At 39.7% G+C, this 142,041-nt stretch overlaps 2 protein-coding genes across 9 annotated transcripts; both read left to right on the forward strand.

The window, feature by feature from the left end:
- Positions 1–922: 922 nt before the first annotated feature.
- myoz1b (myozenin 1b) lies at positions 923–16,864 on the forward strand. 2 transcript variants are annotated; one of them, XM_041974226.1, is made up of 6 exons: positions 923–1,005; positions 4,094–4,180; positions 10,910–11,076; positions 11,167–11,233; positions 11,336–11,522; positions 16,292–16,864. In XM_041974226.1, exons 2-6 carry the CDS (start codon positions 4,096–4,098, stop codon positions 16,521–16,523), a joined length of 738 nt encoding a protein of 245 aa, XP_041830160.1. In that variant the 5' UTR covers positions 923–1,005; positions 4,094–4,095; the 3' UTR covers positions 16,524–16,864. The 2 variants fall into 2 exon arrangements, with proteins under 2 accessions (XP_041830160.1, XP_041830159.1); XM_041974225.1 differs by having other exon boundaries at positions 10,910–11,233.
- A 3,220-nt stretch (positions 16,865–20,084) lies between these two features.
- Positions 20,085–84,074, forward strand: usp54b (ubiquitin specific peptidase 54b). 7 transcript variants are annotated; one of them, XR_006008929.1, is made up of 21 exons: positions 20,094–20,272; positions 30,803–31,404; positions 39,940–40,032; positions 49,749–49,883; positions 53,304–53,417; positions 53,519–53,601; positions 55,241–55,346; positions 60,686–60,832; positions 64,116–64,265; positions 64,853–65,045; positions 65,271–65,453; positions 65,832–66,051; positions 66,731–67,111; positions 67,382–67,509; positions 67,592–67,744; positions 72,811–72,958; positions 76,065–76,879; positions 79,087–79,220; positions 79,324–79,455; positions 79,674–79,810; positions 81,777–81,877. XR_006008929.1 is itself a non-coding variant. In XM_041974221.1 (21 exons), exons 3-21 carry the CDS (start codon positions 31,249–31,251, stop codon positions 81,861–81,863), a joined length of 3,558 nt encoding a protein of 1,185 aa, XP_041830155.1. In that variant the 5' UTR covers positions 20,094–20,272; positions 30,503–30,565; positions 30,803–31,248; the 3' UTR covers positions 81,864–84,074. The 7 variants fall into 7 exon arrangements, 6 of the variants coding, with proteins under 6 accessions (XP_041830154.1, XP_041830155.1, XP_041830152.1 ...); XM_041974221.1 differs by lacking the exon at positions 79,674–79,810 and adding an exon at positions 30,503–30,565 and having other exon boundaries at positions 81,777–84,074; XM_041974220.1 differs by lacking the exon at positions 79,674–79,810 and having other exon boundaries at positions 20,085–20,177; positions 81,777–84,074.
- Positions 84,075–142,041: the final 57,967 nt, after the last annotated feature.

Below are 142,041 nucleotides of genomic sequence, written 5' to 3' on the forward strand. Positions count from 1 at the left end.
AGAATCAGAAATCTAAACACTATAATCCAACCAGAAATGGGATGATTGTAAATCCCATAGATTAGGGTCATCCAAGTCTTGGATGGTTCCCGCTGAAGCACACCTGGACCAGGCTGAAGCTGATGCTTGGGCAGAACCTGACAACAAGCTGTAGTGGAGAGCCATTTATTTGGAATCAAGTGTGTTGGATCAGCGAGATATCTAAAACCTGCAGGATAATGCCCCACAAAGACCAGAGCTAGACACCCCTGCCATCAATAATGACATCAAGCTTGCTACGTGCACAACTTGCATTTATAGATGTAGCAATGGAGGTTTTGTTTGCTTATAGTTTCCTGAAATACTCTGTAGTTCATGTAATAATTATACTGCATCTGTTTTTGATGCGGTGCTGCCCTGAGAATGATTTCTTCTAGAGTTATTTGATGATAATAATAAAGTAGATGATGCAATCCCCAAATTCTGTGCAATTTTTATGAACATATCTGCTCATGGTGAATCCTCTCTCAAAAGTTTCAGCCTCTCTGGGATGGTCTTTTTCTATCCAACCATATTAGTCACTAACCTGCTGCCATTTAAAAACTAAAAGGTAGTTTTAACCTCATTGACTTTGTTTCATCAAAACAGAAACAGAATTCACTAATTTCTAGTAACTTCTCTCCAATAAACTACATAGGTGAAACATTTTCAGGTGAAACTAAACACACATTAAGGATTAGATTTTTTTAATATTGCCCATTAAATGAAACTAAAATATCTTTTGTACCTATGTTATTGCCCCTAATTATGCCATTTTCAACCCTATAAACACCACACCCACCTGTGTCCCCTACTCAGTTCACCCCACCCCCAAGGCCTGGTCTGTAGCACTGCAGTAACCCTGCTGATAGGGTTTCACTCTCTGCGGGGCAAAGAAGAGGGCAGGCAGTACAATACAAGCTCTGGGAATCTAAATTCCTGTTCCTCTGGGACCTGTGTCTTCCTGTGGATACCTGGGTCTTACAGGTAAGACACCCGAGAGGTGAAACTGGGTGATAGCACTAGTAGAAAACCCAAGAAATCTCTCCCACACATGCCTTGGATTTTTGTGGATTATCTAGCAATGAGGGTCATTAAGTTATCAGATTATCTGGGTTCGTGTCTAAGCACAAGGAGACAGTTACAGCTACATTTGAACTCTGCGGTCAGCAGATTTGAGCTGTATGTGACCCATGGGAACCTCTGACTGAGTGAATGAATTAAACAGCAAATAAAAGCTCAGTTTTATGCAGAATTTCTTGGTAAGGTCCACAGTAATTGCTTGAGAAAGCTTCGAAATTCATGCAGTGTCATGAAAGTTTTGGCAGTTACATTACATTTTCTTTACTATGTGGTTTATTTAAATGTTATTGAATCTGAATCATGGATTGTTGGATGACTTCTTCCAATCCGTTCTCCGCAATTTCAATGTAGTCGATGGGGAATGTGGCCCTCTGTGGTGGAGTTTTTAGTCTGCAGGGATGGATGTATGTGTGTATTTGGGAATGTGCTGACTGATGCCCTTCCTCCCCAGCTGTCCCCTCGAGATTTATCTGGAGCTAAAACAGGCTGGTCGAGGGGGACAGGAGCTCCTCTTCTCTTTAGCGAGACGGTAACAGGACCCAGGCCCTTGCACACAGCTTCTCTAGCTGCAATCAGCGCAGCCTCCATCTTGCATTTCCCAGAACATCCAAAAACACCTGTAATCTCCAGTTTTTTTAATCCTGCAGCCACTGACTCACATTAATCACAAGAGGAAAGCTATTTAAGTGCAAATCTTGGTGTGTGTGTGTGTGCACTGCTGGTGTACTTGCATGTATGTTTCGTGTGGATGACTATCCCACTCACAAGAGTGCTATAGAACATGGGCTCATAAAAATAGCTCGCACAGGACTGAATCCCCAGCTAGGAAATGAGCTTCAATTACAGCAGATGAAAAGCAATTACATTAACTGTCTCCCTGTAGACGGGCCCTCCTGCTTTTTCTCCTGTACAGGGACTCACCTCAAGCTTTACATAATTGCTTTCGACCTGTGCAACTGACAGCAACATACTGCTGTTGCCCCATTAGAGCAGTTAGTCAAAAGAGACACAAGCTGCCACCAGGAATTAGTGTCCTCAAGGGCATGTCGAGGTTATACACCATGTTTAAAGTGTGCTTAACTTGATTAAAGAACCCACCATGGTTCAGGTGGAGCCCACTCCAATCTGAGCCTGATGTGAAACTTCATTATACACAGATATCTCTTGGGAATAAGTTTGTATCTTCTTGGATAATAATGGATTTTACACTTCAATACCCATCAGTATCATGATGCTTAATTTGCCAGACTTTCTGACTTTCTGCTCCTTACATACCAAATAAATTGGGCAATAATTCTTAATATTACATAAAACTGCATTTCTGGTACAAATGAACTCAAGTAGAATCAATTTTTTGATAGACCACAAGGAAAGATCAAAGTTAACCAAAGTGCTTTACTGAAAGTTTTGAAAATAATTTTAAAATGAAATGAAAAACAAATGCACACAGTTAAAGCAGTTTTTCTTTTATCACCCAAACCAGAGAAAGAAGACACAAAAAAAGGCTGTAGAAATATAAATGCTTATGAGAAAGTTAGAACTCTAGTCCAACTCTGTGAACTTCCACAAAAGAAGCCACAAGTTTGAGAGCCACTTTTCTACTTCTCTCTTATTCACAAATGGTTATGTTTACAATTAAGGCTCAGTTTAATGTTAGATAATCCATGGTTAGAGGAATAAAACTGTACTGTACTATACAGTGGTTAAGAGTCAAGCTCCTTTTACCTCTGCAAATATTTTTGTTTGGTATCAGGTGACATAAAATTGGGTAAATCAGTTTTTCAGAGTGAAAACAGCAGCATATGCTGCTGCTGGAAGAATAAAAAGATCAGTTAGACTAAACAACACAGAAAAACTACCAGCTAATGCTCCCTGTTCACATTCTCAACTTGTTACAGACTGATATTCGATCAGGAGCCAGTTGCATTACATGTGAATCTAGAGGGCATTCCCAAAGCATCCCTATTGGATGTTCAGGGTTTGTAGAACTTATAAGGTTACAGTTGCCATAGCAACCTGGAAAATGTCAGTGTTTCTTTTGTCAATAATTATTCTGCATTTTAATGTGTAACAAAGTTGCATAATAGAAAGCAAAGGAGGGCAAAATTAAACTTGAACAGTAAACTTTATACTTGATATTTGGACATATATCTACAACCTCCCATCTAAACTCCTAATGAGCTGATTAGGCTCAGCCTGTTGGTCATTATGCAAGCAAATATTGATGTCAATAAACCATCATAACTATTTATTAGTGCCCAATACTTAATGCAATCATCCTAAACAATAAGCATCATGACTCAGAAAAAGACACTGCTACCCTGCAAGAATACCACTAAAAAGTCTTATAGGGAATGTATCCTTCATTGATTGTGGGTTTTTTGACACTGATGGGTTATAGTTTCATGTAGAAAAGGATCCGCTTGGACAAGTTTTCATTCATCTCCTTCTGAGTTTCAAACATGCTTGCACATTGAGCAACAGGGTATAAAAACTAGGAACGACTGAAACATCACCAAAGCATCTTCCAAGTCAAGTATCATGACAAACACAAATTAAGCTTTACATGTTTCATGTTTCTTGATGACAAGCTAGCATAATAAAATGATATTTTCCTGTCTGCATTTACCTTTAGATCAGGAGGACACCTGCAATATGTAGATGTAAAGCAGTTCCCTATGTGTCAGAAAGATGGGGATTTGTTGTTAAAAATAATTGGGCTGATAATTTATAAGAGGATACACATAAATGACTCAATTAATTGTAAAATTATAACTGTAGATTTAAACTTTTAGATTTAACCACTTTTTTCTATAAGTCAAGTTTAATGTGATGATAGCTAATTCTTTTTAGTCTTGAGTATATGACATATTAATTAAATTAGTTCCAACTGAAAATTGAGATGCAGATTAAAGAGTGTTAGTCTTATTGTAAAGATGCGTGAACATCACTGTAAAAACTCAAAAATGTTTTGGTCTGCTCTGCCTTGTAGCCATGCCTTTCACAACTCCTGCCCCTTCTAACAAGAGGAAGAAGGCCAACAAGATCATCACTGACCTGTCCCACATCAGCCAGAATGGTAAAACACACTTTCACACATTCATTAACATAACAATAACACATTCAAACACGCTGTGAAAACAGGTTTTTGCTGCTGATTCCAGTTGCTCAAACACTGCCCTTTTACTCCAGTGTTGACTCCACAGATGAGAATTATTGCATGTGGTTGTGTGATACCACAATTAAATCAGAGCTCATGCTTGTTCTAAGCAGTAACAAAATATCCGACATGCATGCGGTATCTCCTGGAGGGATGTGGGTCATTATCAGATGGCAAAGCAGCCATAAATCTGTCACCATCATAGGCAACATGAATTACCAGATGGTGTTTCATGCTTAGTATGTCTGTATGAGGCTGTGTAAGCTGTGACTTACTAAGAATTAATACAACTTTGGCAAAAGAAAAGTCACATTTGTTCTGCAGTTATTGCTGGAGCTCATGCACGTTATAAAATTAGTCTCCTTTTTTGTCATCACTTTATAATATCTGCTGTTTTCTTTGTTTAACTGCATTGGTTGCTCGTACTAAGAATGTGTTTCTTTCTGTCATTCTTCCAAAATGAAGCTCCTGTGAATCAGAGATTTTACTTACTGTAGGAAAGATCCAACAGAAAGAGAAATTTTAATGCAGCTCTTTCTGCCAGACCTACAGTTGGTCCATCTGTTCAAACTCTAGTTGTGCAGCCCATAATGGTTCAAACTCAAAGTACTTTATTTTTATTTGTAGTGGAGAGTCTAAAGTTTTTAAAGAAACACCAGAAGTGTTAGAATACTTTTTTGAGAATATGAAGGGTGACAAAATCTGTCCTGTAGAAACCAAAGTAATAAGAAATTTGCTTCATTAACAACTTAGACTTTGCTCGACTTTTTACTGTGTTTCTCTTCCACTACATTTAATGAGAAGTAATCTGGCAAACACATGATTAATCCCACTGCATTACAAGTATATGATTTTAATTGAAATGGTCCACATCAGCCTGCTGCAATTGCCCAAACAATTTCTGCAACGTCTTACCCCAGCAACACAACCTTTGACTGACAGGTGAATTGTCTAAGGAGTGGACGGCTTCTCAGCGTCAGTTGGGATCAGCTCCAGTCCCCCTGTGATCCTCTTAAGGATAAAAGATTGTATTAGCTAATGGATGAACAGGTGGACTCATGGACAGGAGGGGGTTCCACACGAGTTGATATTTCTTTACTTAAAGCGTATCTAACCAAACCTTGTTTTTGTAATAGAGTACTTTTACATTATTAATTTTAAAGCACTCTTACTGAACTTAATGTGACATTAAAAGGACAAGAATTACATATTAAAGAGTCAAAGCATTAACTGTTAAATCTCTCTATGTAGTTACAGCAATAGAAGGGTTCATGCAATACCAAGGGCCATGCTGTTCATGTGTCACTAACTGGTTGATCCTAACTGAAAACAACAATAACCCTTCCTGCCTTTCAGTGTAAAATCACATAAGAGCAGACAAGGTGCTGACTCTAAAACAGTTTTAAAAGACTTAATTTCAGTGTCAACTTCTTTTGTGAAACACTGAATCCTTTTTTCCCTTTTTCCAGTCAGGTTTTTAGATATTCCAGCTCCATTTCTTTGTCTAAATATGGTTAAATCTAATGCTAAGAAGAACAAAATTGTGACTGCAAAGTACTTAATTACAGGCTTCAAAACAACAGTTCACAAACCAACAACGTACATAAAATCAATGTTCATACTGTTCATAGAAAAGCTTTACCTAGCATTTAGCTGTTAGCTTACTTGAACAGTTATTATAAACTACACTATTGTGGATTTAATTGGATTGTAATTGGATTACAATGAATTGCCTACTGTCTTTAAAGTGCTTTAGATTACTTTTTTGTAAATTGGTACTATACTAATAAAGTTGAATTGAATGAAATTTAGCTTTAACCTGCCAAAGGAAACGAGACCATGTCTCCGCCATCTTTTTCATTGTTTGTTTATGTCGCACAAATTTGTGTACATGCTTCATGTCTTATTCTCCTGTTTTTGGTGTATTTCTGAGGCAGTGTAACACCACCACTACAATGTTTTCAATGGTTTTGTTTGGACACACATTTCTTGAAATGATTCCGTTTTTACAGAAAACTTCTTAAACTGAATCTGTTCCATCTTTATCAAGAGTCAAGCAGACGTATGGACACACATGAAATGATAGGGAGGCGTAATAGTTGAGGTAAATGTGTTAATCTGCTAAAAAACTCCTCACATTACAGAGCAATAAAAAGCTTCCAACAAATGCTGATCATGCTTCACTGTTGACGGTTTCATTAGAAAGAACCAATGTGTAGATTTTACTGTAGGCACTATATATATATATATATATATATATATATATATAATGTATTTTTTTGGGAGTTTGGTTGTTTCCCCCTCCTCCACTCAAACCACCGTAACCAGCTGTTAAATGTTGATAATGCAGCAATATAGAATTACATTTTCCTGTCACCGTAATGCTTTTAGCGCAGTGGGTTTGTCACTTACTGCGATAAATAAATAAATTGCTGTAATATGTAGCTATGGGGCAGTCGAGCCAGCTGAAAACTGCTCTATCCTTCAGCTCAAAGATTTTTCTGAGTGAATTTTGTTTTCGATGCTGACTTATTGTTTCTCTTCTCTCTTTATTTGACTTAATAAGCACCATGCTGGCAATATTAGTGCCCCTTTGGGCTCAGCAATTTGAATTAGAAATGTTTATCATTTTACTGGTTGATACATTTAACTGAAAAACAAAACAGAAACCATATGTTGCACAACACACATGAGACATCTCAGTCCAGGACAATAACGGAAAACACTCAAAGTCTTGGAAGATTGAACCATATGGATTATATAAATTAATTAGTTTGCAAAGTGGTGATACATTACTTGATCCTTGTGCTCTTCCAGACCATTAATGGATTTTAGATAATGTCCCAGTTGCCAGCAATTACATAGGCCAATACATGTACTAATCTCATTTTGAAGTTCAATATTTATACAAAGGAAAATCTCTTTTCATAGAAATCCTTACATAAATATATTTATGTTCTTTTCTGAAGGGATGAAGTTTTATTACATGCAAGCAGTTTTTTTTTTGCCATTACAGATGATGTGGGCACTGCAAGGTCTTGTGCTGTCTTTAGGAAAACTGGAACCCCATTTCCTCCTTTTATTTGCCGTGATCCACAATCTTCTTCTGCTTTTGTTACATGTGATTTGGTAGCTTTGAATATAAATAATATCCCCACAAGGGGCAGAGTTTTAGCAGAAAAAGTATATATTTTCATTCCTATTCAAAAATAGAAAATACATTTATATTGCACATATTATACATTTATATTATATAAATATTTGTTTATCATCTCCCTTCAGGAATAATAAAAAAAAAAACTATATGTTCAATTTATATAATGTTTTTTTCTTTTTTCTTTCTTTTTTTTCGGCTTACAAAATGGCTACAAGGGGAAAAAATTCTCAAGCTGTTGTGTTACCTGCCAGTTGGGGTAACACAGTAAATTATTACTGACTGGTTTCATTTAGCTGAAAGAATTCAGTACTGACAAGCAAAACTAACAACTATGAATATATTGTAATTTTGAAATTGTATGGACTAAAACACACTTGCAGTTCACATCAGTTAACTTTGTTTTTATGACAAACAGGAAAACACCAAGTAATCTCTGCAAAAATGGCATCCTCATTAATCCACTTTGGTAATTTACACATACCAAACAGAAGTGTCTTTGCATCACATCACACGAGCTGCAAACACAGTGTTAACGGTATTTTTGCACCAGAATTCAGACCTTTACTGCCCCAAACTGTCTCTGGTGAAGAAAAACAACATTTAACATTTAATATCTTCTCAGCTAAATTTAGTTTCTTCGTAGGAGGACGTGCTTGTGAAGGTGATGTTTGCTTGCCAGGACCATTTGCTGTTGTAATTAAAATGTCTTTCACTAGTTTTTCTTGATATACTGTCAAAGGAATTGCTTTGTCCTCTTCAGTTAATAGCTACAGCAGAATTTTTGACATTTGAAGCATTTTCTTTTACTACAAATACTGCCTTTAAAGAGATGCAATTCCTTCTGAGTATTGAACATCTTCCACTATTCTTCTTTTTGGGAGTTAGTAATTTACAGCAACTTTGCTTTGGAACTTGAGCCTGCCAGATATGCCTTTAAGCCCAATACTCTTTTCCCTAGTTAAGCATGCAATACTGTTGTTGTGATGTTGCACAATAACATATTAATATATTGTGATAGCATAGTTGCAAATGTAGAGCCTTGTTTAACTATGTTGTCTGTTGCATATTTGAAATGACATTTACTTGCTGCATAAGTCATTTTAAAAACCAATAACATAAAAAAAAAATCTGAAATCTGGAGTCAAAACTAGCTTTGGTTGCCTGTAAACATGCTTTCATTCAACAATCTGTCAGTGTCTACCCCCACTTGTCTTTCTACACCAGTCCTTCTGCTGTCACATCTGCAGCCACATCTGTATCTTTCCACTGGTTTGTTTTCAAGCATTTTCTCATTCAGGAGCTTATCCTGCTTATCCCCTATTTTGCCCCAGTTAATACCCACACATCCCTCCATTATCCATTCCACTGTGTCATTCTGCCGGTCTGTGGTCTGTCCACTCCTGCCTCTGTCGGTCTTTCCAGTTTCCTCCCAGTCAGCAGCCAGCTCTAGTTTCACATTCTTCTCAATTAACACTAATAAATATCCCTATGGGAGACTTCTATCTGCTCAGCAGCCTCCCTTATTCTCCTTCACCCTCTCACACACACACATACACATTTTACACACAATCACTCACACAGGGCTCATTTATAAGGTACTGCTCTCTGCAGCATTGCATTGCCAGCTTCTAGCTTTATAGATGTGTTTGTGTGTGTGTTGGTTTATGGCTGAACCCCAGGTGTTATAAGTGATATCAGAGTGTATGAGGTGGAGGAGGAGAGTGTTTTATTAGAAGCTCTGTGGCGTAGTAAAATCCATCACATCCCTGCATCAGTCACACAAAAGAGAGGCTAGAGAGACAATGTGTGTTATGAGGATTTCCCTCCATAAACAAAAGCCTCCTGTGATGTTCCCCAGTGCCCTTTTCTTCCATATTGCCTTGGCCTACTAACCCCTAAAACTCCCCTAAATGCATCCTCTAACACCACACAACAGGGTTATCATTTTCAGAGTGGTTGAAGAGCCTCACGATAAGAACATGCTGTTTACAGGACTGTACATCCCTCATCTTCTCATCTTGTACCAGACACGTAATGGACAATAAACTGGCTTTTTAATTCACCTCATGGGTTTGGGAGAGCATAACCTTACCTTTGACAAGCCTATACAAACCTCTAAATCAGTTTCTTTAACATAAAATAAAATGACTAAAACTTGTTTTCAGTGAGATTCTTTGGCTATTCTGATGCAGACTTTAATAACTGATTATTTTTTGTAATGGTTCATTATCAAACAGTTGGGGTGTTTTGGGAGATTTTTAAACCGGAGGCAACCTGTTTCAAAAACTTACAACAAAACAAAAAAGAAAAAAGTGTTAGAACTATCTATAATACTAAAGATTATAGAAAAATAATTTTTTTTGTTAAATCCACAATGAATATATATATATATAAAAAAATAAAACTATTTGGAATAGTAAAATAGTATTTCTGTACAGAGTGATTCCTAAAGATCCATTAAACATAATCTGGGCATATCTCAGCATGGTGTGCAGATTTATCATAAATATGTTTATGAAACTGGACTAGTGGATTACAGAAGAGGTAGAAGACCTAAAAAGAAAAAAAATCTACAGCTGATAAACATTATCTGAAGGTGATTTCCTTAAGAAGGAGGTAAAAATACAGAACTGAGAAGCCTCTGGCTGGACGTGGTTCAGTTGAGGCTGTTAACTGAGGCCTCATCAGAAATGGTTTCCGTGGAAGGGTGATGGACAAGAAGCCATTATTAAGAAGAGGAAACAGGAAGAAAAAACTGAGGCATGCCAAATGACACAAGAACTGGGAACTGAAAATTAGTGGCAACAGGCCTGATGAAATGATTAATCCTCCCCAGACATCAACATTACTAAAGCAGTGTGGATGCAGCCAACATTCAAAGAATGTCCTTCAATAGAACTATTCCTGGAGACTACTTACAGAAAAGAAAACTCATTTAAGAGGGTTCAGGCTGTGTTGAAGATGCTCAGACCAGATATTGAAATTCAAGCTTATAAAAACCTCCCAATTTCTTCTTTTTCCTTCAATACTGTTCACAATTGCTTGCACCCCATTGCCCATTTTCTTGTTAATACAGGAAGAAATGAGGGATGGCCACAAGACTTCTGTAATTTCCTTTTAAACCCATAAAATAAGAACAGGGCTTAAGTAATTTTACAGTACTAACATGTTACTGAAAGAAAAGAAAAAAAAAAACACCAGAAAACTAACATCAGTTTTAGATCAACAAGTTAAATATATATATTTATTTTAATAGATAAATGGAATCATTAAATAGTGTTTTACTGATTTCTATGTGCCAAACTAAGCGATGTAACTTTAACTGCAGATTAAAAAACATAGACATTCATTTCGGTGAAGGACTTTAATCTTCATATTGGACTTAAGCATTTAAAACTGTTCTGATAAATTTTGAATTGCTTTGCAAATCATACATGTATCTTCTCTCTATGCTTCTCCATCATTTCTCTTCTACAATGGCTTCCTGTCAGAGGACGAATCGGACCCTGATGCTGCTGAGTTCGACCTGGGCACCAAGATCAAGACTCCCAGGGATGTGATGCTGGAGGAGCTCTCCCTGCTCAAAAACAAGGGGTCTAAGATGTTCAGGATGAGGCAGCAGAGAGTAGAGAAGTTCATCGTGACCAGTGAGAACATGGTAAGAGTAAGGAAGACAAACGGTCTGCTCATGTTTTTTGAACCCACATTCTCTGTTCAACATTACATTTCCTGTCTTTTTTTCTTCCAGCAGAACCTTCAGAACCTGCTGATGTCTCCTCCTGTTCCACCAAAGCCTGAAATGCCGAAGGAAGAAAGTAGGATCATATTTTCATGCTTCAAGGGTGTGTTCACTCTGCTACGATTTCGCATTTAGTTTCTCTTTCCTTTTTTCTTTTCTCTGTCCCTGTTCATCTTAGAGGTGGAAGAGAAAGTGAATGAGGAGGTAGAGAGGGCAAAGAGGAGGAAGGAGTATGTACGCACCTACATATCGCCATGGGAACGTGCCATGAGGGGCAATGAGGACCTGGAAGCCACCATGAAGGCCTGCATGCCAGGACCCATCCAAATCCACCCGGAAATGCCTCAGTACAAGAGCTTCAATAGGTATGCAAACAATTATTACACTCATAATGATAGCGTTTAAAATTGAAATTTAATGTAAATAAAACGGAAATATCTTTACAAGTAATTACTCAGCCTTTGACGTGTCAGAAAATATTATTAAAGCAGAAAAATCTTATCAGTGTAAATACACTTTATACACATATATTTAGATTTTACAGTTTACAGTTTCCTTTCTGTTTGTACAGTCAATGCAAGAAACAATCATCTAAATAAGTTAACATTCATCTGAGAGCCACACATTAAATAATATTTTCTCTAACCAGCAAAATCCACCAAACAGGATTTTCAGTGCAGTGCTTTTCAGTAGCATGTTTGGTTTTTGTGTTCGGCAGGATTTTTTTGCAATGTCAAGCAGAGTCCCAGAAAAAAACGTTGTATTGTGCGGTTTGTTAGCCCCGGGACGTTGCTGTGCATTGATGTCTCAAAAAATGCACATAAAAGATGTCACGGTACCATCAAACAAGTCTGGAACGCAGAGTTATAAGCTCGGAAAGTTACATGCTGCGTCTTTAACAATTGTGTGTGTGTTTGTGTGTGCAGCCATCCATCAATCCCTCCAAATGTGGACTTCTTTACCTGTTAAATATGATGCAGCAGTTAAAACATCTCCATATGTTAAAGTGGTGTGATACTGTGTTCCTTTATGTAGTTATTTTCATAAAGCATGAAAACAAATGCAAAAATCATGTCTGAGCAAGTATCAATAAATTAAGTTTACGCAATAATTAATTCATATTTTGCTGAGATTGGAACACATGGACCAAAGGTTTTCTTGAGAAATTCTGGAGAGACTGGTTTGGACTTTATCCGTAGATGCTGTTCACACAAACACATCACACTGAGGGGCTTCAGCTGGAGATGTAATGAGGAAGTGTAGAGAAACGGGTGTATACAGCAGAAATTATTATAGGAAAATTGGTTTCCTTTACATCATGTTGAGAATAGCAGATGAGGCTCCTTATTGTAATAACTACACTTATCCACAGTAGTGGTAAATGAGCAGAAAGTAGCATACAGGTCAGCAGAAAGGTAATAAAAAAGTTCATTGTGGTTGCAAAAACTCTGGAATATATGCTGATATGGTTGTGCATTGTGTTCCCTGTTCCGAAGATTTTACAAGAAACTGGGGTAAAAAAAAAAAAAAAAATCTCTCCAGAAAGTCCAGAGGAAATGTTGGAGATATTTGTCTTCACACCTTCTTGTTTTAAAACATTTCAGGACTTCAGTGTATGTAAGAAAGTAGCTTGGATTAAGTGTATAACTCTACATGACCTAAACATGGTGGCACACGCGCAGGCTCTTGTTTTGTTTCCTGACCTCGGACAGCAAACGCCCGATCATCGTGAGATGTCCCTGTCCAGTTATTATTTGGTCTGTCGTGTATTACGAGCCGATTTGTCCCGATAATCTGCTCCGAAACAGGTCATAACTGACAATTGGGAATATTGAACATGTTCAATATTTCAGAGCCGATTTCTGAGGAACGCCGACGTTCTGGCTTTTTCTGTTAACAATAGTCCCAAGACCTCCATCATTCCCTCGTCCTATATCCCCTTCCATGCTGTGTGTTGTGTTTTTTGACTGTTACTATGTTTCTTCTTCTTCGTTTCTTGCCGGTTGTTGCTTTTCTTCTTATTCTTCTTCTATGTTTCGACGTTTGTCCGGCTTGGAGGACTAGATTGTAGATGAGTTGCAGGACAGCATCGTGTATGTGTTGCTCTGTGATTACATTTTCGGAGCACACCACACTCAATACAATCAAAACTGATTTTTTTTATCTTCACGTGTGAGGTCTCGACCGGATAAAAAATCTCATAAGATTAAAAAAATCTATATGTGTGTACCAGGCCTAAGTTACTTTGAATGTAGCATGGTTGTTGGTGCCAGACAGGCTGGTCTGAATATCTCAAAAATTAAAGATCTGCTAGGATTTTCACACACAATCATCTATAGGATTTACAGGGAATGGTCAGGAAACAGAAAATATCCAGTGAGTGTCAGTTGTCTGGATGAAACAATGATACCATGTTGATGTCAGGGGTAGGGATAAAATGGATAGGTTGGTTGGAGATAATAGAAAGACAATGGTAACAAAAACCACTGGTTCCAACCAAGGTACCATTTCTGAATGCACAACACGTCCAACCTTGAAGCAGATGGGCCACAGCAGCAGAAGACCACACCTGGTGCCACTCCTGTCAGCTAAGAACAGAAAACTGAGGCTACAATTTGCATATTAAATTTCAACCTTCTGCGATGGACTGGCAACCAGTCCAGGGTGTAGCCTGACTCCCACCTAATAGCTGAAAGACTCCAGCCTTTATGAGAAGCTTTGTTTTGAAGATATTTACATCCAAATTACAGAGACATTTTAGGAATTACAGCTCTGTTTTATGTTATTTTGCACCAGCTTTAATAAAACTTTAATGTAAAACTTTAAGAAACGCTAAGAAAGAGACAAATAAACACAACACCATGCATTCGATCTTCAAACAGTCCCCACATTGCAGACACCTTTGGATCTAATATCAGGTGCTGTTGGTGCAGTTATGGCACTGGTAAGTGTTACTGAGCCAATAATAAGGAGTTGACCTGGACATACGGTACATTACAGCAATTTCCTTGTTGGCCACATATGGTGGTCATGTTGCTTAGTTTTGCAACCAGACTCATATGGAGTAGTTGTGGTAAGTCAAAGCCAAATATGGTGATATTTAGGACACTATTTGCTATCTGGGTCAGGACTTAGCCTAGTTTGGAATTTTTTTTTCGATTGCACCACTTCAAGACCCACCCATCCATCCATCCATCCACCCATCCATCCATCCATCCACCCATCCATCCATCCGTCCATCCATCTGTTTTCAATACCTTATGGGTCAGAGCCTATCCCTCTAGCTCATTTCAGGTTTTAGTTTGAGTAAAATAATTTTTTTACCAATCAATGATTACAAATCGAAGCACACACACAAAATAAATAAATAAATCTGTGGTCCTTTTAAACTGTATAATTATTATCAAGTTAAATCACCTAGAAGAAATTAGCACGTTCCATCTGTCTGTCTGTTTCACTTTTCATCACCCAGTCCTGCTCATAAGGCAACTAAAATCTTATGAAGCTTAGACATTTCTTTGAGTTGCTCTTACATTTGTTATTTTCAATGATTGGAATAGATCTGTTATTAAATTTCTTCTGTTCTAAGGTGCTAATAAGAGGATATTTGAAGCTACAGCCCTGGAATATCCCGGCCTCAAATATTTTTTCATATTACTATATGGAATTATGTTTGCAGCATCAGTCTCAGCCCCACTGAAACATTAACACAGAACCCACGTTACTATGGCAACCAGTATATTGCTCTCTATCAGAAGTGGAAGCTGACATCTTTCCCAGCTGTGGTTCCATGGCTTTTAGCTGGCTCTTGAAAACGTAATTTTCCAGGAAAGCTTTTAAAGTAGTAATGTTTCTTAACTTGATTTTTTCTTTTGTCAGTGTTTTGTAATGTGATCTATTACATTTAATGATCACTTATCATTTATTTAACACTGACTCTACATATTTATAACATCCTTTGCATTCAGATGGAGTATACTAGTGCAGGGCTACTCTATTTGGTACCACAAGGGCTGTAGTCCTGCAGGTTTTCAGTTTCTCCCTGCTCCAACACACTTGACTCAAATCAATGAGTCATTCACTTGAACTTCCAGCTGTTAGATCCATTGAATTTGAGTCAGGTGTGTTGGAGCAGGGATGAAAACCTGCAGGGCTGCAGTCCTTGTAGTCCAACTACACCTGCTAGTGAAAGATGCGACAGAAAATATATTTTTTAACCTACTTAAATCATAAATATCTGTTCATGGTGCTGCTGTTTTTGTTGTTGTTGTTGTTGTAATATTCCTTCATTGTGCAATCATTTTTAGGTATCTGTGGCCATTGTGAGTCTCTTTGTGATTATTTTGCATATCTTTGCATTCATTATGTGTGTTTTATGCTAATTTTATATCTAATTCTGATAATTTAGTTTTGATTTGTATTGCTTTATGAACGTGTAATGTCTTTTTGTAGATGTTTGCTTCATTATCTTGTTTTAATGTCATTCTTTCTGGTAGAGCTGTTTTTTTTACATAATGCCTCTGAAGTTCCTCTCACCTTTTCCAAGGTGCTAAGTAGCAGTCATGTGCTGCTAATTAAATAAATGCTTTGAAGAAGTTTTGGCAGTTTGATGGTCTGGAGTGTGCAGGTGTATGTTAATATGATGTCTTGGAGGAAAGACATCAGTAATGATCTTTGAGATAATTTCGAAATAATTTAGACTCCATCACTTTTACAGTGAGAAAGTTGATTCACAAATGGAAAACACTAGACATTTGCCAGTCTTTTCCAGGAGTGGACATCCCAGTTAATTCACCCCAACATTAACACCCATGCAAAAACTAAAAACCAAGAGCTACATCTCAGACTCAAACCTCAATGAACAAAAGCAAAGAAAAGTAAAGGTTTTTATGTGGGACTGTGCATCATACAGAAACTGCTGGTAAAGGTGGCTTTACAAGCTACACACCAACTCAGCATATTCTTTTTTTTATTTTTGGTCATGGTGGAATATGTCACATGTTACTGTTTATCTGAGCTTGTTTTCACCTTATTTTACAATTTTGGAAGGACCAAATGATTTTTATCCCTTTTATAAGTATATTATGTTCACAGCTCCTCCTTAACTACCCGTTCACTTTTTTTTCCTCCCCAGGACAGCACTGCCATTTGGCGGCTTCGATAAAGCGTCCAAGATGCTGACCTTTGAGCTCCCACAGCTCAGCGCTGCCAATGAGGAGCCGGAGCCTCTTCCCTCCCTGCAGGCCGACATCCGCTCACGGCCCTCGTTCAACCGCACGCCCATTGGGTGGGTCTGCAGTGAGGACAACTCACACATCCACATGGGCCCGGACATCCCCTTCGATGGAGAGACAGACGATCTGTGAACACGCATGCAGACACAAGCATATTTACAGCATGTAGATGGAAAAACACAAACATCAAAAAATGCACTGGACCTCCGAAACACCCGCATACATGAAGAATGTGTTTTTGCATGTGGGTAAAATAATGTGCAGATTATAACTTATGCCACAAAAAACAGCAGCATAAGGCCTGTTTTAACTGCAGAAGCACACTTGAACACACAATGACATTGACTTTAATTGAACAGACACATAAAATAGCTTGAAAATGACTCAAAAGGACAAAGTATCTCCCAGGTCTCCTGTGTGCTTCCTCACCCCCTCAATTCTGAATGAGTCTTACTCTGATTTTGCATTCTGTGAGCTAGTGTGACACCTGTGTGAATAGAAAAGCACTATGCACTCGAAAAACAATGTAAATATGCAATAAACTTCCCCATTAAAAAATGTCTTCTGACTTTTTATTCTGCAAAGTCAAATCTTGGACTAAATTAAATCATTTAATTGACCAACTGGACCTGAAGTCCACTTCATTGAGTTATTCCTGCTTCCTCATGTCCACACCAATTATCCTCCTTAAATATTTATCACCTCATGCCAATTGAGCAATGACATCTGCAGACTATCTACTAATAAAAAGCATGAAATGTGGTTAATAAATCTTAAAATAAAAACTGCAAGTATATCTTGAATTTATTATTATAATAGCAAACTAAACTCTGAAAATCTCCTTCATATTCAACTTAGTATCACCACTGATTACAGTTCAAGTTAATTCGTCTTTTGCTCTCCACACAAACTGCATAAAACCACAACCTGCTCAACAATGATTCTGTCCCACAAGGGCTGTAGTCCTGCAGGTTTTCAGTTTCTCCCTGCTCCAACACACTTGACTCAAATCATTCAACTGAACTTCCAGCTGTTGGATCCATTGAATTTGAGTCAGGTGTGTTGGAGCAGGGATGAAAACCTGCAGGGTTTCTATATCTGCTTAATCCACATTCATTTATATTATTCTATTTTATTTAACCTTTACTTAACTCAGGCTGGAGCCTATCCCAGAGGCATGACACACCCTGGACAGATCACCAGTCCATCATAGGGCCAACACATGATATATGACAAAAAAACAACATATTTAAATGCATTTTAAAAGTCCTGCATTAGTCAGGCTCAAGTTAATTAGTTTTTTTTTCTTGTTCCAAGGAAATATACTTCTAGATTTGAAAAAACTGCCAAAAACTATTGAAATGTAGTTGTGCATCAGAACATCTATCATCTCGTAACTGCTCAGATTAGATGAGATTAATCTAGTAGCCCCATGTTTATCTGCATATAAAGTAGTTTAAACCAGCTCCACCTCCAGCAGCTTAAACAGGAAATGCTGTTTATACACTGTTAATAATTCATTTATGTCAGAATAACATATCACAAGGATTAAATCATTGTTGTTACATTTAAAAGATTAATGTATTTAGGTAATTGAACTTTACAGTTAACCATTAATGCAAATATAGCCAATCTTTGTGGATTCTGCATATCCTTGTATTTTGTCCAATCACTGCAACTCTAATAAATCTCAGTGCTTCTCTGCTTGACCTGATTTACATAAATCATCACATTTACTTCTGTGCTGTTTCTGATAAGGGTTCATAAGGCACTGTGCATTATGCTTTCTGAGTATTTTCTGAAAGGTGTTTTGCTCTTTTGACTGAGAACCACCTCACATCCCGGTGTTCTATCATTTCATCCTACCCATCGAGACGTGCTACCTATGCCTTCTGCGGATGTGCACAACACTATTGTGAAGTAAGGACACGCCCATAAATCCATGCTATCCTCAAAGTCCGTGTCAACAGGTACCTCTGTGCTGTAAGGCTTTTGTCAGATCTACCTGATAAAATAAACTAATAACTTTAATTTCATACATTTATTTTTATATATTTTCATAGAAGTTGTAGGCCTATATTTAAAGTATGTTGAGTTTTTTGTTATAAAAAACTTTTATAAATTTACACTGACAAGGCATTCTACCTGCACAAATGTAGGCTACTGCATAAGGTACCACGTTTTTATGGGGTAATTTACAATGTCAGATCATCCTACCTTAATAAATATATTAGGTAGCGTTGTTAGAGTTATACCTCTGTGTTGGGAGACTTTTGGATTGTGAAATAAACTTAATTTTTATTTATTTATTTGCATGTTCATAGAAATTGTATGTTATAAATTCTTAAAACTATTTTAAGGGTTTCATTGTTATAGAATATATGTAAATCTACATTTACTAATCTACCCTGTGGAATCATCCTTCCTGCATAATAGCTCTAAGATATCATACTTTGATGGGGTTAATTTAACCTTCCAATCATTCTACCTGCAGTAATATATTTAAGGAAGCATACTTTTATATTATAATTTATGCTGTCGAGACATCCTACCTTCATTGACGTTTCATTTTTAAACAACTGTGACGTTATTTCTTAAGATCGTACCTAAAGGGTACTTTAGTTAAATAAAGATCATTATTGCACAAATGTGTGGATTAATGATCTTTAAACTAACTGACTAACTCCAGTGTGCAACATTGTAGTGGGAGTCAAACAAAGGTTGTCAACTCAAACATTTTTTACTGCAAAACGCCACCAGAGAAGGTCTGAAATTGGACAAATAGGTGGGGAAATTACCTGCTGTAAATGCTGAACCCCCCCCCCCTCACACCTTTCTTTTTTTTCTGCTGGCTCTTTGAACAATAGTTGCAGCTTCAAGAAGAGTCTGCTGAATGGTGAAATACTCTCCCAGTGTGCTTATTTCAGTAAAGAATGTTGAAACTGAAAACAAATTTTTCTTAAATTTGTCTTGCCTTTTAAAGGAAAAATACCCCAAAACACTCCTGCAACTTTTTACAAATGCTGACACACAATCAGTCCCTCCAGGAAATGGAGAGAATGAAATATAAGCAATAACAAAAATTTAAACTCTGTTGTGCTCAGGGTGCCCAAATGGCCAGCTGCTGCTGTGTCTACAAGCGTTCTGGGTGAGCCAAACTCTATGACCCTAAACATTATAGTTCTGGCCTTGCAAATGATCTAAAAGCCAAAAAGAATCAAAAATGCAAACTTTAAAAGCAAACACATGCTCTGGAAAAGTTGACTTATTGAAAATTAATCTCTTGCACACCTTCACAGCTAAACTAAACGGTGACACCACGACCTCTCACCTGCTCTATGAATAGTCTGTAAACTGGTGCTGGCGGGTCTCCAGTTACAGAGATGAAGCAGATGTCCTCTGCATGTCGCTGCCAGCATGCTACATCTGAGAGCAGAGAGGAGGTGGAGAAGTGAACAGACAAAAAGGACAAGGTGAAGGGGAGACGTGAACAAACAGGTAAGGCCTCACGTGGATGACATCATTACTATCATCACCCTCGCTTTCATCTCGCCTTGTGCCCAGAAGGCGGCGGCATCGGGTCGGATAAAAACCACCTGATAAATCCGCTACGTCACAAACTTGAGCTGAGAGCTGATGGAGCGGTATCGCGAGAGCGGCATGCCGCGACCGCAGCGCTGGATGGCGCTGGTGGGGGCTGGATGCGCCCACGGCTCGCCCTCTCTGGCGTTTAATCACACGGTAGGACACGCGATCAGACGGAGACTGGCGGCGACAGCGGCCAGGGTGAGTAAAAAACCCGCGCACTGCGCACTACATGGGCTTCATCACGCCTGGAACGAGCAGAGGGGACTGTCATGCGACCGCACTGGACAGAGTAGGTGTGTGTATCCCTTTATGTGTGTGCGCGTGTGTGTTAGGTTGTGAGTGGCAGACCAGATGTGATCTTCTCCAGATGTGCTCTTGTGACATGTCTCTTGTGACAGGATGGCTGTCATGTTCTTCTTCATCATCCTTCCCATAAGCAGTTGGTTATCTCTCAGTTACTCCACATCAAGTTACTTTTACCATTTTATCAGGTGCTGTGGGGTCAGCCAGTCGTGTTTTACGCATCCTTACCCTTAAATAGCCCCCCATCCCGTATGCATCACTCTTCGGTTTCGGCTTTCGAAGTTACAGGTGTTATTGCTCAAGCCGTCCCATCCAGCCACTTGGACACTCTTTTGCGCGTGTTTTGCTTTGGCATTGTTTGGTACAGTCCGTGCTGACTTGTTGATGGATGACAGAGAGACCGCAGCCTCTCGCCGTGGCGGATTCACGCTCCGTTGTCATCGCTCCCGGGGGCCCATTGTGATTTAATGTTGCGGTTTCAATTCCCGTGATTGATGACTTTGGCCCGCATCACCGCCAAGCATACAGCACCGTCACATTATAGAAATGGTGACACAGCCTTCTGCCTCGCGCGCGCACACACGTGAGTACTACTTAAAAAAAAGGGAAACATCAGTGGCAATCCCCTCATTGGCTTATAGTCGACATCCTTATGCAGGAGCACCCACATTTGTTTTGGCATTTTGTGAGGACTTTGCTTACAATCTTTATCCAAACCAAGCCTTTACATTCAGTTAAAAACCTGCAGGGACTTGGATTTTAACCTCCAGATGGGACACATAGTGTTGGCTGGAAAAAACCAAAGGATGAGGAGTACACACAGCCACAGCAGCACACTATCGCCCTCCAAACTGAGCTGAAATGTCGCTTTGACATTTAAATGGGACTTCTCACCAGTTTTAGCTTGTGGAGATGAAACAGACGAATGCATCAAATTAAGCTGCAATATGAAGGTAAACATCCACGTGAGCATTAATGTGCCTGCTTATAAACTCCCATCCTGTTTTAGTTTAAAAAACACCTGCTCGTGTCCTTATATTCACTGATCTTTTCACCATTTATAAGCACCTCTGTAGCTTTGATGACATATGACAGGGATAGGTAATCCAAGCTTTTCCATCTACATGGAGGAAGTTTGACTTCGCTGCACTGGAGTCAAACATGAGGCCTGAGGAATTGTACTTTCTGGTAGTATTAAATAATCAGTTTTATTTTTGAGAAATGGACACGTGACATTAGTATGATCAGACATGAGGTTGAGGAAACTCAGGTATTGGCTCTGTTTTTATTTATTTATTTTTTTGTCTTTTTCTGTTTTTTTGGGAAATTATTTATTATTTTCAGACCTACAATCTTGTAACGAAGACTGTTAAATTCCCCTATTCAATAATTGTTTTTATTCCCCTGAGTTTTTCTGTCCAGACGTGCTGGTCATGTGTGACTTAGCGTCTGCGGGTCATTCTTTGACATTTAAGTTAAAGTGTTTTCTGCCTCTGTGGCTGGACTCTGGCCCACATGAGATTATGAGAGGGATGAGGTATAAAGAAGAGAGGATTAGACAGAGGATGAAGGAGGAGAGGAAAATAAAGAGAAGTTCATGTGGCATGTCTACTTTGACCTTTGCAACCCACTTTCCTGGGTGGAAAAGAGTTCCCACCCTTTTAATTCAGTCTGCTTTTCCTCACCTTCTCTCTGTCATGCTTTCTCTCTTTGCCTTTTTTCTTACTTTTTTTCCTCTTTTTTTCTTTCCTCAGTCTTTACAGCTTATTTTTTCTTTATGGTTTCTATATTGATCTTATGTCTCTTGTGTCAATATCTTGACCCTTTTCCTACTTCCTGTCCTTACTTTTCCTTTCCTTTCCTTTTTCATATTTGGTCTTTTCTACTTACTATTTTCTTATTTTCTTTCCTCTGTTCTTTAATTGCTTTCCACTATTTCTCTGTACTTTGTTCAGCTTGCCCTTTTCTTTCCTTAATTAAGATTTTTCTTTCCTTTAATTTTCTCTTTCCTTCAATGAGCCCTTTTCCTTTTATATACTCTTCTTTCCTTATATCCTCTGTAACTCTCCCCATCTTGCCTTCTTTTCCATTCAATCTCATCCCTTCCCATGCCTGTCCTTTATTCCCCCTCTCCTCCTGTTCCCCCTTCTTCTCACTCTTCGCTGACCTAAACTGTGAAAACCTCACATGATTCCCAGCATGCATTGTAGATAAGGATGGTTATGTAATAGCCTAAATATTAAGCAAAATTTCACGCCTCTTTGTATTTCTTTACTAATAGGATTAGGTGCTCACATGTGCCATGATTATAATTGCATTTAGGTTACGGTGCGCACGTGTGACTGTTTGTGCGCGTGCATGCCCATAAAATATGCCTGTTACCACATGTGTACTTTAGTGCCACAGAGACTGAGTAGGGAAATGACCTTGAAGCTCATCCAAAAAGGAAACAAAAAAGGATCCTGGTTGCTTTAATATGCTCACACATGTAGCTGCATGTGCGCCTTCTGTATGTTCACACTCGTATATAACTTCTCTTTGGATTGTAAGCAGAAAAGCAGGGGAGAAAGCGAGGCACAGAGGGGAGGATGAACTCTGGGCTCTCCCTATTGTCAACCAGGGCTATTTGAAGTTACACATAACCCAGTTACAAGAAAACCACTGTGTGTGAATCTGTGAGCACATGCATGTGGAGCTTTTCAAAAACTGAAAGAAAAGAGACAGAGATGAATGGGGGAAAAAGCTGGGGAGAGTGAATAAGAATGGAAAATAGAGGTCAGTGGAAAAGACTGAGAGACAGAGAGGAGGAATGAAGTGAATGGGAGGGAGAGGAGAAGAAAAAGGAGCGTGCAGTTTCTGAGAGATCAAGGCTTCTGTCCTTTACAGGGATGTATAAATGTACTTCTTGCTGTTATGTTTGCTTGAGAGGGAGGGAGACAATGTGAGAGACAGGCTATTGTCCTCAGGGACAGTATCAGCTCTTTGTTAGGCTCGCTTGACACCGGTGTCACCGTCACCACGCCGCACTAACCCACAGCACGATAAGAGGGAGACGGTGACAAGTCGCTGCCAAAATGGTGTCAAATGATTGCATTTTAATTTTCATCCAACACTGAGGTCAGCTGTTGAACTGTGGAATGCATTCTTCACAGCTCAGGCAAATAAACAGGATCATAAAATGCGAAACAAATGGGCAAATGAGGCTAATGAGAACTGGGCAAGATGTTGATGCTCTGAATTACTGTAGGAGGATTTGAACATTTGGTGTCTGATAATGAAAGCAAGCAAATGGGTGAACTCAGACTGAGCCACATTTAACACGTCATGTCGATATGCTGAGTGTATTTTTGTTGCACGCTGTATAGCTGGGGACCTTGGTCATTTTGATTGGAAAACTTTAGATGCTACACTATCCATTTAGATTTAGCAGAAAACTTTATTTGGTTGGGGTTGGAAAAAAATATATCTTTTAAACCTTCACGAGACCCTCTCGAAGGTCTCGAAAGTTTGCTCTTGATCCTGCAAACAGAATAGTTTAACCATAGAAGCCACTAATAGTATCTGTTTCACACAATCTACCCTTGCAGGTAGAGAATTATGTACTCTTGTCATCCTATTATATGAAGATTTGGCAACTTCTTGTCATTATCTGCATTATCTGCTGGCATTGTACTCAAAAGTGGTTCAAGGATAGATCCAGTTTATTTAGTATGGAGTGGATTAACTGAACTACACACAACATTTACGTATGAGTCATTCAGCACTTTCAGCCAGGTCTCATCACTCAGTGGTGACCATTTTCGTTAATGCTCTTCTGGGAGGGTGGGCTGCAAATCCCCTCAGCCAGGTTCCAAAATCTGGAAGGCTTGTTGCTCTGACATCAGGGCATCCATGATTAATGAATAACATGTTAAATGAAAATCGTGGGAGGAATGACACATTTTGACCCAATTAGAAACAGTGTTTCCTAATTCTGGGCTCCTGATCCTACAGACTGAGTACTTTTATTTAAACAAGAAAGTTTCTAAACTGAAACTTCTTCCAATTACCAAGTTTCTTACATGACCGTTATAACTAACAAACCCATCCTCTGCTTCTAGCCTACACTGGAAGCACATGTCTAACATCTTTGAATGGCTATGGGATATGTGTACTGTGTTCATACATGCAAGTGGAGATGATTTTTAAAGTCGTATTACTGATGTTGGCTGACTAATTCAGCATCCATATTCCATCCTACTTTTTCTCTGAGTTCTCTCCAACCAGTAAAAGTCAGTCTTGTCTTATTTCATGCTCTGTCCCTTTTACTGTTTCTGTTCCTCTCTTCCTCTGATAATGTCCTCTTGTTATTCTTTGATGAGTCAGCCATGGTTCAAAATTGCAGTGTGTTGATATCCAGTTGCTGGCGTGTGATGCTGTGAAGCAAAATGCTGCTGTAAACTCTGTGTGGTAATTGCGGTTCCAGGAATGTACATAATACATACCACAGTGTCATCAACACTGTTCAAAAACACATATTTTTAAGGTCAGAAAGTTACACAGTGCTATTTTAAAGAAATCCAAAATGCTGGTCTGGATGATGACGGTGTAATCTTGACACCATTTACTAGAGAAAAAAGCTTAAAAAAACAAGAATATAACCATGAAATTATTCTTTTGCTGTGTTCTTTTAAGTTTTCTGGCGTTATTTAAATGTTAAATATGTAACTGAGCAAACCTGAATTAAAAAACCAACACTAACAGAACTGATTTAAGGAAGAGTTGTCACATCTCAACACACACCACAGTGACATTGTCTCACTCTCGTAATATCACAATTCTCAGACAGAGAGGGAGTTTGATCTATGCTGCCACTGTTGAATGTTCATTTGATGGAGTGACACAATGACAGATGAATGTGGGGAAATATTTTTTGCAGAATGTTAACATGAATCACAGCGATGTGGATCAAAGATTAGGAATTGCACTGCAGCAAGAAACAAACAAGCATAGTAACCCTCCAGATTCTGTGCTTAGATAAACCTGAAAATAACTTGCATGCCACCTTCTGAGCTCAAGAAAAGATGGAAATTTGGAGGGAGCTTAAGAAACTTGTAAAGGTATTGCATAGGCTTTGATAATATAATAAAATGATACTGAAATTGTTGCAAAACAAATGGAAATTTTCTAAAACTGAGGCAAAGGAAAGGCAGAATAGCACCAACTTTAGGTAAAACATAGTACAGTTGTTGCAGCATTAGTATTTGCCAGAGAAATAATAGTTAGGCTACATCAATAGTGACAGTACAGCAGAACCATAAAAACAGCTGTCTGTCCTCAGTACTCCCAGTTGTGCCCTCACTGGCTTCTATCGATCCACAAGTAATCATCTGCTGTCACATGGATGCACACATCCATTACAAACTGAAAAAGAGCATTTTACTTCCAAACCCATCCCTTTAAAGAATCAGAACACAGATATGCTTTCTTAAATGGTTTTAGAGTAAATTTTCTAAACGATTTAACAACATAAACTGCACTGCAGTGTACTGATATCTCACTACTGGGAGTGAAGAGCAGAAAAAAAACAGTTTATTAATAGTGCGCTACTTATGATCTCAATATTTGTTATAAGGAAGCATAGTGGTGTGGTTTCGCTTGTGTGGTGTTTGCATGTTTTTCCTGTGTCTGCATGGGTTTTCTTTGGCTTCCTCCCACGTTCCAAAATCATGTATGTAATTTACTCTTTATGCTTGAAAACCAGTCCACGCCACCTCTAGCTCAATGAAAGCTTGTGGTCTTTTTCCACCAGTAGCTACTCAGCTCGACTTGATTCGACTTGACTCAGTTTTTAGGGTGTTCCATTATGGTTTTCCCGGCCCAATAGATGCTTTATGCTTCATGTACTTTGCTGAAGTTTCAAGTGAGCTAAGTCTAGCCGAAAATGTAACATCTACAGACTGCAGGTCAGTAATTACTGTTAAATGAACCTCACCCTTTTTAAAAACTCAGCTACAGTGATATGTAATTATGATGTTGTTTGCCAACTGCCAAAAAACATTAGAAGAAGAAGAAGAAGAAGAAGAAGAAGAAGACTGTGTGATTTTGTTCTTTCTGTGGTCATCAACTTGGTAAATGGCTACATCAGAAATACCACCACCTTGTTGTCCTCCATTGTTGTGTTTGTGGCGCATACAAATGACATCACAATACTTTTGAGCCACTTCCCTGAGTGGAGTGGAGTCAAGTCAAGTAGAACCTAGTAGATGCTGGTGGAAAAGAGGCTTAAGATAGGCTTCAGTGTTAGTATTCTGGGGCCAATGTATCTACAGTATACTAAAACCTAATTCTTCAAAAACATAATAAGGAACTGAGTTATTACATAAACTGACCAGCATGCATTGCACTGCTTTACTACAATACTTTCTGTTTTACAGTTCTCAATACATTTGATTTATGTAATATTAATTCTGAACAATTTAAATTTACACACACTGGCCACTTTATTAGATCCACTTTGCTGTCACCAGGTTGTATCCGTTTCAACCTTCAGAACTGCCTTAATTCTTTATGGCATTGCTTAAACAAGGTGATGGAAACATTTCTCAGATTTTGCTGCATATTGACTTGATCACATCATGAAGGTGCTTGTCACGTGATTGGCAAGTGATGCAAAAATTCCTTTTACCACCTGAAACTCCTGAAGTGACATTATCTTTATTTAAAAATAATGTTTTATTGCACCTTGCGTCTGAGGTTTTGTTCCTCTCATCAACACAATATATTTTCCAACTTGATGATATGGAAATTGTGGCATGCTGGTGTTTGCAAAGTGATATTTATGGATTTATTGGTCCCAGCTGAAATGCTACAGAGAATCTTGCGAATTAAAATTCTGTTTCTTTCCATCTTTCATTTGTTTGCATAAGAACTGGACCGGGCAGCATATTACACACTCGTTCTTTGTCACTCTTGTTGTCAGGATATGTAGATGCAAGCAATTTTGCATTGTGTCAAATATATGTATTGTGCAGCAGTTTCACTTTTTGTAAGCCTCCTGTAGAACAGGAACTGAAGGAGGCAGCATACTATATATATTTTTTGTTACTCTTACGATCAGAATAAACAGAGATGGCCTCTTTCCAAGAGATATCATGGCAACTTTATAACTGACAACACAAAAATGCACTGGCTCCACATATGTCAGTATTTTAGCTTAATGTGGTGTGTTGATATGAAGTTTCATGGCAAAATGACATGTCATTATGAGCAAACTAAAAACCAAGAAGGACTTATTCTAACAAACAGCATTGACAGGGATGACATCCTCAGGTGAACAGCATTTTCTCTCAAACTGAAAACAGCTTCATTGGAACAAAATCAAAAATGCTTTATTTATCACAGAGGGAAATGTGAATTGTAGTGTATTTAAATATATAAATAGAAATAAACATAATATAAATCCAGTGTATTAATTGATTATATTATATTTTAGATTAAAATAAATAAAAATGCTATGATGTAAATGTATTTTACTTCTTTAAATAAATCAAATAATTTGAAATAAATTATAAAATAATTTATTACAATATTAAATGATCAAAAATATAAAAATAAACAACAAAATTAATAATTTTTTAAATAAATGTAATTTATTTTATTTCTTTAGTTAAATAAAACCAAACATTTTATTTATTTAATAAATAAAGATATCATGTAAATATAATAAATTACATAATAAATAAAATAAATTACATGAAGTAGAACTCCAACTTTTTTACAGCTTTAAACATGTTAGTTTCACTGCTATCCTCATGTTTTATCTGTGAATCTTCAAAGTGTTAAATACTGTATCTCACTTCATATACTGTCCAATCTTGCGTATGTCTACCTGAAAAGTGAGGATCATTTACATAAAAGTGACCTGTGTATTAGTGGCTGAATGACTTCACTTATATCAAATTGAAACTGTTAATATTACAAATTGAAAAGGGGCTGTAAAGTACCAAATCGTTTCCTAAGTCCTCTGAGGAAGCTTTACCATGACCTCATAACCTTACAGTATTACAGAGAGAAACCCAACGTTTGAAAAACTCAAAGTCAAGCTGGAATGATTTCCGCAGGTTACAAGATGAGGTCATGCAGACTACTCTCAAATACACACACATATACAGTCTGACTGCACAACCAGTGTCCTCACTTCAACATCACACAGGGAAGATCTCTTCAATTTGTGGACGTCATCTGGGCTGCATCCACAAGACCTGATCTCCGTATGCCGTCTAGTGCCGGGTCAGGGAATTTGACTGACTTGTGCCTTGACTCACTCTGGCTTCCAGGAAGTCTCCACCATCAATACACATCAACATCATTTGCCAGCTCTGTGTGTGTGTGTTTGTGTGTGCTCTCTCAACCAGTGCCGCACAGTATGTCTCTCTGTGAAATCACATGGTTCGGCTTTTTCCCCGCGTGCCTGCTGCTTGGCCTATTTCCATGGTAACTAGCCGAAGATGTGGGGACACACATAGGAACACACTTGTGAGGACACACACACACGCACACACACACACACACACACACACACACACACACACACACACACACACACACACACACACACACACACACACACACACACACTCACACTCACACAGGGACACATCAAGTCCACATAAATGGTGGTTGTGCGAGGGCTTGCCACAGTGATTTAGGCTGTGTGTGGCTGTAGGGTGCAGTCAGAGAGAGGATGTGTGATCACATACAGGCATAGCAGGAGGCACACACATACGCACTCACACACATACGCACACTGTATGCTGAGACAGAAGCTTAGGATGGTGTGCTGTGGAGGAAAAATGGCACATAGGGGCATGCCAGCCAAATCCCTCTATAAATCCTCTGGCAATTTGTATTTGTTTGTTAATGATAGATAGATAGATAGATAGATAGATAGATAGATAGATAGATAGATAGATAGATAGATAGATAGATAGATAGATAGATAGATTTTCATTCTACACCCTCATCATCCCATCTCCCCCCCATCTCATGTAGCTGTCACCATAGCGACAGCCCACGCTTCTCACCTGCTCGCTGCAGCATCCCTGCGCCCTCTGGCCTTTCGCCAATGGGGTGCTGTGGCGTTAACGCAGCCCGGCTATCAGGAGAGGGAGTGTTGCCAAAAGTGGGGAAGCTATAGGGGAAGGAAGGAAGTAAAAAAGGGAGGGTGGAGGGGGCACTGCAGATCTATTAGCTACTGCCCGATAGTGTTATGCAACTTCATGTACACACACATACCCACTCACACAGATAATAGGGAGACCAACACATATAGACTTTCTTTTCTAATCATCACACACATGCTCAGAAACAACACACAATACTGCTTGAACCACCAGAAGCTCCTCGAAATGTCCCTGGACACTGATTATGACATGACATAACAGATTTCTCTAAAAGGTCCTTGTGTCATATCAGTCAGGGAGGGATGATTTACACAATTCCTGGTACAAAACCTACAGTACCAAATAGAAGATTTTTAAGGCTGCAGCAGTTGATTTTAGGCCATAGGGTGGCAGTGACAGCAAATAATCCAAACACTTTACATCTACCACTGTAATAGGTCTGTGGGAGACTGGATCAGTAGGAAGAATGCACTTATGTGATGAGACTTTAGAGTGTTAAGCTGTTGTTAACTCAGTGGTAAAAATAGCCATATGTCATCAAGAATAGATTTGTATTTTAGTGATTAAGACTTAAGATGGAGATAATCCACCACATTTAAGTGAACATTTTGATTATCTAAAAATGGGGAACCGTTCAGTTTTGTTTCTGTACACATAGCTAGCTAGACGGCAAATCAGCCCAGCGTATATGCCTTGAACATGCAAGTTTTTTTTTAACTTTGAGAGAAAGCTGTAGTACCTGGAAAGAATGAACTCTGCAAAGGGAGACCATGCACACTCTTCATAGAAAGTTCAAACTGAGATTTGAACCAGGAACCTTCCTGTGATGCGACAGACCATCACATCATCTCGCAGCCCCAAATTAATTTTATGTGATTTAAATGATTTTTATATATAGTTTGGATTATATCTTTAATAAGCTATATCAATATTTTACCTGCCACAGACAGAAAAATGTATTTTGTTGGCATTGTTGATCATTTAAAAGAAATATTTCAAAATGCTAAAGATTTGTCAATGTGTCCAATAAGTGCTCTCTTGAATTTTGAATTTCAGCCCTTCTGATGTGAAATGGGTTGTTCTTGACAAGACCACCTGAGCTGACCAATCAGGGAGCAGGTCATTTTCTTTAACTTCTTAGGAAAGCATTTAAATACAGCAGTCAAATATTAGCCCACAAGTTGTTTCATTGGGGTTTTCACTAAAGCAATTTCCATATGCATTAGCTTTTATGACACAGTTTACTTGGAAACACACTGATTGTTGGGTTATTTGATTTTAGTGCAAGTGACGGTATAAACATGCTTAACATAGTTGTGTTCTGAGTCCTAACAAGATGGTTTTTGTGTCTTCCAGACAAAGTGAAAGAGGAGAAGAAACCACCGGAGTTCCCACATTGGAGCAGCTTTGCAGTCTAATCTACTTTTATCTGACAAAATCTGCCAAAGGACGTTTTGGAAACACTCTCAGGTCATCAAGCACAGACTTTTAAATCCACGGAGCTAAAAACAGAAAAACAAAAAAGCCAACCGCTGGCTCTCACAAGGGGACAGATTTTTAAGTAAAGGCACGGCAGGAGAGGGGGAGGGTTGCATGGGTGCCCAATCTCCAACCAAGCCCCACAGCATCTCCTCAGTCTGCAGCCACTTCCTACCTCCTCTTCCTCCTTTCATTTCTTCCACCTCTTCTTTCCTCTCATTCTCCCTCTTTCTCTCTCATGGGAGTGACATAGAGGCCGTTTCTTGGTCTTCTGCCCCGCCCCTTCTCCGCCTCACCGTGGAAACAGAGACACCCAGGTAGTGATGTCGTGGAAGAGAAACTACTTTGCTTCGGGTGGCGGAGCGGCTGGCGGGGTGCAGGGTCTGGTGACCCCGAGAACCATGACCTCCATTGCACCCAGCAAAGGCTTGAGCAACGAGCCGGGACAGAACAGCTGCTTCCTCAACAGTGCTCTACAGGTCAGTCGGATGAACTCGTATAAATTCAGGGCAGTCAGAAAGAATTAGGGGATAAATATGTTTTTTTTCTCGACCAGCCAAGTTCTGACAAGTCACCAGATCTCAATCCACTGCTTTGGTCAATTACTTTTAGTTGAAAACCAAACAGAGTTTTTTTTTTTTTTTTTTTGGAGAGCCAGAAGGCAGATTTTCCACCACAAAAAAGCATAGATATAAACTCTCTTCATCCAAGTGTTTCACTGTCTAAATACTTTCCTCTTGGTTTGCAACACACTTTTTCTTGCAAGATGCATGCACAAAAGTACAATTTAAGTCCTAAAACTGAGCTGCTGTTAAATTAAGTTTCACCATTGCTGTGTAGATTTCCTGAATTTTTTTGGATTATTGCCCCAAAACATCAACTATAGTTAAATATTCTCTACATTTAAGTGGTTTTAGATAATATGCACAGTACTTGCACCCATAATTGTAAAGACTTGCAATCAAGGCATCACAGGGATGAGATTAGCACCATATTATCACATGTTTGCGTGTTTTGGTGGGTTTTGGCACAAATACCAGCCTGACCTCAGTGTGGACTTTCCAGTGAAGATGCTGACACTGCGCGGTTATTGCTGCATCTCCTCTTCCTCTACACACACACACAAACACACATCAAGACTCCCTTCCCTCCTCCCAAGACGTTTAGCTGGCACACACTACACACCCACCCACACACACACACACACACACACAATGCCTCTTGACTACTGGCTTGAAAAAGGGAGGGGGAAAGAAGGGAGAGAGTTTGGAGTTAGCTGAAGAGGATTGGGGGGGGTGATTGTGCAGAAGCTTAGGAAGAGTCGAAGAGAACAGAGGGATAGATGCTAACAGGAAAAGTTGCAGAGGGTGGAGAAGAGAAGAAAAAGGGATGAGGAGTATACAGTATGAAAAATCCGAGGAGAAGACTAAAGGGGATACTGCAGGGAGGAAAAGAGGAATTAAAGAGTCCAGTAAGGTAAGAGCGGGAGTGAAACAAGTGTTTTTTAAAAGCGAGGAGTAAAGATGGATGGGAGACAAAAGGAGAAAAGGTAGAGAGATGGAAAGACAAAGCGAAGGACGTGAAGTTTATTTGTGAGATAAAGAAAGTGCCTCAACAAAGGCGCGTGAAGTAGTTAAAGTAGTGAGAGAAGTGGGCCACTTCAAGGACACATGTACACACTCATGCACACACGGGGGGACGGGATGTTTAGCAGGACACAGATGAGCTAGGATAAACTGAGAGAAAGTACTGAGCTGCTTTTTGGCAGGGCATTTCTGTGTGTGCGTGTGTTCATGTGTGCATGATGTATCTGCCTATGTTGCCTGTGTGTGTTGGCATGCGGTTTTGGCATCAGCAGTAAGATGCTAAAGTTTAGACCTAGTTATTTGTTTATTAAGGCGATAAAATATGAAGCACACATGCTAAAGTGTGAATAATGATCTTTTGTGATATTTTTAAATGACTTTTCTTGCCTTAAAAACGGACATTGCTCAATGTTAAGCAAATCCAAATATCAAATATTTTGGGACTTGTCTTTCAAAATCACTTTATGAACATACAATTGAAAGCACCAGCTATGGGTTAGCACAAAAGCTCTGCTGTACCGACATTCAGTATGCTGCTTTACTACTAATGGACTGATAGTAAGTGAAACACTCTGCTGCCCCTCGGGGCCCTTTGCCCAGGAAGGCAACCCAGTGCTGCTGCAGTGTAGCTGCTGTGTGGCAGCAGCAGCATCAGCACCAGCATCAGCAGCAGAGATGTTTGCTCTGTGAGAATTTTTGTGTAACAAGGGAAAAGAGAGGTGCTGCGAGGTAAAGTGCTTATACACACTCAGCAACTTCTTAAAACACAGGTAAAAATAAAATAGCCAAAGGACGTATGGAGTAGACTGGCTTTGATGGAGCAGAAAAATATGAGTTCATGCATCAGGCAGCAGCATGTTTGTGTATGTGTTTGTGTATTTGTCATGCAGCTGTTTGGGAAACAATATGTAATGCTTTTTAGTGGCTGTCTTGGAAGCAAATTTAAGATCAGAAAGATAAATGTTTCCTGCAGTGTTCTACCATTAAAAAGTGAACTAATTTAGGTTATTAAACATTTAAAAACTGCAGATTATCAACCTTTCTTCTCATGTGCTTGTGTTGGCTTTTCAATGCTTATATGGATAAAGTCATTGTACATTTGAGGCATCTTGTTACTGACTCAGTTGGACTGTGTGAAGTAATTTATGCAAAGCTGCAGTGTCCTGCAGAGAGGAAAAATACTAGAGAGCCTAAGAAAATTTATGTGACAAAGCAAAATAGTTTAGTGGTAAATCCTGTTCTTTGGTTTGCTCCAGGGCTTGTTACTGAGCATCCATTCAATGGCTATATCGATTTTTATCCTGTAGAGGGTTGCAAGGGACTGAAGCTTACATCTGCTAACATTGGAGAGGTGGAGGGTTTCAACCTGAGCAGTCCATTACCACACAAACACAGAGATAGACAACCATGGATGCTCACAACTGCAGACAATTAAGAACTACCACTTAACCTAACAGACTTGTTAGAAGAAGCCAGATCCTCTGTGAGGGAGCATATGAAGTCCACATAGCAAAACCCCAGCCAAACTGTAGTGCCAAACCCTCTTACTGTGTGGCGACAACAGCAAACTACTGGGTAAATTTCTCAGTAATTTGTATGATTCCAGCTTTAGTGGCACTGCAGAGGAATCAACATTTGTTTTCTGGCAAAATGCCTCATTCAATAAGGTGATGGTCTGCTTTGTTGTGTCTGATAAAGAGACTTACAACAGAGCACAGCCTCTCAAACTTTGGAGCATTAAAGGGCATGACTTGCCTTAGAATAATTAGTTTTTTTTTATGTTTTTATTTATTTATTTTTTAATAAGGAATTGAATCCAACATTCACAGGTATGCTGCAAATAGGAGCTAGCAGCTGTTAAGACAATTTAAAGCTAGTATAAAAAAAAGAAAAGAAAAAACTGTAAAATTTATTTGTCTATTTAGTTAGATGTTTATGAAAGAACTCATGTTGATAGGCTGGTTTGGTGGCCAGGTGATCAGATTAGAGAAGATCACTTAGAAGATGGAGCAGTTATGCCATTTTGATATGACATAACATGAAACTATACGTGTGAATTAATGCTTAATAATGGCTGTGTTCCATTTAGCTGAGATTGTATGCTTGCTCACTCTCAAACTTCTGAAGCAGAGAGAGAGCAGAAGTCAAAAATGCTGGAAAAATAAAGACAAGGCTGTTGCAATGACAACAGTATCCTGCGATAAACAAAATGCACAGGAAAAGAGATGACATTACCACGTGTGGTGGTAATAGGAGACCAGGACAGGAGGAACTGGGGACATGGAGGGCAGAGATCAGCTACTGACAGCAGCATGAGGCAGGTGGTGCAGGGCTGATCAGATTATAAAGACCTGCTTAATGACTTCATTAAAGGGCTTGTTTGAATCTGATCGGTATAAGGGTGGTATCAGCTGATGTGCAGCAGCTGTGTCTCATTTTCTCTTCATGTTTGTCCACAGAAATGGTCTTATTCGTTGACATTTTTGTAGTTGCATCTGTGAAATTTAAGATTTCACAACTGAAATCACTGTTTTTATTTCTATAAATATGTATTTATTTAGATTTATTCAACAAACACACATAGAAATAAAAGAAAATAACAAAAAAAAAACATAAAAATTGCAGAATCTTTGAAGCAGAATTAATCTCTTCACAAATTACTTACATGTGCGATCATTACAAAAAAGCCAGAAGTCAAGTCAACTTTAAACTGGTCACAAATAAATAAAAATAAATTAGTCAGGGAGGTCAACACTACATTTGAGAAGTCTGGAAATATAGAGAAAAGCAGTTCAGTTTTATAAAGAAGTTTCTCAAAGAAGTATCGTATCGTATCGTATCGTATTGTATTGTATTGTATTGTATCGTATCGTATCGTATCGTATCTTATCGTATCTTATCTTATCTTATCTTATCTTATCTTATCTTATCTTATCGTATCGTATCGTATCGTATCTTATCTTATCTTATCTTATCTTATCTGTATTTCAGCTTCACTGAATCATGTTTCAACATAAGATGGGTGAACATCATGGTTAATACACCTTATTAGCAAGAATTCAGTCAGTTTAATTCAGTCTGGGTTGGTTTAACTAAAACTACATCAGTTTAAATTACACAAGTACATCACAGCTTAGTTCAACAAACCCAAGTAAGCTGAGTCAGACCCAACCCTAGTAAATAATGCATAAACTAAGTAAAAAAAGTTAGTTATAGGTGAATAAAAGCTATTTATTTGGTGGAAGTTTTTTTTTTTTACATTCAACATGTTCTTTTTTTAATGTCATCAATATAACATGAGTGTCTGCTCCCGGAGATGTTACCGACCGTGAACACAAAGTTACTCATGCTCTAGTAAAGTTTCTACCTACACAGCAGGTTTCAGTACACAAAAAAAAACTATCACCAGTTTAATTCAACTCACACCAACAACAAGCGTGCTGTCTAGAGTGCATGCTGGGAAGCTCAAGGATATTTAAACTGTATTTAAATTATGCTTCATAGCTCTGTTTGCCTTTCGATAGTTAACTGTAAGTTCCAGATAGGCTACAATCCGTTGCATTGTACTATTTGCCTTGAGATAGCTAAATAATCCTGATGTATTACTTGTAACCAAAGTTAGGGATATTCAACTTTTTGTATGATGTCAGAATGTACCTAAAATGCACCATAACCTTTACAGGTGAATGCACAAACTTTTGAATGCACATGTGTATTAGTTGAATGTTTAAGTAAGGCAAGGCAAATTTATCTGTATAGCACATTTCATGTAAGACAATTCAAAGTGCTTTACACAAAACATCAAAACATTATAGCAAGGTGCAGAAAAAAAGTACTTACTGCATAACATGCTGTTTTCTAACAAGACGATTAACCAGACACACAAACACAACAAAACAAACAAAAAACAGACAAAAGAATTATCTGAACCACGAATCGACTACTAAATGTTCGGGTTCAACTTATTTTTAAATAAATATTGCCATTTTATGTAGTGTGATACCCACCACTGTTGTTAGCTTTAGTTTCATTAAATTGCTTATGAAGGAATTGCTACTGCACAATTCAACTTAAATGTCCTATGTTTGAGATGTAAAGCAGCGTAGCATGCACTTTTTACATTTTCCGTAAAATTGACCCAAAAGCTGAATATATCCCTAACTTTTTGTGAGTAGTGTGTGCTGATCTAGTTATATTTCTTTTACTAATTCAACTATTTCTGGTGTTTTAACAGAAAACATGACAAAGATAGATATTTGATTGGCTTTAAAAAAACATGCTTGTACTACTTCATTAGTTTGATTGGCTTGATATGCTTCTCTGTTCCTGGTTCGGTTAGTTCATCTGCCTTTCATTTGATTTATTTAAAACCAACAAGAACAAAAAATTCATGTTATATTTCTATCTAATCAATCTAACCTGCACCTTTTTTTGTGTATGAAAATAGTTAAAGAAGGTATCTTAATGCAAATCTAAGCTGGAGCCAATAATGTTGCAATCTTTCATGTAATCTGTGCAATTTTTTGTTTACTGGTTCAAGCTATTACTGACTGATTTAAACCACTGCTTTAATGGTTTAACTACCCCCGTAAAACTGCAGCATGTCCAAAGAAAAGTGCTGTCTTGAGGAAAAAACTGTTTTGTTGTTCTTTTACTCAGAGCTTCACAGGTCACACAAACATAAATATCAAGGAAACGCAAGAGGAAAGCCAAAGAAAATCTAACTTTAAGAAATAAAAACATAAATAAATAAGCTGTCAAACATGAAGTGATGAGGTCAGTTTATTTTCCACATATAGATCACTTTTTATGTTGGTTATACTGTAGAGAGATTCATGCAGATTCCAAGCCAAGGAGAGAAAAGTAAAAAAAAAAACAAGGAGGGATGGAAACAAATGGTATTAATGATAGACGAGCAGAGAAAGGCAGAGAGAGAGAGAGATAAAGGGCTGGGATGAGAGGAGGAGAAAAGAGCTGGATAGATGCTGATAAAGAGAGATGGGTATGGAGAGAGTGTGCCCTCCTTGTGGCTGCTGCAGTGCTGTGCAGGGAGCCGATTCATCACGACCAAACAAACTATGGAGAGAGGAGGAGAAGCAGAGAGAGGAGGGAAAGATGGAATGAATACACTGGCGTCAGCATGCAGTCTGTCATCCACAGCCTCATCTTTCCCCCACTTTTCACTCTCTTCTTAACACACAAAGTGCAGAAGTGTATTTTTAAGGTTGCCACGCATTCTGGTTTTGCGAACTTGTGATTTGCTTACATGCAACTGTTTGTCCTCTAAGAGTGTGTGTAGTCCAGTGAGTTTGTTCTGCAGATTACAGTCGAAGCCTGAGGGAAATTGTTGTGTCAATATTATCTTTCTCTATGCTGATTTAATGCACTAAGTGCTTTTTTTCCCTTCCAACTTTGGACAAGAGAGTGAGAGAGCTGAAAGATGGAAGACTTTACCTCGCTTCTCTCCCACTTTTCATGTGTTCTCTTTAATATTGTGTTGCTAGTTTCCTGTCTGTCTCTCCTGCAGTACTTCTGCCTCTCATTTATTGCCGAAAATTTACAAAGCAAGAGCTCGCGCTCAGTGGGAGGTGTTGGGAAAAACAATTAGTTGAAAATGGCTGAAAGCCAAACAGAGCTGCAGACTTCAGTGCTGATTCTCAGCAACCATTTTAAATTACAGGAAGTCATTAGAATCTGTGATTTTTTTTTTTAAAGTAATACAAAACTTGCATGAGCATCTTGCGTTGCTGCACAAAGGCGATGAATTATAATCTCTTAGATCCGTAATTTTGTGGAATTAAAAACATCAAATCCTTCATTTTTCCGGTTTGCTGTGGTGCAGGCACAGGGTTTGCGGCGTCTTTTCTCCTATGTGGAAATTAGATTAATCAAGAGCAATCAAAAAAGCTCTGCACAAGAGCAGATGATTCAGGCTGAAGTTGCCATGGCAATATCTAAACCACACAGTGTAAAGGTAACTGAAAGGTTTCCTCTGCGCAAGCTTTAACTGTCTGTTACAGCTCAACTGCATACCAAGAATATAGCAGAGCATCTTTAAGTCCAACAATGGGAGCTTTGTTTGGTTGACACAAATGAGCTTGTGTTTTTATCTTGGGCTGTGATCTTAGTACCGCTGTTCCTGCTGTAAATGCCATTTAAACAGTCTGCTTACTTTATTTATTTATCCTGACTTTCAAAGAAACGTAACACCTAGCCATAACTTTTCTTCCAAAATACGTCACCATTTCTGCTTTCATTTAGCCTTTTCTAACTGCTGTGAACCTACAAAAAATAACCTGAATGCATGTAGTGTTACTATGGCAACCCTGGGATGTCATGTCATCAAACCAAAGCTTTTCTACAAGCAAGACTCACCACTCAGGAGCAATTTTTGGAAAATCCTCCAGGCAGTTATTTTGGGTCTTGATAAAGAAGCTGCAGCTTCAGTCACAGAATCACCTGTCAATTCAGTGCAGTGCTGTGATTAAGGTAAATGATAAGCAAATGCTCACCTTCCAAAAATAATCAGTGCATTATTCTCCTCTTTGCAGGCGTGTTGAAGGTGATTTTAGCTAAATTTGAGTTTGTCAACTGACACCACTCTGTAGAAACTGTCCTGAACCTCATCTGTGTTCTTAAAGTAGATCAGTGCAACAACATAACTAGCTGGATATGTGTCCTGACCTTTCAGATGATTAACGTTTTGGGAGGCATATAGAATAAAAAAACTTTTTTATTACTTTTTACTGGCAAGGACCATGGATGGATAAATGGATGAGGATGAAAGAGTGGGGGAGGAGGAAGAATAATGGAAAGATGAATGGATGAGGATGGATGAAATAGGGATGGATGGATGGGTAAGAGAGGTTAGAAAGCACGAATGAATGTAGGCGGGTGTAGATGGATGAATGGACTAGGAGGATGGATGGATGTATAGATGGATAGATGAGAGAGGGGGAATAAATGAATGAGAAAGTATAGATGATGAAAGGGAGAAGGAGGGTGGGGTTGAGAGAATAAGACAAATAGTGCTGAGTGAAACAGGTGAAGCAGGTATAAGATGATTGGAGGTGTGGATGAAGCCTTGCTCCTGAGCTTAATTTAACAGGTTAACGTCATATGTTTAAAATAATTGGATTTAGCACATTTAATGGTAGTTGTGTATAAATACCGTCAGCCACTTTGCAATGGAGATATCTGAGAAAAAGAAGCATGACTCAAGTACTTTGCGTTACAAATAACCAAAAACACCTTTAGTCCAGCTAAAGCAAATGGAATCTGGGGTAACTTTCACCCTCTGGAAAGTTAAATAATTAAACAAAGACAAATATAATATGCTTGTTGAATGAACAAACAGAATAAAGGGAAAAAAAGGATTACACCATTAAGATCAGTAAATAAACAGTTAACACGTGTTTTGTTTCTCAGGTGTTGTGGCATCTTGACATCTTCCGCAGAAGCTTTCGACAGCTGACCACTCACAAGTGCATGGCGGACTCTTGCATCTTCTGTGCTTTAAAGGTAACAACACCCTTTACTCTATTAAATTTTAAAGTAAAGTCTTGTGTTCTATTACTTTTGTCTGACAAGTACAGGCCTCCGATTAGTAATAGTCTAATATTTCCTATCTTCTTGCCTTTCATTATTGTGTTCCTTTAATGTCTTTATGTACTTTCTTAGCACTTAAATGTCCGATTATAGAAGAACATGTAAGTTGACAGTAAATCTCTGACAAGCACATCATTAGACAAAACTGGATAAATAAAATGCAACAGATAACACACACTAGAAAACAAATAATATGCACACATAAAATACAGTGTTATTCCAGTGAGTTAAAGTAATTCATTTTAAAGTAGGAATGCGTTGCATTTACTTATTTGAAATCTTTTGAAATTTGAAAATCAATGCCCATAATGTGGTGCAGTCACTAGCTCTTTCAATGCTGTAGGACATAGATGTCCAAAATCGGTCCTTGAGGGCTGAGGCACTGAAGGTTTTGGATGTTTCCTGCTGCAGCACATTTGAATCAGATTAATGAGTCGACATGCTCGGGGAGTACTTGACAACAAGCTGTTGAGGAGATCCATTTAATGCTTCTCCTCCTAAACACAGTAGGAGGGATCACTGCAGCATGTTACCTGAAACACCTCAATAATTTACTTACTTGCACCAGAAAGGAAGAAACAGTCAAGTGTGTCCACATAAAATGAGCAAACAAAGCAAGCTGCAAAGACAGAATTATCCATATTACTACATATGCATTATTGAGTGGTCACACTGACACCAGTATCAGATAAAGAATCATGGATTATGTCAACTTATCTTGGTTTTGAGGGGGTAAAAGGGGTGTATGTTGATTTACCTTATCCAGACTTCTGAATGCTGCCAACTACTTAAAGGCAAAATAAGTAGTATTGACACCTAGCGTTTCAAATCAGAACTGCAGTCGAAAGAGAAAAACACGGAGAGCGTTTACCAAGCGTTTTGGGGGATTCCAATGATGAGTAATGTAAACAAAAGTAGAATGCAATACTCAAAACCCTAATTGAGAAAAATACAAAGATAACATCTTGTTGACTGAAACTAGGACATTTTAAGGATTTTGCATGTTTTTTAACTTACCTCACCTTTCACTCTGTAAGAGTGGTGTGGAACCCTGGTCCTCGAGGACCGTAGTTCTGCAAGTTTTCAATGTTTCCCCATTTTAACACACCTAATTTAAATCAAATGAATCTAACAGTCTATCAAGTTCAGTTTGATTTTGAAACAGGTGTGTTTGAGAAAGAAACCATTAAAGACCTGCAGGATGAGCTCCAAGGTTCCCACCACTGCTCTGAGTATGTGGAAACTGAGAAGATTCTGTTGTAGTTTTGCAAGCAAATTTTTGTCCCATTCTTTCTTGCTATATGATAGCTGCTGAACAGCACTTTCTTTTAGTTCTATAATGCACCAAATGTTTTACAAGCAAAGCTATCCCTGAAAAAGACAGCACCTGTATATATTGCTCAGCATTAACATTACTGACAATTCTGTGGAAGTCAGCCATGCTGTATGCGCTTATAGTGAATTCCACTGTTTTAAAGTGCTGTTTGAGGGATCAAACACAGTCATTTTAGACCAGTTTCACCTCAGAATATCTGTCCAATGCACAAACAACATAGTAATGTGACAATGAAAGTTTAGAACTTGTGAGATTGTAAATTTGTAAAACTATACATATTTTCATGTTCAAAACCAAAACGTGCATTCTGTAATTTACTTAACCCGTTAAGGCTCAACCTATGAAAAAATGGTAAGGAAACTCCAATTTTTTAAATATGAAGTCTTCATTTGGCCCTGTAACAAAATGTGACAAAAAAAAAAAAAAAAAAAACTTTTTTGGGGTGATATCTACCATTTATTACCATGTGATATATTAAAAATGCTATAATATGGTTTTGAGCTTCTGGTTATCTATTAGGGGACAGAAGACATGTATCAGATTGTGTTCAACAGGATTTTAAGCAAAGTTTATACCATAAATTGAAGCAAAATGTCTCAGAAACTGTATGTGAGAAATATGTCACCACGGGTTCTTTTTTTCTGATGGTGAAAGAGGATTTCAGATTTCTGGATACTGATGATTTTATCCAGTGGATGACCTGAACTTAATGTTTATGGGCAGTTGTGTAAATGTCCATGAATTGCTGCGACTGACCACCCCCTCCTACCTCCTAAGAAATACAAGGGTTGATATTAAAGGCGGCAAATGTGAATTTTGTGTCACTTTCATTTAATGCAAAACATAGACCTGCTACTATCTGAGAGACAATCTGACTACTGACTGCCATCATGCAAGTTGTGAGCTTGTCTACAACTTGACTTATGAAAGACTCAGCTTGGTTTGGTGGCTCTTTTTGTACAACGTCATGCAACCTACTGCCACTTAAACAAAAAGTTTATGAGGTTCTCAGCAATTAAATATTTTTATGCAAACTTTTTTATTTAACACTTCACTTGAACCTATTGTCATGATCCATGAACCAAAGTTGCAATATAACAATAACTAGAAACACTCAGAGAGCGCAGACCTCCGCTAAGCCATTGTAATTTTCTTTTTTTTTGTTGTTGTTTTTTTGCTTGTAGAATGAAGGTCCAAATGCAGGTTGAAAAGGCAGGTAGGCGTGAAAACAGACAGTTTGATGAAGATAACAATAGGTGCTGCATAGGCGGGATAGCTAAATAAGTAGTAACACAAGCCCAGAAAACCAAAACAAAAAAGCAAACTAATACTAACAAGGAACAACACCATATATATATATGTATATAAATATATATATATATATATATATACACTCTGACAGAACTAATGATAAGAAGAGGTGGTGCAATCAGCAAACAGAATACGGGTTAACAGGAGGCAGAGTAAACTGAAACAAAGGAACAGGCTCTACAAAACAAAACAAGACAAACTATAGTTTAAATCAATACAGAAAACACAGGTATACAAAGCAACGTAGTTTATACAAAAATCCAAAAACATTTAAACCAAAAACTGACCCAATTCTCATGATACTAAAACAGACATATCGTTAATGGACATGAGTGTGTTTAGATCAATCCATGCATGGTGCATGGTGGGAAAATGCTGTTTTACCAAAGCTTGTCAAAGCCCGGAGATCATTCAGAAGCAACCACTTGGAGGAGTGCAGATGGTAACTACTAGAGGTGGAAAAAAAAGAAAGGTGCTGAGGTATTCTAGGGGTTTACCCAGCAGAGCTTAACAGATAACCATATACCACCGTTGCTGTCTATGAATGTTCAACAATGTCAAGCCAACTCAATCATAAAAGATGTGATGAATGAAAGATTTTGCGTTTAAAATCAGACGTAGAGAAAATTGATACACTGAATCGAGACTCCTTAAAGTGACAAGGCTGCAAGCTTTTCCACAAGTTTTTCTTATTCTTCCTTTTTATTCTCACATCAGCGTTTAATTTCCCTTCCTTCATTAAGTGACCAACACCTCCCCATATATGCTTTGCTTTGTCTCATATAACCACCGTATAAGCTTCACCAGACCCTGCCAATGAGTGCTCAGAAAAGGCGCATTAATACTTTTTTACAGCAGTTACAGGTTGAATCACTGTTGTGTTTTAGCTGCAGCAGAAGATGAAGATCTGTAGCATCATGAAACTGTCCTAATGAACGAGCCTTATGCAGCCCTGCTCCGGACATTTGTTGCCAATGATGACAAATATGTGTCTTGGTGAAGAGAGGCGTTGTGCATGAGGTGCCTTGATGTAGTAAAGTGTGTGTGTAGCAGTGCCGATGTGTGTGTTCCACATGCTGCTCTGTCTCCAGCGCTTCTCTGTAATTAATTGGCTGACTGAAAGCGCTGAGCCAGCACAACCCACGCTGGGATGCTACACACACACACACACACACTCACACAGTGAAAACACACAAATCTTTCTTGCATGTCAGGCAGCTTCATGAGATGTTTCACACGTACACACATGGTTGTGAGTGTTTGAGTCATCTGTGGGTGTAGAAATCAAAGGTTCTGTCACAGGGTTGAACGTTCAAATTTTCCCGTCGGTTTTCATTAACCGTCCTGCCAACAAACGGATGTAACATTGTTCTTCCAGTCTGTTAGTAGCTGTAGTCCCCGCAGCAGCAGAGATTAAATGAGCAGGACACACACCAAATAGACTTTGATGGTGTGTTAAATTTAACAACCGTTTTAGAAAACAAAAGACATAAAAGATGATGTTGTTTTTTTTTTCTTTTAGCTGTGAATTAAGGTTCATCCACAGCAGAGACAGACACTCGTCATTGTAGTCAACATAAGTTCAGAGACTGCTCGTGGCTTTCCCCCTGGTCTACTGCAACACTTTATCTCTCTCAGCAACAAAACCCTTTTACACATGCACACAACTTAGATGCAGATACCTGGACACACACATGCACACACATGCACTGCAAAGAAACAGGAAAAGAACAAAGGAGGAGAAAATGGGAGAAAAAGAAGGTAGAAAGATGAATGAATGTGGGAGTTGGTGCTGATTGCTCCTGTCATCATACAGACACACATGCAAATATACAAACGCACACACCTCCATCTCTTACTCACTCCGCCTCTTACTCACTCCTCCTCATCCCTTCCTGTTCTCCTCCCCCTCCTCACCTTCCTCCCTCCCTCTCTCTGTAGGGTATATTCCCCCTCTATTCTCCTTGGCGCATTGCTGCAGTCAGCACAGCCACAATATCACACACACATACACACACACACACCCTATTGCTCACACTTTTTCTTTTTTCCTCTTCTCTCTTTCTCTGTTTCTCTTTCACACACACATACACACTCCTCTTCGTCAGCACGACTGCATTACCTTTCCCACTGCCAACTCTCAGCTTGGACAAACTCTAGTTTTTCACACCGTTATGATCACAGCCATCTTGGTTAACTGCAACCAAAATGTTACCTAAATCTGAGAAATAATTGACTCATAATGAAAGCTAGACATTTACTTATGACTATTTTCATGAAAACAGTTTCAGTAAGTGTTTTAGATGAATTCTGCCACTCTCCTTAAATATCGGCTTTTGTCCCACCTTGGAAAAAGTTTGAAATATTATCAGGCAAACCTTTAGTTTAGTTCAAGCCCACCACAAGTTAAGATGACTGTTAAGATGTGTAAAGATCAGTGAATGTGTTACTGGTGAAGAATAAATGAAGATGGCACATAGCACAAATGAAAAAGGTTTCAGGACTGCCTACACAAAAACACATACATGAATATGAATATCCCTTTGGATTGATGCATCTGTAGCTCTGAACTTCTATTAAATCATAGTATGATATGTGAACATTATCTCTGCAGGTCATCTCTGATAAAGTAAAGCAGAACAAAATTAGCAAAGTTTTATTACAGACAGTTTAGGCAAGGTCTCCAAAAGGTCCATTTTAGGACAGTTTGACACCATCTGTTCTTGGAGTCGCTCAGTTTGGTTTGGTCAGTTGTAAAAGGCTAAATATGGGAAATGCGTAAAAGTTTCAAGTATAAAACATGACATATTTATTTATTTTTTTACATTTTAATGTACAAAAAGAAAAAGAAATTAAAGCATCATGCAATTTTTTTGAAAATGTTTGACCTCTTGTTTTATCATAACTTGTACGCAATTAGCTTGTTAATTCCTTGTTTTCAGTCATCATTAGGAAATTTCCAAATCTTGTCAAAACTTTAACCTCTATAGGCTCCCCTTGACCAGCTGCTTCAAAATCATTTCCCTGAGTTTATAATGCGGTTACAAAATGGAAGTTAACAGAGAAATAGAGGCCATGCTGAGTTCTCTAACACAGACAACTTCTAAAGAGAAATGCTCCAAGATGACTTAAAAAGGCAAATCAAAACCTTTGTTTGAAAAGACCATGATCCCAAGCACATTAGCAAATCTGCAACAGAATGGCTGAAAAAGAAAAGAATGGAGGTGTTGTAATGACCCAGTCAAAGTCCAGACCTCAACCTGATGCACTGTGCAGAAACTACTGACCTACAGTAAATACAATGATGCAAAGCTCACTAATGTGGGTTCACTGGTTTTAAAGGTATGATATGAAGAGGGAAAAGATGGGGTCAAGATGGTGTAAAGGATGAGAAATGAAAAGGGTTTAAAGGGATGAGGGAGGATGAACGAGGACAGGGGGAGGGAGGGTGGGAACAAGAGAACCAGATGAAAAGTACTGAGTGAGTGAAGCTACATAAGAAAGATCACCAGGTGATTAGAGGTATGGTTGAAGTGCGGTCCTGCTCCCAAACAGCTTAGCGTCATATGTGGAGAAGAGTGGACCAAATTCCTCTACAACAATCATGTCACATAGAAAACAACTGCTTCATGTTGCTGCTAAAGATGGTTGTACAGCAACCTTATCATGGGGTGTGCTGAGTTTTTCCATGCAGTGCTTGTGCATATATATATATATATATATATATATATATATATATATATATATATATATATATATATATATATATATATATATATATATATATATATATATATATATATATATATATATATATATATATGTGCACTGCCTCTAGCACTACATGACAGCACCTGGGTCCAACTGGACTCACAGCAGTCTGACTACCACTTAATTGTGTTGTCCCATCTTGTTTGAATTCGTGCTTGTGTTGTTCTTACTCTCAAATGTAAGTCGCTTTGGATAAAAGCATCTGCTAAATGACTGTAGAAAAGAACAGAATGTAGAAAAGAACATAATATAATGTAAGATGTCACATGTTGTTTTCACTTAATTTTCATACTTTGGAAAATGATGTCCCTCAGTATAAACTTTAAATAAAAACAGGAAGTTTTTCTTGTTTCTTTCTCTTTTTTTTACATGACTGTACTGGATTTCATACATCTGAATTGAATGGGATCACCATGGACACAAGTAGATGACACATGTGTGTTGATGAACTGCAACTGTGTGGGAATATTTTTCACTTATAAAGTGTTTATTTACTCCTGAGGAAATGAAGCTCCTGCTGCTTTTCAGTCCAGCCATCTCATCAGTGACTGAATTACTGCTGTGATGGAAACCAGCAGAGAACCGACCGCTGCTCTGATACGTCAGTCTGGTTTAGGTTTATTTTTGTTCTGGGGCTGTTTAAGAATCAGTCAGAAATACTTGCTTTGTTTTTTTTTGTTGTTGTTGTTTTTTTATCTAGTCTTTGTAGTTTTTTTTTTTTCTTATTTTGTTGATTCTTATCAACAAAAAATTAGGTCATTTTTATCCGTTGGCAATCTGGAGTAAGTCATCCATGCTGTTATCTCTCCCTGCTTGGATGCTGCAGTAATCCTTCATCCAGTCTCAGTCAAAACTTACTCTCACTGCTTCAGCTTGAACTCGTCTCATTCAAATACTTGGGTTTAGACTTATTTCACTATAGTTATGCTTCAGATTTGCCAGGAATAAGTAATTAACAGTGTCCCATGACTCATTCAAACATAAAGGATCCTAACTCAAGGGATGAACCAGTGTTGTTTGGTTTTGGTTTGGTTTATTTCTTTCAGTGCCATGCACAGAATGTTCCTAGCCTGATGGGCTTACAAGACACTATACATTATAAATCAAAACAATTCCAAGATGGCTAAACACAAAAGAAGAAACAATAAACATAAAGCCATAATCAAAGTACGTATAACCATCCACTTAAACATCAATAACAACATAGATAGAGATAGAGAGCTTATAAAGGATACGGTGTTCTCTGCCTTAAATTCCAGGTCCTCTCAATAAATCTAGATAGCATATAAACCTCCTCCTGGAATAACCAACTCAACATGTAAAATTCAGACATCCAAAACAGGTCAGCTTTCTTCTTTTCGAATTTCATCGTACAAAGGACAATAAAACAAAAAGTGAAGTTCATCTTCAACAACTTCCAGATCGCATTAAACACATAAACGCATCTCTTCGGGTATACCTTTATACCTACCTGCTTCAATCGCTAGAGGCAATGTTCCAGATCTTAATTGTGCACACGATGACCCCTGTCCTCTCGCTAAATGCAGCGTTAAGTATGATTCTGTAAAATGTTCTTTAATCTGAATGTACATTCTAAGTTTGGGTTTCGTCCAAATCTCCTCCTTCCACTGTTTCTTGTGAAAATAAAACAGCTTTTGCTTTACAATATCTATCTTACACTGCAGATTATTACTATGAATATGACTCAAATCACAGGAGGATAATATCTCATAAATGTCTCTCCCAATTGTATAACAGACAACTTAGCAAAACCGACTTTAAATTGCATGTTGAGGCACGTGATTACTAACAGTGTGTCACAAAGGCACATAATTTGTTCCCATTTGTTCAGTTGACAGTTTGGCAGAAATGCTCACACTAACAAGATGATTCCCAAAGAGTAATAATTAGCCAAACACTTGGCATATCTCTGCATGATGTGCAGTGTGTCCTTATGATTTTTTAACAAAACTGGACAAATAAAGGATAAAAAAGGATCTAAAACAGCAGATAAACAGTTTCTGGATGTGTTGTCCTCAAGAAACAAGATATAATGCAGCCAAGACCAAAGAAGAAATAAGGGGTGGTTAAGCAGTTTTGCACATTTTAAGATTTGTATCACTTGCTTTCTTTATTGATTGTGATAAAGTTAGAACCTTAACAAGCTAATTAAAGCCTAAGCCCTTGTTAAAAGTTATCTGCACACTCAGATCTCTTGGGGTGAACAAAATCTTTAAATGTTTAATCTCAAACCAAATCTTTAAATGTTTCATCTCAAATTCTGTTAAAAGAAAAGTTAAAGCCATCATTTAATGCAGAATTTCTTGTAAAACAAAATTTCACGAGTCAAGAAGAAGCATTGACCAAATTTGAGTAATTTGAGTAAAGAAATCAGAAGCTTTTTTTCTCATCATCTAAATATTTTTAAGGCAAAAATTGTGTCTTATTTTGATCAGTTCAAATTGAAGTGTCCAGGTCAGAAGAGCTTCGGTTGGGCTTCATCGGTACACTGGTCAAAGCAATTATTACAAACTTGGGAGATCAGGACTCTCTAGTGGGTTAGAAAAACATTGGAGTGGTTGTTGGAATAATGGTGACTCCGCCAGACAGAAATCAAGCTGAGGAATTAGAGCGAAACATCAAGCTTGAAATGGTTGCGTTTGAGGTCATGGTCAGTCTCGCACAGCGAGACCTGAGTGCAAACAGAATAAACAGTCCCGTTCTATCCAAAATGTTTGATGCTGCTCCTCAGACTTTGAACACTGCCCTCAAAACACACTTCAGTGGCCTAGCTTTCTCTTTTAGCCCCTGCAACAGTTTGCTTTGCTTTCTATTTTACTGCTACAAAGCACTCTCAGAGCCGTTTCTATCAGAGAAAAGTGGACTGCAAACGGCATTTATTATTGACATGCTCCGATATTGAGGCCTCGCCAGTGGCGTTTTTTTTAGTCCGATCAGAGTTTGCGGTGCAGCACTTTGACAATTGTTTCAGTGGTTGTGTTTTATGGGTCAGCTGACAGAACATGACATGCATTTACAGGACTGATGCATTCAGAGATTTTTTATCTATTTTTTCCCCCAGTCTGTTCAATACAAAAATGCATAAAAACATTCCACCAATACAAAGATCTTTCAGGAAAAAGCTTTGTGGCATGATAAGTACATCCAGCAGTGACTTAATGGATTTCTGTATGTTTGTTTACATTTGCAGAATATCTTTGCTCAGTTCCAGTTCAGCAGCGAGCGGGTTCTGCCATCAGATGCACTGCGAAGCGCTTTGGCCAAGACTTTCCAAGACGAACAACGTTTTCAGCTGGGCATCATGGACGACGCTGCTGAGTGCTTTGTGAGTCTGCCACAGCACATAGCTACACAAACTTTTATTTAGACTCTTTTTAAAGCTTGTTGGGGCATATTGTAACAATATTATTAAACTTAAAAATACAATGAAATCTAAACATTTAAGCACATCCAAGTACAGCATGAAAATCTTTGTAAAGCACACCCTAACTCATTAGAGTACCCGCACAGTCGTATGACTTTACCCTCTGATAGTGATCTACCTGCAGCTGCAGAAGTGGCACTTACTGAGGTTGTGGTGCCAATTTGGCTTAAGATTTTAGAAGACATGAATAAAAAAGTGAATGGAAACAGTTCATATTGAAAAAGAGCAAAGATAATGTTTACTTGAACTGTTTTTGTTGCCTGTTTCAAAAAATCATATGTAACCCGGCAAGAATTTAGGCTTTTTCTGATGTCGTCTTGTGGCTGTCCACTGCAGCTTTTCTTTTTCCTTGAAGTTTGTTTCGTTTTAGGACTAGTAGTGTGCAAATTGATACTGAAATATCAATACATCCAATACCAGATATTCACAAACTGGAATCAATTTGCTATTAAAATATTAAATTTGGGCTAAATGATACCCAGTTGGTGGGAACAACTTCTCCCATTTGACAAAGTCATATCTTTAGTGTCATAGCATTATTGCCTAAGTCATATTTTAAGATTGTACAGGCAATGATGCATAATGAATCATGAGAGTGGAATTAGGCAGATATCACAGTTTGACAATGACTTAGGCAATTATGCTATAAGGCTAACGATATGTGAAACAAGGCAAAGCAGCACTGCAGGAGCAGCTGCTTTCTCAGTCCAGTTGATCCGGCTAGTGGCTGAACGCAGCCACAGTCATATTTTGGGTTCCACAAACAGCAACGATGCAGTATGTGATATGTGTGGGAAGACAGCGAGGTTCCGTAGCAACTTCACAAACCCCATTAAACATCTAAGAATCAAACATAACATGCTGGTGATCTGAATTGGAGGAAATAAGCGGAACAGGTGCTGCTAGGACAGACGTCAGCGTATCAGTATCAGATCAGTTTTGTTGATTCCAGCCCAAATTTTACTTGGTATCACATCAGGAAGAAAATCAGTGACATCGTACATCACTAAGCTATTTCTAACTAGAAATGTGGCTGTCCAAAGAGCCATTTAGATTTTCTTGCTAATGCATAAAATCGGTAATTTAGTTATTTTCATTCTTTTTTGGTGTTGCATTAACAAAAATGTTAAATTTTAAAAGTTGTAATGTTGGTAGCTTATTCATTTTGCAAATGATGCAATTAGGAAAATAATTGTACAGAAGCCATGGCCTATCATTTAAGAATTAATTTTCTATACCGCTAATTCCCATTTAGAGTCATGGGGGAGCTAGAGTCTATACTAGCAATTAGCAGGCGAGAGGCAGGGCATACCCAGGACAGGTTAACCGTCTAACGCAGAAAGTGTGGCCAAAATTATTAATTATATATGTAGTTTCCTTAAGAAAGTGATATAATCTATTTTTCATCTGATAAGTTTTTTTTTTTTTTTTATTAACCTGAGGAATCTGCTTTGTGTTTTCTCCTTCTGTAACTGGATATCACAACATAACAGACATTGGTTTATCAAGATCAAGATATGATACTTGAAAATTACGTTTTTAAAATTTGAATATAACAGTGGATTTGACCTAAATAAAACACAATATAATAATTGTTTTTAATACTTAGATGTACAGTGCTGCTTGGCATTTGTTAGAGTTGACCTCACATTCTGCTTTCTTTGTTTTTTGCCCACTGTTTGTTTTTAATCAGTTGAAAGCATTGGTGATTCGTCCATTCATCTGCCTTAAAAAGCTGTTGGGAAATGTTTTAAGTACGTTTGGGATCATCATCCATCTGCAGTACAATTTTCTGTCTTGTCAGTTTTGTGTTATTAGTGTGTTTCTAGTGTTACTTGTGAAATCATCCTGCTGCTTCTATCGGCAGTCACATCATCAATAAAAACAAATGACCCACTTCCATTGGCAGTCACACATATCTGTCCCATAACTGTACTTCAAAATGTTTTACAGATAAAGTTGTATGTTTGAGATCATGAGCCTCAATATAAATATATATTTTTCCTTTCCCATTATTGTGGTACAAGTTAATCTGGGTGTCATTAGTCAAAATAATCTGGATTTTAGATTTGAGCAGAATTTTTCAAGCTGTTACTCAGCTGTTACCAGAGGGTTGCATCTTATATAAGTAAACCTTAATTCTGCCTTCTGCCTTAAATATCAGCTTTAGTCACGTCTTTGAAAAAGTTTTGAATTTCATCCGGCAAACCTTTAGTTTAGTTTGCCAGAGTTTAGCTTTAATTTTAGACTTTGTTATGAGGGTTTTTTTCTTTAGGGCGAAATTCTATAATCATCTATTTTTTTTTTTTTTTTTTTTTTGCTGTGCTCTACTTTTAAAAAACATTCCCCAAGTTTCTGCTTCTCCCTGATAGGAGTCTTTTGTTCTTTCAGACTAATGATGGCTTCCTTCCTTTGCACTGACACTTCAAACTGAGAGTTCCCTTCATCAAACCCATTTTAATTCAGCATTCAGAGAATCAGCAAGAATTAAAGCAAATATGTACACGATGATGGTGAGACAAACCATGTTGTATGGTCTGGAGACAGTGTCCTCGAGGAAAAAACTGGAGGCAGAAATGGAGCGGAGATTAAAATGTTGGCCTAGAGGAAAACTAAAGAGGAGATTTATGGATATAGTTAAAGACAACATTAAGAGTTGGTGTGAAAGCGGAAGATACAGATGATAGGGTTAGATGGTGGTGAGCCCTGAAAGGAAGAACCGAAAAAGAAAACAAGAGGAAAATTTTACTTCACAGGAAACAATATCTCTGCTAAAAGAAGTAAATAGTCAGTAATTTGATTAGGTTTGAAAATAACCCACAGTTAATGTAAATGTGTTTAAAAAGGTGCAGTTTGAAACTTAATGGAGAAATAAAAAAAAAAAAGGAGTTTAATGTAAAGCAAACTAAACATATTCTGAAAATGATAAAGACACACAGGTTTTATTCCTTTAATGTTTTCAAATTTCCTTTTTACACCTTCAGCCGTTCCTCTTGGTTCCTCACCGCCACTTTCAGTCTTTTTCTCTGCTTCTATCATCCTGCCTTACATACCCACACAGTGTGCTGCGTGTGTGTGTTTTATGTGTGTGCCTTAAAGGCGCTGTCTGATCGATTGGTAGTAAATGTGTTCAGTCAGGGAATCCGTCGGCTTCTTATGAAATATAGATGCTGCTCCCACGGTCAGATTAACAAGAATACCAACAGAGAGGAGCGATCAAACTCTCAAACACACACACATACACGCACACAGGCATGCTGTACTTATGTACATAAACAACCACACAGCACATACATGTTAACTTTGCCTTGTTTTTCTCAGGAGAATCTCCTGATGCGTATCCACTTCCACATCAGCGCAGAGAGCAGAGAGGACATCTGCACAGCCAAACACTGCATACCACACCAGAAGTTTGCCATGACTCTGTTTGAACAGGTAGGAGCTCGTTCACACACTATTTTGGGTTCTTCATTAAAGAAATCATCCCAGAGCATGAGCCCGCTGTGCTGAATCTCAGGATGTCTTTTTGTTTCCAGTGTGTGTGTAACAGCTGTGGAGCCACATCAGACCCCCTGCCCTTCATTCAGATGGTTCATTACATCTCCACAACATCCCTCTGGTAAGACCAGACGTACACCTATAAACACACATGCACACACACACACACACACACACACACATACTGCAGTAAATCTGGCAGCAAGCTGTGGCTGGGTGGCAGTGGAGGAAGGTACAGCGTGTTCTCCCTGCACGGGTCCCGGCTGAACAGTGAGCTGCGAGCACAATCGCACATGAACATGTGAGTGCATACATCCAACGCACACACACATACACACAAACAGGCATGTTTCATGCATAAGCAAGAACAGGTGAGGTTATGCATTATGTAGGGGTAGATGTCATGCAAATGCAGGTAAATCCAAGCTTGTGTACACACTTGGACCTGTTACATAAATCACACACATTGAGTCAATGAAATAAGGAGCAGGGGAAGTAATCAATCAGGTGTTTGATTCAGAGCTCCCAGGGGGCGGCATAAATCTATAAGTGGAACAGTGGGCCGGAAAGACTGAATGAGAGGAAAATAAGGAGATACATCCCCCCTGCATCCCTTTTGTAAATGAAACACAACACAAGAAATCGAGAGATGAATGGGGGGCAAAAGTACAAATAAACACCCAATTTCAAGGTAGCTGTGGGGCGCAGAGGTGCCGTCGCTCTGTGTTTGTGCCAGTTAGCATAGCCGAGCTATTTTTACCCTCACTGAGGCCGGTTGTTTACAGTCTAGACAGTTACAAACACAAAAGTCAACATGAGTGAGATAATCAGAGGGCAAGGAAAAGAGAGAAAACAAAAAGAAAGCAAAAAAAAGTATATAAATGAAAAAAAAAAGCAAAAAAGCAAATGTCTTGAGCTCAGACATAAGTAAAATGAAATAAAAGCATGTTTCCAGCTTTCCTGAAAGCGTTTCTGCTTTATTAAAGTCGAGTGAGAGCGCTGGGAGGATGTCGGGCTAATGGAAGAGGAGAGGAGGGGGTGGAGAGGAGGGAGAGATTTGTTTTTTGAAAATGGGATACTTCACTGGAAAAAATAACAATGCTGATTGACTCTGTACAAAATCCTGTCCGTGGTCCTGAGGCTCAGACAGACTTGTTGGTTGGTTCACAGTGAAGGAGAATGTATGTTTGAGTTTGTCCTCAAAAAGGATGAATGCAGATTAGTATTAAAGTGTTGCCGCTTTAAGCTTGTTGAAGGAGATTGTCTTAAAAAGTTCTTTTTTCAACACGCTTAGAGGAAACGGTTTTCTAATAACCATAATGATGATTTCTCAGTGCTTCTTTAGTCAACTCATGTTTTATCTCTGCTATTTCTGGCTAGTTAATATCAGTTTATTCCAACAGATTCTTCTTTTCTTTCTCCTTTTTCATTTTCTTTATTAAAGAAAATGAGAAAAAGCCTCTGGGACTAACTGGGAATCAGCGCACATGTTTGTGAATCTCTGCCTGACATTTAAATGCAAGCAACTGTTTATTCTTTTTATTCTAATGTTTGTTGAAACCCACCAGCCCCAGTGGTACATTTTTCTTTCTCTCTTGGCAAAAGCTTCAAGTCCAACTTTGCAAGGCATTGGACTGTGTTTGTAATCTTTTAATCTTTTACTCTCTGCTTTTCATATTAATAAGTATATTTATACTTGCTCTGTAAAGCATTTGGGGTTGGGTTAACTTTGTTATGCGTATGCATTTCCAATGCTGCAGTAACCAGGCAGTGAGGATGCTGGAATGCAGAGAGAAACCAACACCAGACATGTTTGGAGAACTCCTCCGCAACGCCAGCAACATGGGAGACCTGCGCAACTGCCCTGTAAGAGCATTACATAACACACATAACACAACAATTTCGTTCTGCAATTAGATTTTATTCATTAGCTTCTACTGTTAAACACATCGAGTTCCAGTTGAAAGGACTTTGCCAAGTTTGCCATGCAAAACACAAGAATAATATCATTTAGATGTAAAGATAAGTACATGGGATGAATTAGTGGGATGTTTTTTTTTTATAAAGTATTGGATGATGATTATAATGATCACTATAAAGAATTTCACTGTTAGATATCAGAAACACCGGTACAGCACATCTACTGTCTTTGATAGCATACTGTCTTGTTGAAAGAACTCCAAAGCATTCTTTTTGTCATATTGATCTATAAAGCACCAATGTGTTTCGGCTAACTAGCCTTCTTCAATGAGTCAGACAGACTTAATGGAGTCGTTGGTCCAATAACAATCTTCCCATTGGTAAACTTCCTCAGATCTTAATAAGAGAGGGCCAAACTCAAATGTCTGATGTCTGTGTACTGTGAGGAAATGTGCAGAAATGTGTCCTTGATCCTCCTAACACAGCAGCTGGGGATGACAAGTCGGTTTTCCTGCCCTAAAGACCCATGTTGCCAAAATATTAAATGTCTGCAGGCTGCATAACGGTATTCCCGATTGTCATCCCCAGGCTCCCTTGTTTGGCCTAATACTGTAATGTCCTCCTGTCTGTGAATACAGTGAAAACCCTCTTAGAGGCAGAACTGGGAGAAGTGTGGGAGCAGCCTCACGCAATAAACTAAATCATGGCCACAGCATTTGCTCTCCTGATTTGCAGGCAACAGTTTACAGGTGCACTACAGTACCCCTGGAAATCCAGTAGTGGATAGGGCCCCGTGGATCATCGGGGCATCAAACAGGGAACCTAGCTGCCTCTTCAGTGGCCATACAGTCTGCTCTCTATGCTCCATAGGGTGGTGTTTTTGTAAAGTGCATGAAGTTATGCAGTGCATGTTATTATTCTGACATGATAACTCATTTGAAATAAGCATTTTCAGAAAATAGTAAAAACCAATGCAAGGTGCTGTCCTAACAGAATCCTTACATATCACTTTACATAATCATGATACTGATTCAGTAGCATAGCAAACTTTCTCCCGGTAATGACTTTTCTTTCATTGCAATAACAATTGACAACTGATCACAGTTGCACTGCTGTCTGCAGAGTACAGAGCTGCAAAGTAAATCCCAATATTTTATACAGGTATTGTTTACATCATCCAGAGCACTAAATATAAATGTGCCATCAATGCAAACCTTAATCACTTCTGTGCACCTCCTTTGGCGGGCTTGTAGTTAGTCCTCTTCTTTAAGTCTTCTTGTCTTTGCTTCGACTCCTCCATCTTTCACTTCTACTTAGATTTCTGTGACATTTCCAGGAGGTTTATGTTCAGGGAAGTATAGATAAATAAATAGATACACATGTAAGCATCACCTGCTAATGCTATCTAAACCTCTAACTTGTTTTATATTTGCATTGAAATCAGGTGACTAATCTTAGCTATAATTAGCTGCCTTATTATGGGACATGCATTAACAGTAATATTCACTTTCTTGTACTTGCTATGTAAATACTAATTATTCTAGTTTTTTTCTTTATGCAAATATGTAGACAGTTTTGTAATATTTACTCATAGTGTACTCTCCTTGCTGGAGAAATGGATTGAGGAAAACTCTTTGCCTGTTCATGTTTACAAAAATTTCATCCACCATCGGTTTTCGAATGTTCTTGAAAAGTGGTGGTGAAGTACATATGCTCAAAAACAGAAAAATCCTGATCTCTATCAAAGCTACTTCACAGATGAAAAAATGTGCAGTAGTCAGGTGTGCATTTCTTCCCTTCCAGCTTGTTTTCTTCCTTCTCTTATATCATTAAATGAAAATGAAATGTAATTAGCAAATTAAAAGTCATGGTGAACATGCAATCTGCACAGATAGTGCCTCACTAGCTTCATAATTTCTTTTTTTCTTTCTTTTTTTGTCCCCTTCTCTCTTTTGGTGGGTTGGTGTTACATAATCAGCACCTCATTTGCATTTTCTTCCCCACTTTCTCTCACTGCATGCATTTGTCCCCACCGACCTCCTTCTCAGTGATCCATAATTATCATCATCATTTCCTGGCAGATGGATGTCATGTTTAAGTGCCCAGGTGAAGAGTAGTTTCAAACGATATGACCAATGTACAGTATTTCTGAGGCACAAGCACAGTAAATGCAGCACTTTCAAAAGCAGTTGTGGTACAGCTAGAAAAACCGATCCAGAGATGTTTGGATGGTGACGGAGGTGAACTACGGAATGTGTGTCCTCCCTTTGTTCTGCAGGATTCTGTGCTGTGCAGCCACTTGGGAAAGTGCTGCTGTGTAACAGATCCAGTTTGGCTCCACACACTCGCCCCTCTCAGCCAAAGTGTCCACACAAAGAGCCTCCTCTCAAGCAGCTGCCCATCTCTTCACACACTTCCACCTCCATTGCTGCTGCAACATCATTCACTACCCAAACGTTGACACTGAGCAGTCCTGTGGGAGAAACGCAACCTGCTTCTGTTTGTCTTCCATCACTTGCAATGCTGATCTTTTGTTAGCCCCACCTTGAGCTTTACTCAGACAAAGTGGTGGTACTTGGATGGTAGTTTGATGCCAATTTAAAGATAAGTTAGTTTGAGGATGGGGATTAACAGTTTAAAATTTGGTAATATTTACTAATATTTTGAAATTTAGTATTATTGGTAAGCGAATCGGTTGGTCTTCCTGTTGATAAGACTTTCAGATCTTTTTTCTTTCTTTTACATTTTCCAACATTTTAATTTTTTTTTTACATTTTTAACTGTAAACAGTTTTAACCTTTGATTTTTAACACTTTTAACATTTTCTAACCCTTTAATCCTGTGTGTATTATATTTGATAGATACACTGTCTGACACCTATTGCATCACTTTATGGTAAAAACTTTCTCAAAATCCTGTTGTATACAATCTAATACTCGTCTTCTGCTCCCTGGTGGATACTTTTTGCACTACAATAATTCTGACAGCACACGGTAGTAAACAGTGCATGTATGCAAATTATTTCTTATTTATTTATTTTTATTTGTTTGAACTAAAACTATTTTTATTGAGGCCTACGAAGGATAATAGAGGGAAATGGCATAATATCAGCAAATAAACCAAATACAAATGAATAAAGAAAAGAAAGAACTGGAAAAATACAGGGTTGGAAATAAGGGGTCATATTAAATTATATATGGACTAAAGAGTATAAAGTTTCATGATGGGGACATTGTGCACCTTTCAGAGACATTTGCAGAACAAAGAGAGGGGGAAGAAAGGGTTTGACATAATAACTGTATTATTTTGTGAAGATGAGGATGCTGTCCTGCAAAATTTCAGCTTATTTGTCCTTGAAAACTACTCCTAACTTCACAATATTGGGCATGGGATGTGTGTGTGTGTCTGTGTGTGTAAAGGAGGGGTGGGGGGGAATCTGTATTGTCAATAATGTTATATATATATTAACTTTTTAGGAACACCAAAAACAGCAACAATAATTTACTGTATTTTAAGAATTAAAAATGAAATTTGTAAGGACTAAGGTTAGAATTATAAAGTTTTTCCAGTAAAACAGGACTTCTTAGTGTAATTCACAGAGTTTAACATGCAGCTTCAAGATTACAAAAATCACATTTTAATGAGAACTTAATGCTTCCTAAAATGCCACCACTGAGGATAATGAAATCCATTTCATTGCTATTACTTAGCGAGGAAGAAAACAATCTCATATTTAGCACCCCGTTTATTGCTCCATATAGGAAAAAAAAAAAAGCTCACAGAAGCTCATTGGGAATCACTGGACATCAGCAAATTGTTAGCAACAATAATGTGTGAAATGAGATGCATGAGATGTTTTCGCAACAAGAAACAGGCCTGTAGGTTTTAAAGCCAGGTCTTTTTATCAACTGGCCTTCAGTTTGTCTTTTTGTATTTTATTTATTTATTTATTTTTATTATTTATTTATTGTATTTTTTCTTTTTCATTTAATTAATTTTCATTTTTTGTATTATTTTTAAATCTATTTTCAAATTTGTCCCTGAGACTGATAAAGCATTATTTCCATTACATTTTCACTGAATTTCTTTTCCATCTACAAACTTTCTGTCATGACTGATAGAAATAATGATCAAATCTATACTGACATCCAAACAAAAAACACACCCAAACTGAATCAAAATGGAATTACCCAAACTGGAAAATGTGAGTTTTTGCACACCTTTTCACCTTTGTGTGGATATTTGCTAGATTTTTGTCTCGCAGTCTCCTCAGCTGTCACTGCACTGATAAAAGTGGGGATTTCTGAGTTGACAGAAAGCGTAGCATCAACATTTTCCTCAAGTTATTTCATTTCTCTTTGAAGAATGCCACAATCAGCATTCTTCAAACCTACCGTATCATTTGACCAGCAGCCATATTATATAACTCACAGCCTCTTGGAAAAGTCTGCACAGTCATAGCAAAAAAAAAAGGAGAAATAATATTATTTGCATGTATAACTCAGAGATGACACTGCAGCGATCAATGTTGTACTGTGAAGCAGAGCAAATCTGTTTGTACAGACTGATGAATGATGTTGTCAGCGGCTGTTGTCAGCTGTGAGACAGCACAGAGGGCCAACCGATGCGTCCTGAGCAAACAGAAAGCCCCTGTCCCACTGCTGCTCTGCTTTGGCTGCTGCTCACCGGCCTGTGTTTGTGCCCCTTTCTGAGAAATGAAGAGCAGACCCTGGCAAAATACCTTCCTGCCATCTCTGGTGCCAGTGCAAGACGGCGCACTGCTTGCAAAGGGAGTTCGAAGTGTGATTGTGCACAATGTTTGTGTGAGTGTTGTGTTTGGCAAAGTGTCTGGTTGCCGGGGTGTTCTCAGGCTGTTTACGAACCCGCTTTGCCAGCGCTGCGTGCGCGCTCGCGTGTGTGTAGGCTTTTATGTGTGTGTACCAGCTCTGCGGTGGGTCATGACTCAAAGGAAGGATTCAGAACACACGGTTCTGAACCCAACAGAAGGCCCAAGGGACAAATACAACTCAGCACAGCACTTCTTCCTCTGTCTTTCTCTCTTTCGATCCTTTCATCATCTCTTTTCTCTTGCCTTTTATCTCTGCCCTTCATTCTCTCACTGTTCGCTTTTATTCATGTGTGCATACTTGTGTTCATAACAAGTAAATAAAGGAAAGGTTTTTAGTGATGTGCACACTCTGTGCCTTGTAACACATGATGAATAAACCCATTTAATCACACACACTCTATCTTTTGCCCCCTCCTTTCTCTGTTTTTTGTCACAGAGTAACTGTGGGGAAATGTTGCGTATCCGCCGGGTGCTGATGAACTCACCGGAGATTGTGTCCATCGGGCTGGTGTGGGATTCAGACCACTCTGACCTTGCGGAGGATGTCATACACAGCCTGGGAACCTGCCTGCGTCTGGGAGATGTAAGAGGATCAAACGTTGCACACATTTCATTGTCTTTATAAAATATTTACATGTGTCTCGTATGCTTGTGTGAGCAGCCAAGCAAGTAAGTCCAAACTGACATATGCAAAGACAAAATACTCCAAACATTTTGGTGTGCACTGCAGTGTGCACAAAGTAGAATTTGAGGCTGTAGCAGAATAGAAAAACTTCAGTAATTATATGCCAAAAAATGTTGGCCCTGATTCACCAATATCATCTTATGAATCTTTTTCAGTTCTTCTATCGTTGTTTTTGAAGAAGTTTCTTAAAACTCATGAATGATTCTCATGAATGTATTTGTAGACCACAAAATAGTTTATATCCTTCCTCTTAGAGTTTGAATGTCAAACTCTACTGCTACATCAGAACTGGACTTAAATTAAATGTATTTGTTTGACTGAAAACATAAAAATTTAAACTTTTATAACAGAACTAACACACCCAGTCCCAGGTAATGTGGTTTAGGACTCAGTCCTTCCTCAACTAGGCTGAATTAGGCCTGGGTGCCTCAAATATGTGTCAAAGTTTAATCTTCTTTATCTCTTTATAAAAGCAATAAGTGTGTTTTAATAAAGCCGGGTTTCTAACAGAACTGTCCTCACACACATCTTTGCTTTGCCTTCTAAACAAGCTCAAATTTCTAGCAAATTATAGGATGACAAAGCTTGATTCACAGCTGAAAATAGGAAATAGTAGTCAACACTACTCTCTTTTGTAGTCATACAAATCATACATAAACCCAAAGAATATAAATGATTTGACCACTTTAATCATTGGAAAAAGCTGCAAAGTTTTGTATAAAACAGTGTTCTTGGGTTTTTAGGTATTTACTCTTGGCTTGCATGCCACATAATTAAAATGAAATATTATGATATTTTTAAATGTGGTCATGGTGATTCTCCCTCAGGCTGTAGTTTGAGAAGTTTATGCACAATGACGCTGGTCACTGTGTGCGCACCGAGTGTTCCCATGCACAACAAAAAGGTCAAGTCAGCATGTGATTGTGGCTGCCTGACTAATGCATTGCCTCGGTGTGCTTTTAGTAAAAGAGTAATGATAATATTGATTAAAGAAAAAATAATTTCATTTTATAGCCCAAAAATTGTTTGTACTTTTGAGGAAAAGTTAATCATTTAGTTTTATTTGAACCCAAAAAGGAAACGACGAAAGAAAAATCCCTTTTATAAACACCAGCACAGTGTTTTAGAGCTTTCAACACAGAATATTTCAGGAAATCTGTATCGCTCAGCAGAACAAGACAAAACTCCATTAATGAAAAAGGTAGGAGATTCCCTTTTTCATTTTTAAGTTTGTAAGAATTATAAAATTACCTTACATTAAAATTGCCTTAAAAACTGAGATGAACAACAGCACATATATATATATGTTACACCATGTTGTTTTTTTATTTCACAGAAACTAAACCCAAACATTAGACGTTGCCGCACATCGATCCGGGAAGCAATAAGGCCATTTCCAATAAGACAAAAGAAAAAAAAAACAAAAATCCATCACTGAGTCCGTCATTCCACCGTCAGAAAGATAATACTCAAGTGGAAAAAACTGAAGGCAGGTTTCTAATCTTTCCAAGAGTGGATGTTGCAGTGAGTTCCTCCCAAAATGCTCAGAAACTTAGAACAAAATCTGCAGCTGTACAGCATGCAGACCTCAGTTAGCATGTTAAATGTTAAAGTTAAGGATGGTACAGTTAGAAAAACACAGTTAGAAAAAAGTTTGCAAAGTTGCACACAAACTAATGACTAGTGACTTCATTCAAAAAGTAACTTAGTTACTTTATTGATTTTTACACCAAAACGTAATGCGTAAGCCGTAAAAACCTTAACAAACCTCTCTGAATCATAGAGTCTCAGTTTTTTAATGCACTGCTTCTATATTTTCGTAACCAACTTCTAGCTAACAAACAATACTAGAAAACTGCAGATATAATTATACTCATGCCAGAGAAGAAAAACATGTGAACTGTCATGCTGCAAAACTACATTTTATTGGACACAACACAATAAAACTGTGTCCCATCATTCCATAGAAAGGTCCAGAAGTTCTGCCATCTATTACTGCTACTTTCACACCTCACACACCTCATGCTCGACCTCTGATACTCTGTCATGACTGAGTAATGCTGATGCATTTTAATGCTGCCATATCATCTCTAGCCACATTCTGAAGTGATATCCATGAATAATGGATTAGTGAATATGAATGTGAATGTTATTGTGAGTCAGGTTTTTCTCCTCTGTCCTCTGTCTCCGCCTGCTGCTCTGTCTCTGGTTTTCATAATGCTGTTGTGAGATGAAAATAGCTGTTAGACACGATTTTGAGGCATAATCGAATGAATTCCCTTCTTTTGTTTAGTTTTTAAAAGCAAAAGCACATCTGCCTCTTGTACGCCGTCTCCTCTGTTGCAGCTCGCACGTTCAGTTTGTCTCCTGCATCTGTTTCTGCTCTTTCGTTTTGCCTCCCATTACTTTTTTATGTCCCCTCTCTCTTCAGATTAGATCATTTCAGTGTGAAAACAATTAGTCTGTTAGAATAATAAATACATTTGATTATTTGATCTTACTGTAAGTCATTTATCAAGTGACATGCAGAGCATGTGATGCTTTAAGCTTTGAACTATTTGCTGCTTTTCTCTGCTGTATATCCTTTTATAGTGAATGTCTTTGAGTTATGAGGCTTTGGCAGCACAAAAGGGGATGATTTGGATGTCACCTTGGGCTGTATAAACGTCTAATGGACTATTTTCTGACATTTTGAAGACTAATGAGTAATTGTTCGAGGCACAACTGAAGCACTGAGCCATATGGGCCTCTGCAGCAGCAGGTGAATGCAGGTTACATCAAAGCACAATGAGATAGGATTATATATATATATATATATATATATATATATAATTTTTTTGAGGGGATTATGCCATATGGATAATGACATAAAAAATGTACAAGTTATTGTGGTATTATCAACAGCAGGTGACTTTTGGGACATCAGTGTGAGATGTGTGCATGAAAAGCTGCAGCATTGTACAGTTTGCATGCAGTTTACATGCCGAGGAAAGTCAAGAGTTTGCAAGAAGCTGTACTGCATACAGCACTCACACTAGCTGAGCAAAAACGTGCCTGTATTCATATTAACTCCTCTGTCTCTGTCTTCCCCCTCCTACTCTGCACACCTCTCCCTTGCATCCCCCCCTTTCCTGTCTCCTCCCCCTCCCTCTGGCCCTCCCTCTGCTATCTCTCTGTGTAGTTGTTCTACCGTGTGACAGAGGAGAGGGCTCGCCAGGCGGAGCTCTACTTGGTGGGCATGGTGTGCTACTACGGCAAGCACTACTCCACCTTCTTCTTCCAGACCAAGATACGCAAGTGGATGTACTTCGACGACGCCCACGTCAAAGAGGTGAGGCACAGTGTTTTTTGGAGTATGCACTCTGCAGCGCAAGGAGGATGTACTGTACAGCATCTGCTGCATCCTCAGCTGTGCCTGGAAGAGCAGGAGTGACAGGAACTGTGCTGAATGTTAGTTTAAGTGCTGCATGGTCAAGCTTTTTTTGCAGTAGTGGCATCTACTGTGTTAAAGATTTGATTCCTTGGTTTGTTTAAGTCTTTTTTTAAAGTTAATTCTCAGCGCTAGAGCCGAACCAGTGTTAAATATGTGATGTAGCACAAGTTCTGCTTTTTAACAGCACAAAGCTGATCAGTGTGAATGTACATGTCCTTGACTCCTCTATTAGTCACACTTCACACTGTGGATTATATTTGACCATGTTATCACACTTCGTCATTATCTCAGTCATCAATTAGAGCACACAGCAGCACAAATTATATTTGACCTTCTACTTCTGGTGGAATATAAATGATGTTTTAACCTTTTACGGATAGATTCATTTACTTTTTTCTGATACCTATGTTTGTGTCCTTTTTTCCTTTTTTTTCCTTTCTTTGGTTTTATGTTTGTCTTTGTGTGCTGCCCTGCTGCACCTCCAGATCGGCCCAAAGTGGAAGGACGTAGTGTCTCGCTGTATCAAAGGCCACTATCAGCCCCTGCTTCTGCTCTACGCTGACCCCCGTGGGACGCCGGTGATACTGCAGGACAGCCCCAACCCTTGTACCAGCTCCAACCCGCAGCTGGAGCTCCAGCACTGCAGCAGCAAAGCTGGTTACGACAGCGAAGACTCGGGTACAGCAAAGATGAACACTATGCTACACATCAGATGAGATTACTTTGTTTTTATCAGCTGATTGTTTGAGAGGATTCAGCTTTAACGCTCTGACCTTCAACCCTCTATTCCAGCCTCTGCTTCTGAATGCTGCAGAGCCAGAGCTTATTTTCATGCTTTTTGACTGTAAACATTCTATGAATATGTAGGATTATCTAAAGGGTCATCTCTCTTTTCTTTCTCAGGTCGGGAGCCATCAATATCTAGTGATACTCGAACCGACTCTTCAACAGACAGCTGCAGCCACCGCACTTCTCGCAGCCGACCCCTGCACCAGTCCACGGGCAGCCACCTCTCCAGCGAATCCCAGACCACAGTGGTCTGTAATTACGACATTGGCACACCGCCGCTTGGTGCTGACGCTGGAGGTAATGCTACAAATCCAGAGACAAAGTTTTCTCTCTCAGCTGCACCTTAAGACTTTAAAACAACTGCTAGTACCCAAGTGACTGCAGTGTCTTCAGGAAATAAGCGAGTTTACTGAGCTGCAATACTTATTGTTGATACAGTTAAAAGCAAACAGAGGTCAGTTTTCAAGTTTCAGCTGAAATGAAGGCAGTTTTTTTTTGTTTTTTTTTTCGCTGAGCCGTATCACTGCAGGCTCTTCAGGTTATGTGCCTCGTTAGCGGTTATTCTTACATTTATTTGCACTGCTGCCTACATAATTGCTCCCTGTGGGATAAATAAAAAGAAATGTTATTGGATTGACTTGCTCCTCCTCTCACTCTCTTTTCTCCCACGATCAGAGTCAGCAGTGGAGGGTCCTCCCCGCCCTCCCTCCCCTCCCCTGCAGGAGTACAAGGAGACGGCCGTCTTCCTCCTCTCCTCCCACAGGCCTCTCACCTCTTCCTCCTCCTCCTCTCGACCCCTGTCCTCCTCGTCTTCGTCAGGAGTTGGGGGCTGCGAGGGTGGGGTTGGAGGGCCCCACTGGGAGGATGAAAGCACGAGCAGTGAGAGCAAGTCAAGGTACTGCACCACTGACTTGCATCAGCTTTAAACTTCCTGCCATTGAATTCACATTCAAGCCATGTGAACATGTTTTATTGATCACTAATAAAGTTAACCTTCCTTTGAGTACCACTTTTCTGCCTTCATGTCTTCAGTGAATGTTGCTAAATCCACTGAAGTCCACCCTGCAACAGGGATAAAACACTTTCTTCTTTGAAAATCCCTTTTTAGTGTAAGCACTGTACATTTAGATGTTTTATTAAATCATCACTATTGATCATTTTAACATGAAACCACTGCATGCATCCCTCAAACTAGAGGTCACAAGATAAATATGGCGGCTCCTGACATTCATTGGTGTAAAAAAGAAGAAAATGCTTCACAAATCTTTGTTGACCAGACTTTGTTCTGAATTATCTACTAACTCATGTGTGAAACCAAGACAGAAACTCAAGCAGTAAACTCACCTAACTGACTGTACCAACCCTGACTGAAATCAGTGCTTGTTCTGCTGAAGTTAAACAAATTCTCTCTTATATACGGGATTTTCCTCAAAATCACCGCCTCTATCTGCTTTGCCCTGAGCAGTACACACTGGGTGTGACCCGCGTCACGGCCTCAACTGGTTGAAGAGAGAAGGTGCTAACGACAGAGTTTTTAACCATCATTTGTAATTTGTTTTAATATTCTTCTCTAGTTCTTCTGGAAGCCGTTACCGGCCAACCTGGAGACCCAGGAGAGAGGCCCTGAACATCGACAGCATCTTCACCCGACAAAGAGACACCTCTCTGGGCTACAACACTGTACCCGGCCCCCCTCTCCTTCCGGAGTCCCAGAACTCCCTCCCCTCGGTGGGACCCGTTCCACAGCCAGAACTGCAAGAAATAGGAGGGAGGGAAGTAGGGGTCTTGGAGGTGGGTTTTGGGCTGGTCGGGCAGCCCAGGTCTCTGGGCAGTGGGCGGACGATGGGTCCCCCTGCTCCTCCACCTCTTAGAGGGGTGGAGCACCAGCCACGTCTCATTCAGAGGATGGAAAGTGGCTACGAAAGCAGTGAGAGAAACAGCAGCAGCCCCGACAGGTAGGACACTCACAAATAACAATTACTGTCTCTTTCTCTCAGTTTTCGTTGTTCATCATGTTTCCACATTAGTTTGTCTTGTTTTTCTGTTCCTCTTCACTTTATCAGCATGAAACACAAATGAGACATTAACAAGGACAAATGGTCCAATAAAAGCACTTAATAACAATGAATTAAGCAGTGAACTCACCGTCTGTATTGTCTGATTTTTAAACATTTTCCTCTTTTGCCTGTTTTTCTTGCTGTCCTTGCTTTTGTACTTTTTTGCAGGGAGGTGGGGCAACAAAAACGGGTGCTGATGTCAGGACCATCATGGCGTTCAGTGCCCAAGTCAAAAAGCAGCAGTGCCATCCTGCAGGAGCTGCCCTCACCCAGCTGGGGTGGCGGCACCAACATGGGTATTTTATTTGTTTTTCTTCTAAAATGCATGTTTGCCTATACCTACTGTGAAGTGTACTAAGTTTTTCTCTTTTTTTTCAGGGCGCAGTGAGCTGGATGAGCTGCAAGAGGAGGTGGCTAGGAGAGCCCGCCAGCAGGAGCAGCAGAAACGGAAGGAGGCGGAAAGGGAGGCGGCAATGGGATTCAACCCCAAACCCAGCAAATTCATGGACCTGGACCAGCTTCAACACCAGGGTATGGAAGAGATAAGATAAATAAAGGCAGGGAGTACAGTAGAAGCTAGTTGTGTGGAATGTGAGACATTTTTAATAGAAAAAGGCAAGTTAAAGAACTAAATATCAGAGAGCATGTCTTTATTTTCCCACCTTTTAAGGTGTTTTTTTCCTGAGATTTTAGAGCTCGAATGCTAACTCTGAATCTACATACCACTTTTGAAAAGTGAGAAAATCCAACTACATTTAACTTTATGTGTAGAAATCTAAACACAAAGAATCACTCATTTAATAAACAGTGTTAGATTTCATCAGATGAAGTTAAACTCTTGTGCAGTGCAGCTTTAAGGTCACATTATCACTTGTTGTGTAGTTAGCAGTCACAGTGACTCATGTGTCCGCTCTTTTGTATGACCTCGTCTTTGTCCTACGTTCCCATCTGTCGGTCAGTCTCTCCATCTGTTTCTCTTTACTGGTATTTGGTTTTTTTTTTATTCATCCGTTAGTTGGGTGTTTTTTATCTCACTGTTTTATTAAGACTGTGTTTAAAACAGTTTCAGCGGAATTTGGTGAGGCTGAAAACAGAGCAGGGAGTGATCAGATTTTTAAAAGCACTGGAACCTCTGTGGGGTGTTCACTGACCAGCACGGAGACACTCTCATTTAAAAGTCAGGGTAGTTCAGAAATCCAGCTTCCTGGACACTTTTTAGAGTTTGCAACGTGTATGTGTTTGTGTGTGCACATAATCCGTACATGTTGACACAGTCCATTAAATATCATGTACATACCGGTCTGTCCATCCCGTGTACCTTCATGTATGAATGAGACTGAGTGTTTTCAGACCTTTAAACATAAGATTGCCACTTACATGCTCAAGTCAATTTATATCAAGTCAGTAACGATTAGTACTCAGTCTGTTACAAAAGTTCAGTCATTTTCTCTGTGGTTTTGGAGGCAATGTCCATTCCTGGTTAATTACTCAACTGATAGCTTGTATGTGTGTTTTGGATTTGGGAACTACAAAGTTGTATACAGTGACAAACCAGGGTCTTGCAACTAATAAAAGATGTTTGAAGGTGCTTGACTGGCAATGTAGAATGCAGTGTTTTTATGCATCTGTGACTGTGACAGCTGAATAATTACGCAGCTGCAGGTATTATGCTTTCAGTTTGTCCGTCTGTCCAATTATCTCAAGCATATCTCTTGAATAACCAAATAAGATTTCCTGAGACTCGGCACAAACTTAGACTTGGACAGTGGGAAGTTTTTAGCTTGGTGGTCGAATGTCATAGATAACTGAGATGTAACAAAACACATTTTGGGCTCAGCCTTCATGTCTGAAAAATTATGCCAATAAGAAACACCCAAAAACTTGCATTTGTTTATTGTCCATTAGGGGGCAACTCCTGCGGTTACAACAAATATATACTGTAACATTAATTTTGTTTTATAAAATGTGCTCGAATTAAAAAATAAACAAACAAACAAACAAACAAACAAAAAGCAAGTCATACTGTAAGTTAAAGTTATGTTGCTGGCAAGTCTTTGTAATATGGGTACATTTAGTGTTCTTTGTTTTTTTAGTTCATCTTAACCTGGTAAATCAACTGGATTCTTGCAAGATCATCTTGCCACTTTCCAAGTTATCAATTTAAGACCAGTGTCCTTTGCTGGCAGATGCAAGTGGGTTTTAGGAGTGAGGTTAATCACCAAAGCCAGCTCTATTCACAGACTGGTTTTATGCATTTTTCTTGGTTCATCTGATTGGCTGAAGTTTGCTCCTAAATGATTTCAACAGAGGGCTACTGAGACGATCCTGTGAAAGAAACCATCCAACGTGCCCAGTGAGGCAGAGCCATTCAAAACCCCTTTATATTGGCTTTTGAAAAACCAAGATCGAGATAGGCAGGCTTGCACACTTAAAGCTTCATAAAGGGAGTCCAAGAACCAGTGGTTGATTTATAAGTAGCTATGCTCTTATTTTATCCATAATCTGACTAATAATTCAGTTTGTGAACATGAAATCTAAGGAAAGATTGGAGGAATTTGGCACTTTCACCTGGAATAAAACATGAACTAATGCAAATTTGAAGCTGAACGATCAAATTCACTCAAACATTATGAAATGCTCATTATGCTGTAACTCTGAATTTATGCTAATTATGGATGTAAGCTGCAACTTGACTGTTTGGGAGACGCATACAGCCGTGAGGCAGTTATTTTGTTTGAGTGTGATATAAATCAGGGTCCTCTTTGAAGCCTAATTTCATAGACTTACCATCAGACATCTTCATCTCTGACATAAGGTTCCTGTATGTTGTGTGTATGTGTCATGTGTATTTGGTTCATGCATTCGCAAATGACATGTTTTTGTGTGTGATTTCCCGTGATCCAAAAGTCTTTGTGTGTGATTCACATACACTGCAGGTGGGCAGGTTTTCCCTTTCCTCTCAGCACTACTGAAATCTATATCAGGGATTATTGTGTTGTGCCCTATCTGTCCTATTGTGTGTGTGCTTCAGTGTGTTCAGCTTCATGCACCTGACACATGCACACATTCCTCTCACAGTGCACTCAACCTCGATGAAGTAAAAAGACGACTTGTGAACTAACAGATGGCATCACTATCAGCGCGATTACGTAACAGAATTTGGATTCCCACATCCGTATCGATGGATTCAGCCAGACTCGAAACAATCTTCCTCAGTGTTTTAGAGGACGTTACAGCCAACAACAACAGAGCTGCCATCAGTCTTCCTTTATTCTGCCTCAATCAATCAAAAGTCTGTAAACACAAGCCAAGATGGGTGATGACTGCTCTTTTGTTGTCCTCTTATACATCTTTTTTATACCCAACTAACACCTTTCATGGTGCCTTCAGAAAGAAAGATTTACCTCGTGGAAAACCTTTTGACTTTTTTGTTTCTGGTGTTTGTGGCTTCATGAACGCGGCCTCAGTTTTTCTCCTCTTGTGCAATGTTGAAGTTTGGTTTACCAGCTAAAGTATCATTTTACATACTAATTATGTCATAACAGAATTGCAAAGTGGGAAAAGACCCTGAAGGGTCTGAAAGGATTTTTCTATTATCATGAGACATGAGACACTGTACTCCCATGATCAGAAACATGGGTGTCATGACAAACAGGATTCTTTTGTTATAGGAAATGATCAAATTCTGAATAAAAGTTACAACTGGGATGCTGATGTGCGTGTAGACATCAATTTGATCTAGATGCTACAAACCTGTCAATTCAGGAGTTGTATAGTGTTGTGCAAATGTCTTCTGAAAAGCCAGATTTTCTTTTAATCTTTTAAGTATTCTTATGCAATAGTTATTTAAACTGTCTGAAGGTATTTTATTTTTTACTTTGGCAGTTTTTTTTTTCTTTTTAACTACCAGTTTCAAAGGAATGTGCTTGTTATGCCATGTAATTCTGACTTATGAATCATTCAAGCTTTAAAAAGGCATGTAACTCAGGGGATGAGCCAGTGTTGTGTTGACAAAACAGCTTATCAAAGAACCAATTTTTAACACTTTGCTACTAGCGCCCTCTCACAAAGACAAATAATGTGTTCCTGTTTCTTCAGTTCCATAAAAACTCATTAAAATGCAGACAATGTCATAGTTGGCAAAGAATAGAAGTTTTGCCCAAAAAGCGATTAGCTGAAAACTTGTGATTTAGCATGGTGTGTGAAGAAACTGGACATGTAGAAGACAACAGAAGAAGAGTTAGGTTGAACAAACTACAGCAGATGAACAGTATATGATAAGAGACGCCCCTAAGGAAAATATCAGAGGAAGCAGTGAAAAGAAAGAGAGAAAGTGAAAGAGCAACACAGAAGAGAAAAATCAACATTGGTTTTACTTTTACTGGCTGGAGAGCGCTTAGAGAAGGGACTGGATTCAAGACGGATGCCGAATTAGCCTTTGTTAGGGGACACCAAAGTGAGGAAATCTGCCAGAGTTCAGTTGATCTGTCTACTGTTTGCCGAAGATTCATCAGAAATGGTTTTTATGGATGGCTGGTTGTCAAGAAGCTGTTCTCAAGGAAGTAAAACAAGGAAAAAAAGTTGAGGTATGCCAAATGGTGCAAGAACTGGACTAAAAATAAATGGCAACAGGTTTTATGAATCCTCCCCAGAGCCAGGACCTCAACATTACTGAAGCAATGTAGGATCATCGGGACAGAACACAAACAAAAGGCAGCCAACATCCAAAGAAGAGCTTAGAAATCCCTTTCAAGAAGCCAGGAGAACTATTCCTGAAAAATACTTAAAGAAATTACAAGAAAGGCTGTCTAAGAGAGTTCAGTCAGTATGAAGAATAACCAAATATTTCCTGTTAATCTTTTGTATGAAGAAATGAGTGATGGCTCAAGACTTTTGCTTAGTTACTGTAGTTCTGGAAAAGAAGGTACAAATTAGAGCTGAAGCCAATTTGAAGTTGTAATTTCGAGCAAAATACTGCACTGCAGCTGCTAAATTCATTTAAAATGAGCCAGAATCTGAAGAGCTACTGAATGTTTCATCAGGTTTTTACAAAGCCTGCTAAGAAGAGCTAAGTTATTGCTAGAGACAGCAGAATTTTTAACTAGGATCTTTCTCACCCAATTTCTTCTTAAATAGTCTTTGTTAACTTGTCTGAGCACATTGATGTAAATAGGTTTCTGTCTTTCACTATGCTTGTACATATTTTGGACTAATGATTTATTTCTCCTTTGAAGACAAATGAGGCAATGTCTGTGCAAAAAATTTAGAGGACGCCCAAAAACGAACTGTCCCACTTTGCAATCCTGTACATGTATAAAATATACACACACAAATTCATATAGACTTACAGTAAAGGAGTTTAATGCATGCAGCCCCCCCCTCCCCACCATAACCACTCTTTTTGCTCCGCTTCTCTGTACTCTGTCTCCTCTGTCTGTATTTGTCTCACTTGGTCTATCATCCACATGTTTTGTCTCTGTCCTGATCTTTTACTCTCATCCCTTTCCTGTTACGCTCACACTTTCTCTCGCACCACTCTGTCATTATATCTTTCTGTCTTTTCTCTTTTTTATCTCCCGCTCTGTTAACATCCTCAGCTGTGCTCAGACCCCTGCATGAGGCTAACGCTCATAGCGGATTGGCTGTAGCCGCGTGCATGAGGAGCACTGGTGACCCAATGAAACGCAGACAGGAACAAGAAATGGAACCGGAGGCAGGAAGCGCCCACCCACAGGGGCCTCACAGGTACCACCACTGTACCCCCTTATGTGTCCGCAGCGGTGCCTGTATCAGAAACACTTCAGAACCCCCCACCTCGCTCGTTTCGTGTGTGTCCTCAGCTCACCGTTCTCAAACTTACTTCAGGACTCTACTGTTTGTGTCCTCTGGGTGCTGGCTGTATGAAAATGCCTCTACACCCTTCATGTGTGTGTCTTCAGCTCTGGCTGGCCAAAATCCCACAAATCCTGTTTGTGCCCCCCCCAGCACATCCTGCTGTATGTGTGTCTGAGTGTATATTCTCAAATGCACACCCTTAACTATACAGTTACTTCTTATCCCGTTTGTGTGTTTGTTGCAATGCAGTAAAAATCAGCTTTGCTGAGTTGCCATCGAGAATAAAAAGAGAGAAGAGTTGCTCTCTGCTTCTCTGTGCTTCACTGCTTCCCTTCATTGTCGTTGTGCTTCTCTTTGTAGCTGTGTGCTGCCAAGGCTTCCCTCTGCTCTTTGTATGCTGCTGATCTGTCCTTCTGTGAACTGTATAAAGCTGCAGTCCATCAATGTGCCTCTGTCCTGTGTGCTGCAGTCACAGATCTTGTGCCTTGGTCTGTTTTCTTGCTCTCTGCTGCTGTGTTTGTGTGTTGCAGTAAGTCAAGCTGTTTCCCTTCTGATGTGTTAGTTTCAATGTCTCTCTTGTATAGATTTTCTGCATGTTATAGCTTCACGTAAATATCTGAACAAGTAAAAAAGTTTTCTGAAACTGTTATAGATGCAAATTAAATGAATTACAAATGGAGAAGAATGTGGAAAATAGATGTTAAGTAGAACAGAACATGAGCCATTTGATCCATCTACATCTGCTGCTTTATACTCAGTTTCCATTGGTTGGACCACACACCATCAAACGCTGCCTATTGACTCCTGCTACAATGCAAAACACCTTACATTTTCTGTCGGTAAAAATGCATGTTTAAACGGTACGAGACGATAAAAGGACAAGACAGCTGTTTTTTAGACTAGTCATGACCAGTTAAGAGAATCCCCAATTATATTTTAAATTTTACTCATGCAAAAGAGAGATCAGCACAAAACCATGACTAAGAGAAATGAAATACATTTTTTCATATTTTTCATCCTAAAACTAAAAATATGCCACAATACCACAAATATTGCCATCTCTGTGTGTGAGTTCTTTGATTTAGTTTTATTCCTTTTTCTTTTCAGGGTTTTTTGTCTGAACTTAGGCTTAAATACATGTTTTGAGTAGCAAGAAAATGAAATTAAAGCTGCACAGTAGTGTGGTTTGTGCCTCGGCTGGCAGGGGTTCAAACAGGGACCTTTCTGAGTTGAGTTTGCATGTTTTCCTTGTGTATGCATGGATTCTCTCCGGGTACTCCGGCTTCCTCCTACCGGCCAAAGATATGCTTGTTAGATTAATTGATCACTCTAAATTCTCCCTGGGAGTGAGTGTGGGCATGATCGGTTGTTTGTCTCTCTGTGCTGGCCCTACGATAGACTCACCTGTCCAGGGTGTATTTCCCACCTGCTAATTGCTGGGATAGGTGCAAGCCCTCCACAACCCTGAATTTGGTTAAGCGGTATAAAAAATGAAAGAATGAATGGATATTACATTAGCCTGTGGTTGCTAACCTAGCTTTTTAAGTTGCTTTCCTTTACATTCAAAAGCCTTCGTAAGTCATTTGCTAACTTAGCAAGGATTTCACATTAGCCTACAGCTGCTAGCCTAGTTTTCTACTTATTGTTTTTTACTTTCAAAAGCCTTGATAATCTGCTTGCTAGAAAGCAACAGCTACATGCCTAACTTTCTACTTGTTTCATCTTTAAAAACCAAAATAAGTCTGCTAGCTTCAGATAGCTAAAATTGTCAATCATCTGCATGAGATACCTAGTTTTAGTACCTATTTTTTTTTAAATAAATGTCAACTTTTAATAAGGGAGTGGTTAACCAAAGTGATTTCCTATCACATCCTAGGGTTAGCTAATAGTGGCATAAATGAACAGATGGCAAGAATATTAATATTTAGCACATTTGCTAATTTTCTCATTTTGGAGCCATGCTTAAATAAGCTAATTTTACAACATATTCTTAATAACAAACCCTACATAGTGGTCTTAAAGGTGTTTCTAACAGTCTAAAGACTTCTTCCACTGCATCATCTACTGTTGTGCTTTGAGCCAAATGAACTTTTTGTGATTACAAAGGTGGAGACAACAGCTGGAAGTGGTAACTTGTTAATATTGATTTTAGTTTGTATTTCATTAGAATTCAGTTTAAACTGGAGCAGAACTTTAAGAAAAAAAAAGTTAATCCAACTGTTAACAGAGGAACTGAAGGGAAAGAGTAGGTGGAAGTAAAGCTCTCAGCGCTCAGCTTCTTTTATTACCTTCCTCCTCTCCTCTATTGATCAACATAAGCCTCTGATTTATAGCTTACTGCTGCAAAGCCTTCTGGGTAATTACTGAGGCTGAAAAGAGACAGGGGAGTTTAAGGTTGGGGGTGTTGTGGGGGCTGGCACTCATATAGACACATAGGACTGTAGACATCACAGAAAAAATAGATACATTTACAGACTTCCAATTCATGCAGAGCGCAGAACCCGTACAATGTCCCGACAGAGACAATCCACTTAGCTTCAACTCATGTCATATCCTCCACATATCAATGTATGTAAATCAATAATATGATATAGTGGCCAAGTGTGACTGAATTACTGTATATCACAGAAGCCACATTTATTGCGGTGTTGATATACTGCACCAATGCTGCAACAAGAAGATTCCTGCACTGAAAATCGGATTAAAGTCTTCGGTTGGTTGAAATGCTCAGATCAGAAAGTTGAGTTTGCGATCCTTCATTCGATGCAGCTGAGCTTGTGCTTTACTCATAAACAGCATGGCTCCCATAAACAAAGCAATGCTTGCACAAGGCCGCATCATTGTGTGTTAGTACCTGTTCTGTAAGTGTGTGTATCTGCTTGTTTACCCTGGTATGCTGTTGTGACCTTCCCTCAATGCAGTAACTCACCTGACGTCAGAGCAGCTTGTTTTTTTTTTTTTTTCTTTTCTTCCTGCTTCTAGCTGACTGATACCCTCCCTCTCTCTTGTCCTCCAGTGAACAGCCTGGCTCGGTCCAAGTACTGCTGACACCCAATCAGGAGGAGGAAGAGGACCAGGCAACGCCCAGCCAGGACGCTGCTTTGGACCGGGACCCACCCCCACCCCCCTACTGGCCTGCTCCCCCTCGACCCACGCTCACCCTCAGTATCGCTCACCCATGTGGTCCTTCCACCCAAGGGGAGGAAGAGGGTGTGTGCATGGAGAGGAGAGGGGAGCAAGGCAAGGATGGGAGGGAGGGGACGGGGGTGAGGCTTTGCGAGTTGCTGCAGGCAGGGGGGGTGAGTGTCAGACCCCTGGGAAAGCACTTAGCCATTTCTCTCCCCTCGCTTCCTCTGCGTCTCTGGGATTCTCACATCACACAGACCTCACAGTCTACACACCTTGAATCTGCAAACACTCCACCTCCACCCTCCGCTCCTCCCCCACCCCACCCCCCGGAAATGTCTGGGCAAAGGAAACCTCTCACACCGCTCTGGCAGCCACCCCAGCCCCATTCCCCCAATGGTGGGGCTCATTATTGGCAACAGCAGGGAGCCGATGCAGACAGCAACACACGTCATTGGTCTTCCTGGAGTTTGGACCGCCCCGACGCTGTGGTGACACCGTATGACACGCCCCCGGACCGCTGTGTTCCCATCAGGCCGCAGATGTCGAGTCAGAACTACAGCTACAGTTGCCAGTCTTCTCCAGGGCACTACAGCTCCCAGCATGCCCCAGGGCGGCAGAGTGATCCCTGCTGTGACCGCGAAGAGGCCGAGCTGTCTGAGCTTGACTCCCTTTATCAGGCCAGTCTGCTGGCTGGGAAGACAGGTAAAAACACACACAGAATTGTTTTGCAATCTTTAAGAGGTCCAACCATCTATAGAAACCTCAATTTTTTTTTTTGATCTGTCAATTATCCCTTTATATCCATAAAAAGGAAATTTGCAGTGTATTTAATTTTTTTTTAAAATGTATTTTATAACTAGGACCAGTCACTTAGAGTTTGATGAGTTAGTGCCAGCAAAGCAGGGATCTCATTAAACATGGAATAATGAACACATTTTCCCACTGGATTAATTTTAAGTTCTCATAACAGATAGAGCAGCACAGAATTTGTCTGATGTTCATCAACTTTGGTTTGACGATTTTTTTGTCACATGTACGCTCTCACTCATGCACTCAGATGGAGCAAGTCCTCTTCTTAGAACTGTCAACCTGATGATCACATCCTTATTATAAACAAAGCATCATCAAATAACACTAGTTTGTACATCAGCCAACATTAATCAGCCTCGTAACCAGAGGGCTCGAACAAAGCATTGATAACGAGCCTAAAGTCTACATTTTTAGTGTCACAAATATGCCTTTTTGTGGACATGACTAGTAACTTATGCTGAACAAATATATCCTGCTCAGGAACAGTTTATGTTCAGGGTTTTAGATTGAATCGTCATTAAAAAGCTCCATTCTTCAAATAGACTATTCTCCTGAAATCATTCTAAATAAAAAAATCAGATTGATACACTCACTGTAAGTGCTGTCAGTTAGAACTACTGGATGTTGTTGTCTGACATTGTAATTACTACACAAGTGCTTTATTGATGTTGATATTATTATCAACTTAACTGTCATGTTGAAGTAAAAAACCATAAAAGGTATGATTACTATAAATCTTAATTTTCAAAAGTTTGTTCTGCTAAGTTACTGGAAAATGGTTCACTACATACAATACAGCACAGTGGAAATTCACAATACACACCTCATTTCTTTATATTTTGCTTCAAAGCAGCTAGACTTTCTTTAAATCTTCTGTTCTTTTTAGCAATAGCTCTTCAGGCTTTATGAAGGACTTGTAAAGTTTTCTTTGGACACTGAAGTTTTTTTTTGCTAAGTCACTAAACACTAACTTATGAATCATTCAAGCATAAAAAAGTTACCTAAATCAAGAGATGAACCAGTATTTTATAAACACACATGGCAGTGAACTGAACAGTTAACTGATTTAAAATGTTATCTTTAAGCCCTTTGTTACTAGCAGTCTGTCACACATCATTTGTTCCCACTTCTTTAAAAAAAGCTAAAGATAACTCTGTTAAATAAACAGTTTTTGCCCCAACAAGGTCATTTCCATGGAGTTATTAGCAGAAGACTTAACATGTAACAGCATGGTGTGACAGTTTGTCCTATAATAACTTGAAGAAACTAGACAAGTGGAGGACGATAGAAGACAGAGAAGTAGAGTTAGGTAAAAAAAAGGCTATCTACAGTAGATAAACAATATCTGATATGTAATGTCCTTAAGAAATAAGGGGAAAAATCCAGCAAAGACCGAAAGCAAGACCTAAGAGATGCATTTGGACATTCAGTTGTCTACTGTTGAGTGAAGCCTCGGCAGAAATGGTTGCTATGGCTGTTTAGAAGCCATTGTTAAAAATGAGAAACAAAGAGAAAAAGCTGGAGTATGCTAAATGTGGCAAGAACTGGACTGAAAGTCAGCAGCAAAAGATTTAATAGGTGATAAATCCTCCCCAGAGCCTGGTCCACCACATTATTGAAAAAGCGTGGGATCATCTTGTACTTTGAAAGTCCTTCAAGAAGCCTGGAGAACTAATCCTGTAGACTACTTAAAGAACTTAAAGAAAGTGTTCAGGCAATGTAGAAGACAAAATATTGACTTATATACTGTACTTACTGTATACCTGTTTCCACAGGTTTCAGTAAATTATTACATTTATTCCTCGGTTTTTCTGGTAAAATTCAAAAACATGAGTGATGACTTAACTGTATTGTATAGAGAGCAGCACATACTGTGCACAGCTAAAATTAGTATGAAACTTGGTCACAACTTTACTGAATTAATTATCATCATTAGTGTTTTATTTTGTTAAAATTTACATGGAACCGTGTTCTTGAATTTGTTTAATGTTTTTATAAGTAACGACAATGTTCATTTATGAAGAGCATATGTAGGCCTGGACTCGTTTGATGTTTTGCAGAGCAAACTACAGCATGCTCATATTTGACCATCTGTGCAGTTTCAGGCTGCAGTCCATCAGAGAGGCTCATATCCAGGGTGGGAGGACAGGCTCGCTCCAAGACCCCCAACGCAGACATGGAGAGGAGTGTGTACGGGGCAGACTGCACCAACACCCCCACCTACCTCAACAAGGCAAAACCTATAATAATAACTGTAGTAAAATGCCATCACGTGTTCACAGGTCTTCAGCTGGATCCATTCTCATGCATTTGACAGTCATTTTCTCCCTCTACAGCCAATGATGTTGCGGGATCTGCGTTTCGGGGTGGAGCCTGATGATGGGGAGAACCAGAGGCGAATAGGACGCAGCCTGAGCGGCACAGTGGTGACCTCGCGCCGCAGCCGCCTGACTGCAACCCGCAGCCTTGTGAGTACAACTTGCTGCACTCTGCTGCCACCGTGTGGCTGTGCTGATAAACTGCATCTGCCTGATGTCCCATGTTGGCATATTACACATTGCTTTTCCCTGTTCTCTTATCCCCCTGCTGTTTGTCTCATTCCCTTCTTTTGTCCTGCTTTTCTGTTTCCAATCTGTCCTCCTGCTCTCTGCTTCTGCTCCTTTTCTCTCCTCTGTCTCTTTCAAAGGTGAAGCAGGCTGATGTCAGTGCCTCTCCTTGCTTACTTCCTCTCTTCTGAGTCCCTGTTGCTATTCCACCACTATCACCTCCTCCATCCCCATCACCAACATCTTCTCATCACCACTTCCCTTCCCTGCTTCACAGGTAAACACTGTGTCCAGTTAATGTTGCAGTAATTTTTTTTGTTAAAGCAAAAATACCACCCATTTCCATCTACAGTACACTCATTGGTGTTTTGGTTGTGCTACTTTGTGTGCTGGAGACATACATTTAAATTCCTTTTAAGATTAGGTCAGAATAATATGAATAAAAAAGGAGTAATTTGTTATTAATTTTCAGATGAAGACTTAGCTTCTGGCAAAGTAGTCTCATCTGGCACAGAGGTTGTCAAAGTTTAAGGAAAACTGAATTTCTTCTTGGCTTAGAGGATAACCAAATACTACACATGCAGGGTAGCCTTATCTAAGTTTATAAAAAATATCTATCCACCCTTTTTAAGGTTATACAGTAACTATTTCTCTTTTAGTAATTTAGTGGCAAACCAGAATAATGCAAGTTATAATGAGCAAAAAACCTTTAATAAAGAAATAAATCTACAAAAGAAGCTGCAGAACAGGGAATCCAAACAAAGTCCAAAGCATAAACCACAAAACAGAGGAAAGAAAGAGCCAGGCAAAACCGAGCTAAACTGGGCTTAAAACAGACCAGACCAGCGAAACATAAAACGGGAAACCGGAAAATAACACAAAAGACAGGGGGAGTATAAATAGACTGGAAAATGACAAGTGGAAAATGTGAGGAGCAATCAGAGAAACAGGCGATGGGTATGAAGCAACACACAGGAAGCAAAGCCAAATGAAATGCACATACAACAGAAATGAAGCTAACTAAGGAGATGACAGAGCATCTCAACATAACAACAAAGTCAGCTGCATAAACAACACATCTTATAACATCTCCTGAATCAGATTCTTTTATAATCTTGTTTGACAAACAGTAGTCTTTTTGCACAGTTTCAAAGTGTGAAAATCCCACTTTGGGAGCTGGTTCTGATGCACATCCATAAAAAAAAGTATTTGAGTCTTAAAGGCCAAGCACCTCAAAATCGGGTGCATTCACAGGACATGAGCTATAGAACATTAGCTGTGAGCGTAAAAGCGTGTTTACAGGAGAGCATCTCTGCACACAAATGGATCCCCCGGGTCTTGCGCTTCCAACTGTGACAGTAAATACTCCGTCACTCAAATGGACTTTGGAGGCTTGAGTTAAAGAGCAGTCAGCACTCAAGTATCACTGATAATCATTCTTCAGCTCTCAATCAGCGATAAACACATTGACCCAGCTCATCTCTGATTTTCAAGTTCTGAAGTTCAACCAGTTACAGAAGCCTTCTGCAGTATGTCATGCTAAATTCCCCAAATCTCTTCAGTTGTCTTGCCATGTGCCTCTTTCACACATGCATCCCAGTTATCATCAAGGGCCATGCTCATAAGCCTTTATAGTGTGAAGAGTTGCACTCAGTTTTTTTCTTAGAATGAATCTGTTTGCTGAGAATTTCAACTTAAGGTTAAGACCAGATCCTTGAAGAGATAAAAGCTTTTCTCAAAGCATCTCAGCCCCGAAGCTCCCAAGGTGAAAAATTGTTAAGAGAAGGCAGAAAGACTCTTTAGTGTCTTAAAAAGAGAAAGTGTCTAAAACACAAAGAGGAAGGCGAGCTTTACAGACACTGAATGGAAGTGAGTTAATGAAACATTGTGTAACAGATGCTGCAAGGATAATGTTTGTGGTTGATCTCATTAGAAACCACCCAACACAATAACACTATGAAGATTGCTGCTTGAATTCTGTCCACGGCAAGCAATGCTAGCAAAGCAAAGAACACAGAATTCAATTCAAGATATAGTCCCTGTTTTCAAATGGTACGTTAGGGAAAATGTTCCATTAAGAGTGTGTGTTAAAGTTCAGCTGTTTTGTTTCTGTTTGCAGGCTGCAGCCTGTTACAAAGGCTCATGTCCAGATTGTGTACACTTGTGTTGGTATCTAAGGAAACCACTTTTTACCTCAGCCCATCTGCCCTGATATTCATCCTGCTCTCTGACTTCTTCACCAGGAGCTGTCGGGCGGTGCAAGAAGTTTCTGGCTGTGTCTGACGGGGGTCAAGCTGTCCTCAGACCAGAGTCCTGCTCTGCTTCACTAACGTCTCACCGCGTCCACCTATACATGAGGGCAACAGCGCCGGGGTCCTCGACAACCGGGGTCCTTGCTTTGACAGACCAGGAATTGGCACGGGAGAATCAACCTGACACCCATCCTGTGCCTCCTCCTCCTCCACACAGAAACACATGCACGCACACGCACATCAGCACTGACGTAGAACCTCCCTCAGCACCTACAGCACCTTGCTTAGCCCCTTCCTTTGCCTTCCTCCTTCCCGCCTCCCTTTTTGATCCACTACTCTGTCTATGCAGTCACTCTGACCTCCCCTAACTACAACCTCAACCTTACTTCCCCCCTACTTACCAGGGACTGTTGTTTCTTGTCCCCCCCTTGGGTTTTTAGATGGTTTTCCTGTGTAGTCAGCTTGGTCTGAATGAGACCAGCAAACTCGTTCTCCACCCCACAGGACCCTAAGCTCAGGGGGAGACGCTTACCAAGTAGCCACGCCTTTTCCTCTTTCTTCATGGGCATTTCCTGTTGGACACACTTGTAGCTGAACTGAGTCTGTCTCAGATGGACAGCCATATTTTTCTCTTTCCTTTTGTTGGGTTTTGTCGTGTTTTTCCTCCTGTGTGTGCACACAGTAAATCCACCAAGACTGAACTCTAATACCTAAAAAGTCATGTACAGAAAAACTCATGTATGAAACCTGTATGTTAATTAATAAGACCTTATGGAATGTTGATAATGATAATTAACAAATATTGATAAACTAAAAGTGGTACTTCCTCATGTCTGCATTTCAAATAGGAGTGGAGTGCACTTCACAAGTGTCCAGCTGGATTTTCTGTCCCCCCCCTCCTCCAAAACCGCTCGCTGACCTAATGACAGTTCTCCCGTTTCTACCGGGAGATTAAACAAGAAAAGCGCTTCCTTTATTTTTTCTCTGCTGCCTTTCCTCGTTCTTTTCTTTCCACCAGTCTTTTATTCTTGCTTGCTTTCTTTGTTTAGAACGGAAAAACAAAACAAAACAAGAAAAAAAACAAACAAAAAAAACAAACAAAAAAATGGTAGCACCACGAACAGGCCAGCAGGGGAAGAAAGTGGAGAAGGAATGTGAGAATGTAGGTTAGGAAACCCATCTCTTAGGCTTTTAACAATGAAAGCAGATGACTCAAGTGCACTTTACAGGGGCTGCTCGGCAGAAGTGCACTTTCCGAAAGGCTGTTTGACCGCGAAGCAGGTGGTGAGAAGTCGATGGTGTCTGTTTTACTTCAAGGCCTCAGGTGAACTTTAGTGGCACTTATGAATTCACGGTTTTATGGTTTCTCTCACTCTCTGAAGCTGGTCTTGAGACCCAGATGTGAACAGAAAAATGCTAATCTTTAGCCTGAGACAAAGTCATGTTTAATATAAATATGCTTTATATGATAAATACATATTTTCATATAAGTATATTTTCAGCCAGTGAGCTGTCTTTAGAGATGTCAACCACTCACTTTGGTTGAATGAACCGTTATTATACCGTTTAGACTTAATTCTCTCCCCCTGCACATGAGTAGCAGTCTGACATGGAGTATATTTATTTTATGCTTTATTCTATACATATTAACAAAACCCTTATTAAACAACTGGCCAATGTAAAGTTTTTCAAGAGTTTACTGATGTTGATTGACCGTTGTAACTAAACCAAAGGTTGGCACTTACTTTTTTTTTTCTCATTTAAGTTCATAATATGTTAATAGTTTTGTTATTTGGGTTCTGGATGTGGGAGAATGTAGCCAACTGTAGCGCATGAGTCTGCTATGCAAATCAACCTTCCCTCACACTCCTGTATCAGAGACAGTCAGGAGGCAGACACACCCACTCGCGGGCGCTCCAATGGACTCTGGCAGAGACAGGAGGATGAGGAAGATGAGGAGATCTCATGTTTAATGCTGCTCGTGAACTTTGTCGTTCTGCATCTACTGCTATGTTGCAACCAATGGAATGCAAAAAGAGAGCAACGATTCAGAGGGAGAAACAGAGCGAATGAATGTAAACTAAAAGATAAAAGTGTGTGTTTTTGAATGATGCAAAGGGCAAAGAAGAAGGGTGAATAACAGATGAAGATGGACTTTTTTTTTGTGGGTGTGCGTAGACTTGAGTGTGTGTCAGTTTTGGGGTGGTGTTGCTTGGGGAAAGAGGGAACCTGTATTTTTGCAATAAAGTTATTACCAATGCACTCCCACAGGGGGCGTAACCACTGTAAGACATCTGCGTGGTCATTTGTGGAGAGATCCAGAAAATAGAAATGAGAAACTAATAAGCTCCCACAATCTTTAAGCAATAGGAAATAAATTCACTCTAAATAGTATCTTTATGTTCACTGAGTATAGAGTCTAAAACTAAATAGCATAATAACCCGTACCCTCAAATGATGGAGGTGACCAGGAGATTCAAGGAGAGAGGAGTGGAAGCAACAGACTTTTAATAAAATGAGACATAATAAAGCTATTATTTTAAAAGGACCTAATTTAAATATGATAAGATTAGGTACTTTAATTATCCCCAGGGGGAAATTCCCAAGTTCCAACAGTATCCACAAAATTTAAGATAAGACAGCATGCAATACACACTAATAAAAAACACACGGTAACAAAAAAAAAATATAAAAAGATTTAAAAAGTCAAGTAGAGTGTACAGAATACAGGACACAATATAACAATTAGGAATGTTATTATGGTTTGGAAATGATGCTGTCCAGTGGACGCAGTGGATTGTCCATGATTGACAGGAGTCTGGATTTAAAAGTGTCTACATTTGGTGGAAGTTTAATTTCCACTGGCAGTTTGTTCCACTTGTTGGTTTACATTCTTTGAACATATCACAGATGTATTCTGGGCCTAAAACGTTCTGAGATTTGTAAACGATCAGAAAGGTTAATCTATTGTGTGACTGATTGGAAGCTGGTGTAAAGATTTAAGAACTGGTGTGATGTGTGCAGATCTCTTAGTCCTGGTCAAAATCTAGCAGCAGCATCTGGATGAGCTGCAGATGTATAATGCTCTTTTCAAGAAGTCCTGTTAAAAGACCATTGAGATGAATGCATGAATGATGAACTTTAACCAGAATTTGTAGTTTGCAGGCATTTTTTTTTTTTAAAGGGTTAAAAAAATAGCAAATTTACATTTACTTTGTCTTATGATGGCCTGTATTGCAAGACTGTGGGCGTTTTTCACGACATAGCTTCCTTTTATCCCCTCGGATCCTTTGACCCAGAAATCATTCCCCCTCCGTAGCACTTCCAAAGATTTTCAGCAACTTTTAATGCACATCAAGACGAAAGGAGGCTTCTGGAGGAGCTCAAAGCAAGAAAACACATTTATACTTTGTTGAAGTCTTATATTGAATGACAGGATGTGTAAATGTCATATTTCTACAGGCAGCACATTTACCATTGCTTCATGCAAACACAAAACTATCAGACAGATTCCCTGTTTTGGACGAAAAGCTAAAAAAAAAAAAAAAACAAGTAAAGGAAAGAGACATGTTAGGATGAATGAAAATCATCCTGGAACAAATATTTACAAAAGAACTGTACACTGTAAATATTATCATGCTAAAATTTTAATGATACAGGATTTTAGCTGCAGAAAGCATGCAGAATAAGATAAATGTGTATACAGCCTTCTCTCACTTTAAATTAACCTTCTGCATAAGTTCAATAATGAAGAGCTTTTCCTTTAAGTTTGCCCTTATATTTGCTTTAGAGGCAAATATAAGGGCAAACCATTCAGTCAAACTCTCCTCGTTCTTAAATTCAACTGTCACTAACTCTGGTCTTTCAATTTTTCAAGCCAATCAGTCTGATTACTGTTGTTAAAAACCATCTACTGTCCAGTCATTTCCTCTCCAGGTTGCCTCCTCAACACCTCTACCTCTTTTTGAGACCAGAGGACCTGGATAAAAAGTATTTGCCACTTAAGTCTGCTCATCCACTACCAGCATCTAAACTCCAGGGGGATCCTGTCCTATCTTCCACCTCTAATCATGTCACTGCTACAATGAGATGATGAATTGGAGTCTAATTATCAGATAAAATTAAAATCAACTCTTGTACATCAATACACTTTATGACATGTTTTAGTTGATCTGTGTGTATAAAACTGCAGTTTGATTATCTTCCACTAGATGTAAGCAGTGATACGCTGGCGTGCCTTTATGCATCCCTCCTCACAGTACAGTCACTCACTGTTGATACTCATAAACACCATCACAAATACATACACTCACTTTGCAACAGCCTAGACAGCCTTTTGTTGTCAAAGTTTGTCTTGTAAGTTGAGTGACAATTAAAAGTTTGACAGAGCTTTTGTTGAGGAAACAGGAGATAGAAAGCAGGGATCCCTGCAGAGCAGAGCAAAGAAATAGTAATGGATCAATAGCCATTAACTTTCACATACACCTCTTTCTGGTACACGGAGAGTGCATTTGATGGCTCTTTTATGTGTGCATATGTGTGACTGTGTGTGTGGTTATATTTCTCTGCTGTCTGGGTGGCCTGAAAATGTGGTGAGGGTGTTGTTCCTCAGTGCAGTCGTTTCTATTGGTCCATTCCGCTCAGCTCAAGTGCCAATAAATATTTGTGTGGCTGTAGTAACATGACACCTACAATCATCCTTCAAACTGTGCATCACATCAGCAAATTGTAGAAGTTTACTGCAGACCAGAGAACCTGAAGGGCAATGCAGAAATGATCAACATGCACTCAGTATGTGTACAGTATAGCCCCTTTTTGTTGGCAGATACACAATAAAAAGAAGCACCTTCCATAAAGAAGGATTGTAAATGCTTTGAACAAAATATTTCATGTGTCCATGAAGACATGAAGACTGCTGACGATGTGTGTGAACCTAAAATGTGCACAGCTGTGCAAATTTGATGAGTCTCTAATTAAAATTAGAATAGTAAGTAGGATCGTTTTTTATTTAATTAATGGGCAGTTGCTAAGAGAAATGGCTATCTTTCTATAAAATCTGTGTTAGTTAAGAACTATGGCGACAAAACAGTAGTGTGAGTGATTTTGTCATGCATTACATGTATTCTATCCACCTTGTAAAATCTAATAACCATTTTAAGTAAAGAAAAAAGTACCCGCTCCAGTAGGTAGGTAGGTAAGCTGGGCGGTGTTGAATGCTGATAAGATTTAAATAAGAGGTATTTCTTGAAAAACCTGTGGATGTGAAATGAAGGTCAATAGAATTGCTCTCTTTCAAAACATTTTAGGAGCACATCCCAGGTTGAATCTGATAGGCATTCATATTTTTCTCCTTTAAAACGTTCTTATTTGTAAATGCTTTGGTGATGGGCAGGAATACAAATCTGCTCACACAAGGAAAGTAGTGCTTTAAGAAAAAAAAAAAAGTACAAAATCTGTTGATGAGCATGGAAATTTATTCAGATTAGTAAATATGCTAAGAGTTTTTAATGTAAACCAAAATCCATCTGGATCCACAGAGAAATGTTCAAGGCTAATACTGCATTTCATAGCATTTAATTTCATGAATGTAGAGAGGAAGGTCAATATGCATCACTTTAGTGCAGGATTACCAGCTGTCCTGCAGGTTTTAGACTTTTCCCTGCTGCAACACACCTGATCTGAATGACAGCTGTTTGCCAAGTTCTGATCAAGCTTCTTAATGACCCAGTAATAATTTTTAAGTGTATTTTAGCAGGTAAACATGTAAAATCTGTGGGACAGAGGCTCAAGAGGTCCACAGCTGGTAACCCCTGCACTAGTGCATCAGAAAAATCTTAAGACTTTTTTTTAAAGGCCTTGAAATAGCTGTGTGAAATGAGCACAGAAAATATTCATTTTAAACTTTTTAAAGTTGAATTAAAAAAAAAAAACAACTCAATATTTTAGTTATTTTAGATCCAATACTTGCGCCCAGACTTGAGTCCTCATCTCTGATTTTGAACTCCATCACCATTTGTGTGGGTGAAGAAGAAGTAATGAGAAAAGTAGAAAAGCAAATGGAATGGGGGAAAAATAGTGAGTGATGGGAATCAAACTTCCTAATAAGGCAATTTTTATGTGCTAGGTAAGAGTGACAAATGTTAGCATCCTCTTGTTGCGAATGTGTTGAAACGTCATCAGAGCTGTGAGAGGAGCTGTATCACAGTAGCGAACTGTAGATGCAAAAGAGCTTTCACAGTCAAACTGCTGCATACTCTGCCATGAACTAATGCTGGTGTTTTACATTTTGTTATGAGATCACACTCACATCTGTCCCTGCATGTTTGATGCTTCATAAGTTTAATGTGGCTCTGCTAAACTTTGGCAGATTTTCAGTCTGCTTCCCCCTCACCAAATGCAAAGTTTAGCATCTTGTCTCTTTTCCAAGTTCTCTCCATCCAGTAAAAGTCAGTCTGATTTTTACTCTTGTCTTATCTCTTGCTCTCTAACACTCTGTTTCACTTTTTTGCTTCCTGTGTTAACATATTCTTGCATTTCTGTGCTGAAACAGCCATTGTGTGTTTTCATTGTGTTGATATCCCGTTGCTGGCATGTGATACTTTGCTGTAAGGCAAAAGGCAACTGTTATGCGACACTGCGAGGCTGGAAGAAAATAGTTTTTAATTTAATTATTCAGCCTCACATTACCACAGTACATGAACAGCCCCAGGAATGTACAATATGAATGTGCAATAAAAATAACTCTGACTTTTTAGGTGAGAAACTTCTGCAGTATTGCTTTAAATTTTGCATTCAGGATTGGAAAACTAGTTTCCTAGTTAATCTTTGGCAAATGATAAAGATACCATATATTTTCTTGTAATATTATCACCTTATACACAATATAAGTAATTACACACAGGAATGAATTGCTTTATTCAGATCGAGATTACAAGCTGATTTGATATTTTTTATTTTCAAATTACCCCTGTGGACTGTGACACTAATATCAATTACATGTTTTTTTTCTAGTCTGCTCATCAGAAATTTAGGATTGTAGTGTCACAGGAGGATCTGAATAATAATTTTCTTTACATTAGGTCAATAATTGACTAGATACAGATGACAGTCTGCAAAGAAATGTCCTAATCTCTATTTCCATATTGGTTCAGGTGGCTTTGTTTTAAATTAAGATTCAATTTCTCTTATGTGACATGTTTCCCAAGACCAGATATTACACCTTTAATTAAATGAGGATTTGTGTTGGAATACCATAATTTCTGGGGAGATGAATTACACTGTATTAAACCAATGACTAACACATTCATCTAGTTGAAGTGTTGATAAAACAAATGAGAAGAAAATATCAAAACGCAGAAAAAAAAGACTAATCATTAAGACTGAAGAGAGATTTTCTTTTCGAAATTTGAATTTCAGTCTTGACTTTGAAATAGAGGTCATTACATTTTGGATATGATAGTGATGGGAAAGACTAAGTCAGAAATTCCCCACAAAGCCTGCATTGAGAGGAAATGGGCCAACAAAGATAACAGCACAGATGATTCACTCACAGAGTACAAACTGTCTTTTAAGTATTTGTTTGCCTGCAAGGAAAACATTACACTGGAAGAAATTGCATTACCAAATATTCATGCTTTAAACAGAAACATTGCACTGCGAAAAACTGGACAGAACTAAAGTTAGGACTGATGAGCAGACTATATGAGAAAATTCCAAATGCTTCGAAAAAATAAGCTAAGTAAAAGATTTTTTCTTCATCCATAAAACCCAAAATCTGCAAGAAAACAATTGTGTTTTGATTCCATCTGCGATGAAAATACATTTAATTAGTCCTTGACATCACCCCTGAAGATAAAAGCTCTCACATGTGCATTCTCAGTAACCCAGTTGTAAATGGTTGAATCATAATGCCATGCTGATTCGTAATGGAACAATAATCAACAGCCGTTTTAGAGCAAGTCAGCCCAAACAAAGCAGAAACATCAACTTTAGCCAAAATGTGATGACATTTGTAACCACAAACAGTCCGAACAAGATGAAAGAAGCCAAAAATATTTAACTCCCAAGGCTAGAACAACCTAGAAAGTCTAGACAAATATTTAGTGATGTGATGCTGTAAGCATGTGAGCTGTTGTGCCTAACCTTAGCTAAGTGACAGATTTAACAAGCACATATCCTTTCATTTTGCAAGGTCTAAGGATTTTTATGTACTGGTACACAGGTGCTTTGAATTAGTTGCTATCAGCTGTTGTCAAGAGATTTCACTGAAAGCCAAAAATCTTGGTGCCAAAAGAAAAAAATCAGAGGATTTGTCCTCTGGAGAAAATAAGTCTTTGTTTAATATTGCATGGCTATCCAGCCATAAGCCTTTGAAATATTTCAAACTCTACTCAAGTGATGGATTGATCAGCGCTGACAGAACCTGCATTCTCCCAAGCTGAGCTGCTGGGTAGATATAAATTGCTAGAATTGTGTGGATTTTGACACAAAAACCCATTCTTCCTGCAGTCCACTTAACTGTAAAATGTCTTATTCATGATATATAGGAGCACAGCCCAGCTCCTGATGGGAAAGTGTCTGAGAACAGATTCCATGGCCACAAAAGCAGACAACAGAAAATACAGCAACATGTCACAGAAATGCTGAAATACAGCCTGTCTCCTGGTCTCCTGTGGAGGTTAAACGAAGGCCTGCTGATCCCAGATCACGCAGTGCAAACTCCAGATGGGCAATCCACAAAATAGAAATCCCTTTAAAATGTGAATAGACCAGAAGAATCCAGGGATAAGTCTGAGAACACTAATGAAAACATGCTGGTATTTCAGAAACAAGATCCAGATCTGACCATGTAGTAACATGTGTGGTCCACTCACACCCTAAGATAGGAAAACAGAGCTGTTGGAGGGTTTTGTCACTCGATTGTAAACTATAGCGATTAACTGCAAAGAATAACAACAGAACTTCAGTTTAACAAAATAATATGTCAATATTTTTTCTGCGTCATTATGTAATCATTAGTTAAATTCACCACTGGTGGTGGTCCTTCTGAAATAGATTTTGTACTAATGAGCCTCCCAGTGGTATTTTGGGATCCTGACTTACTTGATGGACATATATATCTTGTTTATCTAGTTAATGACCATGAAATGATGGGAGTACCACAAAAGAAATATATCTGTAATAGAAATAGCATAGGAATAAGGAAATATGTGCAAAAATAAACAAATAAATGTGATAATACTAAGATAAATGAGAAATGTGCTAAATAACAACATGAAGCATTTTGTTGTTTTACTTTTTTTTGTTTATACATTTATACATTCATATTTTAACATATTTAACTATCACACACACACACACACACACACACACACACACACACACACACACACACACACACACACACACACACATATATATATACTAACCTTTGCTCTGAAGTTGTATGCTTCTTTATGTTTTTGTATGAGAAGGCAGCCTAATCTATCACTTCTTTCATGTTAACTGCACATTCAAGTCTATTTCAGTGATAAGTAAACTTTAAATCTGCCGAATCATTACTTATATTTCACCTACAAAGTTTAAATTCCATATTTTAGCACAACTTTAGTGTGTCAGGTTTTATAGCTGAACTTTTTTAGGTCACATAATCTGATGCTAAAGAATTTTCTATTAAATCAAAAGTAAGGCCGAAATTGAATTTTTAAAAGTCTAAGCAAACTTTTAATTTAGGTCCTGAAAATATAATATTGACTCATAGCTCATCTACAAGGTCTAGATTTAAAATTTGTGCCAGCTTGTGCTGGACATGGGCCACAAGTGAAAGTCAGAGAGAGGGCTCTTCTTGAGGCGCAGTCAGAGTTATACCTGTCATTCCATATATGATTCAACTTAAGAAGCAAACCTGGAGGCCAATACCTCGGTTGGAGGACAAAGCATTTTAGAAGTGAGCAGGTGTTGTAACAAAAACTTTTTTTTAGCAAAACCGAAGCTCGAACAACAAAACAGAAGGAGCTAATATACTGGCAGACTGGTTGGATGAATGGATGCAGGTGGGTTGGTGATAAACCACAAGGAACAGGTGCAACACAAGGATCTACAGGCCAGATGAAGGTAAATGACTTCTAACAGAGAAAACCCAACTCAGAAACAAAGACTTGAACCAGTAACTAGAAACAAAACATACATTGAATATAATCCTCACAACAAGAAATCAAGAACCAGTGTTGTTGTTTCTGTCACTTTCTATTGATTTTATCCCATTAAAATAACAGCAAAAACAGCCTTAACATGTTGTTACAAGAGACTGCAATGCTTCATGTGGGGGTTGTGCTCATTTTTCCAGCCAAATCCAGCAAATGACACTAAATAGAAATTTGTATCCATCAGGATTCCATGTTTCCATCATCACTGTTTGGGACTGGAGCCAATAAACACATAAAAATACCGAAAAATAATTTAACCCAGGACCAGCATGTAACTGAGCGCTGCCAAACCGAAGACAAAAGCCAGATGTTATTTGATTGTTCGCTGTTTTGTTGTTGTTATTGTTGATGACAAGAGAAAATCATTTTAGCTTTACATTATATTTAACTTTATTAACTAAGACTGATGAATAGAAGGATATGGCTTATTTGCATTCCATGCTTCATCTGGGACTGCAGAGATGCATATTGCAACTTGTTTATGTGTAGCATTAATTTCAGAGGATGTGCACTGACACTCCAAACAAAGACAAGATACATCATAAACATCAGAGCACATAATTGATAGCAATTATATTATTGGCCTAAAATCAACAACTTTTATTATAATACCATTTAGCAGTCTTTACAGTGAAAGGTTTTACCTACTAACAAAAGACTATCTAGTTAAAATAGTAGGGGTATATTCTTAAAATATTTAACAACGTTTGTAAGGCATAAAAATGTGAAAAAAATAATGTGAGGCAGCTGTGGCTCAGGAGGTGGACTAACCCTTTCCACACAGCAGGTTTGGTGGTTATATAAGAAAGATGATCTGGGTTTCCTGTTTATTTACTTTTGCTTCCTGTGCTGTATTTGTGTTTCATTTCCTAAATCTGTTCCCTGGTTTGTAGCACTTAGTCTCATTCTGTGTTTGGATGATGCACTTAGGTACTCACTCACTTACTATATAGTCGTCAGAGGACCCACAAGAGCACAAGGTCTGAGAAGCATTTCAGACCCAGCTTGATTGCAGTGTTTCTTTCTATGTGCCAGACATTTGCAATCATGTGTTGGATAAACATCACAGGTAGGTACACTCCAAATCTGCAGTGATGGATAACAGAAGTTCACTGTTTTGGATTAAGAACATGTTCTATTATACATATCTCTTCACAACAGACGTACAGTACAACTATGATACAAATCTGTGTTTACTTTCTGTTGTCTTGTTTTATTGCATTGTATCTACACAAGTTTAAGCTTTGATATTATAATAATCTTCAAAATAACAGTAATAACTTTATATTACCCACAAAACACTAGAAAAAGGCTGTTTTCAGAGCCATTTTTCAGCCCACCTACTACTTACATGTTTAAATATTGACAACTTGAATTTTAAACATACTAACACTAAACTAATAATGCCTCAATTAGTCCTGCATCCCAGGCAAAAAATGGAACTAACTACAATGACAGAGACATTAGAGTATTGTTTATTCACCAGACATTTTCCAAATCTAAGAAAAAATAAACAAACAAAAAAAGGTTAGCACTAGCTAGCAGTAGCATGCCGTGCTACATTCCTGGTTCCAGGTAATAAAGAATGATTCATGTTCTATATTGACCGATATATAGTTTCTGTACACTACTTATACCATGTGAAAAATTTGTGGGACACTTAATGGTGAAAAAAGCTAGAATTGAAACAGTATTAAAAATGGCCAACTCACCATAAAGCAGATGACATAGTAAACAAGCAGGCAGTTTGAACACAGCCCTGCTTTCTGCGCTCACCTGGACTCTTGTTGCTAATTATTACACATGCCTTGTGTAAAGGCCTGTACATATTCTCCAAGGACTGAAAAAAAAGTTACCTGAACCTGAATCATTTGTTATTTGTCAGCTCCTCATCTTTGCTCTGTTGCATCTTCATTGCATGTTAGTTTATTATGTGTTCTCTTTGGCTGCATGTTCAGGCCAAGTTTTGTATTTTGCCATGCTTAGGATTTACAATGCTTCTGCAGCCCCTTTGTTGTATTTACTTATTATTTTCCCTCATCTAATGCCAGCATGGCTAATTGGGAGTTTCAGGAGGATTTCTGGTGGGAGCCTAACAAGTTGGGCTGGTGTTCTGATAAAAAACAAATAAATAAATAAAGCTATTTGTATGTGCAGCACAACTTCCAAAAACTGTGATTGCGGTTAAGCTTTTATCACTGTACAAGTTAGTAGCCTGTTGTTGTGCTTCTCAGTGCTCTGTTGGTGCTTTTTTGTCAAAAGACATTGACACATGCACTATGTGCTCGCAGTGTAAATATTTCATTTTCCACACGAGTGACTGGATGCTACCAGCCACCTGAGGAAATTCTCACTCTCAAAATGTCAAAGGCAATGGAGACCACACAGTGTAAAATCAGCCTTAATGTAACATTTAAATAAATAATACACACCTTTATAGCAGTAAATAACCCAGTGCCCTGATGAAAATTATAATGAACTTGGAGTTAGTCGTGTCAAATCTGACTGTTAAGCTGACAGGGTATCAGGTCAAACAATACTTATGTCATTGCAATGCACAATAAACAATGCACAGATCAGCTGGAATAAACAATACTCCATTAAATCTGTATCTTCAGACCAATGTAAATCCAAGTGACAACTGAAGTCTATCACAAGATAGCCCTGTCAGTTTACCTTAACATTTCAAATATACAGTAAAAGTATAATAAGCTCTGCTGCAAACTTTGTTTTATTTACTGATAATGGATTAAAGTAGTTTAAATAAATAGTTTATTAAATCACTAAACTTGTCTGTGAAGGCAACTTCTCATCAGTGAAGTTTAGAAAAAAAAAAGGTCAAGAAAATCCACGTTTATTGAAATTGAGACAGTAATAAACAAAGCTGTGGAAACCAGAACATCGAGCCTCATTCACCAGTATCGCCTTACAAATCTTTCTAAGTTTCTTCTTAAGATGTACTTAAGAGGTCTTTCACGAAAACCCTCCAACACATTCATGAATGTGTCCATAGGGTGCAAAATTGTTCACATCTTTCCTCTTAGATTGGTCAATGCCGATAATAAATTGAAAAGATGGAGCAGCTGACTCCATACTGCTCAAGTAAATGCCAAAAAATGCCCTTAAAAAGTCAAGACTTACAGGGTCGCGTGATTTTGGGCTGAAGATTTGCGTGACTGCCACAATCTTTGTAAAAAGTTCATAAGTAGAACTTGAGAACAAATTTGTTTTTGTTTGGTGAATGAAGCCCATTGTTTTTGCTGAGGTGTAATCATCTTTTAGGATTTATTAGTGCAGCATAGTAAGAACTGTTATGAAATGTATTCAATTTAATCTACAATAAAAAGAAATGGGTTGGTTCCCAGTGTAAAAAGGCTCTGCTCTCACCGAATCAGCACAAAACACAACACTGTGACAGAGGTTAGGTTGCTAACTTTCCAATTCCATGTGGCAATGTGTTCCTCGGCATTACCTCTGCTGTTCATTGGTGTGTGAATGTACTGTATGCATGGCAGAGGGAGAAAAACAAGCACCACATACTGATCAAAAAGTGTTTTATGTATGAATGGATGAATGCAGCTTGTTGTGTAAAAACTTTTTGAATTGTGAAAAAGAAAGACTGTAAAAGTACCACATAAATTACGTCATAAAACACAGCCTGATGTTTTACTGCTTAGTTTGACATTTGTTGCTTTGGCATCTGCAGTAGAAATACATTATAAGGGTAATTGTAAATCATATTTGTGCCTCATCGAGTGAAGTGAAGTGTAATACAGATTAGTTCTGAAGCTTCTGTCATAGAAAATTATATTAACATGTTTCCCACCAGGTTCTTTTGTAAGTGACGATAATTTATCAGTTCCTGTTGGAGAAATGCTTATGAATGAAGCATTTACTAGCGTAGATCATCTCTCACTACTGTTATGGTGTTTCTGAGTGATACCAGTTGTGACGTTTTTGTTTTATTTTATGAATAAACGCAGTCCTCTTTCCTCTTTGTCTTCCTTCCTCCGCTTCCTTCCGTCGCGGCGGCTGCGTCGGTGGTGGTGCAGGTCGTGTCTGCGTGAGTTGTGGAGAGGAACGCACGTGCAGCGAACTCACGTGCAGCTTGGTGGCAGACAGACGATCACGCTCTCTCGTCGGAGTCATCGTGAGCTAAAAATAGCGCCCCGGCGGAGGAGGGCTGGGAGTAGGAGAAGACGACAGCAGAAAGAAATAGAAACTTTGGGGTTATTTTTACCTCCTACACGTTCACGTGCTGCATCCCTGGCGTGACTTCTTCTTCCTCCCTGTAAAACTACTCTGTTGTTTATTATTTATTATTTTATCTGCCTGCACTCTCATTGGCTCCTAAACTTTATTTTAAGACGAACTAGGGTTTTCTTTCTAGAAAGGAGCTTTACTTTATGACGCATTTTTATAACACAAACTAAGGATATGATGTATCCCACCCACCAACTAACAACCCCCATGACAACCCCCCTTTACATGAAACCACCCAGAGATGGCATTTCTGAATGAATATCAGCATGGAGCAAAATATGTAGTTGAATCTATGTCCATCCCTGAAAGCACTGTTCCCATAGCAACTGTGACTTATACTCATAAGCCTCTTACACGTGCCCATACTTGGGTCTTTTAGTCTTTCCCTTATTCATTCACCCATTCATTACTCAAAACAGTAATTCACTGATTTATTTATCTTCAGTCTCTGTTTGTAACATTTAAAATTGAGTATACTTTCAAAGACACTGCGGTGACTTTCAAGGAGTGGCAAGACAACCACCAGAAAGAGATTACTGGTTATTTTAAAGAATTCTGTTACATGTTTCCGGTTATGCAGCTTTGTGGCACAGAGACTGAGATATTCTTGATTTAACCGTGTGGTTATTTTGCTGCTGTTAGGGCTGCAAAGACACTGGGAATACTGCATTATCGTCACAGTCTCTGGGTTTTTGGTTCAGTAGTTTGTTGTTTTTACTGTTCTTTAGTTTTTTTTGTCTGGTTTCCTGTTTTATTTTTGTAGTTCCCCTTGTGTATTCTCTATTGCTTTGTGTTTCTGTTAGTACACCTGGCTATATTTGCTCATTCACTTCACCTGTTCCTTATAAGACCATCTGTGTATATATATATATATATATATATATATATATATATATATATACCTCTTGTTTTCCTTTTCATTTCACCAGTTTAATGTAATATCATGTATCACCAGTAAAACCTTGTTCCTGTAATCCATCTGCTTCCTGCCTCTTCATCAGCCTGTATTTGGGTCCTCACCTCTGCCTCGCACCTTGACAGTCTACTCTTTGGATGCTTCAGCTTGGCAATAAGTCTCATCAGGGAACAGACCTACAGAAGCCTGTATCAGCTGATTGATTGCTAGTTCATCTATATGTGTTCATTAATGTTAAATTACAACAGCTGCTCCATGCATATACTTATTATGTAAATTTAACACATGAACTAAAAGTTTTTGTTTTACTCCCTTGAATACAGAACAGGTTGTTATTCACTGCAGACAGCATCATAAGCTAGTCGGGGTCGCTTTATTCAGCAACTCCTTCTGCTTTCCTCCCAGCTACATATCTGCATTATGTCTCTGTAGTTTTCAGAAAACAGTCCATAGGACACAACATGAAGCTCTTCACAATACTCTAAGGAGGTGTAAAAATTATATCAAGAGACTAATGATGTTGATCATAATCATAATAGACTGGTTTAATTTAAAAACCACATGGCTTATCAAGTGGAGTTCCTTTGCACATTAAGATATCCATAACATGTAAAATGACAGGGAGGGAAGTTAAACTGAAACATGTTTTGAACACATGCTCATTGGACATAAACAGTGTGTGTCTCAACATGATGTTTGTAGAAATCCCCACTATGGAAGAAGTAAAAATATTCAGTTCGCCACCACTGTGTTTTGTTTCTTAACTTTCCAAGTCTTTCTTTCTTTTACTTTTGCAGATCATGAAGTTCCCCAGGATTAAAGTTTGAGGAGGCTGGCATGAAATTCAACCTGCTGATGCTTGTGCTTGTTTAGATTGATGGAAAGACATCACTTGAACAGTTGCACTTCAACAACTTTGGTGGGCTCATTTAAAAACATTTTGCCATAGTGCTTGTGGAACATTTATATATCCAGTTTTCTAAGATTCAGTACATTTACAAGATTTGAGTAAAATGTAATGACTGTCTTAGTTTGACTAGAACTAAAAAATCTACAATATTTTTAATACTTGTAATTTGATCAAAATAGCACTATACAGATATTTAGGAGTGACTCGATTATTGTATGTTTCCACATAAGCTCATGAAGATGCATACAAATAGTATGCCATTTTTAACTCTTTTTGTATTATTTATGTATTATTATTTATATACATTTTAACTCTTAACAGTTTGTTATGTTGACCTCTTTTATGGGCCAGATTATTCATCGATTTAGTAAATTGTTTCGGATTACTTTTTTAGGTTAACATTAAACCCCTTTTTCGAACTTTAAAACTGTGCCTGACCGTCCTTCACTGCTCGGTCCATCACATGGTGCATGATATGAGGATACAAAGGTGAGGAAGGTCAGGCATAAGTGGCAGGTAGGTTGAGATACGTGCCGGTTCTTGATTGTGTAAATCTTTGAAGAGTATGGGTGGTGGAGTACAAGATGGGCACTGAATGCCAGGGACTAGTTTGTGTGGATGGTGGAATTTGATTTTGAAATCGACTGAGCGGAGGTGATGAAGGTGTATACTGATATGGTTTTGAACTGAGCGAAGTCAAGTTGGTTGGTAGCAAGTTGAGCTTTTAGTTGTAGCTGGTTAGACAGGCTGAGTATTCATGTAGGCGAGACCAGTCAGGATGGCTTCTTGTGAAGTGTTAGATAGTGCTCTCAGCTGTGGGTCTGAGTGAAGATTTGCTTCACATGGCTGAAAATAGTGGTACTGGATAGCTGGTAATGGTGGGACTGGAGTCGGATGATGTGACGGTGGGACTGGAGTCAGATGACTGGTTCTGGGGCAGAGAGCCTCAATTCTTGGAAAGATAAATGACATTGAGTTGGCAATGGAGTTGGAATGTCTGGAGTGTGAGTTGCACAGAGGAGGAACTGATGTTGAGAGAAAATCAATGTGAGCCTGCAGATGAATTGCATGATTTTCAGAAGAACAAAATCATCTTTTATTGAGGATATCTGCCTCTGCAGTGTTGACAAATAAATGAAAATAAACATCATTGATCATTTATATCCCCAAAGAATCGTGACCATGTCAATGAGGCACAGCTCAGAGAGCAGTTAAGAGGGTCAAAATGCAAGCCAAGATGAGAAACTTAAACCATCAGGACCACCAGGATGCACCTATCTGCTGTTGCAAAAATCTTTAGATTCCAGGGCTGCGAAAACAGTGCAAGAAGCTCAGAATGGAGTGGCAAACATCAAGGTCAGACCTACTGTCCAGAAAGCTGCCATGATCTGTGAGGACAGGGATGATGAGGAGGATGAAATGGGCTGGGAAATCTCAGACAAACAAGGAGCAAGCACAGAAGGAGATACAACTGGTTTCCTCTAAGGGATGTGCTGGGGGGAGCCCTGATAGCCTGAAGATAATTATGTTGAATCTACCAAACCGGATGTATAATCAGCTAAGTAAAATCTGGAATCATGGCAAGCAAACAACGGTGAGCCACTGGCGTTAACCAGAGGAGGTGTTTGCTGGTCTGCCGGTTGAGATAACGAGACAGAGTTCAGTAAGTGAACCGAGCACAAACGCCCATTTATACTCCCTTACGTACGTAAATAGGTATGTCTGTTTCAAACGCTGCTGCCCTCCTACTTTCATTTGGCTTTTACGTTGCCATGGTTGTTAAGCCAATTCATCCACTAGTGGGCAGTGTTCAATTCCACATTCTGATGTCTGATGTCTGATTCTTGTAGAGACCCTAGACAAAGCAGGTTCCTTTTCTTCTTCTCTGGTTTGTTCTTTTGCATGTCAGCTGTACTGCTTAACAATGCCCCCATGGTTTCCAGTGGTGTTGCTCTGATTGCTGCGTCAAGTGATGAACTTTTATTTTCATGTACAAAATTGACCAGTTGTAGTGTTAGTAGTAACTGAGCATTTTATGAGGTGTTTATTTCATAGGTCTTGCATAAAATCCTGCAGGACTTTCAGGCTTTCTTTTCAGAAAGTCATTAATCTTGTTACATTGCAATTGATGCAACAGAAACAACATTGTCTTCACTTAAAAGGGCACTGCTGATTTTTGTAATATAATTAAACATGCATGCACATATGCACACACATTTGTATGGCCTTGTTGGTGAGGACTTTTATTAAAACAGTGTACTCCCTAGCTCCTCACCATAATTTCAATTTAAACCTGAAACCTAAAACCTAGTCATAAAGCAATGCTAGAGAAGAACCTGACAGTTATGTGCTTCTTACCCACATGAAGGACATTTATTATTCACATTCCTGGACCTTAAAAACAACATCAGTTTCCAGCCTAGATTTACACTGTTTCACTTTAGGAAACTAGAGAAGTAGATAACCATACACTTTTACCATAGCACTAAAGATAAAAATGATAACACTTTGACTATAATAAGTTGCTCTAGAGAGTTTAGAGAAAAAAACATATCTTATCATCATCGCCTCTGTCTGACAGATAAGGCCTAAGTTACCCACCTCAGTCCCATTTCAGACTCATTAGATTTTTTTTCTTACTTTTTGCAGCTCTCATGCCAAATTCTTCAGTATTTTCAATCTTTTCAAAAGTTCTGTGATATGTAGCAGTACATGGAACTGTAATAAAGTATATATAATACAAATGACATTGTACATGGATGATTTCACACATATGCTGCATTAAAACATCACATAATTACAAGTCGGTGTTATATAATATATATATATATATATATATGTGTTTTGTCATGATAATTATAGTTAGATCCTTTTTCATTATCCTGCATAAAAACAAAGTCAGGTGTATGGCTGTGCATGTGCAGTGAAACACTTTCACAAAAATTAGAATCAAAGATCCCTTTCAAAAGTTTTACTGACATTTTCTTTAGCAGACCATCTGAAATTCCAGGACAAGGGCATATTTCTTTTTCTTTCATCCTCAGCTCTGCTTTCTAACAAAGAGCCAGATTGAGGATATTTCATGAAGTCTGCACTGGTGATCACAATAAAAAAAACAACAACAAAAAAAAAACACAACACATAAAAACAAAATCAAAACATGGAAATGATGGATGGGTGATAAAATAAGTTTTAATGACTGCAGTTATCGTCATCAGAGGTGCTGCTTTTGATTGAACTTATCTGCAGCACATTCAGCCCCTCTGGATGTGTGCATGATGGAAGTGCTCCACTCTTCTATTAAGAGCTCCCAGTTGGATGTTAACCTTTAATCTATCACAAGTTCTTGATGCTAACATCACCCATTCATAACAAGATTTAAGGATCTTCTGCTTTGCAGTCTCTCTGTTTATCTTGCTTCTCTTTGCCTTTTATTCACCTCACTGCTTTTGCTCCATCATGTCTCACCTCAATATCTTTCTGCCATTATCTCCTCCCTCCTACTCTTCTGACATTTGTTTTGATGGGATAGACAAGCATCACGAGTGACAGTGAGAAATGAATGGCTGCTAATCAATACCTCACTGTAAGAGATTTTGTTACACTTAATTCCAACAATCTGTGTTCTCACTTCTCATTGGTTAAACACTCTTGCCTCAGCAGTCATTCTTACTGCAGTCTCTCAATCTTTGGCTCTTTTCAGTCCATTTACAATCCTCCCTATTTGTCTGCACAGTTGAGCTCATGTTCAAACACCCTCTTTGTCATGTTACTTCAACTTTTCATAGCTCTCCTCTTCATCCCACCAGATCAGGTGGCTTAACTGTTCCCTGTCACTCATGTAGCAGCCTCAGCTAGAGGACACATTATTAATGATATACCCAAGCCATGGATTGAAATGTTATCTTTAGGGGGAAAAAAGCTTTTTAATGTCAGACAGTGTGAGCCAATAGATCAGGTCACACCCAAAGGATTCACCATTCAGATTTTCCTTAGCAAAACTCTTTAAGTATGGACATTGTTTCTGTGAATGGCAGCTACGCCACAGCTGTAATTATGCAGTTTGAAAATGCCCCTGTGGAATTGTTCAGTCTTTCATTCAGCAAAAGAATTCAAGAAAATCTCATGCCATGTTCCTGGCTCAATTCAGACTTTGACTTGCAAAATCAGACTCAAATAAACAACTATTTAGTTTACCTTTCTTTGAACAGCTATGAATCACACATATCTTTACCCTGGACTCTAGATTCCAGTTTTCTAAGTATTACTGGAATTTGGCCATCTTGAATACTTTTGCATGCACACACACACACACACATTGTGTTATTTATATACACACATTTTATTGGTTTTCACCTACTTTCTTTTTATTCTTTATGTATTTTTATTTCTTATACACAGAATTTTGCACCAAAATGGAATTACACTTAATTTAGTATATTTTAGTGTAATGAAAATAAAGATTCTGATTCATGCATTTTGTGCTATCATTGAAGAAAAAGAAATTAACCTCATGGTTAGCCATTATCTTTGTCTAACCTTAGTTTTTGTTTTTGTCACCAACCTTTAGCCTTGTTCCAGCTTTAGATTGTTTTAAACTGGAGCATCATGTTTTGCTATGCATAGATTTTTTAAATATCTATTTAATTTATTAAAGGTAGGATAGGAGATATTTTCTAGGAGTATTTTTTCACTGTATTGCTTAACATCCCCTTCATTACGATAGAGTATTAGGACCGCATTAAGAAAAAATATTTTTTTCACAGGCTTTAAGAATAAAGTCGTAATATTACGCAAATAAAGTAGTAATTTTATGAGAATAAAGTAGTAATATTATAAGAATAAAGTAGTAATATTATGAGAATAAAGTAAAAATTTTACCAGAATAAAGTTGTAATTTTACTAGAATGAAGTAGTATTTTAACCAGTTCTTTTAGAAGAGCAAAGCTGTTAAAATTAGGGTGGTGGAGTAATTTGTGAAGTTGTACTTCCGCACAGGTTCCACAAATCAGAAGATTTAATCTTTTGACACGTCAGCACCACATAATCATACGTAACAGGACTTTGAAAAGAATCTGCAAGAAAATGAATCTATTCCACAGAAAGAAGTAGGCGGACTTGGAGGACATCACTGTGGAACAGACAGGACTGAAGAAACACCATCCAATCATTTTAAAGGGCCTGTTCTAAAAGATTGGCTGGTGATATGTCTATCAAACTGCCATTTGTCCTTCAACCGCTCTGTACATACCCGTCCTCGTGTGCTCTCAGAGGCTTGGAGCACTTAGAGGGAACAAAGCAAGAGACATTCCTACATCAAATTACGGTACACACTTAAACAGAGACATTGTGGCAGAAAAGGTGCCTATAGCAAGTCTGAAAAGAAAGTTTTGGAGAAAGCTACTTCCAAGAAAAAAAGCTGAAGAAGAGCTGAGCAAGAGCTCTACTACTTGATAGGTAAGATAACATTTTGTCTTTGTGACTTTTGAAGAATATTCATTGGTTTTTGGCATTATGTTGTCATTTTAACAAATATCCAGTTAGTGGATAAAACAAATTAGATGAACTGCAGTGTTAGTAATACTGTAGTGTTTGTTTTTACTGGGCTAGGTTTGCTAAGTAAAAACAGCTGGGTAGACACTATACAACTTTTTGCCATATTTTTAGTTGTGCATAGTAGGCACTAGTTGCAGGCTGTCGGCATGACAAGCTGGTGCAGAAATCTGTTAGTGTGTGATAGGGCTTGGACTCAAATTGGCAAATGTGTGAGGCGAACAGATCGTGTCCAACTGCAGCCGCAGTATTTCAAACATGCTTGAATTTTTTGAGATGAATGTGGTAGTGTGTGTGGTTTACCGAGTCAACTAAAATACACACATCACCATGAGGAAAACGTTAGCGAAGGTCAGCAAACTGATGCTTCCCAGTGCTTGTAAACCCTCAGGAACAAACATTACATGTTTCTGAGGTCTTAAGAAAAGGGATTGGAGTTTTGAATTGTTTATTTTATGTAGCTTGCTTAGACCGTTTTCCCAGGATCTCCTACCCTATCTTTAAGTTACTATATTTAATATATATATTTAATATACTATGAAGGCTATGAAAACTGTCAGAACACAATTCATCCTGGATGGCTATAGGTGCAGAACTGTGTAACTGCAAGTTAGTTCTCTGATGCAGTTGCCCAAAAGTTTATGCAAACATGACAGAATGCATTTTACATAATAGTCAAGTGTGTCCACATTAGTTACCTGGTAGAGTTTGCAACATGGTGCATACAAGGTATTGCATCCTGTAGCCAGGTAAATGATGTACAGCCAACAGAGACAGGTTTATTAGCAGAACATTGCTTTGTGCAAAGATCTGCTGGAAAACCTTGTACCATGGCATTCATGTCAACATTACTGTGACCTTCTTTTGATTTTACTTGCTGCAGGAGTAGGGACATCTCTCTTTTTATATACAAGAACACATGTTTGACCATGATGTTGAACAAGGAAGCTCTGAAACTGACAGCAACAACTGGACAAAATGGAATGTAATTGATTGTTTTGTTTCTGTGCAAGACAGCTGGCAGCTCATTTCTTCTCAATTCCTGGGCTGACTTCTGCAATCCCATCAAAAACAAAACACCAGTTTTGTCATCTCAAGAATCTTCTGCATATCTCAAATGGTTGTTGAGCCACCTGCACTGTATAGAGGGACGCCACTCCTCCATGTTGACATAGTTACAGGCTTGTCTACTTGGTGGTATTTGGACTAAATCTAATACATCACATCCCCCAAAAGCTGAGGTTAAAAGGAAACTATTGCTGCAATTTTGTCAGATTATTTAAGTAAGTGTAACTGCATTAAAAAAATTATGTCTAGATGTGTTTCTTAGTCTATTAGGGTTAGGGTTAAAGCTGCTCTCCCTTTTTTCTCTCTTAGTTTAAATAGAGTTCTTAGTGCAGTTAAGGATTTGAGGTCTGTTTTTTCATTTCTTTGTTTTGATTGGCTTTATATGAATACATTGATAATATATTGAACCAAAGTGTTTTTAATTAGACTGAATTTACATCATATTAACAGATCAGAAGGAATTAATGAATGACAAACATAATTATTTACCACACCAACATTTTCCTTACCCTCAAGTTAATTTATTTGAAATTTGCCATTGAAGCTTGCTTGTCCCTTGTGATTTTGTCAGCCTCTTTATGTGTGATTTACTTCCAAGAGGAAATAAATTAGAATCTCTTGAAGTTAGCCACTTTCACTTTAAACTAAACTAAATGAAGACACAACTTATCGTAGTTGACAGGTGTAAAATGTGTCCAGTCGAAACATCAAACATTTCTACAGCTGTAACCGCGGAGCTTTATGGCTTCGGTAAATCTGCTGGCCACCTTTTTCCCGGTTTTGTTAAGGAGTGATTGTAAATTGGAAATTTGGTTGCTACAGGCAGTTTGGTGCTCTATGACAGTACTTTCTGTATCTGAGTGACTGATGCCGTGGGCCCTTTCAGCTAGGCACGTGGTTTCCGTTTCTTATTCCACAAGTGAGATTTATCTCCTCGTCAGTGCTTCCATCTTCTATTCATCTGTGCTGACCAGCTGAAGTGCCTTCATCCCTGTCCCCCATGGCACGGTTTTAATTGGATGAACAGCAGGGCACCATCTTGTGCATGTGTGCGGGAGAAGCGTGCCCGCCACACATAAAGGACAGATTTAATGTGGACTTAGCTGGCTCACAAGATGTTTGTTTACATGAAGATGCTGGTGTGGTAGCTTAAACTAGATTTTACTGGCTCAGTATATGTTCACCTGAAAGAATGACCGCTATCTCAACTATCTTCCACTTCCTCCCTTTCAACCTGTTAACATAACCCTGTGTCAATTTTTAAGTTTTTAGTTGACTTCTCAGTCTAACCTTTTGAAGTAGACTGATCAGCCCACAGGGAGTTTCTGGGAGACGCTCTACTTGCAATGCCTTTCTGACATATTCCAACTATTTACATACTGATGCAAATGAAACCGTCAATCCACCATTTTAACACACTTGATACCAGGCACATTTTCAGTGCTCATGATACTGATCTACAACTTCCCAGTCAAGGGCTTTTAAAGACATGCAAGATCTGTGTTGGAGGTTAAAAGCATGGTGGAGGAGTAAGTCACATGACCAGAAAAAAAAAACCTACACAAACAAAATAGCACAAAAGAAGTAACTCTGTTGACCAATCATTTTTTGTGATAAAAATAAGACAACTGAAGCACAAGGACACAATATGATTGAGTGTACCGACACTCTCAAATCAATAAAGATGCAAACATTTGGCATAGATAAAATCCAAACAGACCTGATTTAATTTAATTTGTATGAAATGACTGGAGAGGAGGGAATAGTTGGAAAGAGTAACGTTCCTACATAAAACTCCATGCTTCTGTCTCCTTTTGATGGTACAGTAACATTATGTATATTCCTGGAGCTGTTGCCCAGCAGCATCTGGAGGCTGAGAGACTGCACTTATGTATTTTTTCCCATCCCAGTTCATCACTTTACAGCAATATTTTGCTTTACAGCACTGCAACTAGCAAGTGGATAACACGCTGGCTGTTTTGAGTACGCAGTGCGGCTGATTTAGAAGAGAAATACAAGGGGACATTATTGAAGGGAGTGAGAAAAAAAGGACAAAGGTATAACAAGGTACATGAGACAACATTTTAATAACCTTTTCTTGCTGAATAGAGCACAAAGAGACAGGATGCAAAATGATTACCAAATTAGCTATTGTTATGGGGTACCTCAGTGAGAACATCTGGAAAGGTTCAGTAGTGGGGCTTTAATCTCCATATTTGGTAAGGAGGAAGGTAAATCCTCTGGAAAGGTGGGACAATTAGCTCCAATGTAATCCATGAAACTAATGCCATAAAATGTCAACACCTGTCAGAGTTGCATGGCATGTGTTACACCCGCACCTGGCTCTGTCACGGACACTCCCACTCCTGCCAGGCTTCACTGCAGTCACTCTCCTGATTAGTGATGAATCACACCTGCATCCAATTCCCTACCCAGCTTCATATACCCCTGCTCCACACTCACATTGTTGGACCTTGTATGAGCAATGCTGGACCTTGCTACTTCCTCCTTCCTGGCTCCGACTCACCTGGCTGTTGTCTGGACTTCCAAGTTTATTCCCTCCTATTCCTCCACCATAAGTTGCCTGTTAATCTCCAAGCTTGTCAATAAAAACCTTATTGAACCTGATTCTTCTCTGAGAGGTCCTTCGTTACAGCGTGGAAGGTGTGGGCCTAAATGCAGGCTTGCAAGAATAAGTTTTTTTTTTTTTTTTTTTTCTTTTTTGTTTGGACTTTCATTTTATTAATTTTTACAGTTAACAACACAGGAACTTTCCTTGGTGGCACATTAGCGTCTGCAGCTGCAGAGGAGCACGACTACTTGTGGGAACTTTGACAGCCAAACTGGTTTCTAATCACCATCAGCATAGATTTTTAATTATTTTAAAGTTGGTTAATTGCAATTTAATTCTGGTCTTTCTTTCAGGTGCAATCTTTCCAAAGCTGGAAAGGTAGTGTGCCAGAAGAGGAGCAGACTGAAGCCTAACATTATTGAGAAAATTTTTCTAAACTTTATTTTTTTTTAAATAAAAATCTATGACACTTTATCCAAATTGCACAAGCATAACTGTATGAAATCAGTAACACAATCACTACCCCATTGCACAAGCACCCCTTCCCTCATATCTTCCTGTTCATAAATACAGATAAAGCTTCAAGTAGCCTAGTACTGTCATTACAGACTGGTATACTGGTATATAGCAGCAGAACAATGGTCTGGCTGCTGTGTTGTACCAAACAAACGGGCAGGAAGAGACCGGCTTCAGCAGGGAGACATGGAACACCGGATGTATGTGCATGGACCGGGGCAGCCGCAGCCGCAGCTTCACCACCGCAGGGCCGCGCACCTCCAGAACCTCAAACGGACCAAGGAACCTGGGAGACAGCTTGCGGGAGTCAGTACGCAGGGGAATGGTCTTGGAAGACAGCCAGACATGCTGCCCTGGATGGTACGAAGGCGCAGGCACCCGGCGACGATCAGCACCCCTGCGGTTCCGGTCCGCAGCCTGGACCAGGGCCGCCCTGGTCGACCGCCACAGCCGGCGACACCGACCCAGATGGTGCTGGACAGAGGGGACAGCGAGCTCCGCTTCCTGGTCAGGGAAGAGAGGAGGCTGATAATCCAGCGAAGCTTCGAAGGGCGAGACACCTGTAGCTGAGGAGACATGTGAGTTATGAGCATATTCCACCCAGCACAGGTGGCTGCTCCAGGTGGACGGGTTATCGGCAGCCACGCAGCGCTCCTGATTGAGGCGTTCAGCCTGACCGTTGGTCTGAGGATGAAACCCCGAACTCAGACTGACCGAGGCCCCCAGCTCCGTGCAGAACGCCTTCCAGACCCGAGACACGAACTGGGGCCCTCGGTTTGAGACAACATCAGTGGGGATGCCATGGAGACGGAAAACCTGGTTTGACATGATATCAGCGGTCTCCAAAGCAGAGGGTAGTTTGGGCAGAGCCACGAAGTGGGCAGCCTTGGAGAACCGATCCACAATGGTGAGAATGACTGTATTACCTCGGGAAGGAGGAAGTCCGGTGACGAAATCCAGCGCTATGTGGGACCAGGGCCTCCCGGGGATAGGGAGTGGTCGGAGTCCCGCGGGAGCCTGAGAGGAGGTCTTTCCACGGGCGCAAACCGGACAGGCGGCCACGAACTCCCGGACGTCTTTCTCCAAAGTCAGCCACCAGAATCGCCGCCTGATGAACGTGGCAGTGCGAGCACGGCCGGAGTGATAGGCCACCCGGGACGAGTGCCCCCACTGGAGGACCTGGGAGTGGACATTGTCTGGGACAAACAGGCGGTTAGGTGGACCTGTACCTGGGTCTGGATGCGCACGCTGAGCCTCTCGGACGTTCTGTTCCACTTCCCAGGTCACAGCAGCCACCACGCAGGAAGCAGGCAGAATGGTGTCAGGCTCTGATGACGGGCCGCCGGAGCCAAACTGACGGGACAGTGCGTCAGGCTTCACATTTTTAGTTCCAGGCCTGTAGGTCAAAGAAAAGTTAAAGCGGCCAAAGAATAACGCCCACCTGGCCTGACGGGAATTCAAACGTTTGGCCGACTGGATATATTCCAGGTTGCGGTGGTCCATCCAAACAATGAAGGGTTGGGTCGCTCCTTCCAGCCAGTGGCACCATTCCTCCAAGGCCAGCTTCACGGCCAGCAGCTCGCGTTCTCCAACATCATAGTTGCGTTCAGCGGGAGAGAGGCGCCAGGAAATGAAAGCACATGGATGTAATTCACCAGACTGTTCTGATCGCCGGGACAGGACCGCCCCGGCTCCGGTGTCGGAGGCCTCCACCTCAACCACGAACTGCCGGGATGGGTCAGGCTGAGTAAGTACTGGAGCCGAGGCGAAACGCGCCTTCAACTCCCGAAAGGCCGAACCAGCTTCTACTGACCAGTGAAACGGTGTCTTGGGGGAAGTTAGCTTCGTGAGCGGAGCTGCGACCAGACTGAAGTTCTTGATGAAGCGGCGGTAGAAATTCGCAAAGCCCAGGAAGCGTTGTAAAGATTTTACGGAGTCAGGCGTGGGCCAGTCCAGGACCGCCTGAACCTTGGTCTGATCCGTCTTCATCTGCCCGCTCGTGAACACGTAGCCCAAAAAGCTTATTGTGTCTGAATGGAAATGACACTTTTCAGCTTTCACATACAGCTTGTTTTCCAGGAGCCGCTGGAGAACCAAGCGGACGTGTTTTCTGTGTTCGGACTGGGTCGTGGAGTAAATCAGGATATCATCTAAGTAGACGAAGACAAATCGGTTGATGAAGTCTCGGAGCACGTCGTTGACAAGGGCTTGGAAGACAGCTGGGGCATTAGTTAAGCCGAAGGGCATGACGAGGTATTCAAAATGGCCCAGGGGGGTCTTGAAGGCGGTTTTCCATTTGTCACCTTCCCTTACACGAACGAGATAGTAGGCATTTCGAAGGTCGAACTTGGTGAAAACTGTGGAGCCTAACAAGGCCTCGAATGCAGAGTCGATCAGGGGGAGGGGATATTTGTTGCGGACCGTGATTTTATTTAAAGCCCGATAATCTATGCAGGGGTGCAAAGACTTATCCTTCTTAGTGACAAAAAAGAAGCCAGCGGCTAACGGTGATGAGGAATGACGGCTTATGCCTGCGTCGAGAGATTCCTCGATGTATTTTTCCATAGTTTCCCGTTCTGGTCTGGAGACGTTATACAAGCGACTGTTTGGAAGAGGGGAACCGGACAGGAGCTCAATGGTGCAGTCATAGGGTCTGTGGGGAGGCAAAGAGGATGCTCTGACTTTACTAAATACTTCGGCCATGTCTTGATATTCGGACGGAACAGACGACAGATCCGGGGCTTCTATGTTGGTGGGGTCTGTGTCAGCTGGGGGTACAGCTGAGCGAAGGCAGGACTGGTGACATTCATCCCTCCAACCCGTGATGGTTCGGGTGGTCCAGTTGATTTGGGGATTGTGGAGAGACAACCAGGGGTGACCGAGGACCAGCGGGGAATCAGGGGCTGAAATTAACTTAAATTCTATTAGTTCCGAATGATTCCCGGAGAGTTTTAATTTGATGGGAGCTGTAGAGTGCGTTACCTGGGTGAGGGTTCTACCATCCAGGGCTTTGGCCGTTATAGGCTGTAACAATGGTACTTGGGGGATCTGGGCTTCTTCCGCCAGACGGATATCCATCAAGCTGTCTTCTGCTCCGGAGTCGATTAATGCCTGAACTGTAAGGGACTGATCAGAAAAGGTTAAGGTTGCCGGGATTTGGGTCTTGGTCTGGTTTCGGCCCGTCAGAATCCCGACCTGTACTGACGGACCTGATCTTTTGGCCGGACCGGACAGGCGGTTCGGAAATGTCCTTCGTCTCCACAATACAGGCAGGCTCCTGTCTGTAGCCATCTCTGCCTCTCTGTTGGGGTCAAGTGTGTACGACCCACCTGCATAGGTTCATCGGCAGGAAAAGAGAGGGAGTCCGGAGGTGGTTCGGATGAGGGGGGAAGGACCACCATCGAGGCTGGGCCAGATCGAAAGCGGCGGCGTTCATGAGCTCTCTCCCGGAGTCGATTATCCAGACGGGTTGCCAGATCAATCAAAGCATCCAGAGTCACCGGGAGGTCCTGAGTCTCCAACTCGTCCTTCAGAGTATCTGTTAAACAATGTAGGAAATGGTCCATTAATGCTGCTTCGTTCCACCCAGAATCGGCTGCCAGAGTTCTGAATTCCACAGAAAGTTCTGCTACACTCTGGGTTCCTTGCTGCAGGGACATCAGGCGTTTAGCCGTCTCACGACCCCGAACTGGACCATCAAAGACTTTTAACAGCTCCGAGGCAAATGCCTGATGAGTGAGAGTGTGGAGGGGTGTGGTCTCGAGATAGGCTTCAGCCCATGTGAGTGCTCTGGAGGTGAGTAATCCAATAATATAAGATACCTTTGCTCGATCAGAGGAATAGGAGAGAGGTTTCTGGTCGAATATCAGTGCGCACTGAAGGAGAAATCCCCTGCCCTTCCCCAACTCACCGGCGAATGGTCTGGGATCCGGGATGTGTGTTTCACGCACCGGAGTGGGTGGAGACAGCACAGAGACCGGAGGAGGGGCTGAAGGAACAGAGAGCTGAGAGGGCTGGTTAAATATGGCTGAGAGAGCTTTCATGATTTCGTCTAATTGTTTCTGTAAAGCCTGTTGTCCTCCGCCTAGAGACCGGAGTACCTGTGCATGTTGACCGAGGAGGCTTCCTTGTGCTGCCAAGACGTGATGTATATCGCTTCCGGGTTCGGCTCTCCTGGCGTGGCTTGCTCCTTGGGATCCATGTTTTTTGGCTGGATTATTCTGTCAGGGCTTGGTGTATGGATCCAAGGAAAGGTGAAAACTGAGAATGATCAAAGAATACTTTATTGTGCAGAGGATTAAGCCGGGTTCGTTGGGAGTATGGGCTGGAGCGGGCAGACTGGGATCTTCGCGGCACGGTCTAGTCCAGGTATGGGTTTTTGGGAAGAGAGAGAAGGTTTCGGGTTAGCTGAGTTAAGCACAAGGTGGAGACAAGATAGTGAAAGGGACTGGTTACCACGATGAGTAGTATAATCCAGCGATGACTGGAGGTCTGAGTGGAGTTTAAGAGCAGGTGAGATGATGAGTAGATGTCTTCCAGCTGCGCCGTCCTGATTGCGGTGACAAAGGGTGTGCCAAATATGGTCAACAGGAAACCAGAGGTGAGGGTGAGCGTGGGCCATGACACCAGCAGTGATGGTCAGTCACTGCTCATCTTCTCCTGGCTGCCAGCGTATCTCCTACCTCATGTTCCAGAGTCAACAATATGCTCTTTCTGCTGCCTCCCTCAACCTAGGGACAGCTGTCTTTCTTTTCCCTCCTGCTACTCCCAGAGCTGTGAGTACCTTCCACACAGACTGTGCTGGGAAACCCCTGCACCCGACCCCAATTGGGAATAGCCAGGTGTACCATCCCTGCACTGGTCAACACTGGTCCTGGTACTTGGAAGCCTTCCTCTCACATGCCTCCTCACAACCATCTTCCCATGGGATCGTCAGTTCAGTCAAAATGATCTTTTTTGCCTCCTCAGACCACAAGACCAAGTCAGGCCTCAGCGATGTTTGCACAACCTGGGGGAAGACTAGTTTCCTCTCCTATGATTGTGCTGCTTGGAAAATGCCCTTCTCGATCTTCTTGGGGGCTGGTAGTCTCTGCCCTTCCCTGGTAAACTGTATGGATGGTGTGGGTTTCTTGATTCACCACTTTTTCAATCTTTTCCGCTTTGAAATGTCGGCCAAGGCATAGAGGACTTTGTCGTGCCCCCATCTGTATCTTCCCTGCCTAAGAGCAATCTTGTATCCTACAAGTATGTGCGCCATGGTTCCTCTCCCTCCACACAGCCTGCACATGGGTCCTCCCTCATACCTCCTCTGTGGAGGTTTGTTGGTGGAAGAAGGGTGTTGTACACTGCACTGAGCAGGAACGAGATGCGAAAGGACTCGAGCCTTCAGAGTTCAGGCCAGGTGATCTTCCACTTTGGCAGATCCCACTTTGTCTAGGCTCCTTGTGATCCAAGTTCCACTGCCCTAGACCTCCTACTCTCCTCCTCTCGGTGCTGGACCTCGGCTTGGATCATGTCTCTTCTCAACCTTGGGTCTACTTTACCCCACTGCTGGAAATGGGTCGATCCGAGTCCTTGCCTCCCTATGCATGGGTTCCCGATGATGTCCTTCAGCTTCACTGATGTATCTGCTACCCCTTTGCGTTTTGATCTCATTGTGACACCCGTATTTCTGACCTTTCCCTCATTGGAATCTAGGTACATCATTGTGATCCTGCACTTAGCCACCTTGAACTCTTCCACCACTGATGACAGGGGTAGTTCTAACTGTCCAGACCTAACGTATAGCCCTACTGATGTGAAGCTTGGTGGAATTCCTAGTCACCTGTGAAGATGCTTGTTCCCTCACTTCTCGACTTCTTCCACTGCTGTCTTGTGTACTTCGTAGATTGTCAGTAGCTACATCAGTCTTGGTAGCAGGCTATGCTGGAGGAGCCAGGCCTTGAACTTTTCTGGTAACCCTGACTTCTCAATCTTCCTCAGCCATTCATCTGCCTGTTTCTCTGCCCTGGAAATGTTGCTCCTGTGTCAGAGATCCGTCATACCATTTCCCTAGGTACTTTATTAGGTTATCCATGATCAATGGTATAGCCTCCCCCTGCATTTGCTTGCTTGTCACTTCCTGCTGCTGTTATGAGCAGGTTCATTCCAATGAAAAAACAGGGTGGGGAAGATGGTGCAACCTGTTATGATTCCCTTTTCAAGGTCCTGCCACTTGGTTGTAAAATGGGAAATTTTGAACCGAATCTTGAATCCCCCAAGGTAGCTGGAGATTATTACCCTGATGTGTTCAGGTATATGGTAGTTTTTCAAAGCCATGTTGATGAGTCCATGGGGGATTGATCAGTATGTGCTGGCCAAATCAAACCCGACAACTGTTAGATTTCCTTTGCTCACCTAGACCTCCCAGAAAAGCTGGTGGAGGACTCCATTATGTTCCATACACCCAGAGAAGCCTGGGATTCCGCCCTTTTTGACCAATGTGTCGAAATATCTGTTCCTCACCATGTAGGTGGTCATCCTTTTTGCCAGGACAGATAAGAATATTTTGCATTCAACGCTTCAGAGAGAAATAGTGTGGAACTGACTGATGTCAGAGGAGTCAATTTCCTTGGGTACAAAACACCCCTCCACTTATTTCAATAATACCTTTTGTCCATATCCACTGCAACAGTTTCCAGAGGCTGTGGAGGAGCATTGGGCATCTCTTCTATACCTTCTAGGGTATAGCACTTGGTCCTGAGGCAGATGGTGATCGAGCTTTCTGCACTATGACCTTGACCTCACTCCATGTTGGTTCACTGGTGTCAAGCTCTTCCTCAGGAGTTTCAGTTCTGCAGATCCTAGGATGTGTACTCCAGGCTTAGTTCCTGAAGGCGTCACTATGGCTCTTTTGAGGAAGTCCTCCACTACTTCCCTTAAGCTGGTCAGACTCCCAGATCTTACTTCACCCAACAGGGTTTTGGTGAACCTGTATGGGTCCTTAATGAACTGAGCTCTCTTGGCCTTCTTCTCCTTCCTCAGTTTCAGAGACCTTTCTGCCCTTTTCAGTCTGCAGGGTTGCCCTTGGAGTCTGCTGGTCAGATCTTTTATGCCTTCTTTTTCTTCTGCACTTGCTTTTTTGATCTGCTTATTGAGAGTCTTGATCTCTCCTCTCAATTGCAATATCTCTTTTGCTGTCCTGTTCAGCTGACTGCCAGAGGTTCCACTGCTGCATTTCCTCTTTTCAGTGCAGAAGTGCCCTCTGGCCATGGTGAAGATAATGGTTGTCATACAGTCGATTTTCCTTGCAGCTGCTCCTGCCAACGTGGCCTTTAGAACTCTGCCTAGGTCTTTGTCAGGTTGGTTCCATGCTCTGCTGTTATTAGCTGTGGGCCATTTCACTTTCTCTCTCACAGGCTGGGTGCATTAGGTAATGTTAGGAGAGTCCCTCCTTTGGTTTTGGGATGAAGCTCTGGTACTGTGGGGTCCCTTCTGAGTGGAGTACTCCTATGTCTCACTTAGTGTTTCCACTATGCACTGCGTCTGTTTCTCCCTTCTTCCACATTTGGTCCTAGCTTGATGAATCTTAAAGCCCCTTGTATTCTTGAAAAATGGCACTGCCATTATGGAAGGTTCCTCCCCCCTGGCCTCAATTGCCCGCACCAGTCTTTCCTGGAGGTCATCTGTCTTTCCAGCGTCACCAGTCTTCCTTGGTTGCCATCCAGCCTTTCCTGGAAGTCACTGGTGCTCCAGGGGAAGTATTGTTGAATACATCTTTGATGCTAAATGCTTCAGTCATGGCTGCATGACTGTTGCTTTCAGCCAGTAGGAGATGTCTTCAGGCAATTAATCTAGAAAACATTGAGTTGTTTTATGAAATATATTACAATTTCCCTTTGGAATTAATAAAGAGCTGTTTTTGGTTGGCACCCTAGGATAACCATAATTCAGACACAAAATATAAACTACAGTACTTGTTTATGTAGCATCAAAAGGTTTAGGAAAACATTAGGGTTTGGGATCAAATAAACTCTTATTTCTTTCTTCTGCTAGAAACTTTGCTTAATGGTGCCCATGATGGTAGGCTTCACCCCCTACAAGTGTGGCAATGAACATCTGGCCAAGACATAATAATGTTTGGAGCTGTCAATCACTTCAGCTATACCATTATGCTTATCCAAGAATCCCTCAGTTTAAGGGAATAGAGAATCCTATATAGCATGACAGATTTTGCAAAATCTACTTAAAACGCAATCATTTTTATTCCATCTCATTTGGTCTCTTCCCAAAAACTCATTGTTGTGCACAAGTATACATGCACAGAAAGCGTTCAGCTTGCTGTTTGTCAGTTTAGACATGCCCCTTTTCATCTCATCTGCCAGCCACATGCAATCACATCACCCACTGTGCCATTTTAATCTGTTGTATGCCATTCTAATCCAAGCTGTTTGCCTTTTTACGTGCAGAGTAACCAGGGCTTGCAGATGTTTTTTATTTTTATTTTTTTTATTTTTGAGGTAATTCCATCAAAGCAAAGACACAGCAGTTATCATGTTGGGATCAAGTGATGCCTGTTTCAGTCATTGCCATCCTTCAAGTGAAATGTTTCCACAAAAGATGTGTACTTTAATACACAAACAACATAATTGTATGCAATCTTCTACTCACTAAAATATCTCAGAATGAGAGGATAATAACTTAATGACAAGGCAAACATCAATAATGCAACTTCTAACTGTACGCAGTTTGGAAAACCTGTCGTTTCCAATTCACTATCCCATAATTCCCTGTCATCAAATGAATGAATTAAATGGAAAATGTTAACTTTTCAGGACAAGAGGAGAATATTTTGTTTATCTGAAGTGAAATTGTTAAGCCAAAACCTGTATGATAGATGCGGCTTAACTTAACTCCATTGTGAAGAACTAGAGCTGTCAGAGGTGGTTAAACAGCTACGATCTGAGTGTTCTAGACAATCAACCTCCTAGACTGCTGTAAAATGCCTTTAACTCTTTTGGGCCTTTTTTTTAATCAAAGGTTTTACAAAACATTGTTTACTTGTAGTTATAGTCTTGTCTGGACCAAAATGGAATTTTTGTGAAATTTCAGTCTAGTTTTAAAGCATGCCACTGTACTAAAAACTGACCTTATAAAACCTGTCAACCGCATTTGACACAGTCAACCACCAAATTTCAGCCTCTCGATTGAATGAATGAATGAATGAAAAATACTTTATTAATCCCTTTGCAGGGAAATTCATGTTTTCAGTACAACCCATCCAAGACTAGACAAAACAACATATGATGACACAAACAGAACAGGCATACTGACGGAGCAGCCATTTCTACAGCGCTCCTTGTCCAGGAGTTGTATGTTGGCCTTGGAGATTCAGCTCTGAGGTGGTTCCACTCCTACTTGTCTCAGAGGTCTTTTAGGGTTCAGCTAGGTACCTATACCTCTGAAATGGCCCCTCTCGACTGGAGTGCCCCAAGGTTCCATTTTGGGTCCAATACTTTTCATTTTATATACAGTATGCTGCCACTAGGGTCTATCCTAAGGAGTCACAACATTTCTTTCCACTGTTTTGCTGATGACCTCCAAAATGTGTCTCCCCCTCAGGCCTGATTTTATTTTATTTATTTATTTATTTATTTTATGCAGGAAAGGATTAAAAGCAATCGGGTCTGACTGAGCAAAAGCTGATTTTCAGCAGGTTCCTGCTCTGCAGAAACACAGACAGACATAGAACACATCTTCAAAGACAACACTATCACACAATCTCACAGAGGGAGAAAGCAGCGGTTGGAGGAGGCTGTTGGGGCACATCAGTGGTCACAGCGGTAACTATCCACCAAATGGTGTTATGAGTGGTTTTAAACAGTCCTGGTTATGTCAAAGTTCTGATGTGATGCAGAATGTTGTTCTAAGCTTTGGTCAGTACATAGAAGAAAGATCTTTGACTAAAGATTGGTAGTGGTTGAAATCCATTTATTACTGATCTGGTTAAACGATCAGGTCTGGGGTTGAGTCGTGGCACTAAAGCAGTTAACACTGCAGATGGGCATCTATTGAACAGGTGGAAATACAATTTAGTCCAATGACTCAGTACAGTACAGTATTTTTTCCTGCACCAGTCTGCCTCCTAGCTGCCTACCTTCCTAATCCTGCTAATGGTCCTCACCTCCACTGCACCGTGGCAGACTGCAGATCTTCATTGAGTTTATGGTGCATTATGTCAGTATTTGGACCAGATACAAAACTCCAGGTCACGTGCAGATCTTAATCAGCTATATGCATGCCATTAAAGCCTGGATTGGCTTAAACTTTTAAGTTTAAATGATAATAAAACAGCGCTTGTTTTATTTGTTCATCCCTTTAATTTAGCTGCTGACAGCGCTTTGAGTTTCCTGGATTCTTTTACCCACACTTGTGTACAGAACTTGGTGTATTTTTTTGATAGTGCTTTTAAATTTGACAAACAGTTGTCTTCTGGTGTCAAGACAAGTTTCTTTCAGTTGTGTCTTTTAAATAAGGTGAAGCCATACATCCCTGTAAACCAGTCTGAGCAGTTTGTTAATTTGTTTATTTCTTCTAGACTTTATTACTGTAATTCTTTATATTATGGGTTGGACCAGTTCTCTGTCCACCGGCTGAAGATGGTTCAGAATGGAGTGGCCAATCTTCTGTCTGGAAACAGAAGTCACCTCCGTACTGGTTTCCCTCCACTGGCTTCCTGCCACTTACAGGATCCAGTTTAAGATTTTATTGTGTGTTTATAAGTACCTGAATGGTTTGGCACCCCCTTATCTTCCAGAAATTTTAACTGTGCACAGCCCGACCACAGAAAAACGTTCATTATTTAATTTTAGTCATACCAAGAACCCGTCTGAAGACAGAAACTTTTCTGTTGCAGGTCCAGGGCTCAGGAATGCTCTGCTCCATCATATTACATGTGCACAATCAATTGAGCATTTTAAATCTCTTTTAAAGATGCACCTATTTGCACTGGTTTTTAATACAAGTGTAAGACTTTTACGGTATGGGACTTTAATTTGTTGCCTGTGTTTTTAGATGCCATTTTATTTTATTACTATGTATCTGTGGGCTGCATGGTGATGTGATGGTTAGCACCACAACCTCACAGCAAGAAGGTCGTGGGTTCGAACCTCGGCTGGGGGGAATGGTTTGTGGTTGAACTGTTATTAACACACAGAAAAGCAAAACATGTACCATCGTCTATACCTTAACTGAAACAGGAGAAGGGCTTGTATGCTTAAGGTGACCAAAAGATGTAAAACTCAGTACTTCTACTATATATCCAGGAGTGTATTTATTTATTTATTTTACTCATTTCACAAGTAGATTTGGTGATGATAGACCCATTTTGGATGAGAATTACCAAAAACAAAAAAATTAACTAGAAACAGTCTGGATCTCAATTTGACTGAAAGTTTGCTACGGAATTGGTGGAAAAAAACAAAGGTCCATGACGAGACTCCATGCTGCAAATCTAAACTGCCAACAGCCATAGAAAACTGGATAAAGAATTTTGTTTTTCAATAGTAGAGTCCATGCCTCACCTGTTTTTAATTAGTCCACTACCAACCACCCATGCTTAAGTTATCACTCTCCTTTTATGTGTTCCATACTTGGTAGTACACAGCTAAAGCTAATCACTACTCTTCTAACAGTAAATTGTTTGTGTAGCCTCCATACATTCTCTTGTCTCCAAACTGGTGTTTTCAGACGTTTCCAATGTGCTTAAGACTGTTCAACATTCATGATCACTTAAAAGTACAGTAGCCATGATTCAGTTTATTCTTCAGTGCTGTTATCTGTAGATCCCGAGTTAATAAGTTCATGATGTAAAGAAAACAAAGCTCATTTTGCAGCGCTAAAAAGTTAATTATATTTTAATCATGAGAAAACACATGGTTTCCTAACATGATTATCACAGTGCAATACCAGCGTGCACAGACGGCATTAAAAATGTCAAACGGCTAAGTAAGGTAAGTCAGAGTTCAACAACAACAACCTTTAATATTTGCCCACTAAAAAAAGGTATGATTGTTCTAATAATCTACTTGCAGCAAGACAACTGGTTTTTGCTTTGACTTGTATTCAGCAAAGGATCTTCCACAACAATCATGTACACAGTAATCATGTGTGTGTCAAATTAACCAAACATTCAATAGTATTTTTTGGATGCTTAAAGTCAACATGAACCCTGTCTGCTTAGATATTACTTGAATATTAGGTAGAATTGTTTTGCTTTGAAGTCTTCAGGAAGATTTAGGGTGTGTGAGCTGACCTATAACAGCTTTTCTATCAAAATCTTTTCCATTCAGTAGGAAGGATTTTCCATCTTAATTCTGGTGGTTTTCCATTAATCTCCATAATATACTCTTATATGTAGAATTGAAACATTTTAAATCAAATGTTTATATTAAATATGGCATCATGTTACTGATATATATGATATATATGACTGATATATGATATGAAACTGTTTTTCCATTAGCATCTTTCATGTGGTTTGGATTTTGAGCATTATCTATGAATGGCTCTTGCAGCTGTTCCCAAAGCAAACAAAACATCAGCTTGTAGCAGAGTCAGATATTTCCCTCAGGACATGGCTTCTCAAGATGTGACTTCAGATGAATGATTCTGTTACTTCCTATGAGTAAAATGGCAGTTTTCCCCCACATATTCTAATTTATGGAGTAATCTGCCTAAGAGTGATCAGAGAAATCTATGACTAAGTTTAAATTTAATTCATCTATAAGCGTAGCTGCACCAAATCAGTAAGTTTAGTGTGAATTGTTAAGGTATCAACTCCAGAACCTGGAGAATAAATACCAGTTACTGTGAAATGACTCATTTGCAGAGAATAATTGGGAATGCATCCAGAGGAACATGCTGTACTTCATCTTCCCACAGATGGTATGGAAGAGGGCATTTCCTTCAATTTTCCTGTTGGCATGAAGCTGCTTTTTATGAATTAAAAATGTGTTTACTGACAGCTTCAATCATTCAATCTTATAATCATGCTTTTTTATTTCTAAGATGATGATTTTGTTAAAGCTTATGTAGAATATTAATGGCAGGTTGAATAAATTAGATTTTATGCTGGTTTAACTCAGATTGGCATCTTAAATCTCCTGCCTGATGGCAACCCATCAAAGGCTGAATTAAGAATGTGTTTTATCATTAAAACATTTCCTGTGCTTTCCTAAATACTTACAACTATGACTTTTGTTTGTCTTTTTGCTGTTTTCTCATAACCCTGTGCTGGATGGGTAGCCGGCCTTCCTTTCTTCTCCTGCTATTTTATTATTTCTTGTCTTCTTTAACAGTTAATCTTTGTCTTTGTTGCTCTTTTCGCACTCACAAGGTTTTGGTGGTGATCAAAATAAGAAGTTGGGATGTCCAAGAAAAAGAAACAATGAAAGACTTGTATCTGACATCACAGTTTTTCCTTTATAGCTTAATCATATTAATTATAACCACAGATTAATGTGAGCAATGAATGTGTGTCCACCATCCTACTTTGCCTCTTCTCCATCAAGGATCTCAAATTAATTCAAAATGAGCGTGTGGCATGTTTTGACTTTGTTTTTATTTCAAAAACTGAATTATGTAAGTGCTTTTTGAATTGGGATCCCATATTGTTTAATATTTGGCAGCAATTAAGGCAGCAGCTGAAAACAACATTAAGAATGGACAAAGGTGCATTCATACATGTCCAATCAGAATTAAGTATCAAAAGCTTTCATTTATTTAACATAAATTATGTTGAATTTGCAAAACATGTGATGCTTCACAAAGTTGTGACGACAATGACAACTCCAGGAATGTGCATAAGAAGTGTCATTGTGCATTAAATCGAGTCAAAAACAGAGTTTACTGATCAAAAAGTTACATAGTATTGCTTTAAGAAATACAGATGACTTGAAGAACTACACTGAATGTGTATATTTTTGTTAAACATTAGCTGGGAACCACAACTTTTCCCAAGTCTCAATATTAATGTGCCATTTCTCAGTAGAGACTGCGTATCTGGACAAACAAGTTACTGTATGTTCATGTGATCAACTTGGAGCTATTTAGTCATTTTATGGTAATTTAAGTTTTCTCTGGTTTCATATTGTCATGAGTGTCCACTTGAATTCACATCAATGCGTCACTAAAACAGAAATACTGTGTAGTGTGCTTGAAAAGTCCCGGTCTGTGGAACAAAGAACCTCAACAAGAGAAGAGAAGCATTCTTCAATATGATTCTAGCAAATGTTAATGCATAAATACATTTCTTTTTAATATGTTAAGAACTGAAAGAGTCTACACACAGATTAATTTTCTTCTCTCTTCATGTAACCCACAACAAATCCAGATCTGTGTCCAGAATCTTTGCATTAATGCAAAACACATAACGAGTCAAGTCCTATCTTACGGCACCATTACCTTAAATTTTTGTACCTATAACACAGTAAGTAGAAGATTAAGATGGACTTTAGTTATCAAAATGTACTTTAATTTACTTTAAACCTGAAGCTTAATTATTATTCATATTTTTCTTTTTAATGCATTCATATAAAATTATTGTTTTAGTTTCACCAATCCAGCACACCTTAATGTGCATATGAAGTCACGATTAACATCACCTTTCACAACAAACCATCACTCATTTACTTTGATACAAAATTGTTTCACATCATATGAACATACATACTTATTTTATGCTGAACAAGGCTCATAACATGCTTTGCTAAGACTTTGAGAGGTGTCTGCATGGCTCTGAAGACCTAGTTATGGACGTATGGACGTAGTTGAGGTCCTTTTTCTGTATTTCAGATATAAAGTTATCGATGGCAAAGAATTTCTTACAGCTCAATCAGGACAAAACTGAAGTTTTAAATATCGGTCCTGAAGACAAGAGAGAGATCATTTTACTAAAATGACAAAACTTTTTTTTTTTTAACTTGTCCTGTCCAGCATCATAGCAAGCAAAATGATAATCTGGTTGCTGTATCGTGCTCAACAAATTTGCTCTGCCAAGGGGAGGCCTATGGGTAAGGCTCCTCTTGATAATCTGATTCATTTGTTTATTTATTTACTTTAAATCACGGAATCTATGTAATCTTGCTGGACCTGACCGGAGGGGACAGAAAAAGACAGAAGGAAACGACCCTTCAATCCACACCATCACCAGACAACAAACTGTTACACCTGTACATGAACACACCAGTAAATTTCCTACAACTTTTACAAAAACAAAAACAAAAACACACACACAGAAAAAACAGAGCTGCTAGTCATTAAGAGTTTTTTAAATAATAACTAAATCAAAAAGACATAACAGCGACCAGATACTAACTCACAGGAAAAATAAAAAAAAAAAATATCTCTTAGTATATAAACCCACTGGACAACTCAGTGACTGTGTCAGCATGCAGAACATGAGGAATAAGGAGTGATCAGTGATGAAGAGTGGTGAGTGAGATCGTGCAAATGCGACCACGCCTCTACGGAGGTCAGAGGCAGACCAGGGCCCCCAGCAGCAGCCCAGGAGCACCAACCCCAGCTACCCCACCACGAAGACGACTCCAGCCCCACCCGAAGGGCGGCAGAGGAGAGCCCCAGCAAGAGCCCCCCACGGTCTTGGGGCACAGGTCCCAGTGGGCCAAGATCAGCAGCCGCCGGCCCCGCCAGGGACCGGCCACCCAGGGCAGCCCAAGCGAAGGGCCCCAGGTGCCCAGAGGCGGCCACCCCACCCCCCAAAGGCAGAGGGCCAGCAACATGCCTAGGAGGACCAGGCCCCCCCAGACAGCCACCCGGCGTAGGCCAGCACACACCCTGATAATCCAGCCGCACACCCTGGGAACCAGGGCGCCATCGACCCCCTCCCCCCACCTACTCCAATCTGCACCCCATATAACCCCACACTCACACCCTCCCCTGTGCCATACCCACAAGCACTCACCATCACACAGTCACATCACACATAACCCACCCACCATGCCCCGTGGGGGACACCCCAGGCGGACCAGAGGACAGCGAGCCCCAAGCACCCCCCCTTGACCCAACACCCACAGAGCCAGCAGCCCACCAGCGCAGCCACCCCGGGATCCGGCCCCGGGGGAACCACCCCGCCCCGCCCGCCCCCGGCCACACACAGGGGGAACGGGGGTGTGAAAGGTCCCCAATACCCTCTCCCTTCAAATTCCTGACTGTTTATGTAGTGTGTGTTGTGTGCAATTAAAATTGAGGGGCAGGGACCACAATGAGCCGGGCCACCTAAGTGGCCCCGCCCAACATGCACCGCATGCCATGCCCCCCAGGTGTTGTTTGTGTGTTGTGTTTCTTGTGTTTTGGTGTCTTGGTGCAATTAAAACTGAGAGGCGAGTCGCCACGGGGTGCATCCAAGGAGACTACTGAATGGCCCCCTCCGCTCCACCCCGCATGGCTCCACGCCTCCCAACTCCCTACGTGTGTGTGTGTGTGTGAGACAGAGAGAGCGGGAAGTAAGAGGGGTCTGGGGATGTACATCAAAACTTTAATCCCTCTCAGTGAGTGAGAAACCTGGGTGTTCTTTGTAACTCTGAGCTGGATTTTATTCCACATATTAGAAATGTCACAAAGACAGGATTTTCTAATCTTAAAAACATCGCCAGACTCCAACCATTTGTCTCTCTTGACAGCACAGATATACTGATGCATGCTTTTATCTCTAGTAAAATAGATTATTGTAATGCCCTGGCCTCTGATCTTCCCAAAAAGAGGGCTTTTAACCTACGAGTACTTCAGAATTCAGCAGCACGTGTTCTGATGAGGACCAGAGGGTCAGAACACATCACACCAGGTTTAAAATCACTGCATTTGCTCCTGTGTGTTTCTGGATTGGTTTGAAGGTTCTTTTAGTGGTTTATCTTGGGCCTTCCTCTTTATCTGACCTGCTTTTAAATTATGAGCCCTCGTGGACTCTGAGGTCCTCTGGTACCAGCATTCCACCCCCACGGCCCTCTTCTATGGAACAACCTGCCAGAGAACCTCAGGCCTGCAGAGACTATTAATGTTTTTATAAAGAGACTCAAGACCTCCATTTTTAGGTTAGCTTTTATTTTATTTTATTTTATTTTATTTTATTTCTGAAAACTCCTTTATGTGTGTTTTGACTTAGGTCACTTGTATGTATTCTTATAGTTTTTGGGTTTATTTGATCTTGTTTTAACTTTTTTTTTTAACTCCAGTGTTTTCCTGGTGGGAATCCTCCACACCGGTAACGCTGCCTGCTCTGTCTGTGGGGTTCTTGCCCTTGTCAATTGGCTGGGGGTCCTGCACTGCAACCCTGTGGCCTCGATGTGGACTCCGGCCTGCCCTGATCTGGTTTCTATGGTGACGGCCTCTGTGGCCTTGGGTGGGCTGGCTTCCAGTGTAAATGAATTCCCAAGATATTGTTTCCTCACTGCAGCGTCAGTCCAGATGTTTATTTGCTATTCATATTATTATACCTACATTTAGTTAAGAGACAGTAACTAGGGACTGGAGAACATGTTTACGAAGAATGAGGCAGAGGTGGGTCGTAAGAAAGTGTGTGTGTACATTTGTGGGATTGAGTGTGGAGAGACTATTATGAGGTGTGTTTTGTTTTATTTGTTATTTTATATACTTGAGTGTTTGACAGCTTTTAAACATTTTTAACATGCATAAATAGTTTTTATGTCAATTTTGTGTTGCTTTATGCATGAAAAGCACTTTATAAATAAAATTTAATTTGATGGGAGGGTTTTGGAAAGATTAAATTTGTGGAGGAAGAATGAATTGTGAACAACTTCTAAAGACTCTTCTACTACGTCGAACCTTCTTGCTGGCAGCATGATAAATTACATAAAAGACAACTGGAGTTTTATGGATGTTTTCTCACCACATCCTTCTTGGAGAGGGTCCAAAATGGACAGTGTATTGATATCCAGTGGCCAGTGTATGATGCAGTCCTGCCTTAAGATTAGATTTCTTTTTCTTTGTGTTTATTCAACTGTACAAATCCTAAATGTAATGATTTACTTTTCCAAAACTGCGCTTCTTGAAAACTCACCTGTTGTGCTGAATGGGCATGCAGGTGAGGTATAAACAAAACTTACTTCACAGTGTTATCAGACTAATGTCACTACTGTTCAGTATCTTTTCTGTTTACATCTAAGGCTGCCTGCCTCTTTTTAGCTCTGGATTAATGGTCATAATGATAAAACACAGAGATCCCATCTTGCCATTCTGCTGGTAATCCCTGTTCCTTCTAATCCCCCATTCTGCTCCTGTTGAGGAGCTCAGAGACCTCAGCAGGATTCAAACGCATTCCAGCCTCATCACTTTTCTTTCACTTCTCCTCCCTAAATGTCACCTATTCCTGGCCTTCCTCTTCTTTTTACTCATCCTACCCTTCTTCCGTTATGCAGTGCCTAACCGTTCTATATGAGTACGAAAGTCCAATTAAGTGATCTTGTTTTGTACATGTGTAGACAAGAATTATCTTTGTAGTGCCTTCTGTCAATTTTTCAGTCAGTTTTTACCCTGAACCCGTTTGATTCCATTAAAAGAAACATTAAAAGCATCCCTATTTTGTTCAATAGATGTCTGTTTGATTCTGTGTTAGTTTGTCTGTGAGCACAGAATGCATAAATGCACCCTTTTATTATCTTTGATGTGTTATTGTGGAAGCTTTCAAATGCCAACGTACTATGAAATCCATCTATTGGTTGCACATTGTCAACAAAATGATCTTAATAGCTCTAAACCCATTAGAGACCAACAATTTAATTATTTGGTAACCATGGAAACACATACGTGCACTGTCACAGTGATGAAAATTTATCAGCTCGTTGAGTAAACACAAGTGTAGTGTATTGAGTTTGTGTCTATTGGGTATTTTGAAGCTGCTCCTTAAAAGTATCTCTACCATGCTGCCTACAGCAAAGTGGGATGATAAATATACTTTCATAATTTTGAATTTTATGAAATCTTTATACACGATGAAATTCAAGTTTAAACGCAGGTAATGTTGGTTGCATTGGTATGAACTATGAAATTTATATTTCTACAATTATATGAGCTAACTGCCTCAGTTTACCAGACTGCGCTTTCTCCAGTCACATCTATAAGAGGTGCAAATAGCAAAAACTGGAAGTAATCTGCCTTCGGGCTTTGTGTTTTTTATGGAAAACCCCCCAGGGGTCCATGCAGAAGTGAACATTTACAGACTCTGCTTCTTCCTAAGTCTGTTGCTTGCACCTACAATATAGCGTTGCTTAAAAAAAATCTCACTATGTCGTCATTCACAACCTGTTGAACACTGTTTCTTGACCATGGGATGAAATGAAAGATGATAAGAAATTCAAGTGAATGCTCAAGATTTAAAAAAAAAAAGACAAAAAAAGAAGATAAAATTAAAAATCATGCACTTAACACTTATTAAACCTACACATGCAATTCTCACCATCACTTTGTGTAGAATATAACATTTGAGATGCAAAGAAAAAGTAGAATTTGTACAAATCGTGAGATGCAGCAATTTGTAGGGTCATAGTTCAAATGCAGCACTGCATTGCACTAATAAGCAGTAAATGATAAATAATGAATGCACAAAGTGTATGTTTTCAGTGCTGAGTTAACTGTGTTGGTGGCAAATGGATGAAAACTATTCAGCAGTCTCAAGGTGTATGCTCTGATGAACCTGAGGGTTAAAGTTTAAACAGTTTTTGTGCTGATGAGGGTCCTTTAAGATGTGTGTTGTTTTCCACACACATCAGAGGCTGTGGATGTCTCTTCCAGAAATGACAATTTGTGATTTTTTTTCAGCAGTTTTGTTTTTATGGCTCTTTGCAGAGGGTATTTGTCAGTTACAGAGGTGCTTCCATACCACAGCTCCATTTCTGTGTTAGGACACTCAATCAAAGAGACCCTTGTATCAGCTGACAACACTCAGGTGCCTGTTTAGAATCATATTCTGATGCACTAAGAGCTGATTTATGTCTCTATATCACCACTTAACCTAATGCAGCAATTTTCTTTCTTCTATTTTCTCATGTTTATTTGGATTTGCATTAATTTTACTACTAAAGCGTGAAACTTCCTGTTTTTGTGTTGAAACACACAATTGAGTGAAATATATTATAAAGGATTTGCTTAATATTTTTTCTGAATTTTGGAAAACTCTGGAAACCTGGAAATCTGGAAATGATGCATTCAGGGTGCCCCAAATACTCCAAACTGGTAAGCTGGTCTTGATAAAATGTTTGGCCTACACTCCAGTCTCACAGACAAACTCAATGGTTACTATTCATTTACAAAGTGAGAAATCTCCATTATACCTTCAGTTGCTTTGGAATATCCGCTCTGTAAATCTCAGCCTATGTTCTACTAGTTTTATCAATCTCATACCCAAAGTTTGCACCTCCTTTGGCCATTTTTCTTTTCAGTCTTGTGCTGCAGATGATAGGAATCATCTCCAGCAGATCCTGAAATTGAATTAAATCATCCCTAGCTCGTCCTTTAAGATTCCTTACAATCGTTACTACAAAACCATTGCACTTGTTTTTAGCAACTAACTTATTGTATATATTGCAGTTGTTTTAGTTGCTAATTTATTATTGTTGCTATTTTCTTTTAGTATTGTCTGTGATGTAATTTTGTTTAGCTTGTGTTTTACTGTCTTCATTATTTCTGCTGCCTCTTAGCCAGGTCGTTATTGTACATAAGAACAGGTTCTCAGTTGACACACATGGTTATAAATAAAGGTTATTACCACAAGAAGAGATGCATGTGATTATGCCCACTGCAGCTTTGCTGAAACTGATCATTTAATGAACTGAATGTCTGTGCTGTGGTCAGTCAAAGCCTTAAACAATGACAGCCCAAAGCTTTATTAGATAACCTCTACTTATTTAATAGGCAAAATAATTATTAGTGGTAATAATTTTGATGAATTTCTGATTGAAATTAATCTGTGTTGCCCCTAAATGAATCCTAACCTACAGCTGCTATTAGCTCAAACTGTGCTGGTCCAGGAGTGCTGCTCACTTCTCTTCTCAAAGTCAGAAAGCAGCTGCTTCTCACTTTATTTCTTTATCTCCCCCATTTCTTTTCTTTGTTGATAGCCTGATTTTCCTTTCTTGGGGAACATGGGAAGACATGGCTTCTCCCTGCCTCCTGTGGCTGTCCAGTCACTCATAGGCTACCGGCAGGATACGTAACTCAGTTGAAACAACCGATGCAGGTGTGGACTAAACCACTGTGCACTCTTTTTAAGCTGTATTTTCATGGAACTTCATTATTTAAATTCACATATTAGTCTAAGATAACTGTCCTCTGTCCTTGTTACTGTTAAATCCTCTTATTTCTCACTGCTGGATTGTTAACTCCTAAGATTATACGGGGGCACCTGCTGCCTATACAAGAGGTTGCATTAACTTAGGACAACTTAAGAGGTTTGAACTGAAGACATCGGTCTTAAGTTAGATTTCCTGATTGTTGGAGATGAACCAGATTGTTGTTACATTAACTGCTAAAGATTCTCATAATGAATGAAAACAACAATGTGCCGCTTCCACGAAGGTTTTTATTTTTCATAGGCATGATGATGAAATTTAAACGTATGAAGAGAGTTGCATGGCTAGCTTTTGTTACGGTTTGTGGGAAGACAGGCAGGACCCAGGAAGGAGAAGACGGTGGATTCTGAAAAGCGGTAACAAGTTTATTTTTGAGTGGTTACAGAGTAAAAAACATAAATAAATAAAATAAAACAACAACAACAACAACAAAAAACAAACAAACAAACAAACAAACCAAAAAAACTCTGTGGTTACAGAGTCCTCCCGTGGGCTCACCACCTGCAGGAGGGGCCATTGGGGTCGGGTGCATTGTGAGATGAGCGGCTGCCAGAGGTGGGGACCCTGGTGGTCTGATCCTCGGCTGCAAAAGCTAGCTCTAGGGATGTGGAATGTCACCTCTCTGGTGGGGAAGGAGCCTGAGCTGGTGTGCGAGGTTGAGTGGTTCTGGCTAGATATAGTTGGACTCACCTCGACGCACAGCTTGGGTTCTGGAACCACTGTCCTTGAGAGGGGCTGGACCCTCTTCCATTCTGGAGTTGCTCCCGGTGAGAGGCGCCAAGCAGGTGTGGGCATGCTCATTGCCCCTCGACTTGGCGCCTGTACATTGGGGTTTACCCCAGTGGACGAAAGGGTAGCCTCTCTTCACCTTCAGGTGGGGGGACGGGTCCTGACTATTGTTTGTGCTTATGCACCAAATAGCAGTTCAGAGTACCCACCCTTTTTGGAACCCTTGGAGGGGGTGTTGGAGAGCACTCCTTCCCGGGACTCCCTCGTTCTGCTAGGGGACTTTGATGCTCCCGTGGGCAATGACAGCGAGACCTGGAGGGGCGTGATTGGGAGGAACGGCCCCCCTAATCTAAATCCGAGTGGTGCTTTGTTGTTGGACTTCTGTGCTCATCATGAACTGTCCATAACAAACACCTTGTTTAGACATAAGAGTGTCAACATGTGCACTTGGCACCAGGACACTCTAGGCCACAGTTCGATGATCGACTTTGTAGTCATTTTGTCGGACCTGCGGCCGCATGTTCTGGACATTCGGGTGAAGAGAGGGGCCTGACAGACCCAAGCGTGTTGTGAGGGTCTTCTGGGACCGTCTGGCAGAGTCCCCTTTCAGAAAGAGTTTCAACTCCCATCTCCGGCAGAGCTTCAACCATGTCCCAGGTGAGGCGGGGGACATTGAGTCCGAATGGGCTGTGTTCCGTGCCTCTATTGTCAAGGCCGCCAGCTGCAGCTGTGGCCGTAAGGTCATCGGTGCCTGTCGTGGCGGTAACCCCCGAACTCGTTGGTGGACACCTGCACTAAGGGATGCCATCAAGCTGAAGAAGGAGTCCTATCAGGTCTTTTTGGCCTGTGGGACTCCAGAGGCAGCTGATAGGTATTGGCGGGCTAAGCGGAGTGCAGCTTCAGCGGTCACTAAGGCAAAAACTCTGGCATGGAAGCAGTTTGGAGAGGCCATGGAGAATGACCTCTGGACGGCTTTGAGGAGATTCTGGTCCACCATCCGGCGGCTCAGGAGGGGAAAGCAGTGCTCCATCAACACTGTATACAGTGGGGATGGGGGGCTGTTGACCTCGACCCGGGACGTTGTGGAGGCGGTGGAGGGAATACTTCGAAGACCTTCTCAATCCCACCAACACGTCTTCCGATGAGGAAGCACAGTCTGGGGCAGCTGGTGCTGGCTCTCCTATCTCTGGGGCTGAGGTCACTGAGGTGGTTAAAAAGCTCCTCGGTGGCAAGGCCCCGGGGTTGATGAGGTCCGCCCAGAGTTCCTTAAGGCTCTGGATGCTGTAGGGCTGTCTTGGCTGACACACCTCTGCAGCATTGCGTGGACATCGGGGACAGTTCCCCTGGACTGGCAGACTGGGGTGGTGGTGAGCGATTTGCAGTTGAGTGTGAAGCGGCTGGGATGGGAATCAGCACCTCCAAGTCCGGGACCATGGTCCTCAGCTGGAAAAGGGTGGAGTGCTCTCTCGGGGTCTGCAATAGGGTCCTGCCCTAAGTGGAGGAGTTCACGTATCTTGGGGTCTTGTTCACGAGTGAGGGAAGGATGGAGCGGGAGATCGACAGGCGGATTGGTGCTGCGTCTGCAGTGGTCTGTCGTGGTGAAGAGGGAACTGAACCAAAAGGTAAAGCTCTCGATTTACCGGTCAATCTAGGTTCCAACCCTCACCTATGGTCATGAGCTGTGGGTAGTGACCAAAAGAACAAGATCGCGAGTACAAGTGGCCGAAATGAGTTTTCTCCGCAGGGTGGTCGGGCTCTCCCTTAGTGATAGGGTGAGAAGCTCGGTGATCCGGGAGGGGCTCAGAGTAGAGCCGCTGATCCTCCACATCAAGAGGAGCCAGATGAAGTGGCTCGAGCATCTGGTTAGGGTGCCTCCTGGACGCCTCCCTGGTGAGGTGTTCCGGGCATGTCCCACCGTAAAGAGGCCACGGGGAAGACCTAGGACGGGCTGGACGGACTACATCTCTCGGCTGGCCTGGGAACGCCTCGGGATACCTCCGGATGAGCTGGTGAATGTGGCCGGGGAGAGGGAAGTCTGGGTTTCCCTGCTTAGGAAGCTGCCCCCGCGACCTGACTCCGGATAGGCGGCAGAAAATGGATGGATGGATGGATGGATGTATGGATGGTTACAGAGTCCTTGAAAGTTACTGAGGCAGGGGTTGGTGGCAGGACAGCAGGCCAGAATGAATAGCTTGTGGTTGGTCCTTCAAACTAGAAAACAGCATTACTCTGTAAGGTAGGTAAACAAGACAAAACTGTTATGAGTGAGACTGTACACAAAAACACAATGAATTTCTTAATGGCCGGAGTTGTACCACTAGGGTAAGGTAACAATCTGGTGACAAGTAGACTGCAAACTGGCTCTTAAATAGGCTGGTAACGCCAAACAGCAGCAGGTGTGTGGCATCTCCTATTACCACCAGGTGAGGAGAATCTCCAAATAACACCACCACCATGCCCAGTAGGATCTCTGAATCACAAGGTGCAAAAACAAAATATGACAACATAACAGTAAAACACAATTCTTACACCTTTTTTTCAACATCTTGTACAGCAGCAGAAAAGCAAAATAATTTTTACCCATATAAATTTTTAATGGGCTAGTTGGTTGAAGACATGTCTTGTAAAAAACAAAATAAGAAAAACACTGTATATTTATGTTAGTATTTTAGTTGTATACATTTTAGTTGAAAAACTACATGAGTCAGTTTTCCTGAACTTTTCCTTCTCCTGGTTTCCCAGTGGTGATGTTGGATTTTGTGTACCCTGGATGGCCCAACATGTTGCAAGTCAGTTTTTCAGCCTGAAGGGTACTTTGCCTCAGTTTCAGCAGGGTTGCATCAATCCATCATTGTGTCATTGAATGAAAAAAAAAAGTGAGCAAGTCAGGAAAGGCAAAACTTTTACCAATTTACCTGCAAATAAAGTATGAATCTTCTCCACCTGTTCTGCAGCAGCCATATCCATTATATCCATTATATACAATAGCTTTTCCATCTTCCAACAGGTCTTACACGTGTCCTCGTGATGGGGTCCATTTGTACTTTATCTTCTTCTGAACTCTCAGATATTTTATTTAAAATAATCCTTTTCACCACATCAAAATTCAGTTGTGCCATTTTTGTTATACAAGAGATTAAGTAAATTTAACATACTGCATGACTTGGCATGCTTAAAGAAAACTATGGACAAAAATGCAGATCCCAGAATCCAGTACTACACAGTTGATAACTAACATTAAAATGCAACTTTAATATAATAAAACTGTAATTTCCTTCTGGGATAAATAGAGTATTTTTAATTTCATTCATTCATTGTCTACATTAATAGAATTAAATCAAGTATTAAAGCTACTTTATTTTGTATTTCTTTTTTTTAACATTAAGGAAAGTTATTTTTATAGCTTAAATATCATGATCCAAGTTTTTGGTTTAGGTTGTTATTGTCTTGTCTTCTTTAGTTCTGTTTTCCTTGTCTTATTTTATAGTGTCTCTTGTTTATCCTGTTTTGCTTTCTGCTTCCTTAATTCACCTGGTTTGATTTACTCATACACTTCAACTGTTCCACCTTAGTCCATCAGTGTAAATATACCCAGTGGTTTCCTTTTCACTTGGCCATTTCATTCTAGTCTTCTTGTCACATTTCACCCATGTCTTGTAGTTATCATGGCTCCCTAATATTCATTTAGTCAGTTTGGTTAATGTCAGTGAAAATTTCTGTACCAGTCTGCCTCTTGGGTCGTCAAGGCAACATTTCATTCCTCTCATTTACGCCTCAACCCTGACACTAAATGTATTTTTGAAGAGCACAAAAATAAGGGTTTGATTATTGAACTAGGGAATAAAAGTACAACATATTTTAGGTAATAATTGAAATAATATTGCTTCACAAAAACAGTTCTAATATTAAATAAACCAGAATACAGCTTAGACCTATTTTTCAAATCAAAGTTATGGTTGAGAAATCAGAATTAGATCTTTCAATTTGGTTTTAATGTCAATGTAAAATCAAAGTTCATGGTCGATGATTTTCAGTGTTGATTCAGATATTTTTCTCTATCCTGAGGAATATTAAAGCTGAATCTGATGATCTCTACAGGCTAAAGATAGACTAAAGCTATCAACAACATCCTCTAGGAAATCATTGTCAACAAAGCCACAGGTCCAGATGGTGTCTGCTTTCTTATTTAAGAAATGTGCTGTTAAACAAACACCTGCCCCTCGACCCATTTTCCCAGCTTCTCTTCACTCCCACTCTTTTCTGTCACAGTGGAAAACAGGGTCACTACAACTGACCCTGAGAAATTATGCACTAATTTTATGTCTCCTGTTTTCACCCCTGTCAAGTAATTGTAAACGGAGAAGCTAATGGTGAGTAAACTAACGGTGAGTAAACCACTTCAGCCTTTGGACATTCCCACTGGTTTGAATACAAACCACAGAGAGCCAGTGAAGACGTGATCATATCTTGTGTAGTGGTTTTATCCATGGTTAAAGGTCTTTCAGTCAGATACTGCTCATGTTAACACATATCTTCCTCAGGCTTTGTTGACACATGCCCTTAAGAGAGCAACGTAACATGAAAGTGTGCCATCTGCATGAGGTTGGATGTTAAATAACATGTGGTATAAAACAGAAGAACATATCTTATACTTCACATATAGGCTTTTTTGAGGGGCTATAATCTGGAGAGAGAGAGAGAAAAAAACAAAAAAACAAAAATCCATGTAAAAAAATGTAACATTTTTCATTGGAAGGCATGATCCTAAATATATTATATTTATTTAAGAGGTGATCAGATTTTTGTTGCAAAATGACAGAAAGGCATCGAGATGCTCATTCAGACATCACTCAGACACATTGCCTTTTTATCATGAAGTTTTACACTTTACCAATAATATGTTAATAATGTCATATAAAAGGGCTTTGTTATTATAGCATTAACTGGCTCCAATGCAACTTTTGAATATTAATTGACAGCTTTCACTATTCTTCTTGCCTACTTATTTATACTTAATAAGTTACCATTTTCATTTTATTAAACATGAAGCAGTATGACTTAACACGGTTCCAATACTGAAGATTGTATTCTGTCTATCTTCTTTATTGTAAATGCACAAGATACTTCTGTATGTGTCCATAAGATTACATTCACAGCATAACAGAATAAATACATTTCTCAGAAGCATAAATTCTACTGGACACTTTTTAGAAAATAAAGTAAAATATAAGCACCACATGCACACAACACATATCATTTGGCAATTTCTAGCCAAATTTCTTTTAGGCAATTTAGTACTTTATCCAAATGTCTTGCCTATAAATTCTATAATTTAGCATTCTTAGCTTGGAAGTTTAGCCATCACACACTCACTTTTCTGTTTGCATAAGATGCAAACAAGAGCCGGAGGTGTGGGTGGAGCTGTTTAAGGAGTTCTATGCCAGCTGACCCCCTTCAGATTGTGACTACTCTGCAGTGATTCAAAGCTTGTCAGGCCAGGAACAATACAAGAGAAACACAAGTCAAAGTTCCAGCTGTTTAAACTTTGCTAGGGTTATTAGCGCCTTAAGAGTCACTGTGGCTCAACAATTGCAGTTGCTTCTCTTCAGGCACTTATTATAGTAGTCCATCCATCTATTATCTATACCGCTTTGTCCATTAAGGGTTGCGGGAAGCTGGTACACCCTGGACAGGTCACCAGTACATCGCAGGGCCAACACAGAGAGAGACAGACAACCATTCACACCTATAGGGACAATTTAGAGCAAACAATCATAACAATGGATAGTGGGAGGAAGCCGGAGTACCCGGAGAGAACCCACGCAAACACGAGGAGAACATACAAACTGCATACAGAAAGACCACTGCTCAAACTTCCTCCCTAGCCGAGGCTCGAACGAGTATCCTTCTTGCTGTGAGGCCCAGTGCTAATCACCACACCACCGTGCAGCCCCATTATATTAGTAATAAGTATAATATCACTGTTACCCAAATGAATGGGAATCTGCAGACACCAAATATTTTAGACCAAATTACACCTAGCAGGGAAGTCCCCAGTACAGCTCAACCAGTACAAAAATCATTCATATGCAGCCCTGCCAACAATCTCATATTCAACTTACCATAATGCAAACATGAGACCCAGTAGATTGTGTCAGAGACACTTTCTTACCCTTAATAGTAAAACAGAGGAGTGGTGATAAATGGTGTTTATCCATAATCAATTTTAGACCTCTCAGAAATCTATATCACCAACTGGTTTCACAAGTGTTCTTGGATTATCTCAATCATTTGACAAATACAGGTTAATGCTATTAGTATGTACCAGCAGATATAATCACAGCAAAGATTTGCTGCATGTCTATTGCAGGTCTCATTTATCCCATCTCTTTTGATTGAAGACACACTCTTTTAAGCTAACAACTGTAAAACCTATCTGCAGAGACTTCTGCTTGCATCAGATGCTCTTTTAATGAATTTATAGAAGTGGTCAGTCCTGTTATTTGAAAACTATTATTTGTTATTTGTAAACTAAACTAATTTAAATCTTGGCTAAATGACACCATACACTTCAGTTGATTGGAGAAGAGAAGAATGAATATCAGCAGATTAAATGAAGCAGGCTCAACCTCATGTACTCTGAGGAGTTTCTAATCAATCGGTTCAGGGAAGTACTTATTTAATGTGATGCATGACAGTCTTAAAAAGGTGTTGTCAAATTAAGCTTCCTCCAACTTAGAGCGATGGTGAAGCGTTACTTTTCTGGAACAAGTTTGTCATGCAGTTATTATCTCTTAATGACTGTAATGTACTGTTTAGTGTAAATAAAATTATTCAGAACATAGCAGCCTCTTCTTGGTTTAAAAAAGCATTAACATATAACTCCAGTCTTAGCACCCCTTCCCTGGATCTCTGTTCAGACTGATTTTAAGATTTTACTGCCTAATGAACTGATTCCATCTTATTTAATAGATCTTATCAGCATGCACAGTTCCATAAAAGCACTGTGATCGCCCCGCCAGTTTCTCTTAGACATTTCAAGATTCAGATTAAAACACAAATGCAATCGACCTTTTGCAGCAGCAGCTTAAAATCTGTGGAACAGTTTACCTTTCCTTTCTAGATATGCTTTTTATTTGCTTTCTTTTCCCACTCCTGGCAATGTAATTAGTATTCTGAAGATGTATTGCTGTTGCCAGTATTCTCCTAGGATCATAAACTGTTAATGTTGAGGTCACCACAGTTTTCCAGGGAGAAATGTTTGTCCTTTCATGGAAAAAGTTCACTTGAACACACTATTTAAAAATGAACAGGAGAACCTGGTCCTAAATTTATGGATCTGAAGGTTTGTTAAATCTATGGATGCACTTAATTATTTTCATGATCTGTTATTTGATTTATGGAGATTACTGCAAATATTTATGTACCATTTGTATGAGTGTATCTCTTTTATTTAACTTTGTATTCTAAATTATTCTGCATGTAGGACTTAAGTTAATTAACATATTGATTTTAATCTTTCTGCGGGTTTTGCTTGTGTTGTTTCTCTTGTGTGTCTAGATCACTGATAACAATCTCAGACAGGTTTGATAATTAGTTTCCCAGATAGCTAAATTAAAGGGAAATGACGTGGAGTTTGTTCCACGTCATTAAGCAAGTTACAGTTTCCATGAGGTATGAGGACAAGAAGAATCTTACTGCAAATGCAAAGTGCAAACTAGTGCAATGTTTTGTGAAAGAAATAAAAACATTGGACATTTCATGAAACCGTAAGCTTAATCGTTGTACTGTTAAGAAATTTGCATCATATTTGTAGAGGAGCTGTTAAAAAGCCACTGACGAGCAGTAAACTGACATTAGAAGCTGCTGGCGTCAGTGGAAACCCAACAACCTCTCCATGTTGGATAGTCCAGAGATTGCAGCTGCTCCTAAAGCTGTATTTCAGCCACCCTTAACCAATGTTCACAAACTCAAAGATGTTGAAACATCATGTGATTTAAACTCCTGGCAATTTCACATATAAGGCAATGCTCAGTTTATTGCATCCCTACTAGTGTTTCGTAGTTGCTCAGAAAAGTGCTGATTCTTACTTTTCCCCACTTGTTCCATATGCCTGTACGGACTTAGGTAAGAAGGCTTTTGTCCATTCTGCACCTTCTGCATGGAATATGTTGCAGGAAAAAGAAGAGAAAATGACTGAGCTGATCACTGAGTGCTTTTAAATCTTGAGGTCAAAACGACTGAATGCACTTCTTTTTCCTAGTCTTTCTGTATTTTTTTTTTCTTATTTGTGTTTTAAATGTGTTATTTTGTAACTGACATCCATCTACATCTGAGTCGTAATTTGATCTGTAATTTGCGTGTTTTTTTTCTTTTGAAAGATCTCCTACAGACTGAAAAAAAAGAAAAAATTCAAAAAGAGAACATATTCAGTTCATTACACCATATTTAATGTGTTGAAGCCATTCTGCATCATTGGTAGTTTTGTTGAAAGAAATCTAGATTATCCCATAACCTAATATAATTTGTAATTAAAAAAAATCTGTCAGTCACAGTGTTTCACTATTCACGCGATCCAACATCGGTTTGTCCAAAGATGCAGAAAAGCCCCTCAGGTAGGATTTGCACTGGATAGATCCAGACAATGTCACATAGAGGACTCGAGAAAACACTTGAATTATGAATAATTGAACCATTTTCAGGAGTTTCTTTTAAATGCATCTGCTCAAAAAACATATTTTGATTGATCACAGCTGCTCAAAAAACATATTTTGATTGATCACAGCTGCTCAAAAAACATATTTTGATTGATCACAGCTGGAAAACTTGTGTAACTATCAATTAAAGCCTGCAGACTTTTGCCACCAAGTGTGTTTTAAAAGTCCTTAACCATCAGATACGAGTGTATTAATGATGAAATGAGGACAGACAGTGACTCATATGAGATAACGTAAAAACCTGCATACCATGAGGCACAGTGTAAAAGTCAGATTATAGATCACAGAGCTTGTTTCTGTCAGGACAACACTGTTATGGGTGGAAATGCCAAGAAATTTAGACACCCTTTTAAATCACTTCTAAAATCTTGCTTTTATCATGAGGCTTTTATCTGTTTTTAATGACATATCTGTGGTGACTATTTTTACACCCTCCCTTTTTTAACCTTTTACGTCTTCCTAGTAAGGTCATTTGTATATAAACCTGATTATTATTACAGAAATATGGTTGAGAGAAGAGAGGCAGCACATCACCTGGGGAAAATTTAAAGTATGATGGTTTATCTGTGGCCTGTTTTTCTTGGGAATTCCTCGGCTCTTCTGTTCTGCAGACTGCAGCTTTCTTGAAACCAAAAAGGTTGAGAAAAAAGAAAAGCTGCTTTGTGTGCAAAGTGTGTACGGTATGTTGTGAATGAACTTGATTCATTTAATTACAACACTCAAAGACTAATTAAGTCTAACTCATGAAAAAACTATTGGAAATTACTTAGTAACATTTTACAGTGTCACAGTTATATATATATATATATATATATATATATATATATATATATATATATGTATGTATATATATGGTACCTTATAGACTGTTATGTCCTAATACTGGTTCTGACAGAGAACACACTTTATTTCTTTACAATGGATGCTCTATTCCTGCTTTAACTAAGGAAAAATAAAAAATAAAATAAAAAAAAGGTCAGCTGATGCCAGATTTCTCAGCCACAAATTTTATCCCTGACTTCGTTAGCATCTGTATCTTTGTTCTCCAGTCGTCCTGCTTGTCTCTGTCCCTGCTTTTCTGGGTCAGAGCAGTTTTTGCAACTTGTGCTCAATAATGATTTTTGGTCTGTTGCAACAGGACAGCGATTTTAAAGTTGCATAATAAAATGGAAGTGTTGTTAATGGCAGGATAAAGGAGCAATGGCAAGGGCGATGGGAGGAAGAGAAAAAAGGACGATAGCATTACATTACATTAGTAATGTAGATAGCTATACAGATAATGAAGAACAGTGGGAGAAGGGAGGAGGAAACAGAAGGGAACATGAGATACAGCAGGGTAGTATCGAGACAAAGGCTGGGACAGACTGGTCTTAACAATACATTGGACAAGCATGACACAGGGAAACATACATTTTGTAATCAAAAAGAATCCATAGAACATGTTTAGGGAACAAAATACAAGACAGAAGAAGTTCAGACTAATAAAAGGACAACTTTAAGTTCTAGAAATGCTACAGAAAAGGCCAGGAGACAAACATAATAAAATCATTATTTGTTTTCTAGTAATAGGTCTGGTTCATAGAATATAGATGTTTATAAAATGACTCAACAGCTTCATTCTCTCTCATCTTATGGTCCTTTCCTATTGATGGGAGACTAATAACTACAAGCTGAAAAAGTCTTTGAATTTGCATCAGTATGTAACTTCAACAACTAAGAAAAATAAGATTCTGGACTTGTGTTTTGATGCCTACAAAGCCTCTTCCAGACCCTCTCCTGGCTTCTTCAACCACAATACCATCCTCCTCTCCCCTGTGTACAAGCCAGTACTTCAGAGGGAGAAAGTGAGAAGAGAAATCAAGGTCTGGGATGAAAAATGTATTTCCATATTACAGGGATGCATGCTGGGATGATACTGTTCTATTAGTACACTATTCAAAGACTCAGCCTTGAATTTAGACCATGGGTGTCAAACTCAAATACACAGTGGGCCAAAATGAAAAACTAGGAACAAGTTGAGGGCCGGATTGGTTCTGTGTTTATTAAAAACTTATTATTAAAATGACCTTATTGCACATATTGAACTTGGAACTAGCAGAGCCTATATGCTATTGCCTATAAAACAACATTAATCATAAAAAAAAAAGAGAAAAAGTCAAACAACAGCCAAAAATATGGACCGATGACTAGGTCACAATGGGAAACACCTCCCAAGGTGGTGAACAATTAGAGGGCTAAGATCCTGTTGGATACAGATACAGACCAGCAAAATGGTGGTGGCCAACCAACTGGACATTATGATCGTGGATAAGCAGCAAAAGAAAGCTATAGTGATCAATGTAGCCATTCCCCACAATGGAAATATCAGGAAAAAGGAACAATGAGAAACTGGAGAAATACCAAGGCCTTAAGGAAGAGCTGATAAAAAAGCCTGGAAGATGAAGGCAACAGTAGTACTAGTGGTCATCGGAGCACTGGGGACAATGCCCTCCATGCTGGAGAAGTGGCTCCAACAGATACTTGGAGAATCATCAGACATCTCCATCCAGAACAGAGCAGTCCTAGGAACAGCTGAGATACTGCATAGGATCTTCAAGCTCCCAGGACTCTGGTGGAGGATGCGAGCTTGAGATGAAGAGTCACCCAGCCTATGCATGGGAGATGGGAGGTTGGGTGTATTCTTTCATAACAGCCACACTGTCTCCATACAGAAGACACACAGCTTTGCGCTTTACATATACTCTGTTTTCAAAGTCCACTTTTCCTTTAGCCATATTTTGAGGAGACAAGTCATTGAAAAGTGACACAAGCTCTCTCACCTCGGTATGTTATCACTGCCTGTGATTGATGCAACAACGCACTGGCAGTGCATTATGGGACTTGTGGTATTATGGTGGTGTGTGCACTCTATCAGTGGGCTAGCTCAAATAGTGATTAGATGATCATGTGGGCCAAAGATAATTTATTGACCGGCCGAATGTGCCTGTGGACCTTCAGTTTGACAGATATGATTTAGATGAATGAACTGATTTATCCATACATTCATCCATTTTTTAAACCCCTTAGTCTAATTCAGGTTGCAGGGAAGCCGGAGCCTATCCCAGCAATAAGCAGGCAAGAGGCAGGTACACCTGGACAGGTCGCAAGTCCATCACAGTGAACTGATATAGTATACAGTTATATTGTTTGTTGTGAGGATACAGTGATCAAGAAGAAGTTTGTTAAAGAGTACCCTAATAACAAACCTTGGGTTATAAGTCACCTGAAGCAGGAAAAAAGCACACAGCTTCATCAAAAAGATGAAGGAGACATAGAAGCCAGTGCAGAAATTAGGAAGGTTAAACTCAGATGTGAAGATAACCTGAAGGAAAAATTGAGCAACAGTGATCTTAGGGTAGTATGGGAATGTAAGAAATAAAAAAAAACAGGTCTAGTTATAGAATATAGA

Source organism: Melanotaenia boesemani, chromosome 21 (genome assembly GCF_017639745.1).
Source record: "Melanotaenia boesemani isolate fMelBoe1 chromosome 21, fMelBoe1.pri, whole genome shotgun sequence".
Taxonomy (NCBI): domain Eukaryota; kingdom Metazoa; phylum Chordata; class Actinopteri; order Atheriniformes; family Melanotaeniidae; genus Melanotaenia; species Melanotaenia boesemani.

What these genes read in the sequence shown, in the direction of transcription:
- myoz1b (XM_041974225.1), top strand. Translation starts at nt 4,096, where the DNA reads ATGCCTTTCACAACTCCTGCCCCTTCTAACAAGAGGAAGAAGGCCAAC. An exon ending in GTCCCACATCAGCCAGAATG is followed by an intron (nt 4,181 to 10,909) that starts GTAAAACACACT and finishes GCTTCCTGTCAG; the next exon opens with AGGACGAATCGGACCCTGAT. An exon ending in CAGTACAAGAGCTTCAATAG is followed by an intron (nt 11,523 to 16,291) that starts GTATGCAAACAA and finishes TTTCCTCCCCAG; the next exon opens with GACAGCACTGCCATTTGGCG.
- usp54b (XM_041974220.1), top strand. Translation starts at nt 31,249, where the DNA reads ATGTCGTGGAAGAGAAACTACTTTGCTTCGGGTGGCGGAGCGGCTGGC. An exon ending in TCCTCAACAGTGCTCTACAG is followed by an intron (nt 31,405 to 39,939) that starts GTCAGTCGGATG and finishes TTTGTTTCTCAG; the next exon opens with GTGTTGTGGCATCTTGACAT. An exon ending in CCATGACTCTGTTTGAACAG is followed by an intron (nt 53,418 to 53,518) that starts GTAGGAGCTCGT and finishes TTTTGTTTCCAG; the next exon opens with TGTGTGTGTAACAGCTGTGG.